At 38.9% G+C, this 144,179-nt stretch overlaps 2 protein-coding genes across 6 annotated transcripts; one reads left to right on the top strand and one right to left on the bottom strand.

The window, feature by feature from the left end:
- Window positions 1-30,816: 30,816 nt before the first annotated feature.
- On the bottom strand, window positions 30,817-130,063 carry fgf13a (fibroblast growth factor 13a). 4 transcript variants are annotated; one of them, XM_026144991.1, is made up of 7 exons: window positions 129,508-130,063; window positions 129,067-129,229; window positions 79,663-79,830; window positions 52,545-52,655; window positions 47,514-47,617; window positions 37,416-37,614; window positions 30,817-32,768 (listed from the first exon to the last, which is right to left on the bottom strand). In XM_026144991.1, the coding sequence occupies exons 2-7, from the start codon at window positions 129,113-129,115 to the stop codon at window positions 32,632-32,634; spliced, it is 768 nt and encodes a 255-aa protein (XP_026000776.1). In that variant the 5' UTR covers window positions 129,116-129,229; window positions 129,508-130,063; the 3' UTR covers window positions 30,817-32,631. The 4 variants fall into 4 exon arrangements, with proteins under 4 accessions (XP_026000776.1, XP_026000784.1, XP_026000790.1 ...); XM_026144999.1 differs by lacking the exon at window positions 79,663-79,830; XM_026145005.1 differs by lacking the exons at window positions 79,663-79,830; window positions 129,067-129,229; window positions 129,508-130,063 and adding an exon at window positions 57,465-61,150.
- On the top strand, window positions 96,753-107,745 carry LOC113007912 (uncharacterized). Of its 2 annotated transcripts, XM_026144977.1 has the most exons (3): window positions 96,753-103,907; window positions 104,722-106,251; window positions 107,571-107,745. In XM_026144977.1, exons 2-3 carry the CDS (start codon window positions 104,980-104,982, stop codon window positions 107,724-107,726), a joined length of 1,428 nt encoding a protein of 475 aa, XP_026000762.1. In that variant the 5' UTR covers window positions 96,753-103,907; window positions 104,722-104,979; the 3' UTR covers window positions 107,727-107,745. The 2 variants fall into 2 exon arrangements, with proteins under 2 accessions (XP_026000762.1, XP_026000753.1); XM_026144968.1 differs by having other exon boundaries at window positions 96,753-106,251.
- Window positions 130,064-144,179: the final 14,116 nt, after the last annotated feature.

Here is a 144,179-nt window from a genome sequence, read left to right as displayed (position 1 = left end):
ACTGAATGAACTGAATTTAATTTACACAATTCTACTATTTTACAGAATTACACAAATGACAATTGTGCCAATTTCTTTGGTTAATATATTCTGTGTAGTAATTACGATATCCAACATGGGTTAAATGCTACAATTGTACTGCAAATGGTGTTGATGTTACTCTTTTCTGCCTGAGCAGTTATGCTTTGTGGCCAGGGTGAAATATCTCCAGAAACTCCAGCCTTAACGTAGTGGCAAAAAGTAATTCTAATCCCCTCTGACCTCTGCAATGATGGCAAGTTTGCACAGCTGTTAAAAAGTAGTGAGAAGCAAGAACAAACACAGTTGCTGTAATGGAAGTGCCATGAATAGTTCATAGCAGTTTTCCTGTAGGCAGCAGCAGCATACCTTGAGGCCTCTGAATTACTGCTTAGCTTTACAGTGGGAACTCCTCCAAAATTACATAATGCAGCAGTAGTGCACTTTGTTTGCCAATAAGCTGGAACATGATGGTGCTCACATTAGATTAAATTGGGATTCTTTCAGTGTTGAACACACAAACACTTTCACCACATACACAATAGATACTGTTTGCTTATGCCTACATCTACATATACATACATTACTGTATAAACTAGACTTTCCTTTCCTTTAATTTCACATCTGAGAGTAATTACTTACTTGCCTCTTGCTGTTTAAAGTACAAAAACACGTGGCTATTTGTGCATGTTTGTGAAAGTCGATTGAATTGATTTATCTAACCAATAATCCTGATTTGTGAAAATGATATTTGCATATGATCACAGCTTAAATGCTCACTTTAGAATACATTTCATCTCTGTGCCTGCTGGAAAGACATCATGGAATCTAAGCTGATTAGCAGAAGACAGAGACCCTATATTGTAAAGGAGAACAAACCTTGAATGAAGCAGGGACCTAAAATGGAGGCTTAGCAGGAACACAGCTACTGAGCATGTAACCCTAAATCCCCTGTCTAAATATTTCCATTAAACAAGCCTTTATTTAGACATCATTAGGGAGGTGCCTTTCAGCGTTTGGCTCAATGCTTATTGTAGAATTGAATCAAAGCTGAGTTTGAAAAGAGGAGGGCTTTTGGGAAGAAGAGGGTTGCAGTGAAACATTGCCTCCGTCATGTCTCACTGCTTTTGTCTTTTATTATTGCTGCCACCACTGAATGACCATAAACAGCTAATGAGACTGCTCAGGAAAGGAGCGGAGTAATATGAAACCCGTACAAGGCAAGCAAATGTGATTTAAAGTGACTAATCATCAAGATGTACATCTGGAGCCTTAACCAAACTGTGACCTTTAGTGCCTGCGTGGAGTGGCTGTAATTAGAGTCAGGAACTTTAAATCAATACAATGATGCACTGCAGATTGTATCCAATGTGTCACAAGACTAGATTGATGAGGAAAGGCCTTTAAACCTCTGGGACGTGTTGTACGTTACTGTTGTGATGAAAATCTAGCTAAGTGTGAGGTGCTCTATTTACCAACTAATCTATGTACAAGCTCTTTTTTTGACTGCAAGTTATTACCCAGAGAATGCAATTTACAAAATTAAGTATAATTTTCAGGTAGCTGGCAAACCCCTAAAGCTCTGAAGCCTAGATCTTGATTAGGGTGCCCTTTGGAAGATACACTGTGGAAGTATTCTTAAGTGGGAGAAGCCCAAATCCAAAACATATTGGAGGGAATTTAAGTTCCATTTGGCCTACAAACTTCATGAAATCCTCCATGAATACAGAAAAAAGATATTCTAATAACCCACTACAAAACACAAATAAGATATATCACATGTGCAGCTGCAAAATGATGAGCAAGAGGTTAAAAATACAATTTGTGAACATTTTCCTTTAAATAGTCCAGTCATTGGCTGATCCATATTAAGTAGACCTTTACACTAACATTGCTCCCAGACATTGCTCAGAGAGCTTATTGATTGTGGTGGACAGCCAGACACCACAAATGCATCCTCACTCACAAATAGAAGAATTAAACATGTCCTTACAAGACCTGGGTATCTGGTACAAGTTTGAAGAGGGATAAACAATTTTTTGTAGAGAAAAATGAGAGAAAATAAGATAAGAGTTTGGCCTTCACCCTTACAGTGCTACTTATGGTGAATTGTTCTTGCCTGTGGAAAGTGGACTGCAGTATTTCAGCATGAAAGAAAGGCCACTGAAAAATATCACAGATTCACTGCTTATGTCAGGCTGGAAGATACTGAATAAGCATGGCCTGTCCGAACTCACAATAGTCTGAAAAATCCCCACAACCAGAACGCTGTCATGTTATATCGATCTGTCCGTGTAATATTTTGCAATTAATCTCATCATGCTGACATTTTCTTCATGAGACATTTTTTTATTATTATTTACTTCATCTGTTCTCCTTGCAGTGCTGCTCTTCTGTGATTTTTGATAATGAGAACATTCTCATTTATCTCTGTGGTATGACAACTACAGTGCAGAACAACTTTGAGGGCTGCTTTCTAAATTCCAAGCTACATGCCACATATGACTGCACCCGCTTCATGAGGCTTGTTTTTCTTTTTAATCCAAAAATGTGTCAACCAAGAACCTGGTTATTCTCCCCCAGACCCTCTAGACACTGATTAAATATGATCAACCATATTCATCACTATTCAAACAATATCTATCAGCCTTTGTGAATTACCTTGACTTTTCTCCATTTAGGACCACAGAATTGGGTTCAGAGTTGGCCATGTTTACATTAAAATATGTACTTATGAAGAAAGAGTTAGCTGACCCTGTATTTTGTATAACCTGAATGTAAGTCTATTTATTACAATGAGCTACTTTAAATAAAGTTCAATCTATCAGGCCAACATGCTGGGCACACTGTGCAAATTACATCATCCATGTAACTTTAACATATAAAACATCAACAGCATGCTCAAGATACTACATATCAAGACTGAAAAAAATCTGAGGAGTCAACTGCAGTCTCCATGACAGCAAAATCCAAAGGTGGGCGGCAAACTGTTCTCCAGGGACTGGCCCCCGCAGTGTGACCCTGATCACAGACATTTAAGGAACGGAGCTACTCGCCTTTGTTGTCCTGACCTGACACCAGGCTGTCGGAGGTACGCACTTCTGCTCTTGGCTATAGCATTCTTAAAGGCATATTAAGTCTTAAGATGCTTTATTAAGGAACACAGTCGATACACAATTATAGCAACTTGCATAGTGTTTGGTGTGGACTGCCAGTAGGAAGAATGTGTGGGACTGGATCTGCATACTGTATTTGGCTTTCTGTGTATGAGCATGTTGTGGTTAAAGACGCTTAACATATAAAACATGTATTTGTCATAAGTAGGTCATGAAATGAGGAAGATTCGATGGGCTTGCAGATGCATTTGCTGCATGCATGTACTATGTGGGTGTGTGCATGAATGTATGAAGGAATATAACTTTTCTCTGTTCAGAGACTGACGTCAAAGCTTGCCAGGACAAAATTGATGTAAATATGGATATAATTGTACATATATATTAACACACTTAAAAAATATAAAAATAATCTAACAAAAACTCCAGGGACAACGATAGTTGTGAAACACTGTAATAAAATGACTCTAACTGTAAAATTCAGGAAAGATTGCTAGCCAAACAAGCTATTCTGTTGAAGTTGTATGATCGACAGGGGTACATTTCAGCCCCCTGTTGAGGCGCAGCGGGTGAATGTGTAAAGGTGGAGTACTCGGTCTCATAGTCCACAATGCAGACCCCCTGGGAAGGGTAATCACCATGAGGCCAGCAACAGTCAGCACAGCAGTAGCCCCTCGCCACAAAGGCACTCCTCTACAGAAACATGGCTGTGCTTTTGTGCTCCCCTTCTCCCTGAGTGTGTCCCACTCCAGGGGGCTTGAGAGGCACCACAGGGTGCCCATTAAACCATTAGTAGTGGAGGACAGCCCTGACAGCCTGATATACAAATACGCACACACTCACAAATACACAAGCATTCAAGATCTACACGTGTACTGCAAGTATGCAAATGTCCCAAGCTGGCAAAGCCAAAGTATTGTTTATTTAACATCACTGTCAGCTGTTAAGAGCCTTAATTGCAGAATAATCTTTAATTTTTATTTGTTCCCTCTCTCATTTGTCAGCATAATAGCTCATTGACTTTTTCATTTACTGGGAGACTTGCTTATTGAATGTACCATTCAAGTTCAGTTGTTAACTGCCATGCTCCACATGTTAACTGAAATTTATACAAGCATACATCAGAATAAATTACAGGAAAAAAAGAGAAAAGTTCAAAGCAGCACAATAATCATCTCTATAATAATGGCAACAGTGATAAAAACAAACCATAGAATGTTAATGATACTTTACAATTCATCACTGATTGTTAAGACTGGTTTAAGGGGATGGATGGTTCATTAAATCTGGAGATTCAGATTCAGAACTGAATATCTCATCTACAGGCTTGTTGTCCTAATTATAATAGTTTCCTCAGGTTTTTAATTAAGAGGCCATACCAAGAGGAAAGAGAACATTTTGAGGGTTAAGAGACAAACCTTAAGAGGTATATGCCATCAAAGTTCGTCAGCATATTGTCTTTTTAGACCAGCTATGTAGTCATGGTATATATTTGATAGAGCAGAATTCTGTCTTCAACTTCTGACATAGTAAAACTTTGTGGCCATTAAGAAGATGTGATGGAAGTGGGGTTGATTTAAATACTCTCAAACTGTCAAGCATTGCATTCCAGCCTGGGCTTGGTAGATTACTAATGTCTGCAAGCTTTCATACCTTTCATATCTTTCTACGGAGCTTAATTGTTGCAGAAAGTTTCAGTTTTTGCAGTCTTTTGAAATTTATAGTTCAGACATTACCACTAAAAACTAATGTTGTTCTACACTGCTGTCTCTCAGCCATGACCATTAAGGTAGTTATGACAGTGTCATTGTTTACAATAATGTCCTCTCACTCAGTCTAAGAAGGAAAAAAATCTGCCCATGACACCTGGCATGCTGAAGGCTGCAGCCAGTGTTTCTATTCCTCAACACTTGCCACAGAGACCACTTGCTTACTAATTTTAACACACAACCCACATTTTTTTATCTATCATTAACAGTAACAAAAGGATCTCAAGTCTACAAAATAACGTGTATCAGCAACATCATATTCATTCAAGTTAGATTCACTTTATATACTTCCCCCTGTCTATTACGTTGTTGACATCATGTCAAAATAATGGGTAGGTACAGGAAAAGAAGACAGCTTCCAAGATGCGATGACATATTCTAGACAGTGTCAAACTGCTGAGGGTGTCTATTAGAGTAAAATAGCTGTGATATTATTAGAAACAATTCATTATACGCTATCTAATTAACTGAGCAGTTGGAACTTAAATTATTTTTCAGTTCCAAATTATCTGTAATTAATGAGTGTTTCTAGAGAACAATGATAGCTTTTCTTTTTGACCATAAAAGACAAAACCCGGAAATGAACATAAGTGTTGTGTAGTGGTGGGATTGAAAAGTTTATAGAAACTTCACTATGCTTCTTTATTTATTTATTTAGAGTCTTTGCATTCTGAACATTTTGAACTTTGAAATTTTTCAAACTGTCAAAAATATTTCACTGAGAACTCAGTGGAGAAAGAGGACTACCAGCACATATCTCAGAGATAGTTGGGAAGGACCGATAAGATATTTTTAAACACAAAAGGAATAGCATATTGGACTGATGACTATCATTTGAGTCATGTTGTCATCAGAATGATCTATAAAAGTGGCACAAAGGCTTGAAACTGTCGCCAGAAGAAGTAGCCTATAGGCGAGCAGCTATTATTGGTCATGGCTTCTGTCACACTCCCGAATGTTGTTAGAACTCAGGACTTGTTTATGAAAAATCCAGTGAATCTTTATAGTGGGGAGTTTTTTGCTAGAATTATATTCTGGTGTTACTGCAGATTTATTTAGCACCTGCTTGTGTCCGTCTGTCAAGTTTTATGATGTGACATGAGGCGACATGTCCATATGGTGTTGGTGTTTGTACGTGAAGGAAGAAAAAAAAAAAGAAAACAGGATTGTGACAGTCAGAATCGCTTTCACAAATACGCCTCACGGTAATGTTAATGCAACTTCTCCACACGTTTTAAACTGTCCAAGTTACTTGCTTGTGGTGGCAGATTTGTCTCCCAGCATCTAGATTGTCAGCTAAAAGGATTTAATATTGTATATGTATATGAAAAATATATGTGGTAAATATTCTATACAGGACGAAAGTAAAATATTCTCTTCAGTTATGTTTTTGAGGTCCATCAAGACTTACAGTGCACAAATCATGAGAACAAAGGGAAAGGCTCTGTTTCTAATTAAAATTTCATGACTTTAAGTTTTAAAAAACCTTTCACTGCATTTTTCAGCATCACATGGTACAACATACCAAGTTCAGCATAAATAGAACACAAACTATATTATATTCAATATATAATATTAAACAAACTTTCATAGAACACATCTCAGCTATTTAATGCTCTTTTTCAACACATAACATTTATTTCTTCCTGTTTGAACTAAAAATAGCTGTACCTGACATAAGGGTTCCTCTGTGTTTAAGGTGAGTGTTGGCAGGTGGACCGCAATGTTATTTTACACATGCATACATGCAATGCGGTAGCCTTTACTGCAGTCACTGTGTAGAATAGTCCATATATTTTAGCGGCAGCTGGTAAATGCATATCTCATTGTGTTTCTCCTGTTTCCTTGAATCTGCTGAGCAAAGAAGTGGGATGCCTCGCATGCTCAAGATTATTATACAGTTAAAATTTAACAGGTGTAACCTTTTTTGTGGACACAAAACCTTTGAATGTGCCTGTAGTTTCCTGGTATTGTGTTTTCAGATAGTTCTTTAGTTTGGGTCTCTCCAGGCTTTGATTGCTTTGAACACAACTCATGTACTCTGTTTTTTACTAAGAAAAGCAAAAAAAAAAAAAAAAAAAAAAACAGCTGGCAAATTCATGAATGATTAAAAGCTACAGCTATTCAAATGATGCGGTACAGTGGATTGCTTACATTAGCATTCTATTAGTTTTTAAAGACCGCAGAAAGACACTTTCAAATAAACTTGTCATGGCTGTGTGCAGGCAGGCAGAGAGGAAGGACCCAAAATGCAGGACTCATGGAGGCAAAAATGAACTCGGAATAAACTGCTTTATTGCAGGCTGCTGATAGAACAGAAGACTAACTAAACTGGAAAATACAAACTAACAAACAAGCAAAACAGGTAGCAGAACACACAGCGTAAACTGAAGGTGATTAGACATTAACGACGCGACAGAGAACAAAGGAAACACAGGGCTTATATACACAGGGGAGTAATCAGGGAATGGAAAACATGAGGGAGACACAGCAAGAAACAATTTACAAGGACGCAGACAGACACTGAACTTAACCTAGAATAATAATCAATAATATAGAAACATACCAAAATATAAGAAACTGAAAAAGCTGGGTCAAAATGACCCAGAACCGTGACAAAACTCATACTTCAGTCTCTATTACTCCCTGATGTATCCATTCCTATTTTTCTTTAGTGATACTCACTCCTGAAATCATTAACAGGCAAATGGATCAGTGAATGTGCTTGTACACCAGGGTTTTTAATAGTTTTGCAATTTTCATTAGTTTTTTAAATTTTATTTATTTTAATAGGTAATAAAATAATATCACTACAGTAATCAAATATGACAATTTTTTCACCTCAGCATAATGTAACTGGTAGTAAAAATTGCTCCTTGTCTCGGCAAACCTCTGACAAATTTTGCCTATGGATACAAAGTTTATAGTGGTTCTGATGCTGCAGCTCACACTCCAGTATTTTGTTGGCAATGTATCAACTTTGAATTTATGTAATGAAGCACCTCCTAAATCTGAAATATATTTCTGCTGAATTAGCCATAAACAAGCTTTGAGCTTGTTTAGCAATTCACTTGAACCAAAATTATGAACACCCGGTGCTGCAAGAGTTAATGGTCTCATTGGGGCCAAGATATATGTTTTATAGTTGCCTGGTATCAATGGTTGTTCATCTGCCCTAATTTTTAAAATTTCAGGTTATATGTGTAATGGTGAAATGAGGTATTTTAGTATTGGCTTGACTGCAGATATCTAAAATAATGAAATGGGTTTGAAAGCTAATAAACATGGGTTTGGATATTTTAAGTGCAGTGCCTTAAAGGATGCATATACTGAACAACCACACAGTGCACTTCATAAAAATACACACATAAATACACAATAAAACAGAAATTATAACCCTGATTTTGAATATAAAAACCCCAATACTGCTAGATCGTTGTCTACCACGCGTCAGTGAGAGTCAAGCTACAGCTCGAGCTAAGTCAAGCGTCTATTTGTGAATATTGTTACTCATTCTTGTTTCCTTGTCTACAGACCTCCTGGATTACCTCCCCTGTGTGAATCTGTGTATCAAGTGTGAGGAAAGGAACCGCGGTCGAGTATGTGGAAAGTTGGAGAGCAAGTGATTCCCCGTCCCTTACATTATTGTATATAGCACTGCCCTGCACTTCATGTACACCTGGTGAACTCTGTGAATAAATCTTTGTGTTCAGCTGATTCAGGAGTCCTGCATTTGAGTCCCCCGCATTGAACCTTAACAGTTCTTTGCTTTGGCTGTATGTTTAGTTATATGTTTTTCCATGTTGTCTGACCAAGGTGTCTCATGTCCCCTTCCTGTTTACATGCCTCCTCCTTGTGCTCTGTTTCATGTCTCCCCTGTTTGTTATGTTTGTCCGTGTATGTTTCTTCATCCCATCATGTCTCGTCCCCTCTTTCCACATCCCCTGTGTTTAAATCTCCCTCTTTCTCTCCTGTTTTCTCCCTCTGGTTCTCCCTCGCTCTCTAGCTATCTTGTGTCAAGCTTGCGTGTCCCAGGTTACGTCTCCCCTTGTTTCCTGTTTCATTTTAAAAGTCTTGTGTTTCCATGTTCAGTGTGTTTAGTTTTGCTTTCCCTGTGGCGTCATGTTCAGTTGGGTCAGCTGTGTTCCCCATGCATTTCCACTTCCCTCATTACCCTTCTGTGTATTTAAGTCCTGTCTCACTTTGTTTAGCATTAGGTTGTCTGTTATTCTCACCTCATGTTCCATGGATGTCATGTTTCTCTAGTCTCTGTATTCTCGTGTTCTTGCCATGTTCATGTTTAGTTTTACGGTTATTGTTAGAGCTTTTCCATGTCCCGTCTTAGTTTTTTCCCAGTTTTGGTTATCCTTTAGTTTTTCACCTTTGTTCGCCTGTGCTTTTGTTTTTGTGGTAGTTATCAGCCAAAAATAAATGCCTCGCTTTTTGTTAAACTTTAGTCCTGTCCCTCCTGTATCTGCTTTTGGGTCTGTTCCTCAGACACATCGGCCATTCCAGCCATGACATCCTCCAGGATTTTCTGCTAGAGGGTAAAATTTATATGAGTGTTCAAAGACCTGAAGCAGCAAAGCAGCCGCAGGTCGTCACAGTACCACCACCATGTTTGATTGTTGTTATACTCTTTTTTATGAAATGCTGTGTTAGTTTTATGCCAGATGTAATATGACACAAAACTTCATAAAGTTGAGATTTTGTCTCATCAGGCCACAGAATATTTTCCCAAAAGTCTTGGGGATGATCAAGACATTTTTTGACTTTGTTCCCCTTTCCAGACTGATGGATCTCACTGACTTTGTTTTCCTGCTGTTTCTTTTGAGTTTTTCATAATGTGTTGCTTTTTTAGATTTTAGAACTTCTTATCTTTGTGCAATTTCTTGATTTGACAAGTATAGCAGTAATCAGACCAAGTGTGGCTAGTTAAATTAAACTCAGATTTCCAAAAGAATTAAGTTAATTAATGATTTAACAGTTTTAACAACACTATACCTACATATGCCCTCCTGGCACTTGGAACTGTGCTAGGTAACGAGCTCTCACAAAGTGTCTCCATACACAAGTCAATCAACCTGATATCACATCAAACCATGTAATAGATGCACCAGTCCATGTCCGTTTGAAGACAGATGGCAATTATCAGTGCCGGAGAAGCGCCCGAGAAGACATTGCGAACACTTCCTGGCCATCCAGTGTAGATGTCAGTGAAACTGTTGGGAAGACAACATTGGAGAAACGTGAACATTTTATTTGTACTGTATAATCTGCAGATTCTGACAGAAATCTGCAGCTATCCTTTGAAGCACCGCTCCTCTAAAACAGCAATAAGGATCATTATTAGGTTATTTACATTATTATGTAAATAACAAAATAACTTAAAGCAAAAATTGGGAAACGTAAAGTCCGAAGTCTTTATATTAAGGCCATCAGTCAAACAATACTGTTTGCTCTGGGTCTAACCAGAGCGCGCTGTGTGTGACGTCTTCTTTTGCGCATGCTTTGAGCGTTCACACTAGGGCAGCGGTCCCCAACCTTTTTTGCGCCACGGACCGGTTTATGCCCGACAATGTTTTCACGGACCGGCCTTTAAGGTGTCGCGGATAAATACAACAAAATAAAACTAGTACCGGTACCGAAAAAAGAAGATTTATTCATAACACACGGGAAAAGACCAAGGAAAACCGAGTTAACGATAAAAACCATAACAAAAAAACCGCTGAAAACCGATAAAAACCCTGAAAACCACACATTTCACACCTGAGCCTCAACTCTCGCGGCCCAGTACCAAACGATTCACGGACCGGTACCGGTCCGAGGCCCAGGGATTGGGGACCGTTGCACTAGAGCATGTTTGCTGTCGCGTTTTATTTGTAGTGTGAACAAGCAGACAAAAAAATCGGATTTGATCAAAAAAACGGAATTGAGCATTAAGACCTGCAGTGTGAACGTAGACACTCCAAAACGTGAAATGTACACGCATGCAGAAGTTGCAGTAAGTTGCAATAACTTGCAGTAACAGCAGAAGGAGATTTTTTTTCAAGCCAGCATGAAAATAATCAAGGGGAGAGCATTTAAACAGACATTATTAACACATTTACATTTACACAGTTGCCGAGCTTAATTGATTCTGACAATTACGTTGGAATGTATTTAATAAATTTTTTGTTCACTACCGACTTTGTGGCTTTAAACATATCATCTCCCTCTGCTGGTAATGCAATTTGTGCATGCGTGTCCATAGACTGGTGTATCTATTACATGTATACCATATACATTTATACGAGTGTTTATTACATCGATACCACAGACATTCAATGTTTTCATTTGGCTCTTTGAATAACACTTAAAACAGTAGAGTTGTAAATACTGGAGCACTCAAAGCAAAAAAAAAAAAAAAAAGTGCTAAAGTATCATCAGAAATGACAAGAGAACAAATAGAATTTCTTCTGTATGAAATAATGCATCAGATGTTAAGAACAGTGACATCCTATATTTGCCATCCTTGTGTGTATCATCACTATTGTCCATTAAATTATTATTATTTAATTCAGATATGTGACGTGTTTAGCCGCTCCCATTCTGGCCTCTCAGGTTATTTTGGTATTTTCAGAAATCCACAGTACTATTTGCTCAACCATTGTGAATTATCTTGTGACACAGATTTTGGATATATGGGAATCTTTACAGATCACTTGAAGCGTGACCATTTATTAAGTTGAAAAATTGAACAAAAAACTCATAATCATTTGTTTAAAAATAAATGTGTAAAGAAAACAGAGCTTTCAGAAGGAGGACCAGTAATTAAACCTGTGGACAGAAATTCATGGGAGTTTCAGCTTTATCATGCAGGGAGAACATGAATCAATATGTACAAACATAATCTGTCAGCTGGTATTCTAGGTGACGCAAAAAGTCCTGCCATTGACCATTAGAGACCATGATTTATAGCCGTTTGGGAAATGCTAGCATTCTCCAGAAATGATGAATTACCTGCTGCATCCTTCGGAGTGGATCAATACATTGAGTTCATGGACTGGTGTTGTAGTGTGTAGTAGTTCTGCATTTACCAACTCTTCTCCATATGCTCTCATTCTTGCTCTCTGGTAAAGTGCAGTTCAGCTTAGCCGAGCAGCAGCCTTACGCCTGCGGTGAGTTTCTTAGCTTAATTTCACTGGCCTTCTCCATCTCTGTCATCAGAGGGCTGTTTTTGGACCTGGCTAGCACATTATTAATAAAGCTGATACATTCTCATTTGGCCTGCCATGGGAAATGAATTATTCTAATGGGTGTAATTCCACTGTCACTTCAGTTCCCCCTGCTTTGCATGTGGGCAAGATAGATGAGATGTGTGATTGAGTGGAACAGTGACTTTGATACAGCTATTAAATGTTCTTAAGCTGAGTGAACAAGACTCAACTGTCTGTGTGGGGTCTGTAAGAAAACACTTTCTCAGAAGCATGTATTTTATCAGGGTTTTATTTAAGCAAGCATTGTAAGACATGCAATGTTCAGTGTAGGGAATCATTTAAAGCAGACCTTTTCTCATGTGTAGCTCTATATGTGTATTTATAGGACTCAAAGACCAGGATTCTAGTTTGTGTATAGTAACACTATGTTGCTCTATATTTATTCCACCATGCCTTAGCATCAGTGAATTCTTTCTTTGCTATGAGCAAAAGTTAACCACAACCACATTGACAACTATGAAAATCTTCTGCTATCACTTGGTTCTCTCTCACTCACTCACTCTGTCAGTCATATGTTCAGTTTAACGATGGTTGTGAAGCTTAATTGCTCTTATAGTAACATCAACTTTATTATTATTATAATTTATGTGAGTGTAAGATATATTTGCAACGAGAGGTCCACCAGATCTTAATTTGGCCACTCCAGAACCGTCTTTTTTCCAGCCATTCAGAGTTGGAGTTGCTGGTGTGTTTCAGATCATTGCCCTGCTGCATATTCCAAGTGTGCTTGAGCTTCAGGGTTTATTTAAGGATTTTCTGCTCTCTACCATAAAATCCTGAAATCAGATATTCTCATTTCAGGATTTTATGGTATAGAGAGCAGAATTCGTGTTTCCACCAATTACGCAATTTGTCCGGATCCTGAAGTGGCAAAGCAGTCCCAGACCATCACACTACCACCAGCATACTTGAATGTCACTATAATGTTCTTTTTATGAAATGCTGTGTTAGATTTATGCCAGATGTTACAGGATGCTAACCATTCCAAGTAGTTCAACTTTTATCTCATTCGTCCACAGAATAATTTCAGTTATGTTTTCCGACAATGGTAAGACAAGCCTTTGTGTTCTTTTTGGTCCAAAGTGGGTTTCGCCGTGGAACTCTCCAATGCACTGGTAGTTAAAATCAGAAGATAGCCAAAGACCTGGTATCTATATTGTACTGGGATGGGAAACTTTTTTGATGATTGGTACATCATTCTGTGTATTGGCCTACATCATTATTGGAAACTATGGCTGTGTTAAACTGAGAATTCATTTTAACAGAGCATCTGAGAGAGGAAAAAAAAAGTAAAAAAGGACATACATAGGTCCACTTTAATTAATACATTTATATATGTATAAAGTAGAGACTGTGTATACAAACTCACCTCTCTCCTCAAAATCTTTTGGTTGTTCATTCAATTCAGTCAAGCCAGTACCGCCCAAATATGAAGAATGCTGTTTGTTTATTGTGATGACTGCTCCATTTCCACTATCACCCTCTCCAAGCCAATCTGTGCGCTGTCCATCTCTTTCTCTGTATAGCTGTCTGTGTCTGTCTTTCTCTCCGCTCATTTTCCTGCCAGTGTTTTGGTTTAGAATAATTCAGCTCTTCTACACCCAACTTTGACGAATGTGCTGTCCGTGAGATATATTAAAAACCCAGCAACCAGTTGGCATTGCTTAGTTTGGTAGAGAGCCATATTCTAATTGGAAACAGTGTCGCCATGCTGGACTCTAATTATGGTTTCCATAGAAACTGCAGAAAAAAGGATTTCTACAGTAGAGGTGAAGAAAAAAATAAAGGCTGCACAATATGGTATGCTATCATCTGTGGTTCTCTTGCTCACATACTGTCATATTTTGTGTGGTTACAAAGAATTAATGCCCCATAGTAAGGAGATGGTAAGTTCTTTTCTGCATTTCATACTGTATGCTGTCTCACTATGTTTAGACATGTCTTACGAAGGAAGATAGCACAGGACTGCGAAGTTATTAAAGTTCAGAGTCGTGGGCTCAGTGATCCTCTGGTTATTGTTTTCAGCTTCCACCTCTGCTTATCTGCCTTTCTAAACTTTCTCAACTAAAATAACATGATGCACACATATGGAGTTTTAAAGCACAATGGAAGCATCTTCCAATAATGTGCATTCAGTTCATGTGTTTGCTAAATTATGAATTTAGCAATGTAAACTGATGCAAAACATTTATGATCCTAAAATGATCAAATAAGATAGAATTATATCATCAACATCCAAAAGAAGTAATGCAGATGGCCATTGGTATCTAAAACCAAAATGCATTTCAAAGGTGCATTTGCTTCCTTGTACTTTTTGCTCTGTATTTCTTGCAAAGGTTCTAAGTCTACTAATCAAAATCTCTACTTGTATGTAGTTGACGTCATTATGCTTTGGTGACGAAGATGCTGTCACATAAAAGGCTAAGAGTCTGCTAAAATCAGTCACAACTCCCCATGGAGTAGTGTGATATGTGTAAATGTGTGCATGTGAGTCTGTGTGTCTGTGCGAATAGGATAATGATGACGGGGATGATATGACACATGTAGGCGAAGGACAGCGCCTGTGTGTTCCTGAAAACGTGCTTTGCTCCATCTGCTGCTGTTAGGCAACCAGCTGCCTGCCTCCCATCGGTCCAGCAGCACCAGGCACAGCTACTCTGAAACCATGGCAACCAACTCTCGTCTGTGTGCTGCCCAGGATGACCCTTCTCCTCTTTCCCCCTCTTCTCATCCTCTTTTTGCAAATAATGTCAAGGGTCTTTAATTTCTAAAATGATTTGTGAACTCTTCCTGCTCCTCTTGTTTAAAATGTGCTCTTCAGATGTTGAGAAATGCAAAGCAATGTTGTTACATGTGTTGCACTGTAGTCCAATAAAATCCATGTGCTGTTTATATACAGTGGCACTGGGACTGAACATAACCTAGTGCAACCAAGTGCACCCACTTGACACACCCACATACACACAGGCACATTAACTTTGAAACAAGCTATCGTTCTCTTTCCCTTGGCCTGGAGGAGACACAACAAAATAAAAGATTTCTTCCAATTACTAGGGGCCTTTCTCAATCTCCTGTTGAGAGACTGATTATCAGCGCTCACAGTTTCAGGCACCTCCCATGCTCACCATCTCTGTTCTTACCATCATCATCAGACATTTTACATTACCTATTGTGCTTAATAGTTATGAAAAGAAAAGAAAGCAAAGAACAGGAAAATACACACAACTATATGGATAAAATTCAGAATAATTCATAATCAGTGAGTAGAAGAGTTATCCCTATTTTTATACATGATGATGCATTAAAGGCTAAAAAAATTATAATAATAAAAAAATTTATTAACTACGTTGTGGTTCCCAACCTTACTTGATAACTCCCTGTTACTCCAGGAAGATTTGGATGAGTATTTTCCATGAGCATGAAGTTCCGATGCCAAGAATGCCTGATGTTACGTCTCAGCTTCCATTTACCAAAAATAATTCATCAGCTATGTTTTTCCCTCTCATTCATGGTGAACTACTGGTATAAAGTGCTTGGCTTTGGGTTTTGCTAAAATGGAAAGAGTCTTAAATATTACATTTTACACATCATAACTGTTGATAATTCCCATGTTTACATCAAAATAATAAAAATATCCAAAGAATTTGGTTATCATTTGTTTATAGTGATACACAATGTATTGCTTAGCAATAGTTCAGCAGCAATATCTTAATACTGATTAAGACAGCTGTTTGCTTAAGCTGCAGTTATTGATGTGCTGATCTCGTAACAAATTAAATTTTGAACAGGGAAATGCAGAAGTTCTCTTAATCATAAAATCAGCATGCATTTTTTTGAAATGAACATGATTAACCTCCTAAGACCCGAACTCTTCCACGGCATGCATTTTTAATTTCTCTTTCATATTTGGTCATATTGGGGCCCAATGAATATAAAAACAAAGAATTACCAGATTTATTTTTTACCTTATTTTTGTTTTTAAGAAAAATAAGAGCCACATATGAGGATATTTGTTAGAAATGTTGATAGAACAGTAGCAGTATAATGTCCTCGTAAGTGGATATCAGACCATTGTAGAGCAGAATTGAGTATTTTGGTCTAAATAACCCAAAATGTGATGTCCACGTACGTGGACTGCAGGTCCTAGGAGGTTAAAGTACATTTGTTGACATAAGGAGCATAAAGGTATCCTTGCAGGCCTTTTGACAAGCTAATCATTAATGATTTTAAGTTAATGCAGTGCCTTGTTAACAGAAGTTACATATATATTATTTGGATAATATAAATATGTACAAATACAATTTCCAGCCATGAATCCTATTTTTAAACATGCAAATTTTCCACATTTTCATTTTGTTACTTAACCACAAAAAGACGAAATCAATAATGACTAATGCTCACTAAACCTATCTTGCTTTGATTGGAGGAGACAGGGGTGTCTATTTTCCAAGTCATCATCCATCTGGTTGATGTGTTTATGCTTGCCATGTATAGGTGCACAGGTATAGGTTGTTTCTGACAAATAACGAAAAATTCAGAAAGTGCACCATGGATGTTGTACAGCTATAGTGACACATGTCACTAAAAAAACTACCAAAAAGAAGGCAGAATCATTTCATCACACTTGAACAAATGAACAGCTGTCACTGCTTAAACATCTGCTGTTATTTCACTGATTAGGATGTAAGTATACTTGAAGCATGCCTCATTTTTAACACCGTAGCGCACACTCTTGCTTTTCTGCCATATGTGCCATGTAGTGTTTAATTGCTTTCTTTAACACACCAAGAGAACAAAAGAAACATTAACAGCAGAGAACAGGTTCTAAATCCATGGTGGCAAAAGTTTTCACTCAAAAATAAGTAGGCTCTGCTATTTATTTATTTAGTTCTTACTTTAAACATTATGTATCTCTACAGTATATGCTCTGTAACTTTGTGTGTGTGTATTTGTGCTTTTCTGTATTTATTCTGTAGACTCATATTACGAAAGGGTTTTACTAAATGGCAATGTTGGAAAGTCTTGTGTTTTTGTGTGGGCCTGTATTTGCAAATCTTTGTGCACAAACATACATATGTGATGCTGATTAACAGCGGGCGACGGAGATACCTTCTTCTTGCCAGCTCACCCAGTGATACTGGCAGACAGAACTGCCTCTTGGTGAAACAAGCTAAACTCTCTGCTTCCCAACGTAAACACTGAATGGCATTATGCAAATACGAGATCAGATAGTTCACTAAAAACATATTCTATGTACATATCCTGTGTAAAAAAGAAAAAGAAAAAAATGGTTCAGCGGGATTAAGCTGCCATCGTAGTACTGAGGTCATTGATGTTTAGGATTTTCAAAGGGCCAACTTAAACAACAAGAGTGTGATGTCCATGTAAATTAATATTAAAATATTAGACTAACTGACATTTTTAGTGGGATATCATGTACTTAAATCAGCTTGGTTTATCTTAATTAAGTAATTTAGACAATTAATTAATTATTTAATTAATTATTACATTCCTTCAACATGGTTTACATTTTTACAAGTTCTCAGTAATAGGTGTCATTTTGAAACAAAGCATTCACTTTTTTTGTTTTTTAAATACTGACCATAACAATTTTATGTGAGCTATTTATACTGATTGTTAGGCATTTTTGTGTGTTATTTGTAAAGGTTGAGCTACCTAAAAATCATAAGCCTAAACAGCTTGATTACTGCTATGTTACCACAAACTTTGATTTCAAGCAATGTTTAAAACTACACATTTACTTATTTTAACATTTTGGCACAGGTGAGACATTTTAACCCTCACATCAATAATAAAGACATGATAAATAACTGAAAAGGCAAAGGAATGCTTGACTTCAAAGGAACGAATTGGCCACACCTGTCATTTGAAGCGACTACTTTCAGCATTTTGTATATTTGGAAAGACTTTCCCTCTCACTTGATGAAAGTTGATGAAACAGTCATTTTACTTGATTACCATCGTCCAGGCACACGTTAGCAAACAGTGTATGGCCTCAGATACACCATTTAGGAGTAGCATTTAAACCTTGTGCCTAAAATTCTGTAGTTCCCCCTTGTGATATCAAAACAAGTTCTCAAGCCAATCCTGAATCATTTTTGCCATGCAGCAATGAGCATTATGGGGTTTAAAGAGGCTCCTGCCTTTGGGGAACGCCAGTGAAACTCAAGGGATTTGTATGGGATCTGCAGTTTTCTATGAATATGTCACACTAACATTTCCATGAAAGCAGAAAACGGACTTTTCTAGCAGAACATCATCCACAGTCATGCTGCCTTGGGTCACTTGTTTCCTTCCCATAGTGCATTTTGCTGCATCTCTTCCACAGATAAATGCACATGGCTGTCAGGATGATGTCAAAGAAAATGTGATACAGCCATGGTCCGTAGTCTAGTGATGACGTTTGTGTACCATTTAAAAGCATTTTCAGAGCAAGACAGGGGTCAGCCTGAGTACTCTGGCTAGACTGTTGCTTCATAGATATGCTTGTACCGCCATTTGCTCCCCATATGCATTAATGAGCCCATGACCCTTCCGCTGTCCGTATTTAACCACTTTTTGTAGGTACTGACCAAACTCTGAACCCCCTCTTTTGTGTGTTAAGATATATCAACCTCATGCACCAGCTTTATCAATTTATTTATTTATTTATTTATTTAGGACAGTGCATGTTAATGAACATAAATGTAAAAAAAAAATTACATGAATGTAAACATACCAGATTATAGCCAAGGGCTAATTTCCATCTGTTTCCATCAATCATGTTTGGCTTTGCTTTTCAGTGACATCTGGTAAAATGGAAAAACACTAGAATCATTAAGATGGTCATTTTGATTCTTTTGGCATTTTAAAATTATGTAATTCTGTTAGAAAAAAACGCTATCATGTATTTTGTGACTTTTCCTAAATGGGTTTATTCGTCATCTGGTGAATTTTTGGTCTGTGTGGGTTACAAAGAAAAAATGACAACGATTTGATGACAGTCATTTTGACCTTCATAGAAATTGATGTAAAAAGCTCTGCTCAGCCGTCACAGCAAGCCTGGTTGCTGAGCAACACGTATAGTTTAAACAAATTTAGAAATGAAGGCCACTATATCATGACCCATAGCTAGCTTGATGTCATTGATAGATAAATATATAAAGGGCTAGAGTTAGATAATGGACAAAAAATTATTACAGGGCTGAATGGGTCTGGGATGGTCGGGGAAAAGTCGAGCAGAATGGAAAATCGGAAAGCGGACAGGTTGCTGTCTGTACAAAGCAGTGGGGAACCTTAGTTCAACCAAGCACAGTACAGACTGTGGGAAACTAATCGAAAGCAAGTAAAGGGTGAAATCCAGAGCAGACCGACTGAATCAGGCCTCAGAAGCAGAGCTAAGAAGGTGAATGGCTGAAGACTGGGATGGAGCAGAGTGGATGAGGGATGACAGAGGCCATCAGTCTGGTGATGCTGAGGCACTGATGTACAGTGGGAAAAACCTTCGCTCTTCTAATTTTATAATAATTTTTAAAAATGTGTCCCTTATTTTGTTGTTGCAAACTATAATGTAAGTTTTAAAATGTGGTCAATGACCTATTCAGTCTGTTTCACAGTGAAATTCAAATGTATGTTTTTTGTTGTAAGTCCTGTGATCTCATTTGTATGTGATACAAACACACCGCAACAACGTGATGGTATACATGCTACTAAACTGATGGAACTCATCATTATACCATGGTGTTAGTGTGTGTAGCCATTTACCTGACCATTTGCCAGGTTTCAAAACTGGCGTGTTTGATTCTTGCAAAGGTGTTGCTCTCATGACTTATTCAGTAACATCGCTCCCCGGCCAATCAGTGGCATGCAGGCTGTAGATGTCACATTCTCGGCTCAACTCAGGTCACTTGGAACACCAGCCAAGTAGATACTAAAAAGTACCTGGTACCAGGTACTACCGCCTAATTTAAAACCATAAAAACTGAGCGTGGTCAAGCTGAGCCAAACAGGTACTAGTAGAAAGAGGCCTCAAGTGGCAACACCTCAACAGGTACCAAAGTATTTATATTTAAATAAATAAATACAGTAAAACAGTAATGAAAGGGAAAAGACTAGTAGTTTATTTCATGTGAGCAATTTTGCAAGACCAAGTTACTGTGTTTGCATTGCAGGATCAGTTGTCAGATATAAGATGCTAACCCTAAACCTACAACCCTTAAAAATCTAACCCAACCCTTAATTCCCTGATGTAACCCTATCCCTAAAGCCAGAACTTCTATAGGCAAACAGTAAATATCTCTATTTATATTTTACAATTAAATTGATTTTTTCCCTCTCAGTTTTAGCTAGAATACCATATGGAAACTTTACAAATTTATTACAATTTATTGTTTGATAGCGCTGAAGTTTGGTTATGCGTTTTGGCAAAGCTGTGTGTGTCTTAATTCATTCTGCAAACAAATACATCCACTTTATTATAATACTGTTACAAGGAACAAAAGTGACTCATGCACAAAACTCAGTACTTTACAAATCACTTGCAAAAACAAACACTGCATTCAAAACAATGTTATCTCTTTCAAGAAGAAAACACATAAGAGTAGACATGTCTAAGAACACCAGTGTTGTTAATAGAAAATACTATGATGAGCAAAAAACAAGACTGCTAACCTTATCAGCAGGCCTTTAATATCTTGCTGTAGCCTGTGGTAAACTTGTTTCATATTTAAGTGATAGAACATATTATTTATTCCAGAAATGTCAGCAAAGAAGTTGGTTATGTAAAACATCATTTATATAGCGATGAGTGAAATTTATAAAAACTCCATCTACATCATCTCATTACAATGTAGCCACAGAATCCCACAGAATCACAGGTAATTCTTTTCCTGGCCAAGCAGTGATGAAAGTATTGCCTGATGTAACAAATCCAGCCTTAGTATGCTTCAGTAGTTAAATCCCCTCATGAGTCTTCATTGTTTGTAGGAGTGGTATGCACTCATGGGGATTGTTCCTTCCAGCAGAATGCTGAAAACTTACACTCAAAAGATTTGATAAATTGCACACATGCTATTGAATGAAATACAGGACAATGTGCATATCTGATGGACCAGTTATATAGTAGAACAAGCTGGGAAAGAGTTTATATCATGTAACGTAGTTAAAGAACATGGGCTATCACAGTAGCTAGGCTAAGAAGAGAGAGCAAAAAGAGAGCAAAATTATGGCTTCATGTTGAGAATGACCACCACAGATGTGATGTTTCCTTTGAGAGTGTTGATGGAGAACTATAGAGATTAGTGCCAGGGATGACGTGTGACAGAAGGATAGCAGCAAGGCGGGAGGAAATGGGGAAGACTACGTAGAAGGTTCATGGATGTAGTGAAGTAGGATATGCAGAGGGTTCACGTGACAGAAGAGAATGATAGAGATAGGGTGAAAGGGAGGCAGATGTCCTACTGTGGTGACCAAAGGGAGCAGCTAAAAGAAGAAGAGGTCTGAGTATGTGCATAACTATTCACTATCTAAGTTCGTCATTTATAATAAGTCACACTGTTGACAAGACAAATCAAAATAAAATAATCAGTCAGAGTGATAGTGTGAAAGCTATTTCCACAGTAGTACACCACTTGTATAAACAGAGACAGTCACTTAGCGAGAAAAGAATAATATGACACAGAAAGCACAACAAAGCTGCAATTGGAGGGAGAGAGAAAGTGATCGTGCATAAGAGATAAGAGCAGGAGATAGCAGAGAAGAGAGCCATGAGAGAAACTGAGAAGGCATTGTGACTATGTGAAAAGGGGGGAGGGAAACAGTGTAGAATATTGAGGGATGAAAGAGCTCAAAATAAATGGGTTGGAAAGACTCTCATTGTAATTTTTTGGATCAACAGTACTAATAATCCAGGCATCATGACTGGACCAAGCTTAAGTATGGGCTAGCTATTACTCACAGTTACTAAAAAGTGTAACTGTTACATCCTGTTTTAGTAATTTCCCATCATTAAAGTGAGCAGTTTACCTTTAAGTTTGGGTTTTGATGTGATAACTTTAACCAAAATATTAAAAACATCAGGGATATATCCAAAATCAAGTAAGTATTGCCAATGTAAGAAGGGAAAGAGAATTCAGTGGAAAAATCTGTTGATGAAAATCATCAGCAGTAAGAAGGCACTACTTGAAAACTGAGAACTACTTTTTCTTTCTTGAAAGGTCATAGCTGTAATGAGAGTCATACTGAGTTAGTATTCTCTTTCATATCTATAGATGTGTTTGTTTTCCTTTCTTAATGTTCTTAATCTTTTTGGTGGACACATCTAATACCAGTACAGGGATTAAGATGGTACAGATACAGCAGATTTTTTTCTGAGTTGGGAAACCAGCAACATCCTTGCTGCCTTTACAGAATTGTTTTGATTCTTATGGCCAGCCTGTGATTAAAAAAAGAGGATAACCTTGGATGTAGCTTTATATTTGCCCGTTTTTCACTGTAAACTTCCTTTCACTCTTTTATGTTCCCCCTCAGCTTTCATGTCTTTAAATCCTCACACCATTCTCCTGCCATATATTTGATGTCAAAACCACGAATTTGCAAGGATATAATATGCAGAAGAAGAAATAGATTTCTGTCTTTTTTTTTCTTAGCCTATTCCATCAACATGATAAGGGCAGCAGTATTGATTAAATCCCTGACCTCGTCTTGTGCATGTCAGTCCTACAGGATATTAAAGCTGCACTTTTATTTTTGACTAGGACACGCATCATAGATGGCATCTTCAGCATCTTCTGTTTTAGTCTTGTTGTTTACCACTGATAAATGTTCAGTGTGATATCAAAACATTATGACACATTTCATGTGTCCTCACTCTGTAATTTTTCTCAGATATTCTGAAGATATCCGCTCACATCTGTCTGATCAGGCATCTTACAGTTAGATTGGATTAGTTGTCATTACTTTTTGCTTTTTTTTAATTTATTATTCCTTATGTCTCATATATCATTTGATAAACGTGTTCCATGGTAATAGAAGTAATGGAGGACCAACAAAAACATCCTCACACAGCTGTTTACCAAATGCTGTGCTATTAAGTAGCAGAATAGAGGAAGAATACATTTATGCTGCAGGTTTAATGCATATTGGATGCAGCTGCTCCCTGCATGCCAATTCTTAGTCTCTTATTATTGCTGGGCTGCATTATAAAAGAGGTGAGTGCTGCTTGCCTGACTCGCTCACTCCTAGTTACATAACACCTGACCTCATCCACTGCAGTGAGGCAAGAGCTGGGATTCCCTCCTGCACGTGGAAATAAGCAGTGGGGAGAAAGGAGTGAGACAGAGAGGAGGAAGGGGGAAAACCATGTTGCATAAAGAAAATAAGGGTGGTCACTGATGCAAGGAGAATGTAACAGAAAGGTTTACTCACATCCCTTCAAAATGCAGATTAAATGTCATCATCCTAAATGGATTCTGTTAACTAAAACAACACCAAGAAATGAGTAATAGTTGATTCTTGACTCTAATGGACATCTTTAATATACTTTGTTCAGTATGAGTGACTGACCGTGGAAATTCAATAATAAGAAGGGGTGATTCACAGTGATGGAGATGACAAAGTGAGTAGTTAACCATGGGAATAGTGAGCCAAGTGTTTCCTATGGTCCTGAGGGCTCAGCTTGGCTTTATATGACCGGTTTGATTGATGTGTGTTTCATTGTACTGAAGCAACTCCAGCTGGAACAGGTAAAGAAGTAGTGACAGAAAAAATTGGAAGATTGTTTTTGTTTTTCAAATGTACCACAGTTGCATAACACCTCATGCCAGTTATTTGGACAGCTATTGAATGAATCCAATTAAACAAAACAACAAACAAACAAAATTGACTTTAAGACAGAAAAATAATTGATGATGCAAGAATGGATAAAATTTATTTATATAGCAATCTGGTTGCAAAGTGTTCCAGAGACTTACACAGAGCCCCAAAGACAGCAATATCTGTTGGATATAACACAGGAAGAGTTTTAATTGCATACTATGTTCACATGGACCTCACAAAAATGTTTCAGCATGTCCCATATTCATGAAATGTTCACACATTTTTTTTTTAAGAAAATGATGTAACATCTTTTTTCTTTGGCATGGTGTGGAGGAGAGTGCCTGAAAAGACAAAAGACAGTGAGGACATGACCTCGGATAGTGGTTGCTATTTGAACCTGCAATATCAAAGTGGATGAAATGTTTCTGATCCACTTCTCATACATAAGTTCTCAAACAACTAACATGTGTTGTTTTTCCCATGCAACGGTAAACTCTCACAACAATCAGACAATAAAAGAAAAGCAGGAATAAAAATATAGCTGGTCTTTTATCCATTACGTCCCCTGTTGTGATATAGTCAATGCTGGGTTTCTTATTCAAAAAGATACTGTATCACATGTCACTTGTTACATTTCTTAAAAGTGATGCAGTGCATTACTTATTTATGTTACTTGTTGAAGAAAGTAATTTGTTACATTACTCATTACTTTCTCGTTCCTCCGTAAAATCATCTCAAATGCATTGTTACAGAATTACTAGTTAACAATGAAAACCTTAGGCTACTGTTGCACACCGACACAAATCCCTATCTGGATAAGGACATGCATACAATCTTTCTTTTAGTGTTTATTTAGGAACACAAAGCCGACAACACAAAGCAAAGTTGAAAACCAGCCCAAAGAGACTTTAAAGTGATCAGCGCAGTGTTTCTACTTTAGAAACGTGAAACAAAAGTAAACAATGTGAAGCGTAATGTGTAATGTGATGACAATAATGTGTTGCTTTGTAACATGTTACATCCAGCATCCATCTTTTTTAATTGTTTAATACTGTGCACAATTTAAAAGATGTATATTATCACACCTTTTGAGAATCATTTTGTCTAATGTACATAAAAATAGGCCTTCTAAAGATTGTCTAATGTATATAAAATCAGACCTTCAAAAGATGGTATTATACATTTTATGTTAATTAGCTGCACAAAAAGATGATCTAACATCTTTGACAAGAAACATCAGGCTTTGGTGTCAGTTCCTCAGTTTAAAGAGGAAGAGCTTCATGCCAGATAACATTTTCCACTGACATTTAATTATCCTTCAGGGAGAAATGCATTTTTAATGAGCTGGAGATAGAAGCTGTCTCTAGACTTTAACCTTAATAGACGAAGAGACAAAACAGCCACAAGGAAATACTGTAATTTATTTTAATTTTTGCTGGTTTTGTGCAAAAATGACACCAGGCATTTAGTGATCACATCCTAATCACATGCAACAACAAGAAGATCATGTGGATTAATTGCTAAACTAGTGTTTCCTTATGTGTATTGACCTTATGTGGGTTTCCTGTCCCTTTTTTATTTGTTCCATTTCCACTTTTTTTTTTACTTTAACTTAACTTTAACTAATTCTCAAATCACTTCAAAGAGCGCTCTTATAATATCTTAAAGCTGAGAATATAAAATCACATTAATGAGGACTTTGTCAAACCTTAAGAAGTGAAATGTACCACCTTTATTCACAGCTTATATAAAGTTATCTTTTGTGAATGTGTTGCTGTATTTTTATCCCCTTCAGACTTAATCCAGTTTTCCTTGTGCCTTGAGAATAGGTATGCCAGAAACCTGTACTCTGTTGTTGCAGCTGCATGTAGAGCACGCTTTAAACTAAATTCAAATTTCCGTGTTTCAAATGTTCCAAAATGCCATTCACTGCCAGTTTTAAATAAGCTATAGAAGTAACGGTATCAACTCCCATTTATATAAGCATTTCACATTTTACTGATGACTCAAAGCACTTTCCATGTGGTGTTTTATTCTATATGCTTTAAGCCTTCATCTACTTCAACTCAATGGACAATTGAGAATCATCAGTAAATTTAACATGCATGTCTTTGGACTGGAGGAGGAAGCTGAAGTACCCAGCGAGAGCCCATGCAAGCACAGGGAAGGATCCATGGAGTATATCATTGTGAGGTGGCGGTCCAATACTGCTGTGAAACTAACCTGGCCAGCATTAAAAAAAAGACAAAAATTATGTTAATGCTGACTATAATTAAAATAAAACTACGCTATTACACATTTTCAAATTGAAATTTAAATTCCCATGCTGCGATAAACACTTTAAAAACACAAATACTTACATTTTGTGACCAGCTGGCATGACCAAAACAAGGACATAACCCCAGCAGTACATGGGAGGTTGGCAAACATCGGTGCCTCCAGTTTTCTTCCTATTATAGAACTAAACAGGTATTTTGCTAGCTGGTGCATTTACCTCTTGGAACAAACATTCACACCCACACATGTATGCACATATAATATGGTGTGACTGTGTGGCAGGCCAAACATTGTTTCTCCTTACATTGTCCCTAATTCACATCCAAAGCTGCTCAGTGTTACTAACTGGAGATTATTCATGAAATAATGGATTGTTCTCTTTGTCTGGATTATGGTTATGTTAATCTGACTTTCCTGACTGAGACTTAAATATGTGACTCTTGTTGGTGGGTTAAATCGCTTTGGAGCTTTTCTGATGCTACATTGACCATCTTTTTTTCTCTCTTTAGTCTAATTGCTCATAATGTATTATGCAGTCTTTGACATACAGGTGGACTGCGTGCAAAACATAAACCCAGTGCAAATGATGCCAGGTAAAACATCCAGAAGGTCATGATGTACAGCAGACAGATGTGCAAATTAATACACCATTACTGGATTTTACAAACATTGCTTAGATGGGACAAAGGGTTTTAAAAAATGGATTTTCCATCAGCTTTTGTGTAATTTGGCATACTGTGTGGTCTAATTCTGTTATCTAATTCTGAAAAAATGCATTATGCTGTAACTAAAAGCTTAGATGATGACGCAATTTCCCTGTTTGCTAGCCTTGAAAGTAGCAACACAGTTTTTCGGTAATACTCGGTAGGTGTGGTTGTTTCCAAGGTTATTTAAGAACTTGCCAGAATTGCTCTGGTAACTAAGATCATCCTATTAGCTTTCTGTTCATGTAATTCCAGATTAACTCAGGTCAGTTACCTACTGTAAGATATTAAGGGTTTGAATACAAATCGAAAAAGCTGCCTGCCTTTCTTTCTTTCTTTCTTTCTTTCTTTCTTTCTTTCTTTCTTTCTTTCTTTCTTTCTTTCTTTCTTTCTTTCTTTCTTTCTTTCTTTCTTTCTTTCTTTCGCACTTGATCTCTGCATTTGATTTAATTGAACAATGACCATGATGTGGATTTATTGACTTTATTAAAACCAAAAAAATGGTTCAACATATTTAAGAAGTGTGACGGGAAAAGAGAAAGCCCCACCAAGGCGTTACAACTGTCTGCTGATGTCAGTGTACTAGACACCAAAACTGGGGAATATTACTTTTAAGGAGTTATGTTTTCTATCTAATTTGGCATTCAGCATAACTACTGTAAATCGTCAGCACTCTGTAGGAACTATGACCCATAATATTAGACCAGAAAAGAAGAAACAAATCAGATGATCCTCTATGTACAACCACTCGGTGATGGTGGGAAGGAAAAACTCCCCTTTTACAGGAAGAAACGCTGACTGAATCTGCTACCATTGACTGGAGGTGCATTCATCCAACCAACTTACTTTTACCATTTTCCAGCTCCTATCTCCATAAACAATCCATATTAAATAAAATTAAGAAGAAGACGCTACACAATACCAACACTGTACCTTTAATGGTGATGTCTGGTGCTATTTGTAGTGGGTGTTCTCAGCGTACATTCTGTGGGCAGTGTGTCTTTTTTGTCTTTTCTATCCCTGGTGCTCTGATACGGTGGTAGCACTGATAAGCCGAGGTGTAAGACACTTTCTGCTGAGGGTAAAATGTTGAGAATGAAGTTGTTGCTTTTCCTGTGCCTACCAGGGCACATGGGGAGGATGATGGAAGAGAGGTTTTCAGAGGGACAAAATAACAGCTAACTCTATTTGGATTCTCTGCTCTCAAAGGGCACTGAGGTGCTGAGGGCCTGGCAGGTTTGGCACATTGAGGGTTAGCAGCAATGCGTTCCATTCGATTTAATTCCTCGACCTGACGCTTTTTCCTTGTATGAGCTGAAGGCCTGCAGAATGTTAGTCAGCTTATGTTTCTAACTGTTGCCACCTGATAAACACTTTTTGGGTTTTGTTTTGTTTTTCATGTGAAAGCTCAGGCATATACATGCCAGGACTATACAGTGTTTTTACAATGACTAAACCCAAGTGTCAATCATTTCTGCTGTTTTTCCTCAGAAGGTCTTATGCACAACTTTCTTTCTTCATGCTAGCAGATGTATTTTTTTATCTGTTACTTTTTTTTCCCCACTCCAGCCTCTTTCGTCCTTAATATCGCCAGGGTTTGGAGCTATATAGCTTAGCATTATTCAAGTGTGTTATCTGCAGTTTGCTTCTTAATTTGTTTTGGTTTAGTCTGCTCTCAGGAATTTCAACTTGTTAAAAAATAAATAAATAAATAAAGGTTAGCGTGAAAATAGACCACTTCGTAACAAAGCACAACTTCCATTTACCCATTTCATCTGCAAATAATTGTACTGAGTAAACAATTCGTAAATTGTCCACAGCAAAATGACAAACAGAGAACGAGGAGCTGCAGCTGTCCCTCGTGGGAGGTTTCTCCACCAGCGAGTCAATTAAATTCAGTTGTCTGTGCTGCACTTAACTCATTTTGCTGTAAGTAACACCGTGTGCAGAATGTAAGGAGAAAAAAAAGAACTTTGATAATACGAGTAATTTCATGTGTTGGCTTCCTGACTGGGTAGAATTTTTTTTCCCCACCCAATAAACGAGCCGCCACACACGTATTCTTTAGTAACCTTGGTTACAAAGGAAAGTCTAATCGCAATGGATAAAACTGGTAAATCTAAAGATCGATGCATATCTTCTATATGTTTTGTAGGGTTTTCATGGCTATTTTGAAGTACTAATGAGTAGTAACCAGTAATATGCACTTTAATAACAAATAGCATTAAAAGAACAAGTGTGGCCCTGCCATTAGTTTTTTATGAAGCACATTATAGTGACATTCATTTAATTTCTGTTTGGGTAACTAATGTTTGCCTGAGAATTAAAACTGAGCGACAGCACAATAGTGATGGAAATGACAAAGACCAACAGAAACGAGAGACTGGGTGAGAAAAAGGAAGCCAGTCAGCCTGCGGTGGAAGTGATAAAGGGTAATGAGTTATAGCATTCACAGGTACATGGTGATCACATATATCACAGCTCCGTCAGCTCTGGCTGATTCGTGACAGAATATTTCTGCCTGATCTCACTCACAATCTCAAATGATTATACACTGAAGTGGCAATGGCTTTGCTTGAAGTCTATATGTGTGTGGCTGTGTTTGAATTAGACACTCTGTTTTGGGGGGGCTCCATGCAGACTTATCAGTCTATCCAAGTGAAAATAAGAGTAACTGGTCTGCGAAGGAGAGAAAGAGAGAAAGTGGCTTCTTTTCAGATCAACATCTCTGAACAAAGCCGGAAGCCTCCGTTAATGAATTGGACTGTCCCATACTAATGAATGGAGTCTAGAGATGGGCAAAGGAAATGAAGGGAGTAGGGGGATGTCAAACTACATGAACGATGAAGTCGCTCATATCAGGGCCCATATTACAGAAGCCTATTAGTCCTCCTGTCTCTGATGGCAATGGGCGTAATGAGGTAGTCTCCAAAGACCAGATTGATGCCTGTTTTAACACTCACACTCCAAGGATGATGAGAGAGCTTATTCTGAAGATGAACAATGGGCTGTGATAACCAGAAAAAGTCTTGTTTGCTCCTGGAGTGTTGTATAATTACAGAACTTAAACTTTATCCCAGAGTATGAATTTCTTTAAGTTCATTTTTAAAATCTTGACATGCGACATTGCAATCAGAGGAATGTGACCCTATGTTAAGCAAGATGCCATTTCTCATATTGAGAGGTTTTATCATATTACAAATAAACTTGGTAGGTTAACACACTGTAATGCCGTCATTTGGAGTATTCTTCCCTAACTTAGTTTTCTCAACTGCCTTAGGTGATTATCCCAGCAACCCTGCGACCCTGTTAAGGATAAGTGGAAGAGAATGGATAGATGGATATTTTATTGTTATTAATATTAAGTAAAGACTTTTTGAATCATTTTTACTATGACCAACTCATATTTAGCTCCTTGGAAAAAGGCAAACGCATTATTGCTTACATAATAATTTTACTCAGCTAAACCAGCACTTATTCAGGCAACAGGAAATGTTACAGCTGTGAAGCGATTTCCAAATACCCAGTCTTCTACCACGTTGAAAAGATATTGATTTTTTTGATAGAATAAGCCCTTTAGGCCTGTGTAACACTCAGAGGCAATTAAAGGCTTTTTCCACCTAGGTATGACACATTGATGTTCACAGACAAGAAAGATGCCAGGAATTAGTTTATGTTCAAGAGTTTCTCAAGGGTGAATGTATTTCTGGGTACAATAAAACACAGATTTATTGTTTAATTGTAACAATCTAGTGTTCTGTATGACTGCAATAGCTAATGAGTGTAATAAATGAAGTAAACGACTGAACAAAGAAGAGGACTGACACATTTTAAAAGTATATCTTAATATAAATATTTTATTCAGTGCATTTTTGTGTATACAACAAATAATAAACAACTGGAAGTTATCAGCCAGCCACAATGTCTGCCTGTATATGTTGTTTCATCAGAGTATCTGTCTGGTAGTTTGGAACACATGATCCAACATGGGTTAATACACATAGCCTACATCATGCAGCTCTAGACCAGAATTTCCCTGCCTTCTCCCATGCAACAGATAGGTTCACCTAATAAAGACCACCTCCAGAGGAAACCAAGAAAAGAAAGTCTCCCAGAAGCATGTACCAGAAGGAAGTTATGTAGCTGAAGGGAAGCGTACATAGCCCACAAAAGGGTCCTTTTTGTACATATGTGTTTGTACATGCCCAGTGCAAGAAAGGGAAGATGTTCATTTTTGTATGACTTTATCTTTTTTTTTTCTTCACTTTTACAAATATGACGTGTCCTATAAAATGTTAAGCCACCTAAAAGTCCACAGTATTTTTTTTAAATATAGAAAATATTGTCACCACAATAAGTTACTCAAACACATAACAAGCATCCTGGGAAGGGTCATTCACCATCCTATGGTGAAGTGTATCAGTCAATAGAAGTCGACAAAAAAGGATGGTTGGGGTTTCGAAGTATGACACAAGCACAAAGGGAGGAACCGATTACGAGGACAAGAGCTAGAGACATTGTGACACTGTGGTAACAGAAGGGAATGGGGACACAGGATAGTCGTTTCATACCTCAGTCATCGAGTGTATCATCAAAAAGCACGTCAAGCACGCTGCCAACTCCAAAGTGGTTAAAATCACTTCCTTTGTCTTTCTTTTTTCTTTTTTCACAAACCTTTGCTTTCTCTCATCAAAAATGTACAATAAAAAAACAAAAAGATCCAGCTTTGCTTTTATACTGACTTGGCTTTCAGCGGCTTAAAGGGACACTCTTTTTCTGTCTTTGGTTTGCTGGAACCATTTTTCATTAATGAACAAAGATGCAAATGCTTAACGATGGCAAGGGAAGAGAACAAGAAGGAACATAATCAGTTATTAAACAAAATCTCACAGCTAATTCAGAAAATTAGCAAAAACTAAGGTGCAGCTGTGGCATCTCCAAATTTTAAAAAAAATAAAATAAAGGAAAAGGTAAAACTGCAAGAGAGCCACACTGCCCCTTATATCTCAGGTCAGTTGTACATAGGCTTCATTTTCCCATGCTAGAGAGCTCAGTCTCTGAGCGTGTGCACTAGGACGCAGGAGAGCTACCATCTGGCTGGCCACAGTCTCAGTAGCACTAGGCTGTACCATACCAGGGAGTTTATAGGCTTTGTATTCACAGAAGCATGGATGAGACAGAGATCAGGGCTTGTACGGTACCACTGCAACCTTGTAGACCAGCACCATTACTGACTGCCCTGAACACCTGCATGTCTAACTTCCCGTCCCTGTCTAACAGATACACGCGGGCTTGGTGTCTGCATGAAGAAAACTTACTGTGCACAGTAAAGTAATTACCAAAATAAGATAAAAATGAGCTAACTGGTATGCAATCATCACAAAAATAGAGTGTCTAAGGTCGTCAATAAACCTCAAGCCCAAAAATAACGTTTTAATCAGTTCCTTAATTCCAGAATGATCTATGTGCTGTTAAGTTTCTTACTGTTGATACTGTTTTGATGATGACTGACCAGGATGATAGGTGCTTTTGATTGACGGTGTCTGGTTGTTTATGTGTGATTTGTTGTCCTAGCTAGTCCTGAACCGCTGATCGGAGAAACAAGTCTGCTTGGATTCATGCTCTGCTAGAGGTAAGGTTTCACGGTTCGGCCCCAGGCCTGGGTTGGGCTACCAGGCTACGTTGATTCGTTCTGGCTCACAGCTTTCCCTCCATTGAGTACTGCTGAGGCACTCCGACTCTTGGTGGGTGTGCCACTGCCAGAGCGGGAGAACTCTGTCAAGTCGTGGAGAGATGGCTCTCTGTACATTGCAACTGTGAAAACACAAGAAAAATGCAAATCAGGCAAACTGACATGTTTTAACAATATTAGTGAAAGAGGCAGTGTTTTGTCCACTGGTTAAATGTCTGTTTAACCAGTTGTAACCATTATATTTCCAGATCAAAATACTGCCGAATATAGTAATTTCATGAGATGTTATCTGTCTCACTTGTCACCATCCTGGATTACATCATCCATTACGGCAATTAGCCTAAAAAAGGAGAGCTACCACAGCTGAATTACTGTCTCAGGCAGTAATAGGTGGCAGCTAGGGAGGATAGCAAAGTTTAATTGTTTAGTCAGCTTATTAATCAGATCATAAGCTATAATTACTCCTATCACCAGAAATACAAAACTTGTCTTTTTTCATTACTTTCAAACATAAATATCATCATGTACCCAGGAAAAAAACAGATAATATCTATGTATAACATGTTATTGTTGCTGTGCTGTTTGTTTTCTGTGATCTCACCATAGTTGTTCTTGCTTGACAATTGTTTTTGCACTATTTTAGCACATAAACATTAAAATTTGATAAATAAAGAGATTTACATTTTAAAAACCTGTGTCAGTTGATTAATGGTTCAAAATTAGCTCAGTATCGCTAAGAGACCATCCTTCTGCACACACATAAAACTACCTGCTATATTATTGTTTAAATGACAAAATAATTATTTGTCTTAGTCTTTTCTATGCATTAAAAACCTGTTCATCTAATATTTTGTGACGTTATGGAAGATTGCTCTCAGCTTATCTGTCCAAGTACTTTTTGGCACCACGTTATAGTTCCCTCCAAACTGCTGAATCAAGTAGACCCTCTTGGTGCTGAAGTAAAAAGAAAAATCTTATATTCACAGCATGACATTATAAATTCAAGAGTTGCTAGTGCTTCAGCTTTGCTGTGTGTGCAGCACTGGTCCAGTCTGCATTTAACAGCACCTTTTTCAGGAGAAATATCAGTAATCTGAGGTTCATAGTCTTTGGTTTCAGGATGTTGTCAACATCCTTCTGCCTAGCATGCTATTTGATGTTCATTCCTCAGGGAGTTTGTGGCTGAAACAGCAAACCCAGTCCTTCAGACACTTTACTTAGTCCAGCATTTTTTGTGTCAGCGGCAATCCAGTGCCCATCCTTGTATAAAAACATAAATCATTGGGAGGATTCGGTTGGGAAACTGCTGATTGGTTCCAGTCTTGTTTGTAACAGCAGGCTATTCTGTTATTACAGTGATAAGTGGCTGACCTCAACATTACAGTACTAGATCATTGCTATCCTCAACACCTCTGCTATTTTATGTATTTAAACCCAGAACTAACCATATTGTCATTTTTCACATTTCTCCAAACAAATCACCTAGTAGATGCTACTCCACATAAAAGCAGGTGTTTGCTTCATGTATCAGGAGTTTTTGGGAGAGTTTTAAGAGGCTTTTCCACTTGGACTTGAAATGACACGAGCTAAACTCGCTACATCCAGAGGAACACAGTATGAGAGGCTGTAGGCTGAGGCTCACAGAGTGCAACCAGAAGAGCAGTGAGTAATGTCTGAAAGAGATGTCATCGCCAGTGTTGAGACAGATTCTTAATTGGTGCCCTGTAACACTTCTCCCTCTGAATGATTTCAGAGGGAATGATTCTCCAGTGCAAAGTTATTTCCAATCAACTCGCTACATCTGAAATTCAAATGAAGATTTAATAAATATTGTGCACTACAGGATACTTTAAAGTTTGTACACAAGAAGGAGTATTACAATAGTGTCTCATATTATATTTGCTATTGAAAAAAAGAAAAAAAAAACTATATTTCCTCTCCAAGTTAAAATGCAGCCACAGTCGATAGTTTTCGGTATCAGTTACAATTACTGTGTCACATAGCCTCGATCTATCCTCGTTATTCAATTCTTCTCTTTCTCTGTATTTGTCTGTCAGCATAAAGCAAGCCAGTCATTCACCAGCTGTTTCTCTTCAGTGTGTTTGAGACCCTCTGGATGGCCTGTTAAATGAAGGTGAAAAGCTATTATCGTGATCTCAGAGGGCAAATATGGGTTCTTAATAAGATGCTGGCTGGGGAAGCTTCCCTAAAGACACAAGAAGGGGGACCATCGATTCAGCAAATAGAAGAAATGAAAAAATTAACTCTAAACTGGAATATAAAGCACTCTACCGCAGCTGAAATACTGAAGAAAATTCCTCATATACTACTAAGGTATTCTTTTGTGTTAAGATGATGTTTTATGATTTGGTTCTTTATTGCCATTAAAAACGTAATATTTTAGGGGGGGATTTAACGTGGGTGAGTGGCAGATTTGACCCCAGGCATCTGCAATAACCCTAGAGCTTATAGGTCACCTGCTTAACCCAGTAAGGTACACCAGCACCCGAGCGATGGCCAACTTGATGCTGTCTATGATTGCATAATAACAATAACAACTTCCTCAAAGCAAGCAAATGCACACTTATATTGCCAATATCTTCGACTTTAAGAGGTGTGCATAACAGCTGAGTCCTTATAAAAAATCTTCCTCATTCAGTCACTTTTGTCAGTTATTTGCAAAGTTTACATTGTGTGACAATCAAATTGTTCGAAGTGAAGAATACGGCCAGCGAAAGTACGTTCCAAGGACATGCACTTGGATAATTAAGCAGAGTTTAAGAGCCAAACAAACTTTCACACGACTGTATTCTGACAGAGACAATGTTTAGCAGGTGAAAAAGGACAATTTGAAACATTTTGTCTTGTTGCTGTTGCTAGCTATTATTACTGGACAAAAACATTTTTGTAAAGTGTCAGGTTGTCTACAAAAATAAAAATGAAAAATGAAAAATGAAAAATGAAAAATGTCAAAGCAGAATCCCAATTTGGCTGAAAACACAGAAAAATGAAATTTTCAGTCAAAGTCAAGCTTCAACATTCCAACCAGCTTCTTGGTCGTTTGCTTTCAACTGTGTACTCAGCTGAAGTGAAAATAAACTGAACTGTGAAAATTTCTACTTTACAGGAACAAAGACCTGCTATTACATCAGAATATGCCAATAACTGTGTTTCATGTGCAACCATCTGATGTGCCACAATCTCAAACGTGAAATTTGAGCTGCAAAGCAAAGATGGGTTCAAGACTAAGCACAACAATCTATCTCTTCTCCAGTTCTACAAACTATGTATGAATATGAACAATTTCCCCATTTTGAGGAGGTGGTTCTGAACCAATCTGAACCAAGTTCAAGCTGCAATTATCATCATCAGTACTACCATCACACTTCAGACACCCACCCAAAAAAAAGGTTGGTCCAGCCACTGCATTTCAGAGACTAGTGTGAAATACAATATGTGGGGAATATCTGGCTTTTGAAGAATGTTACAAAAATTTAAATGCCTCTTAATAGGAAAAAAGACTACCATTGATTTAATATTCAATCTTAACATAATTTTAAAAATTATAAACATAATTTTTTTCCAAAACAGCCAGTGTAAAGCCAACCACGTACCGCATTTAATGCAATATAATGCTAACGTATTAATGTAAGTTTGACATGCTGCCATGTTTATGACATTTTTATGAGTTATGTTGGTAAAATTAATGTTAAGCTGTCACAGCAATTTCTCAAATGACTGCAATTTTGTTTTAAAAATTCACAACTGCATCAGTGACACTTAATAACAAGAGCTGTAAACATTCAGCGAGACTCCCTCATACTCAAGACTCGTGTCATAGTTTTGGCACATCCTTAAAAGTAAATTTTTATATTTAAACTTGATTATCTAAATTCAGATCATTATTTTAAAGCTCAAAAATACAGAACCAGATGACAGGATCTAAACTGCACTTAACAGTCAACAATATAAAGAAACTGCCCTCTGCATTGTTTTGAGTATTTTGCACTGCAAGCCTTTGATTTCTTACTGAGACAAAAAATGAAGACCAGGGTGTTTTTCTTTTGTCTCACTAAAAAGAAAACAGTCTCTCTCTCTTTGTCTATCCCTCTCTCTTCTTTCTGAAAGGTAAATCTGTGTCTTGTCAAAGATGAAAGGACTGTGGCCTGTTTCCTCTGTTGCTCATGGCCACATTACCACATACATATTCTTTATGGGTGGGGTTCTCAGTGAATTTACAGTCCTGCATGGGGACTGCTAGTGAAAAGTGTCAGCCTCGCTTCGCATTGTGCCTGCAATGGAGTGTGACCAGCTTGAGGAAGCTATTGAATAGGTTAATGTAAAATTCTCTGAAGAAAATGCTTAGTGTAAAGGAGCCATATAGAAAACAATGCACTTAGTTTTTAGCCAATAATATCTACAAAAAGGTCTAAAATATAAATAAAATAAAAATGGGCTAATTGAATGGGAAAACTGATACCTTTTTGAAAAGCAACCATTTTGCAAAGTAGTGTTGTGTGTACATACTTGATTATATGCCAGTATTCTCTCTCTATTATTTCTGTTACTTGTCAGTATTTTTCATTTTCAGGGAAGACTACAGTAATAATAGCTACTGTTACCTTTTACACTTTTGAATATAAGCAATTAGAACATTAATGCAACCAGGTATGGATAATACATTCCACAAACTAGTTCCTATCATATAACAGATATATTCTGAACCTTAGTATTGAAAAGTAAAAAGTAAAAGCTCTGGAAAGGCCTACCTTTTAGAGGTTTGGGAAGAAAGTGGGCTGCTGGCTTGTTCTTCTTGACATGATTCCCCTTCATGATTTCTCCTTCCTTGTTCAGACCGAGGTACCAGCCCCTGCCCGACTGCTGCTGCCGGTATATCATGGAGGAGTATGTCACATAATAGTTCTCGAACACTGACTCCTTGAATTTGCACTCCGGTGTAAAGTGTTCCTGTCAGAGGATGAAGACAATCAGATATACAGGTAGTTGGACAGTAGTTTACGAGATCTAACGTTAATTTAAACTATATCTATAAATGGAAGCAGATGAAATAAATAGTTAATTACTTGATAGTGAAACCTAATCATGCTACATGTGCTGCAAGTTCGACAAGAACTGTATCTTAAGTTTCAAGCGTCTGCTTTAATGTGCCATGATAATCTTCTAAAATCTATCCGTTCCAATTACTGTAGTGAAGAATGTAGCATAGATAACAGTGATATGACAGATATAGAAGAGTATTAATAAAACATACAGGCAGATTGAATACTATATTCTTATTTGGTCCTAGCTGTTAAATATGTATGAGAAGATCATTATCTTTCTGAGTTAGGGAACTTTATGTGTACTTGAAGTTGCACATGCATCTTTTAAGGTTTTTTGAATACTTCTTTTCTCTGTCACTGATCTACTGGGTGTGGCAGTTTTGAAGTTCATCTTCTGGACTCCATACTGTGCAAGAGTTCATATGCCCTTTGAGTTAGGTTTAGTATCTAGCACTTGTATGGATTTTTCTCATTATTGCTACAACAGCATCACTGAGGCTTATTTCCCCTGAGACAAGTGCCTATGTGTGCGTGCATGTGTGTGTGTGTGTATGTGTGTGTGTGTTGGTGGTGGTGGTGGGGGTATGTGCTTAGCTGAATGTTTGCAGTGTTTGTGGAGCTGCTTGGATGGTAAGCACAGAAAACAGTGTCTAATCTGTTAGGAGACAATTTCCCTTGAGAGAGATCAAGACTGTGCATAAGGCAAGTAGGGCAAGTCACTGGTGATTGTTCCTGCTTTAGAGTTTTCTTCTTTGGACACTTTGAAAATGGAAGTACATAAAGTACATGCAAACACCAGCATGTGCACAGTTAGTCATATGTAGAATAACCAGTAAAAAATAAGGATGCCTCTCACAGATTAGAGTTAGACTCAGTCTTAATCCAAGTTAAAAAAAAAAACCAAAACATGACAGGTGAAAGTGATGACGTGTCTCCAAGGCCAGCAACCCAGTGTGAGAGCATGACAAACAACATGTCACTACCAGACACAGTCATCTGCAACAGCGTATCTTTTTTTTTTTTAACAGTTCAACAGTGTCACTTTTGTGAGCAGTAACAGGACTTCAAAAGGCGGAATGTCATGTGTGATGGTTTGGTTTGAAGCGTGTATACAAGACAGTTAAAGCACACAAAAGACTGGAATTTGTTGAACTTGTTAAAACAGCTCTACCACATCACACTGAGCCTTTTGTCACACAAAGCCTCAGAAGTTACTCAAGACATAAAATCTACACCTAGCTACAGTAACTGAGAACCAAGCTCATTTATCACCCCCTCTCACTGATTTAGCCTTCACAGACCATGCATCAAAAATCTCTAAAAGAAGCAGAGTGAAAGTGAAAGAAAGATGATGACACATCACCTTAATAAGATGTATCCAGTAAGCTCAGACCTAGTTCTCAGTTTTGCTTCAGCATCATGAGTACCAAAATTCTACTGATAGATCAATGTTTCCACTACCATTGCAATAAGAGACAGACTCTTTTTTGCATATCTTATGTAATTTACAGTCACACTAGTCTCTCTCCTTGCCTCCATTCTGGGCTTTTCCGACTTTGTGTCTATGTGTGTGTCTTTCTACCATGGGTCGAACTACCCAATTACCAGAGTTACTAATAATCTTGTATTCAAATGCATGAAAACATATTAAAGGCTTCTTTTTTTTTTGCTTTGTATATTATCACAATCATCTAGCTTTCAAAAATAAAAATTAGAGTGTAAGATCTTCAGTCATGTCCGTGCAGCTGTAGGCGGGCCTATAAGTTTAAGCAGTTATGTAAGTGGCTTCAGTGTGTTCTTACTGGATACCCAAAGATCATGCTTTATTTTTAAAAGAGCTAGAAACTCCACATCAGGAGGTTTGAGGTTTGAGGGGTGGTTACAGAGCAAGTCACAGGTTTTTCAGTCTAAAGACTGGAGTTTGCTTCCTGATTTTTGCAGTTTATCCATTTTTTCTTTCCAATTTTTTTTTTTTTTTTTTACCACTTGTTATAATTATTCCTTCTTAGCATTGCATTGGAACCTACTATAAGAAAATATGTTTGCATGTTTTTAAGTTAAAATATGCCCCCTTGTGATGCAAAGGGTCCTTTTCCATGCATCTTTTAGGTTGGAAACCTCTCTCTCACTACTTAAGACCAGTGTGTCAGGACACAGATGAAAATGTCACCCTGTGCATAATTTTGAGATACCAGAAGTTTTGACAAATCAGCATTTAAGGCCTCAAGGAGGAGAAAAAAAAACAGCATATCTCAATTGAAGCAGCCTCCTTCAGCAGGACAGTCACTCAATGAACTACAAAAACTACTTTGAACACAGAGCACAATGATCCATGGGTTGAAGTAGAACAAGCCTGAGCTGGCAATCCATTAGCAGGGGCACAAGGGGCAACATACATAATATGCTGGTGGTTTTAATGTTGTGGCTGACCAGTGTAGAAAGACTAAGCAGCAGCCATCTCAGTTATGCACGAGCAGCAATTGGAACCAGAACAATAAGCTACTCTGAAGCCAAGAGTTCTGTTCTACCTTTAATAACGAGCCCATGTGGGTTTGGCTCATTACTCTCCTCCTGGAGAAGAATAAGTCCGAGTCTATTGATAAACAGACAGATACAGACACACGCACAGTTAGAGCCAGGATGGAGGAGAGGCTATTGGCCATTACAACTGTATCTGAACCGATCTCTGGACAGAAGCCTCGCTCAAACTGACGCAAAGAGGGGCCAAAATGGCAGGGGATCCCCATTTCTATTCTAACAGGACTGTGATAGACAGAAACATTCAGACTCTTTGGAGTTTGCTCCAGTAGCATTTTCTTCAGTCAATAGCATGCTGATTGTTCACTAAAACCAATCTCCCAGTGAAAAAATAAGAAAATCTTGCATCACTTTAATCACGACTCGACTGCTAGACGAAGCAGGGGGAAATCACTTTAAAAATAGAAAGCAGCCTTGTCATCTCTCTCAAAGCATTTCTCTATGGTGGATTGGCTAAATAGACCTTTAATGATTCCATAGCGCTGCATGGCCTTTTCAATGTGCAGCTATGAAAAGTCATTTTCCTAATGCTTCACAGCTGGCAACCTTACTTGGAAAAAGTTCAGAAAAGCTGTTTCACAGATACCAGAAATGGCTGAAGTAAATCAGATGAAGTAAGTCTCCCATGTGTTTGATATAACCTGGACAACTACCCCTGCTGTGCTAGTACATCACCTTGTTCCTAATAATGAAGCCTGGAACTGTTAATAAATTTTTTACATTTAATACAAATGGAAAAAAAAAATCTGTCCTTGTCTATTCATATATTCCTTCTAAAGAAGCTTTGTAAAGGATGCTTTTATTTAACTTTATAGACCCTCTTTGTATTAGCATGCTCTTTGACATGCCTGGTAGGCAGAATAGAGATGGAGAATTAAAGGTTATCTTTTCACGATTTATTATCATGAAAAGAGTCCCTTTTTATTCACACATTTTTTAAAAATATTTCCCTGTTCATTAATTACACATTGAATTGTATGATTTGTGGTTCACAGGTTGGCTACCCATATATTCTATGTTATAAAAAAGATGTCATACCAGTAATTCTTAGTTAGTAATTGAATTTTTTTGTGTAGTTTTTTTTATCATTATTAAAACTTCACAGCGTTCATACTTAGGTTTATTAAATTTTGCATTTTGAAAACGACAAATGAGCTCTCATTTCAGCAGTCACAAGCTTATCCAAATGTAGTCTTATAAACAAAAGGCTTTTATTGTCAAATAATATTGCATACAGAGAACCGTCTGCTGTTTTACAACAGCTGAAGGCATGGTAGTATTGCCTGAGCACGGTCTAATAACTGCCTGTAGGAGGGAGACATTTAAAAGCTGATGAAGTGTTAAACATACTGTGCTAAAGGATGTTTCCTTGTCATTTTAAAAAATACATTGACATGCATGGAAAGACCCACAATCTCCATCTGGGGAACCTGCACACACACACACACACACACACACACACACACACACACACACACACACACACACACACACACACACACACACACACACACACAATTAAACAAATCAAAAGTGGTATGGGTAACCGTTAAATGAGTATTCCATTAGCAAAGCAATCATGTCAAGAAACACTGTCAGTTACGATGCACTCTTAAATTGTTTGCTTCAGGGGAGCAATTGCAGCCCAGTAATGTTTTTCTGATCCAATCAGCTGGAGGAGAAATACTAGCATAATGGAACTGATCTCCTCTGTAAATATACTGGCTGGATTTCGACGAGACAAGACAAGCCAAATCAATGCTATGTGCGTATTCAGCTGCCATATCAAAACAAAAATGACACCAATTATACCAGTGCATTCAGAACTGAGTGTTGTTCTTTGCAGACACATTAATTCACAGTGACTGACTGGGCAGTGGAGGCAAATCTTACTAAAACTGTTTTTTCACTGCCAGTGAAACTGGACTAAAAGGGTTTTTTCTGGGGTTTTTTTTAACTTTAGCTAAAGAAGAAGAACATACTGCCAGTGGTGTTCAGTTGTTTGGGGATAAATTGAGATTTTTAATCTAGTGGAAAAGACCCTTGCAAATACCAAACACAAACAGGCACACCCACACAGGGTACACATTTAATTTACAAGCACAAGCACATACACACAGCACAAAGTAGTTAATGACACAGCTCAATGGAGTGAAACCATACAGCAGTGGCTATTTACCAAAGGTATTGTGCTTGCTAAATAGCTGAAAAGGCGAGCGCCAACCACATATCAAACAGGAGTGCACTAAAACACAAATACATAATGTACAAGGACATAATACACTTCTTTGATACCCTTCTATCTGTAATTTTATTTGCTGTGCAGTGCTAGTTCTGAAGAGCGTTCATGGGATATTTTCTGTAATTACAATTTACAGATGACTCTTGAATGCCCCACATGCTGACAGCTTGTATTTGTGATTGCTGACACAAACCTCACAGGCAGTAGATTGTCATGAAAAGTGAGAAAAGATTTTTTTTAACTACAAACACATGTTTTGGTTACATTTTAAAGAATAAAACATGCCCTTTAATGGCCTCTGAAGAAAAATATTCTGAGTTAAAATGCATTTCTAAACATAAACTAAAATAGTAAGTGAGACTTCAAAAAGAACCTTTTTCTTTTCCAACCCACTCTTCTGATGATCTGTCCTTTAACTTTTGTATTTTTTGGCACTTTTTAAATGAGCATGCAGGACTTCACAGAATGTATGACCATTGTATAGATTTAAATGTCAGGTATTTTAGCCTATAAACTTCAGTAGTTGCCTGATAAATATCTTCACCCCAAGAGCCCTGAACTCTCCATTTTACACGTATGCTCACACACAGCAGTCTAGACGAGACTCAACTGGAGCCATAGTGACTCACACTAATTCAAATTTGACCCACCAGGAAATTAATAACACCACTTCTAAGGCACCTCGTGAGATATGTGCACACACCTTAGCTCAGCATCTAAAAACATGCTTGCAGATCTGAAACTATATCAGCAAGGATTGTTTTATCCATATTAAAAAGCAGTGAGTTGGTAACTGCATGTTTTTGTTGATTCTTTTAGATTATACCAACAACAGTTATTCCTTGTTAATAATATTAGTCGAATTCTAATGCTAAACATGCTTCATTAATTCTGACAAAGGAGAGAAGCAAACAGAAAAATAGAGGATAGTAAAGTAAACTACATATTAATTGGATCTTCCTCTCCCACACGTTAACACTGATAGATGAATATATTTTCACTGGTGCATTCTGTCTCACCCACACATGTGCATTCTTTTTTCTCACTTTTCATTTCTCTCACACTACCTTTTTCTTGGTGTATGTCTCCTGCTCCTAAATGTACGGAACACGTCGTAATGTATGATCAAATACACAGGGAGGCAAAGCAGTCTATGCTCCAAAAGGTATTCACTTATTGGGATCAAAGGAAATGCAGAGCGCTGGTTGAATCTAAAAATGCATATACATTTATAATAAATGACAAAATAATATTAGTGTCTAAAATGTAATCTGTAATCTGCCTATATATGAATTTCGGGAATCCCCTTTGTTTTATTACAAACGTGTTTCCACACTTATTTATGCACAAACCAATGAATGCAGAATAACTATATAACTATATCTATAATATAGCAGCACCACTCAATTCCCAACCCAGAGCACATTATCTGCTGTTCCACTGTTGATTAGGATTCTCCCTACAATAACTGACTCCTGGCTTAATGTGTGGCTAGAAGCCAACACTTTACCAGAGCAGCTATCCCAACAACACAAATACTAATTGTTGGCTTTCCATTCACTTCGGTTTCATTTCTAATTTAGCTGAAATAGAAAACTCAACAACCCAATACTTATCTGCATTCATACAATTTAAAAAAGAACAAAAAACAAAACAAAAAACTACTCTATTTGATCTGAGCTCTTTTATATCTCTTTATATCTATTACATATAAAACAGCATATGTAAAATACTGTTTTAGCATTTTGCCCTGGGATTCCCTCATTGGATAGAAACTGAGCTTTCAATATGGTGATCCAGATACTTGTTTCCCTAAAAGATGTAAATATATATAACTCACATCATCCCACAACATCTTTTTCACTTATAACACTGATCATGCCGCCAGACTCAGCCAGAATCTCACCAGGATGAGAAACAAATGGGGTAAAATTACATTACACACCATCTAGTGTTGTAATGACTCATTATCTATGCAGATGTCTTACCAGTGGAAAGTTCTTAGTGTGATTATATAGACTTTGAATTGGATTTTGAGTTCAACAAGAAGGCATCAGTCAAACATTTCAGGAAACCTGGTCAGAAAGTTTGGAATAAATGAATATCATCTGCATAGAAGTGACAGAACCAGAAGTACCACCGTCAAATAGTCTATTTTGTAAACGGGTTTTAAAATGTTATTTCAAATTCACAACAGAGTTGTTGCAATCAAATACAACACATGTAACCAAGACTGAAATGTAAAAAAAAATGCATACTATGCCAATCTAAGGCAATAGATTGAGAGTGTTTGCTAGCGCTGTCCTTAGAAAACGTCGTTTTTACCGTTTCTTGCCGCTGTAAACGCCACTGTTTTGTTCAGAAAAAGTTGAAATGGAGATTCTGGGTCGCTGCATCTTGTTGCTGTGTCATCTTAAATCAGTCGTGTGATTTTGACACGCCGGCGCGTCCATCGACCCCAGAGGGTTCATTTTCATATAACAACTATTGTTATGTTTTTAATTTTCAGTCTGTTTTTTGAGGTCATTATTTTTATGCTAACATTATTTTTTAATGCAGACACTTTCTCCTCAGTGATGTTTTTTTTCCTTCAACTTCTGTTAATGTTTTGGCATGTAGGAAAGGTGTTTATAGAAGGGGATAGCCAGAGCACAATTTCCATATAATCTGCATAAAATTTGCATAAATCAGAGTGATTGTCACTCTTCCTGTCTGACGTCTGCCTAAAGCACGGATATATTCAAGCCTACAAACTGATGGAATGGTAAGAAAATATTTTAATAGATAAAGTGAGTATCTCAGAGACTTTCAGTAAAGACTGAAGGCTGTTGAAACTTTCTCACTTGACTGTAGATTTTTTTAAAAGGTCATATTCATATCATCTCAAATGAGTTTAAGTCTTTGCTAGAGCTGCTGGTTTGAATCTAACTGTTTTTTTGCAATGCAACCTCTGCAACAGGCCAATCATTTTGTTTTAATACATATAAATTGACTGGGTTATAGTTTACTTTTAATTTGCCAGCTAGCATTATTGCTTGCTTGGTCGTGGCTCAGGCAGTAGAGCAGGTCATTTACTAATTATAAAGTTGGTGCTTTAATCCATGGCTGCTCCAGTCTGTATGCCAAAGTATTCCTGGGCAACATACTGAACCTTGATTCGTCAAAGCATGAATGTGTGTGAATGTTACATAGAAAGCACTTAGGCATAGAAACAAATGACTGAACTGTTGAATGAAACATGTATTATAAAGTACCTTAAGTGCTCAAGTAGAATAGCAAAGCACTATATAAGAACCAGTTTATTTACTGTATGTACACATACTAAATTCTGCCTTACTGGATGTTGAACCTGCCAGATATTTTACATGTTTGTAAGACATTGTATAGCAGCAGTAATACTGGCCTCTAAGAGGGATATCAAAGGCTTATCTGCCTTTTACTATGGGTTAATTAGCAAACATAATTGAGTTAATGTTAGTTAATGCTCAAGTGGATCTCTGTAAAATGTGCATATGTTTATTAGTCAAGCAAACTTTACGCCTGATCCATTTTATTTTAGGGGGAAAAACTGCAAAGACAAACAGACACACTTGCAGCTTGGAAGTTCCACATGAATTCATAGTAGCAATTGCTTTGTCAGGGAGCCAAAGGCTTAAGGCTGATATCGGCTTAAGAAGAATGTCCCAGTATGTCGTAAACAGCATGCAAACTATCCCTGGATTGCCAAACTTTCTTCAGTCCCTCCCACCACCACTTAACCTTCACACCAAAGCACCAGCAAATCTTTGTTCAGTACCAAAAAGAAACTTCCAGAGCTGCAAAATAAAGCCAACACAAAAGTGGAAAAACCTGGAGTTTAGTTTCTCCAAATGGTAATCAGACTCCACAGACTTTCATGTTGAAATGTCCAGCTTAGCAGCGCTGAAGAATTATATTTACGTCAGGTACAGAAGACATTTTTGGCTCTGTGGATAGTTTCCTTTTTCATGGGATGATCATTAAAGTGGACTTATCTGTGTGCTGTTAGTGCCTTTAGGATCATTTTAATGGATCATGTGACTTATGTCATGGCTTTTGTTTTGGTACAGTCAACTAAAAAGTTTATGTCTTAGTTTTGGTGAGTGAAATTTCAGTATTTTGTTACTTTAGTTTGTTACTTGGCAACAATTAGCTGATATGTCTGACTATGCATTGTAGCCATACAGTAATGATTGCAACTTGCTAACCAAGATAGCAAACAATAAATGATAAATTTGCATTCCACTTTTCATCCGTCCAAGTTCACTTGTGGCTCCAAAAAATCAACAGAGGCCAAAATATTAATCACGATGGTGTGTGTGAAGTACAAAACCAGCGAGTGACTGTGGCTACATATTTTATGCTGCTCAGTACTTTTCAATATTTTCTTTTCACATTTAAGGTTTTAGCTCTATTGCCAATTTCAAATTTAAAGTAATGGTGTCAGCTCCATATAAACCTATTTATTAAGTGGTGCTTGTGTGTGTGAAAGAGTACATTCAGGCCAGAGACAGAGTGGCCAGGAGGTTTGATCGTCTTCTTTGTTCATCTCATTATTTTCAAAATGTGTAACAGATAATTTGTCAGCAGCAACTGCAGAGTAAAAAGTCACAAGATCATTAGGTTTGTTGTTTCCAAGCTTGATGCCATTAATTATTTGGGAGACCTTTTACCATAAAGAACAATTCTTAGTAATATGATTATGAAGACATTCTGTCTACAAGGAATGTGTACATGGAAGCCCTCTGGGTGCACATCTAACCAGCCTGTCAGTCTTCTTAGTGGCACCTGCCACTGAGAGGTAGTACGGTGGTGGCATTTGCAAAAAAAAAACAAAAAAAAAAACCCCACTAACAGGGGTAGGCAAACAACTGAATGATGCACTTTTTCACTGCTAAACCTGCTTACACACTCCTTGAACTCCTTATTCATGTTAAATTACATCATTTTTTGTTTTGTTTTGTTGTGTTTTTCTTTTTAGTCAGGCTTAGTATGATGTGTCTTACCGATGTGTACAGGAAGCCCTCACTGTTCATAGCCAGATAGAGTTTGGTCTGCACCCCCTGGATGGCCACAACTCGTAGCCCCACTGGAATAAGGTTGAACATGGCTAGAAAGAGATTGGACAAGAGAAACAAATGATAACAAATTTATTCTGCAAACAGTGCACTTATGTTAAACAATATATATGGTAAATAACAAAAAATGTCAATGTAAACCAATTACAATATTGTTTTATGATTTTATTGTTTCACTGATATTACAGCAGCAATGTCATCTAACAGTAAATGGGGTTACTATGGCCACAAGTGCAGGAGGACATGTCATGCTGTTTTTAGTAACTGTAGTCAAAGCACAGTCAGTACAGCAAAATGCAATCATTGAGAATCATTGAAGAATCCACTGGTAACGGTAACAAAGAAAGCAACCATATGTTTATTGTTTTAGCTCTTGTGTTGCTAATTCTGCATTCACATCTAAGAAAGAAAAAGAAAACCTTGCATAACTTTGGATGTATAGACCACATACAAACACACACACACACACACATATATAAAAACCTGTCTATGACCGGAGGGCTGAAAGCAAATTGTGAGGTTGACAGAGCCAGCGGCAGCCCGGCTGCTGTGTAGTATATCTCTACCTAATTAGTGTTAGCCTGTATAGTGTGTGTGTGTGTGTGTGTGTGTGTGTGTGTGTGTGTGTGTGTGTGTGTGTGTGTGTGTGTGTGTGTGTGTGTGTGTGCGCACACGTGTAGATTTCATAAGTTGCTGGCACTGAACACCGCAGGCTGACTAGAGGAAAGCACATGAATGTCCACCTGAGAGTCTCCATGCTTGCTTCTGTTCCCAAAAAAGGAAACTTCTCGCCTATTGTACTGACTATTGTTGGACACACTCCCAAATTCCACTGCCACTGCTGTGGGTTGTTGTTGTAACATTTGATGGTACTAAATAAAGCAAGTAAAGTCCATAGAAAAATAATGTTTCTCTTAAATTTCCCCTTTTGAGTGTCAAGCGTTTATGTTATCACATTATAAGAACTTTTCGATTTAGACACACGAGAAGACAAAGTAAACTTCTGTCAGTTGAGCTGTGAGTCAGTGTGCTTCCTTACTATAGATCCTCTTGTCAGCCACTTAGTAGATCTGTAAAGTCCTTAGAGCAAAGCACACTATATGGGTTTTATGATAGGCTATTTCTTTTGCTCTTAATAAAAAAAAACCCTACTGACTCCCTTCTCTCTGGGTTTTTTATTATATACAATGCTCAAAGGCATGTGTGATATATTTACTTTGTACTGCATTTTCAGGTCATTTCTGGTCCTGTGAAAAGCCCCAGAACCAGTCACTCTCTAGTTCTGTCTCTTTCTTATCTCTCTACTCCTTCTCTTCTTTTAATCCATATTTTTGTTTCCATCTTCAGTCGCCACATGAAGTATTCTTCCGAAAATACACTCTTGTCTGTTCTAATATCCTTATTGACATGTTTCAAATCATCTATCCCAGCTATCCTTCTGCTTAATGCTAATGAATTTTGTTTATGCATGGTGGATGCTCTCCCATGCATCCACAATTTTCAGAGACATTCTTAGGTGCTTGTGTAGTTGAGTCAGTGCAGAGTAAAAAGTCACAAGCCCATTAGGCTTGTTGTTTCTGAGCTTGGAGCCATTAATCAGGAGACATTTACCATAATCTTCAGTAATTTGATTATGAAGACATTCCGTCAACAATGATTGTGTACATGCAAGACCTTTGGGTGCACATCCAACCATCCTGTCAGTCTTCTTAGTGACGCCTGCCACTGAGAAGCACTGCAATGGTGACATTTGGAAAGAAAAACACTAGCAGGGCCATTGTTAGGCAAACAGCTGAATTATGCATGACTCGTTCACTCTTGGACCTGCTCACATACTTGTCTATTATAATATCTGTTATGACATGTTTCAAATAATCCATCCCATGAGTGTATTTTCCAGCCATTTAAAATGACACATGAATTAGATGGTGACTTGGCTAATCAAAAGTAATATATGAGAGCTGCTTATATTCTTAAAGTACTTTGGTAAAGTCTAGTTTATAATGTCCATATTATACAACAGTTATCATACTTTTTCTCTAATCTATTCATTATATAATCAGACCTTCTGTTTATTTCTCCTAACAACTCTAACTCTTGCTCACTGCTGCTGAATGCTGCATTTGTATGGTAGATTTTCTTTCATGCAATTCTCAGTGAGATTTGTAGTATATTTAAGTCAAATTGTTAATTAACTTGTCTGGCTAAAGATGCATCCCCTCTCAAACAGAAATGAAGACCGTCATCATTAATGCAGCTTTCAAAAAGATGGCACTAAAAATCATAACGCTCTATATTGAAGACGTAAAAATTACAGTCTGGTGCATGTTGATGTTTTATACAGCTCAAACGTAGGACCTACCACAGAGTTTCTGCAGTATTTTTAGGTGCACTCTAACTTATGCATTTAAGCTGATAAATATGATTGCCAAATATATATTTGGTGATTTTGGACCTCTGTAATTGTATTTGGACCTGTGTAATTCAATTTTGCATCAACTATTCCTTGTCTGTAATTTTGACCTGATTTGATGGCTCCTTTTCTCTAAAACCTCTTGCTGTTCTTGTCTTTGTAATTGCACCCTTCTCACTGCATCATTCCACTGAGTTTTCTGCCACGATACTCCCACCAAGATGCGCACGTACGCATCTGCACTCTACTTCATTTCAGAAGGATTACCAGCTGGTTTACTGATGGGGATTTTCGAGAGGTGAAACTCAATTACTTCTTGGATCCTAGAAACACCTGAGCACACTGGAGAGGATGATAGGTCTACCACCCACTCACAGACCTTTCCTGCTGCACAGAGGAATATGGAGTAAGAAGGGCGAGGAGGCCTGAGGGATAGTTTTCACAATTGCTTGCAAGCTGTCTAAGTTCCACGTACTAACAGCCATGAAGTCACAGAACAGTCAAATTTTAAATACTTTCTTTTACTCATTCTGGGAGCAACATGACAGCAATTAGAGTAGCCTGAATATGACAATATGACAAAGTATTGAAGCTTAAAAGGAAGCTGCGGTGACAACAGTGTAAGGCACTTCTGTGGTGAGATTAGTGTTGAACTAGTGACTCGTTGGTTGAGGAAAGTGGGTTACTTAAAAAAAACCAAAAGACTGAATTAGATAAATAATAAATAAGATTCTTGTGATGTGATTTGACTATGTACGACATAACTGATGTGTTACCCATTAGGAGCCGTGCCAATTAGTTTGTCCTTTGGGATTTAGAGTATCTAAAATTATGGATTCAAACATCTAAATCTATTTACAAAAATGAGGTATGAATGCCTCAAGATTGACAATAGTGTGTATGCTGAACCGTAAAATGCCCTCCTTCTTTCCTCCCCAAAAATGAGTTGTCTCATTGTAGTGCTTGATTTTCCTACTAGGTTTTCTTAGTTGTGATACAACACAAGAAAATATCTGATACTGTATAATATTGGAGGAAAAATCCATATTATTCTGTGAGACGTGTATGTCTTATTTGTGCCACTGGTTTAACAGCCACACTTGGTCTTCTAAACAAGTGGAAGTAGCAAACATCAAATCTTTGTTTGTTTTTTGGTTTGATTTTTGTTTTGTATTGTTTTGTTTTTTCTGTGTATCTGTGTGTGTGTGTACACATTTAAGAAGGTCCTCTCCCACCATCACAAGACACCAGTAGCTCCAAGAGGACTGTGCTCTCCGTCACCATGGAGACAAGCGCACCCAGCGCCTAACAACGCTATTTTTGGAGCAGTGCAAAGAGCTTCACTCTTTTTCCTTTTCCTATTCAGCAGCAATCTTTTTTTTTTTTTTCCTCAAAACTATTTTAGTCCCATAATGCAGGTCAGTTGTTGCATAAGTTAATAAAAATGAGACCATCCAGATATTATGGGTGGGGTGGTCTGTGTAAGAAGTGAAGTGCAACATTTTGTGGGTGCATGTTTGTTTAAAACGCTTCATAAGCTTTGCTTATACTACTGTACGGTGTGCTCTGTGTATTATGGAACTTGATATTCTTATATTTAAGAAACAAACTTCACAGGACATTATAAGGTATTGCTCTGCTTAGAAAACATCCTACATCTACAGAGTTGCTATTTATATGTAGGAGACACCAAGGGACTCAATGAATACTAATTCAAAGGCCTCAGTAGTGTTTACATCCACTTAATGGTGAGATTACACAGCACTGAACAAATCCTGTTTCACAGAATACTGTGCACACTTTTCCCACATTGTTAGATGTTATTTTCACTCAGCAGCTATTTTATAATTTTAATCTTTCAGGGATATGTAGTAGTGCTCATTGCACCATCTAATTAAAAGTTGGTCAGTGTCTGTTGTATTGTTACGAGACAACTGCCTGTGCTATTCCACTTCCATTGATCTCTTTAATCAATTGGAAAACAAAGAGCTAGTGGGTGTGCGGCAACGAAAGGAATGCATCCACACATAGTGTAAGGCAAAACTAGATCTCATGACAGAGGCAGTGTGTAGGTGTGAAAAGCCAGTTATGACCTGTGTTCAGTTTGGAAAAGGATGATTTTGATTAGATCAAATTAAACAGGGTCACTACTTCACCGCTTAGTTTGTATACTTGCAAACATGTATACAAACTTAATATTTTCTATGTAATAAGAAATATTTAATGGCAAAAAAAATCAAGATCCATTTTGAACAGTTTAAAATGCTGCTCTCTATTAGAGTTAAAAGAAATTCAGCATTTAAAGTCAAGCCTAAGAAACCCACAAATAAGGAGAAAAAATATATATATCAGCTCTCCTATAGCAGTTTAAGGAACATGGGCTTTATGACAAACCTGAAACAGTCTTGACACACTGCAAGATGAATATAAGTGGTGTAACCTCAATTATAGTACATAGTATAGCACAGTGCTGATAAAAGGTAAAGTGGGTGCATGATTGAAAAATAAGTAGAATCCATACACCAGTACAATGGAGTGAAACTTACTGTAACCATTGTCCTCCTCCTTTGTTCCATCAATGGTTCCATCTGCCTGCAACTGCAGGTGGAAACCTTGTCGACTGTAGAGTTTCGTCACAATCCCCTTCAGCTGGGGCTCTGTGGAAGAAGAGAGCAGAGAGGAGGACACAAGGATGAAACCACAGAGTACAAGGTGGAAGATAAAGTCGTTCGTAGGTTTGTAATGGGACATACTGCCGCTTGCATTGTACTCTTTCCAACAGCTTTTCAGCTATTAAAACCACAAATAAAAGAAAACAAAATAAATCATTTGAGTCGACAGGTAATTAATGAGGCTGAGTGGCACACGTGATGGGAGATTTAAAAAAAGGAGAAATAGTCACAAATGAATGTGATGTTGTGAGACACCTGTCAGTCAAACAAATGCAACCAAAATGAGCAAAAACATGCTGGAAGGAGTATATTAACTTACTTTGCTCTCACCTTCTCGTGAAAAGGAATTAGAGACTACTGTAATTATGTCTTTCTAGACAGCATTAGAGACAGATTCTGGCCTCAGTTAGAGAAGCTGCAGTCAGACACGTTCAACTGACCATTTAAATGGTAAACTATTTAAAAGGTATTTAAATGGCAAACTATTAAGAGCTACAGTTATATCAAATTGTGTTGTGTCAACATTTTAAAAAGCATTATTTCTGTCTTTCGTCTGCAAAATCTAAGGGCCAGTAGCTTGACAACAGAGATGAGATCAAAGATGGACAAGAGTATTCAAATAAGAAATTGGTTCTGAGGGCATGAAGTGATTTAAAATGGCTGAAATTATGCAAGTAACCCCTCTTTCTCAATCCATGTTTCTTGTCAGTCTCTACTCCATCAGACCTGCCCAACAGATGGACAGCTACAAAAGTAAAAAGGAATGCTAATAAAAATCTAAACTTCAATGAAAAATGGTATATTAAATGCTCTCAAAATGTTTGAGGCACACTTTAAGAGACAAATAGCACCGCAAATTACAGCGCATAATATTTCTGTCTAATTTTGCATGGTAAGGAAAGCGTTAGAGTTCTGAAATATCTGTTGAAAGCCTTGTGTTCTTTTGACCGTGTTCATCAAAAGTATGGTCTTAAAAAAATGATAGTTTTAAATATTAAATCTGTTTTGCCTGTCTGAGTTACATTAGTGTCTGATAAGTGCTAAGTGCTCTTCAGTCTTTGGTTACTGTCCCAAGTGGAGTGTCCTTTACTGTTGTTAACCACACCATTCAGCTGTCCTATCATCTCATCCATCTTTCAGTGCTGTGATCACCAGCCTTACTAAGGTTGCTTTCGCTGCGCCAGGGTTTATTCAGTCTATAGAGTGGGGATAGCGTAATAATTGTGGTATAAAACTTTGCACAAAGACATAAAGGAGCCTAAATGCATTAGCTCTACAGCCGCATGTACATATAATGTATTTCCTTAAAGATGAGGCACCATATACCCGCCAAAAAGACAACACCCATTGCTTTCCCTACAGGATAACTGGAAATTGGATGTTAGAAAGATGCACAAACTGCAGGATAGTCAAAGTGTTATATAACCGCATGTCTTAACTTTCAGGTGAATTATACACACAATTACAACAACAACAACTTGAAAATGAGTGAATTGGATAGAATAAAGTGGGAAGAAAATACAGAGATGAACGTTGTAAGGCTATAGGGTCATACCCACAAACATAAGGAGACTGACACTATAGCAAGATGTGATGCCACTGCAATAATGCAAGAAATTGCAGCCACTTTGGACTTGGATTTACATCTCACAGTAGAACTACATACCTAAAATACAGGAAATTCTTAAAAATACTGTATCTGCCAATGCTTTTATTCCTGCTGGATAAGTTTCAACAACAAAGCATTTGGCAACAGCATGCAGGAAATATTATTTGGAGCTAATTGTGAGGTTTGCTTAAAATTCTAAATGAAAGTTGGGACCTGCTTATTTAAATGTGTGCATCTGAAGTTTAATATTAATCTGTTTTTAAGTTCTGCCATCCTGGAAACCAAATATTATATCCATTTTGGAAACTAAAAAGAGTGAAATTTATATTACTTTTGATGGAGTGATTATCCAGATTAATTGGAACAGTAAATCTTATTAATTTGTGACAGTGAAGTCTTATGTGATTAATCACCTAAGCCTTTTTTACATCTAGTTCAGTAGATAGGCAACGAGCGATTGGTTTGATTTATCTCGCACTATTATTTGAGATGCAAGGCGACTTCTGTGTTGATACACTTGATAAGCATGCCTTTCAATCTTGCACCAACTTTTTCATCCATCTTTTCCGAGAAAGTGAGCGTTACATAGTAAATATCTTTTTTAACTGCAAAAAATGGCACTCGTAATAAGAAAGGTGATGATCAGAGTGATCAAAAATGTGAGAGCCTGATGAAATTGGAACAACAGACCTGGTCGTCTCCTTCGCCTTTTCTTGGAACCAAAGAGTTTGACTCGTGAAAAAACGTTCAGTCGACTTGGTTTTTCACAGCTTCCTTTGGTTTTACTGGGGCTGCTAACGCAGCGGCAGGCATTAGACTTCTCCCGCTCCCTCGCCTGCCTTTTCTGCCTTATGAGGGAGCTGGCAATCGCTGCCGCCATAGCCAGTTTGGCAGCTCTCTGGGGGAAAAACTTCCTGAGAAACGGGGAAGATATCACCCCCTTTGAATCCAAGAGATTGAGGGGAAATGTCCAGAATCCGATGCAACAACAACAACGATGTGTTAAATATGGGCTACTATAGAGCTTTCAAAGTGCACTCTAGTGAAAATGGAATAGTCCCAGGGGTGCAGCGAAGATGGCTAGATGATGTCCACATGTATCATTTTGATCATTAATTTAGTCGCTTTTCAGAAACTGTCCGTTGTAGCCTCGAGAAAAAAGTGAAACGTAACGAAAAGGATAAAAAACAAACGTTCCATCCGAAGCTGTACAAAGACTTTGGTCTCACAGCACATTGCATCTTCTTCCGAATGTATCATTTTCTCGGTATCACAACAAATGCGCACAAATACAGTTTGGTGAGCAGTTTTCCGCTAAACTACATGGTCGCACACATGGTAGTCGTGAATGAAGCTCGCTGCGTAGTCATAGGATGGAAACACCTGTTTGCAGACGCCTGGGGAGTGTGCAGTGCTCGTTATCTGATTTCCCTAATCTCTTGCTGTAGCTGCTACTGTTAAGAAAAAACAACAACAACAACGAGAAAAACAAGGAAAGGAGAAAGGATTCAGACCGCTTTCGCAGATGATGTAAACGAATAACAACAGAGATCCCATTGTTTTTCTCTTTTTTGTTGAATCGAAGCAAGACAAGGTAACAGCAGGAGCTCCCTCATTCTGGGTCAGTATCCGAGACCGGCTCAACCACAAACTCAGCTGATCTACCGAGAGCATCCCACCTACAACCAAGAGAATGAGCAGTGGGGAGGAGGGAGAGGACGGGGAGTCTAACTGGTGAGACACAAACCAAGTCAGTGTGCACACTCACACACGTTTGACTTAAAGTAGTGATAATTCATATTAGGAGAAAGGTACGTAGACGTGTGGAGGCGGAAAGTCCAGAGAGAAAGCGAAAGAGAGCGAGAGAGAGAGAGAGAGAGAGAGAGAGAGAGAGAGAGAGAGAGAGAGAGAGAACGAGTAGATGAAGAGAGAGAGAGAGCATATTAGAGACCTTTCTGGTTTCACTTGACAGAAGTGAACAGAAAGTTACTCAAAAACTACCAATATAACTCATTTTCCCCTATGGAAATATGAGAAAACAGCATGTGAAAAATAAATCCCGTATTTTAAACTGAGGTGAGAACGAACTCCCAGCCACATACTACTTGAATTATGTGCATTTTAAACATTTAAAGTTGTAGTATTATTAAATATTTGTTATTTCCAATGCCCACCTAAAGGTGCAGATGACTGTAAAGAATAAAACCGTCAACTGTTCAGTTAATGTAAAATGAAAATAATGTATTAAGACCCAACCAACAAAATGACAGTAGATTAACCATCAGCATGTATCCTTAAAATGTCATAAATCCTCACTTAACACTAAACATCAAATTGAACAAATTGAAATCACCCCAATCTAAAACCCTTTCCACCAACATCGTGGTGAAATTTTCATTTCTTAATGTTACAGGAGCTACAGGTGAATTATGAATTGACTTTATGAAAATCGAAACTTAGTGTCAAACGTAGTGTCAGAAAAAAAAACTGTAGTCTGGAATCTAAAGCTGAAAACAACTTGCCACGGTTTTGTTGTTTTCAAGCCTGACTTACAGCGTCCGTTGCTTTACTGAGAATATTTAACAGACTAACCAATGCTGCCATCTAGAGTTCTCAAGAAAATATTTTTTTAAGTAATTAATATTTTATTTATATCCACTGCTTTATAAATGAGACCAGTAACACACGTCAAGTTTATAACTAGCGTTGAATAAATATGAGTTTGCGCATAACTAAGTGTAAAATCTGGGGAAGTAGAAGTGCAATAAAATCAACTGAAAGGCATTTAGAATTAAGCTCGACAGAGTATAACCCCTTTTTTTTCATAATTCTGAAAATAACTCGCTTAAAAATACCACATTTGAAAAAAGTTTGTTCAAACAAGATAAAATCAGTGAAGCACATAAGCGAAGATGAGATCCCCAGACCTTTTTATGTGTGTGTTGTTGTTGTTTTTGGAGCGATCTCCACTTCAGCACCATGGACAGCAACTTAAATGCAGTAGGATACAAATAAATGGACCAAATAGACCAGACGACAAAACACAATAATCGACTTTACTAGAAACTCTTTTACAAAAAAAGAGAGAAATAAATACGAGTTTAGTCCCAATAATTAAAGATAATTGCTTTTTCTTTTCCTTTTTTCAAAGCAGCATAAATTCTAAAACAAAATAAACAGCCTACCTGAAACTGATTTTCTCAAGGGAAAAGTCATATTTTCTCAACAGCGTAGCCAAAGCAGTGACTTGGATACTTGCAGTCCTTGGGTGGTGAAGTGAAGGCGAGTAGACGATATATTCAGCAAAGTTCAAACCATTGTCAGACAACTGTCAGAGGCGTAGTGAAAGAAAAAGCATCGAGGCGTGGCCACCAACAGGAAGATCGTTATAGGACATTAGCGACAGGCCATTATGACTTCTAAAAAGCTCATTAAAGATTAATTTAGAGGTCTTTTTTGTGCGCCAAAAACGTACGTGTATTCAATGTATTGCTCCGCTCGGAGGGGAAGTCGGACGAGCGGGGAGCAGATTGAAGACAAATGAACAAAAAAACGCAGGCGAAGCTTGTACTTCCTTCTTGGGGCAGTGCAGACTGTTCTCATATTACAAAGAAATGTGTAAAATGATCCGATAATGCATTGACTAAACCTGTTATACAGGCCTGTCTACTTTCGACGGAAAAATATCGATAAGCATTCAGCAGAGACAACAGTACACATTAGACAAAGTGTATTTTGTCCGTATTTGCACTCAGTTCCTTGAAACTGTTCCTTTCTCAAAATGCCCAGTAACACTGAGGCTGACCAAATATAAGATGGGATTGTTATTCATTATTGCAGTATACATTTCTCTCAGTGCAAACCACGAAGCATGCTCTATTGGTTTAATTATACCATTTAATTTGAGTCAAAGTACAGCAAAATACAGTGAAAAGGGACTTGATCGCGAACGGGCCTAAAACCGAGAGCAGAGTGACGAGAACTACAACCTGAGTGATGAGGGCAGTGTACCCTGACTGACCATGTGCGCTTTCTTAACACTAGATGGAGCAAGTGGCCAGGCTATGGGGCAATCAATGCACCCGAAAGGGAAAAACCTACATTTGTCTTTGTAAGTGATTTTAAATTTAGTATACAGTAATAGAGAAACACTTAAGCTCTAATCTAAACTTAAATCCATAATGTAATAAGATGGAGTATGTCTATACTATTATACCAGACATGCCCCCATATTTTAAGGGCCAGTAATTGTCTCCTTTTTCTCCTTAAGGCATAGTTACATTTAAAATCAACACACTACAACTGACTTGTACTGTTGTTGTTGTTACAAACAATATAGAATATTGTAAGATTACACCTTTAGCTACTACAGATTATTTAGTTAAATGAAATACCTAACACCAACATGGCGAAACAAACAAATCATCAAGGTCAAGAGTGCAAAAAAATGAAAAAAATCATAGTAAGTCTTCCCTAATGAAATTCACATATAAATAGATTTCAGGGGTATTGTGGGCCCTGAATCAGAAAATATATATTTACTGGGAGGTGGAGTGAAACAATTATAACCGTGTTACATTACAGTGGTCTGCTAGAAAAGCTTGGATACCATAATTCACATGGATATTAGTGAGTTTGACACGTACCACCCACTAGAACATTCGTGCACACTAAGCACACCCACCATGATAAAAGCACTCCCAGACAGGAACAGCCTCTCCCAACTGGAAAATGTGCCATCACACTACAAAAATAGCTCTGAAGCGACTTGAGGAATTGATCCAGCCTCCAAACCCCCCAGATCCCAACTTAGTCTGGACGTTTCTGAACAAGATGGATTCACAGGGGCACCACCTTGCAACCTAGAGAGCCCAAAGAATCTGATGTGTCCTAGTCCCAAAAACCACTGTAAACCCACAACCCTGTGTCCACGTCCGATTGATTGAGAATTGTTTGAGAAAAAGAAGGAAAACTTGCACAATACATATTAGGTAATCACTTTGATTGCTTTGATAGATAACTGTAAATTGTTCGCACTCAGTTACAATATACTGATTTACAAGAGAGGGGCTCAAATGGGGTGAGAGTTGAAAATATTTAATTTTTCCATTCACCATCTTCAATGTGCTTCATAGATAGCTCAATATAATGGTCTAGAAACAAAACTAACCTTTAACCTCGCATGTTCTAACAGTATAGGACTGCTAACAAAATATAATTATAATATTAACATATTATATCAGTAACAAATACCCTTTAGAGGGTCATTATCTGTATAGCAGTTTGCACCATAATGTATGCTAGCTGTAGGGGACATTTTCACTGTGATTAATATCGCAATGCAAAACCAAATATTGGCTGTTGTAATCAATTCTGCATACTTTTCATATTTCCTTTCATTTCCTTCCTCCTCACTTGAAAGGCTAAGCTTTTTAAACAACAGAATTACAGATACAGACAAGAAATATTTTACGTTGAAAATGTGAATTAACATACTGTAGCTATGCTGTGGTTGTCAAGAAGCATTTTGTGATTTTTATCTTTACTTTACTTACTTTACTTTGTAATACTGTACGCGACAAAGGACTAACTAAATAATGAAGCAACTAGTTAAGCTGATCGGACTTGGCATGGTCTGTGACTCTTGCAAGTTAAATAGGAGTAGTTTATAAGTGAAACGTTACAATATACTGTATGTTTAGGAGATTTGCTGAATATTAATATGCACAGTATTGTACGTGCCATAAAAACAACTCAATCACAGTGGGAAAGGGGAATATTAAAACTCTGTCCAATCTTATTTATACAATGCAGCATACATTACCCACATCTGGTACTATCCAAAGCCTCTAATTCTGCCCATGGGTAAACACAGAACAGCAGCTTTCACCAATAATCTCACGTTTTGCGTCAGTTGTCCTACTATTGATAAAGCCAGACCATCACTCAAGCAAACAGTGTTGCAAATCTGGAGATGACTGGATTTATCACTGACAGTTAGCAAGACAGAGTGAGGTGATGAGAGTCGAGCTGCTGTGTACAAGCACACGAGATACAAAGAAGGTCCCTCTTGCTGTAGTGCTTATCTTTGTAGCAGCCCTTCTATGAAGGAAAGGTGGGATTGGGTGTGGGGATGTGCAGTGGCACAATAAACAATGCTAACAATAAAATAAAGTTATATTTTATAATGCTTCTTTAAATCTTGAATCCATCATTTTTGTTTGAGAAGATATTTCAGAATAAAACATACCTCTACTCCACTTTTGTCTTTGTATACTGTATATATATAAATATTTTTTTTGTAGGACAAAAGTGCAATATAGCTGTACTGTGCTCATTTGAAGTCTTGCTCTCATGAATTATGCTGTCATAAAATCAACAGATTGGCGATAACACAGCAATCTCTGGCTTTTGTCCAAATGCAAAATCTGTTCCTTTCTCAACAACAGAAAGAAACAGAGTGACCTCTGTAAACAACACCTATAGACACAGTAAATAAGACAAGTCAGTAAAACACAAGGGCACACACAAACACAGAAGCTGTCTGTCTGTGTATGTGTTTGGATGCTTGTGTAGCAGTATGCCCTGGGTACATTAATTATTGTAGTGCCCCAGAATGCCAGTCTACTGTAACCTCCCTGGGGCACCTTGCCTCTGCTTTGCCCACACACATGCATTCATACACAAAGGAAGACTGAGAAAATAGCTTAAAATAGCTAAAAACATACAACTTTGATAGTATCTGTCACAACTGTAGTAATGCAGAGTCTATAGGGTAGTCTGCCTGCACCAGAATCTTAGAACAGAAAACATACAGCATACTTTTTCCCCATTTCCTTTAATTTTCTGTAATATACGTAAATGTTTACATTAATATCTAGATTATCTTTACTTATAATGCAGACACATTTAAACTATAAAAGATGTTTAAAAGCCAGGACTTGGGGGGGGGGGGGGCAAGAATGTTTGTCCTGTGTATACATGTAACTGTCCAGCAACCACAAAAGAAACCCAAAGGGTCACCCTAGTGCTCCATCATCTCTGGCAAAAAAGGGTTAAACATCAGAGGAAAACTAGAAGATAGCGTGTGTATTCCCAAGGTTGAGTGCTGTGTTAACCTTTATATTATTAAATATCACCCAACAATTAAAGCTATCTCAGCTTTTTAATAACCCAAGGCTGTCATGATAACACCTAGCTCTTAATCATTTTTTCAAATTGTGAAAGAAAATTGGCCTCCAAGGGCAAACACTGAAAAAACTACAGCGGTTAACCTTGCCAGTGGTGTTTAATAGTGGGCAAAGTTGCATGGTACGATGTGCTACTGACTGTATAAAGATATTTAATGTCAAAGTAAATTGTTATCTTCACGCACCATTTCAAATGGCAATAAGAGGATATTTAACCTTTTTGTACAGCGCGAGGGGATTAAGTGAAACATTATAAGGGAGACAGGAACAGTCTCATAAGCTCAGAGGGTTGCTGCTCTAATCATTTAGCTCTTTGGCAACATTCTCCTGGCTTTCTGCTCTTTGCGTGCGTGTGGGTAACAGTCACTCCACTCCAACAGCAGCTTGCAGCATGCTAGGCCACCAGTGCCATAGTGATACCACGCATTGCCATGGAGACCGCACATACGTAATAGGGTGTGTGTGTGTGTGTGTGTGTGTGTGTGTGTGTGTGTGTGTGTGTGTGTGTGAAAGAGAGACAGTGAGAGAGAGAATGGGGGTTGGGTTTTACAGAAAACTATCATTCACTCAATGTTTCAGTAGAGCATGGTTCTACAAGTCAGTCATGGGTGACTGGCAGACCCATAGCAATAATCGCGTGATCTCTCCAACTCTTTCTGAACCAGAGGGCTGTGCTCACTGTATGAAACCAAGGAGTCGGTAGACTGAAACTAGAGGACAATCTATTATTCCTTCCCGTGGATGATTCAGGATCATGTCTAAAGCCCCACCATGGGAACCAATATCTATTTTTTCACAAGCTTATATGCTAAAACATTTCCACAGTGGCTGTAATGCCTAAACAGCTGATGCAATTTGAAAAAGTTTGCACCTCTGTTAGAATTATTAAAATGGTGTCGTAGTCCAAATATTTATAGACCCAAGCGCCTTTTTCACTGTCTTTAAGTAATTTACATTAATTGACAAGGTATGTTTGCTTTTAGTTGGAGTGAAAATACGATAAAATATATTTTTTTAAACATCTAAAAGGCATTAAGAAGATCATCTCTGAGCTTTTTCCAAGTCTGCTTCTCATTAAATCACCAGTTCCATCTCCACCTCTCTTTTAAATGCTAAAGCTAATTAGGAACAGACGGAATGCCTGGCATTTGTCAGCTAACCTCTCCCCTTTTGTACAACAACCATCTTCAAAGTCTTTATCTGCTGATTAGCGCTGCCATATTTCCTCTCACACAGATGACTACTAAGCTTTTTTGTACCCAAGTGACAGGAAAATAATTCTAATTCATATATCAATGGAAGCTAAATATGGCAGTGAGACATAGGACCTGAGCACTCTGCCAGACACTTTGTGCCTGTTTGTTTGATAGCAATACAGATAGATGTGGAGATTCACTCCTGGGTAATTGCCATCATTTAGATGTTTATTTGCATTCTGAAAATTTGCAGCTAAACGTGAGGAATAAAATTAGACAAAGATTGTAATTGTGATTTTCAAATAATATGACATTGATATTTGTGATGTTATTTAATTAAGTATTTAAATTAGATTAACTATTGAATATAAGAAATGCTGCCATTATGATGGTACAAACAGCACAGAGATTAGGCCATCTTTCTGCTTTTTAAGTGTTAGTGTTTAACTCATTTAGTTGTCTGATTTGTAGAGAAGAAATATTCTATGTTTAGAGTCAATTACAGCCTTTCATTCAAATTAGGAAGGATGCAATGCTTAAGTTTTTAAAAATAAAATGACTGACCTTGAGGTGTATAATACGTCCCGATTAAAAATCCTCTTCAGTGTGTGACAGTTTATATGTTTGTTTAGACATAACATGTCCTTTACAGATGTTTGATATACTTCACAAAAAAAAAAAACACAAAATAATACAAAGAATACACTGTTGGATCTGTTTAAACATCTCTGACTGTAGCTGTCACTTGTTAATTTACATTTAGACAAATTAACAAGTGACAGCTTTCGCTGGGAGCATACTCAGGGCTTTCATGTTCTCTGACCTTTGCTCCTATTGTGCCTCAAAATGTGAGCACATGCCTCTGTTCCAGTCTGAGCGTATGTGTGTACAATATGTGTGTAAAGGTTCCTAGGCTGTAATGATGTGGCAAAATCTCTGTCATGGTGTAAGAAATAGCAGCATCCTGCTCTGGATGACTAATGGGGCAAATGTTCCCTCATTATTTCAGCACATATGTAAATATGAAACGATTAGCTAAAGAGACTACCAGTTTTCTTGTCCTCTTACCCTTACTTCTTTTCGGACTTCAAAGATGAGGATGATTGCTGATGATTTGCTAAAAAATCTCCAAGTCACAGACCCTGAAGACCTTAGAGTTAAATCATGCCAATAAAAAAACTCATTAACCAGCTCTGGCATGCCTTATTTGACCCTCAAGGTGCTCTAAGCAGGTTTGCAGAAAAGTAGGATGTATGAAAAATGTAAATTGAAATGTAGCATCTATGTTTTACGCTGGCACATATTTGTGCAGTGTATGTAGATGAGTCATGCATTGCATGACCCTGCAGTTTTCAGGTCCCACGTGAATTATGGCTGAATCATAACTAACTCTGCCGGAGGCAAAGGAGAGGTTCTTAAAAGCTTCAGTGACAGATTGCTGTGCACGGAGTCCTAAGCAATGTGACTGTGAATGTTAAAACTGCAGAAACTGTTCTTACAAAAATAAAGCTATAATACAATAATCATTTAATAAACTGCACTCAGGTCAGGTTATATGAAATAAAGTTTAGCTCCAGAGGAATGTGGAGGGCCAAGTTCATAGCAAATCACAGGCTTAGATTAATATAAAATACCATATATTATTTTTAAGTCTTTTTTTTCTTTCATTAATACTTAACTCCACATTGCTTTTCAGTTGGCCATTTAAGGCAGGGTACTAGGAAGAAAAGATTATACACCATGATTTAGATGTGCATCAACTTGAATATACTTCTAGCTGGCCAAAACTAATAGGAGTCTCTAAATGCCTGTTATCAGAACAAAGTCCAGCATCTGTCCTTGCCAGCATCACAACAGGAGTTAGCTGGAGGAGGGAATCAAGTGCAGGAGATGCTCCCTTGCCAAAACGGATGGTTGAACAGTCACATGGGTGAATCATAGCTAGATAAGTCAGTCGAAGCCCTTGGGCAATATCCATCATGATGAGACAGCTACGAGAAGATGGAAAGAAAATAAATGACTAAAACACTTTGATTTTCTTTCAGCTAATCTCCCCTTCAGTACCCTGAAAATGGGCTCCTGTCAAAGTGAAGAGGGACATCTGGTATCAAACATGGGATATGCAATATTAGTGGCTTCACTCGTCTTCTAAAGTGATGGGTAAGCCACCGTACTGTACATACATGATATTTCCCAAATAAGCAAAATTGCACATTACATAAAGTGACTTATAGAGCATGAGATTTACAGCTTTCATACTACATGTTGGATGAACATAAATATATCATTAACTGCTATTTCTATGGAACAGTGACCATGGTGCTCATTGAGATATGAAACCAACCAAGACGTTTTTTAGCTGATCAATAGAGAGTAGCGCGTGTCTGAAAGAGGATATAGAGAACTCGAGGATGTATGTTGCAGAGTTTCTGAAAGTTTGTATAAAAAGCTTCATGCTAATTATACCCCATCAAGTAGGAGCAGTCTTAGTCCCAGAATACTGTAAGTGAAGTGATGTTGTCCTACATAGTTTTTTCTCCAGTACGACACATCAAGGATGAGTATGGAGTATGATTAAAAGCATCATCTCAGACACCGGCTGGCTTAAACTGTCTGCTTACTGATGGAGACACAAAGAAAAGCTCAGAGTCTGGCAGAGCTCAAGGTCATGCTTCCTTCTTTTAAGAGTTGCTAACTTTAGACACATTTATTTTCTTGAAGGATGGGCTCTGTCTAAAAACAGATGATGAAAGCAAAAACATTTCTATTGATTAAGCTAAAACTACACTTACACCTAATATCGTATCGCGATTTGTAAATTAAAAGATTAACTCTTACTTGAGATAAAAATGTTTTCTTGTCTTGTGTTTTTTAATAAGGAAGAACACTGATAATTGTCTGTATCTTTGTCATTTTGTGGCAACTTGTCTCTGTTTTTATAAGTTTGAGTTTTATTTTGTAACTGTGTTTTGTGTTTATACGTCCCTCTTTTCTTTTGCTTCCTTCACAGCTCTGTGTATACCATTTTCAATGTACACTCCCACCTTCTTTGCACTTTTTTTCCAGAAGTTATTAAGGAACTCTTTTATTTCACTATCTGTCAATTTGCCTGCAAGGAGATTTTTTAGCATTAATCAGGTCTCTGTCCTTAGAAAACCCCACTAACTGGCATCAAGAATAACTGAACATTATGCAATGAGGTCAAATGTGCAGTGCAGCGAACTGGATGTGAACAATATGAAGCTCAATTTAGTCTGGCCACGCACTCTGGGTTTCTAATGCACCTGATACATGTCCTCATGAAAGGTCTTGGTTTTTCATTTCCCTGGGGGGAAGCTGCGGTGCAGTGGCGTGTCATGAAACCTCATTAAGGTTCATAGACAGGAAAGATCAAAAGAATGGCTCTTGTCGTGCATACAGTAAGTGATGAGTGGTTGTACTGTATATGGCATCCCAATTATTATTAAAATTATGATAGTGTTTACAAAAGATCCGAATGTATGTGAACATGCCAGTGTGATTGCACGGTGTCAGATTAGGATGGATTTTTTCAGTTTACTTAAAAGCGTTAGAAGGAACAGATTGACTAAGCTGAAAATGACATGACAGGGGACATGAGTCAACTGATGGAAGTGGGTGGGTAAATAGGTCATGTTCCCTATCCAACACAGAGTCTCTCAGCTTTCAGTTCCATACCCCCATTCCTGTTAGTGAAGTTAGCACATAGAAAAATCAATGTAAGCATAATGAAAATGAATGGCAGTGGGCTAGTGTTTGACATATACTGGTGGGAGGAACCCTACACAGAAAAGATGGAACAAAACAAAACACTAAAGCAGCAGTGGTGCTCTGTGGTCTGAAGCAGGCATATATCAAAGAACAGAATTAGATTTGGAGAATCATACCAAAGTCTTCAGACAAGATTTTTTACATTACATGCTGAGTGGTCAAGTAAGGAGTTTTTAGCAACCTTTAAACCTGAACAAAAGTGTCAAAATAAAGCAGATTTAAGGGTGATAGCATGTTTTTTAAGTGTGAATTGTTCTAAAGAATCAGAAAAAATGTGTTAAATAATAAAGGACAAACTTATGTGTGCTAAAGCTACACTAATAATTAGCTGTTCACAATTTTTCCCAAAGTATTGTTTTCTAAGAACTATAAATTAGACTATTTGGTAGCAATGACATGCTGGCCTGACTTCACTCAACATGCTCTTATATTAATAAGAAGTCTCTTAGTACTGCTGAATCATATTTGTAGCACAGACCATGGGGAAAAGGCCACTGGAGAATCTTAGCATGACCTGCGACATGCACCATCATCCTGGGTCAATGTGTGTGTTTGCAACTGAGGAGATAACATCAGGAGATTATAACATATTAACCAACGCTTTGGCAGTCGTAGCAGATTAGGGAAGGGATGTTTTGTTGGACTGGCCTGATGTGGTGATGGTTTATGTGTGATGTTCAGTGCTGCTGATGGACTGCCTCACTGTCTATGTGATTGCTACCCATTACATCATTCTGTGGCCTGTGACATCCTACTCACACACATCAATAGGGACAAGCAAAGCGTACACTCATCATACCTACTATTCATCATACACAGAAGAAGCACTCATGTTATTACAATACACGAGCGGTGCCTCTCAGTTGATTTGGCTGCAAACAGTGCCCACTTGTACACAAAAAAACTAGCCGATTGGATATTTATCAATGTACTACCAACCTGCGTTAATGCAAACAGTTACAGCTTTTGCTACTCCTGTTCAGATACAGAAAAAACAGGCGGTGAGAGAGTGGTGAGGTCATGTCCCACTTCCTGCATTAACAAAAAGTAATGTAAGCTATTATTAGTGGAGGAGCACTGAATCTTTATTAACCTCATTCACATACGATGAATGACTAAGCCCTCTGCAAATAGTAAACAAAAGTGGATGGATTCTAGTTGAATAATGGAAGGTAAAACGGTACTAAGTTTTAACATTTCCTTCTTTCCTTTTTTGTAATTCTAAAAACTGGTACTGTTTGTACTGTAGATGCTGGATGGGAGGGCTCAACTTGTGTGCAACACAGCTTGCAAAACAATTGTAGAAATCCTGGGAGGCAGATGCTGTGCTGTATGTGGTTCTGGGAGCGGGGGGAGGTAAGGCAAAATGCAGCTGGCGGGTCAATGAAGCAACAGCAGAATGCACTAAGGCTCGGAGAAGGCTTTGGGGGGATATGGCAGAAGTCTGCACTGGGTTGCCTCAGCAAGACAAAGCTTGGTTGACCAGTCTGTCTTTGATGTCTGCACATATGTATTTGCATGCACATCTGAATCCTGCATTATTTGATCAGCATTTGACAGCTGAGGTTAAGCACATCCAAAGAGATTCAACATCTCTGTGCTGCTGTTTATTCAGTCCAATGCACTGACCTGTCCCTCTTGGTGACTTACATGCCTACTGGAAAATTAGATTTCAGGCTTCAATAATGACTTCACAGCATACTGATGTAAGATACCTGACAGAGGTTATGTGCTTGTATGTAGGAGCAATGGGGGGGGGGGGGGGGGGGGGGGGGGTGACAAGCTTGAATGAAATAGGAGCACTACACTCTGCTGAAACATGTTGAAGGCTACTGGTTTGTATAGCAAGGTCTTCAAGTTACCTACATTTCTGAGTTTATTTTATAAAGACACACCACATAATTAAGAAGCACTGAACATCTTAAACCTGAAGTAGCATGCAACCACTAAATCTATAGATATCTACAAGTCTAGGATACCAATGTGAACACCCAGTTTGATGCAGTATCATGATTAAATCGATGATTTGACAATTTAAGCCTTTTTTTTTTTAAACTACAGCTGGTTCCTCAAAACTCTGGAGGAGATAGTCATATCTACACTGTGCTGACTTGGAATTAAAATGTCAACTGTGGAATGCTCTAAACACTTTCCAGACATAAACTCCACTGAAAAGAAGGTAAACAAACAACCTGTCTCAGATTTGTGCAGCACCCCAAAATACAACAAAAGAAATTGTGAAATGGGGGTTGCATTAAATGCTTAAGTCTCAGTTCCCTATAATCCCTTTTGATTAAATGTTCTTAAACGTCAGCTTACAGCACCAACTTTTCTGCAACATTTGGCAATATCACTACACATAGTACACCCTCTGTATGTGAAGGACAGCAAAACTTTTCTAGTCCTTAATCTGGTTTTGTCTGCCTCAACGGAATTGCCAAGTCATCTTAGGGGGATGGCAGGCGACATGATGGGAACAATTGGGTGTCTGTATGAATCTTACCCAATATTAGCCTTGGATGGCAAGCTGGCACATTACTTGGTACCCCTGAGAGTAAACACTCAAGGGTTTTACATAACCCCGCCAGCTCCCAAGATGACCCTCCAACCGTCTCTACTTGTCTATTGTTCTTTCAGTCTCAGCTGTTGCAATGTTTCAGCACTTGTAGTGTAGTGCTTCTGCAGATTAGATTAGATCAGAAGGTCTTAGGAGCTTTTAGTGTCTTTAATGGTAATCACACTTTTTTTGACAGTCATCAGTTTGCCACAACTGATGATTTCTGATAAATATATTTTAAAATGATTTCACTCTGTAAATACCGATCAGATCCTTCAGAAAGAAAAAGCATCCAACCTCAGTTTATTTAGTTATTATTCAGTATTCAGCTGAGTGTCTGAACTCAGCAGTAAAACCTGTCTAATACTAGACCTTTAAAACATATATGTTTATATGCATATTTTTAAGCATATAAACATAATATTAAATAACATGCTTAAAAAAAGCACATTTGGTTATCAGACACTTGAAATCAAAGGTTAAAAGGGGTTGGAACAATCTGGACAATCTGGCACATTCAGTTAATGAGCAATTAAATCTGGAGGCAGGTTAATGCATGTTACTGTCACATGAATACTGCAGCCTGGCATTCTTTCCCGTGATGGCATGGGGATATGCTCTATTACCAAGAAAATAATGACATCCCACAGCATGGGGTCACCCTCAACACATCCGCTTTCTCTCCTTATCCCTCTCAAGCGATCATGGTGCAGATGTGATTTAAGTTGCGATTGTAGTACTAATGTACTCATGTTATGAGTGTAATTTGTTTTTGTTTTGCAGTTACAACAGTAACTAACTATATATAAAACTACAGCTAACGTTTATAATTTACTGTATATAATTTCTACATACCAATAATAGAATGTAGAAAAACTTGCTGAAGCCAGAGTCAATGAGGGCTAAATAACACCACAGAAAATTATTGAACTTGTTACTGTGGGTGCAAAAAGAAAAAAGAAAAAAGCTACAACTGTAGGTAAAAGGAGAAGGTTTAAACACTAATTTTTTGTTTTTTGTCTCACATCTAGGAGGATACGGGTAATTTAACTTTTGTTTTAGCTCTAAGAGTAAACACAAAGAAAAAATGGACACAATAAGGACGGTTGGGCAGTCTCTACCAGTGAATGCCTGTGCTATGACTTGGCAAGGGGAACAAGCTGTTGAATAACTAGCAGTGCCATGCTGCAGTGCTGGCAGAGGACCAAATACAGTATAGTGTGCAGTGTATTGATTTTGACTGGTATTGTTTGAGGTTATTATGTAGTGGCAGAAAAATTGTAAAATAAAAGCAAAAAAAAAAGAACAAAAAAACACGATTTCCATCCAGGCTCCATTTAGAATATATGTATTGTCCATTTGAGTATTTTGCTTCAGATTCCAATGTGGGATTTAAATTTAGTCTCAGCTGCTATCAATAACAAGAACGCTTTCAAAGATGCAAGGCTCTCAAACTGTTATAGCTTATTTTCTCATAATTATCTAAAAAAAAAAAAAAAAAAAGGAAAAGGAAAACAATTTAAGGCGCATTAAGAAAATCGACCCCTGCACTGTTTGTTTTGGCAAGAGCAACTTATTTTTTAATTCACAAATCACCAACTGCCAGTTTTTAAATATATATTATTAGCATAGCAAGGCACTGTAAACTGAAGAAGCGATGATCTGTATAAAGTGCAATGTTTACCAATACAAGAAGGAAGAGAATGAACTTGTGTCGTATAGAGGCACAGTTTTTCAGTTGTAGTTGTAGATAAGGTCACAACAGCATCACAGAAGCAGCCTGTTATACTACTTAAAAACAGAATGTTTTTGAACTGTTAATATATTACATCCACTGAACATCTTCTCCTTCTCTCCAATAAGTGACACTAATTTGTGTATATCTGTAATCTCCATCCTGGCAGCTGTCAGAAGCTAATTTGCTCGCTTCTCATTAATGTGGTGCTGACTCAGCAGCGTGCCTCATTGCCCCCATTAAATAGCTTAATGCTTGTTTACTCTGAGAAAGATGTACACACTGCTTGTGTCACAGTTACTTTAACGTGACTCCTCTAGTGTGTGGTTTAGACTCAGATTGTAGTCAAACATGAACTTTAGTGAATAAAACAAAGTCCATTAATGACATAAGCTGGGATATTAGTGTCAAGCTGGGTGAAGAAGTCAGGCAGTGATGGGAACTACTGACTTCATTAGACCGACTAATGTGTGCCGGGCAATAAACAGACGTGAGAAATTAAAACAGACCGTTTCTGCTGTCCTTGGACTGCATGAAATAAACAACTAGTATTTGTCAATTAATTACGATTTAGCATCTTTTATTTGCCAAACCTCACTTTAATTTACACAATATGAAAAAAAATATCATATACTGACTAAAATAAAGCCTTTTCTCACAAAAGTATGTTGCTCTTATCCACTTTTTCTTCGAGTCTCTGTTAGAATTCTCTGCAATCAACAGGGAGCAGCTTTGCTGAAATGCTACTGTACATATAATGTACAGTGTTCCATTTGATGTGTGCCCTATAGTTATCACATACTCTGTTTGATTTAAATCTAGCCTTAGACGTTTCTAATTTATTTAATAGAGTTTCTGTTTGTAAGGGAGGTTGTGGGTGACATGCATCTCCTCCCGTTGCATGCACAGCACAAATTTTGATTAACTATATGACATGATGTATATTTAAACTGTGTACTGAACTGTATATCCACTCATGTCAAAGCAATTTACTGTATCTCTAAACAGAATGGCCCCGGTTATTTGCTGTCTTATTTCACTCTGTGTGGATATTGCCATGAGGAGAGAAACTGAGGCGTGCAGGGGAGAGAGAAATGTTAATTAAATAGACAATGATGGAATGTAATAAGCCTGGCAACTTGACTTTTCTGCATTGGTCTCCTGAGTAATTTCTTGTTAATGTTGCAATGAACTCCCGCTCCTGCTGATTGTTTATGCTTTCAGCTTAAGCTTCAAAGGTGCCAGAAATTAATGCTACATTAATATTTCTGCCAAAATCAGAGAAACATTTCCATGAACATACGTACTATTTTTACGTATATGACTTTGAAACCCATTTGGAGAGTAAAAACATAAATGTGACCATTTTATTTCTAGGTTTGTATGTCTGTAAGATTTAAGTCTAAGGCCATGGTTCTCAGCCCAAAAAAAGTGTGGAGCACCAGCTATGGGTTAGGAGTGAGTTGCTGCCCCAAATGGTGGAATTTAAGTATCTCTGGGTCTTGTTCATGTTTGAGGGTCGCATGTAGATTGGTGTGGCGTCACTGTACCAGTCTGCTGTGGTGAAGATAGAGCTGAGTGTGAAACATAGGCTGTTAATTTACTAGTCAATCTATACCAGCATATGTGGTTGAAACCCCAATGACACCTCTCTGGACTCATAGAAAGACGAATGTAACTATTTTATCCACGTAGAATAAAAGTTTTATCAGACTTACAAAGTGAGAAATATTCATCAGATAATTGCAAAGAGAAAGGTAATTGCATTTGTCCTGGAAAAAGTAGAAATTTATTCTAAGGCACAAATTTTCTCTCACTAGAAAGTTTAATTATAATATTTAGGTGATGCTGAAGTCCTCAAACTGACCTTGAAAGCACACTTTGGTTTTGACTTCTCCTCGTATACCACAGGTGATGTGGAGGTTTTGTCTAAGTGGCCAGAATGGGAAGTACTACTGTACTTAGTAGAATTTTTAAGTATCGGTACTTTACTTGAGTATATATTTTTCTGGCAACTTTTTACTTTTACTTCCTACATTTTAAAACAAATATCTGTACTTTCTACTCCTTACATTTTCAGAACAGGCCCGTTACTTTTGGTTGAACAGTATCATTTATAGCGTTAAAGTGGGCAGGAAGGAGTAGAGGTGCCCGTAAGTTGTGTTTGCGGTACTTCAGCATCTAGCTAGCTCTACAGAAGGAGAGGAAATATCAAGTGAGCAACATTTTTTTAAAGTGTCAGGTAATTTTATATTCAACAGTTCTATCAGCTCAACAAACATCAGCAAACACATAAGCTGTTTGTGCAGTTTGTCACACAGTGTGTTGCTAGCTAAAAGTCCAGCTACTGTATTTTCTAGGGAGAGAAAAGAAAGAGAACTTCACTCAGAGATGGAGAAAGACGCTGGGAGACAGACGGGACAGGAGAGGAAGAAGAGAGGTTTTATTTAAAGATAAGGATCACTCAGGGACACTTGATAAACTGCAAATTCAAAGCTTGCATGTAATGTCATCATTTTGCTCAGATGTATCTATCTATGTATGATGTGGTCTAATATATTATATATTTTCATTTTGTGAGACATCCTGCAAATTAAACTAAGTATACTAAATGTTTTTTAAATGTTGCATGAAAATTCTGGTTAGATTTGTGCAGAATAAACAGGTTTGCTTGCTTTAAAGCACTGTGTGTGACTGGTGCACAGTGGCTGTGGTTCTCAGAGTCACATTTAGGTTATATCAAGTGTAGTGGAGATGAATTTGCATTTAAGATGAGAGTGCTTAGATTAATTCGCTGAATTTCAACTTTATACCAGCTGTTTATGGTCTAGTATAAAGATAGTATAAAGACCATACTGTCAGTGTAGAGGATGGAAATCAGCCATGATGGCACTGAAACATCTGCGTACATCTTGTTAAATTCAGTTGTGTAAATCCACAAAGAGCAGCCGTTCAGCTGATCCTGTGCACTAAGAAAACCTAGTGAGGCTCACATTAGAAATGACTGTGAATTGTAATTCTTTTCCCTATGCTGAGCCACTACACAGATCCTAGCATTCCCCCAATCTGCTGAAACCCTGGCTGTTCTCATTTTACTGTTTAGGTGTGGAGGCAAAAGAAAAAAGTTTTTTTTTTTTAAATTACCTTTTACTGCATGTGACCTACATAACAGATTAGAATCCGAATTTAGATTAGAATAATATTTGTATTCTCATACACTAATAATATTTTATTATTACATTAATATAGCACATGGTCTCACTGTCGTTACCCACGTGAGCATTCAAGTCTCCCAGCCGGAAAAGAGTGGAGTGCCCACTCCGGGTCGGGGATGAGTTCCTGCCCCAAGTGGAGGAGTTCAAGTATCTCGGGGTCTTGTTCGCGAGTGATGGGAGAAGGGAGCCGGAGATCGACAGACGGATTGATGCTGCGGCTGCAGTGATGCGGACGCTGCACCGGTCCGTCGTGGTGAAGAGGGAGCTGGGTGTAAAAGCGAAGCTCTCAATTTACCGGTCGATCTACGTCCCTACCCTCACCTATGGCCACGAGCTGTGGGTAGTGACCGAAAGAACGAGATCGCGGATACAAGCGGCAGAAATGAGCTTCCTCCGAAGGGTGGCTGGCCTCTCCCTTAGAGATAGGGTGAGAAGTTCGGCCATCCAGGAGGGGCTCAGAGTAGAGCTGCTGCTGCTCCACATCGAAAGGAGCCAGCTGAGGTGGTTCGGGCATTTGACAAGGATGTGTCCTGGGCGAAGTGTTCGGGGCATGTCCCACCGGGAGGAGGCCCCGGGGCAGACCCAAGACACGCTGGAGAGATTATATCTTTCGGCTGGCCTGGGAACGCCTTGGTGTTCCCCCGGATAAGCTGGAGGAGGTGGCTGGGGAGAGGGAGGTCTGGGCTTCTATGCTTAGGCTGCTGCCCCCGCGACCCGGCCTCGGTTAAGTGGAAGAAGATGGATGGATGGAAGTTTTAACTGACTTGATACTGAGACAATGACTGCACCCACTTTAGGATTAGTAAATGCCAATAAACAATTCATAAACAATTCACCCAGCCGACAAGAGAAGGGTGGATGCTTCGCTTTTAAACCGATAAGCAGGCAACAATGGATATAGCACAAGGTTCAAAAACGGTTACTAGGGGCTACTTTTTTCTTTCTTACTTTGAGTACATTTCAGAGCTGGTACTTTTTTACTTTAACTTGAGTAAAGAAGTTTCCTCTATTACTGGAGTATATTTTAACAATAATATCTGTACTTGTAGTTAAGAAAAGAAAGTCTGTACTTTTGCCACCTCTGTAAGTGGCAATACCTATCATTCTGAATCAGAATCAGAGAAACATTATTAATCCCTCTGGTACACAACTGTGATGATATCACTGTTTGTATGCAACACAAGGCATGAAGTGGGTGGCTTGACTGCGGGCCCATTATACCCACCGTTATGGTGGCATATGCCAAAAGTAACATCACATATGCTGGTGCAAGCTCTGCTTAGGCGTATTTCGGCTTGTCATGAACTTCTCGATTTTTGTAACGTTGTACACATGACACAGCTAGCTTGGTGACCACAATCATGTAAGTTTTTAAAAATAAAATTCTAATAATGTCAATGCAGAATCTCATAAATGTTCAGATTATACAGAGGGAAATCCTACTGCAAGTAGAAAAGATAAGATGAAGAAGAGATGTGTTCATGATGTGTTCGTTTCCTTCGTTTCACGTCTTTTATTGGTATACCACTGCTGATGTAGAGGTTTGGTTTTATTGCCTATCATTTAGGAGAAAACTGTAACAACTCTGGTGTACCCTCGATACCATTATAATTTATGACGGGGCTGTGATGATGTCATATTTAGTTCATGACACAAGCAGACCCTATTTGGGCCCATTACAGAGAGGGCAAGGAGCTTGGTCATTCGGGTGAGGTTTAGAGTAGAGCCACTGCTCCTCCACATCAAAACGAGCAAATTAAGGTGATTGGAGCATCTTACTAAATGCGTTTCAGGCATGTCCTACCAGTAGGAGGCCTCTGCATAACAACTCTTGAGTGGCTTTAATTTGCACTCTTTTTATTGTCTGATCAAAATGACTAAAAAATTGAAGTTTGTATAGCAGTTGTACTTACATCTGGATAAGGCTAAAAGCACATAAGAGAAACATAAGACTAAAAGTACACAGTAGGACTTTCATAAAATTCAAAATACAAATTTCTCCCCTTACATATGATCAGAGAGGTTAGGTAAATGCAGAAGACCATGCAGTGCTGATATGACACTGACGCTTTTCTGCTACCCTGCGCTCTCCAGGTACCAAATCGCATTATCATACACATGATTTATTCATGCATAGTCTATTTATGCATCAACTTGGAATTATTGCCTTTATGCGGAAAGACAGACTGCAAAGGACAGAGAGAAAATTAGACAAGCTGCTACTGTGGAATGAGTGCATCTAATGGTTGCATGTTTGGTCTTGTTGATATTGCAGTAATGTGCAGGCCGCAGTGGGATCCCCCAACAGACTGTGCTATTATCAGCAGCAAAAGTAACCCCCTGAAATGTAATTGCAACTTTGTGGTGATTCACCATCATGCATAAGTGGGAAATAAATGGTGCTACTACTTACTCCTCTGGCATTTCTGTTTTCATTTCCTTGGCAGCAGATTAAATATTTGTCAGTACAGTAGAAACACATTAGGTAGTAGCATAAATGTTGCACAGGTCCTGGTCCCCAATGTGTCAGCATTACAAGTTCAGCGACAGCTGTGATTGGTTCAAGATATCAAGCTGTTGTGAAAAGAATGAAAATAAAAGGCCTAACGGGATGGAAATCTGCGACTACAAACAGGCAGTTACTCTTTGTATCCAGCATGGCTACAGCTTTTACAGAATGGCACCAGTGGCAGCCTTGCTTTCTGTGTAAGGTTCTTTGTGGGTGACTCTGTGCCCATTATAATTAAAAAAGAAACAATTTGCACAAACACAAAGAGAAAATCCTAGAAAAATTAGGTTTTCTTACGTAATTCTTTGGCTAAAAGTTGTGTATAGGTATAAGTCTATAAGTTGACAATGACTAAGCTTTTTGAGAGAACAAGGACTGTGGATATTGTCCCTCATCACTTCGTCTAAAAATTGATTTAGAAGGACTCTCCCAATAACCACAATTTAAAAACATTATTCATCTATACCATAACTTATTCAAGTTCCTCGTGTGCATTTGAATGCGAATATGTGTGACACCTAAAATGTCTATGTGTGTGAGAGACAGAAAAAGAGAACAAGAGACAGGGATACATATGATAAAGACAAGTTTGTGAAATGGGTATCTCAAAAGTGACAGCATGTGACATTTCTTTCTGCAACACAGTCACATTTCTACGTCAGTTAGCATTTTAAAACTCCTGCAATTTAAAGTCAGCCAATGTGAAAGAACATCTTGTGTCTGAAATGGACAGGAAAGCATAATTCAGCTGGAAATACTTCTACAGCTTATTAAGTATGTCACACGCAAATACTATATATATATGATTTAAGCACTTTACTTCCCAGATTGCCTTAGAAAGTTGTCTGTCTGTGTATATATCATATAGCCTCAAACTATAAAGACAAAGTCTTGCAGTACTTTGAATTATGGATGGATATTTACACAGATCTGCTCCTCAGGCACCATCTTTTGTTTCTACTGTGGAGACACAGAACAGAGCTAAAGAGAAAAACAGAAGCAGAAAACAATGATTTGAGTATAAAGAGAAAAAGATGGTTACACAGACTGAGTCAAGGAGAGTTTGGATAATACAGAGAACAAACTCTTTGACAGCAGGCGACCCACACAGGCCTGAGAATGTCACACATGTCTCTGGACGTGTAAAGCTAATATACTGGTCCCACTTCAGCCACTTCAGTGTAGTTCTGGGATATGCATCAGAGGAATTGGATTGACTTTCTTAAAGCCTAGGTAATTAATGGATCTTGCTGTTCATACTTCTTCAAAGCAAGTGTCACTGTTCACAGTTCAACAATCTACTCCTGCTGGCACAAAAGAAGTCTTGTTTTTACTACTTATTGTGATAGTTTTTATTTACTGTCACTGATGTAGTTTAACCATAGAGGGAAAAATGTAACAAACTGCAACAGCCTGGACTGCAGTCCACTGTGACTTACAAAGTCTGTTAGACACAGAGCTAAGTATTCTAGAAGCTAGAGTCCATGAAAATCATTAATAAGCAACACAAAGCAGTTGAAATGCTGTTGCCATGGTAACAGTGTGACGGGACTGACTTTCTTGCCCAGATTTCTCAGAACGCATAAACTTACATTAAATGCCGTCTTTTCAAAGAATGTAAAAGCTAATTTGTTGCCATTCTACCAAAAAATATAAAACATCTTTGTTTTGTTTCTTAATGTGGGAGTTTGTGCTTTTGCAAAGATTTTCAGGAGACAATTACATATTCTTTATAATCTGTGTATCTGTCTACACGGCCTGTTCCATAGATCAGTTTAATAACACAGTTTCCATTCACATCATGCATCAGCATAAATGACATCCTCATGAACAGCTTACGTAAGAGCTGTAGTCTCCCCTCCTTCCTTTGTAAATTCAGTCACGTCCAACTGGAGCTGCAGACAAACTGAATAATACATCTGTAATTCTCCAGCCAGACCTCTGTTAGTATACCACTACTTTATCTCTCTCACCCTCACTTTCTTTCCTCACAAGGATAAGAACGTGTGTGCAAGTCCTTCAGTGAGTAAAGAGAACGTTATCAACAGGTCAACTAATATGACAGGTCCAGAAACTCTGTGCCAAACATGACATTTAAATACAGCAGAATATAGACCAGCACACTGTAGACAACATGTGTGAGAGAGTTCATCTCTTACCAATCACGATGTCTGTAAAGGAAAGCAATTTCTACAATCGTAATACCATACAGAAGGTTGAATGATAAATGAGGTAGCCAAAGAACCTGAATGCCAGAAAGAGCAAGGTGCAGTGACATGCTAGGAGCAGAAAGTTTTTATTTTGTTTTTTATTTTTCTTATACATGGACTTCTCTTAACAAATTCTGCGTACTTGTACTATATGCAGGTATATTTTCTCCCCATAGCTGCATACAGCAAGTATTGAAGCAGGAAAATGAAACATGGAGGAAATGTAAAACAAAATAATGTTAGGCAGGGAGAGAAAGAAGGAAGCAATGGTAGGCTGCAAAAACCAAGACCACTGAACCACAGGCAGAAGCATAGGAAACACGGGAAGGAAGGAGAGGGAGGAGGGGTTTGCTGACTTGACAGTCTGTGGATGAGTAGATCACTCTTTAGTCATGGATATGAAACATAATCTTCACAGCCTTGTGTTGTTTTGTTTTGCTTTATTGGGCCAGTTTAAGTGGAAGCACATACTGAAATCGCCTAGTCATTGAACTCATTAGGGCAGCAGCTGCCTCAATCTATAACCCCTTTTCTTTTTGCACTTTGTTTTGGTCTGTGCATGCGCCTCAGGGTGGCAATGACCGAGTTAATGGTTTGGGGTAGGGAGGGGTGGACAGGAGCTACAGATGCTATGCTCCTCAGTCCAACATAACGGGTATGCAGGCAGACACACATACGCTCACACAAACACGCACTAAACTGGACGAGGCCCAGGGAGAGACGCCGTCCTACAAGTTCTCTGCTAGCGAATATCCCCTCAGCACTGGGTCGTCTAATATGCCCAACACGCACACTTGCACGCACGCCTTCGTGCACAAACACACACATGCAGAAGCGCACCAGATGCTCTCTAAAAATGGAACAGAAATTTTGAAAAAAAACTTCGTTTGGAGGGACAGAATATGAAGAGGGGGTGAGATGAGAGTGGTCGAAAGAAGCGAGGAGCATCAGCAAATCAAAACAAGGAGGGGTGCAAACAAACCTTCGGGTTCTGCGTTCTCTTTGTGGGCGACTTGCTTCAGTGGGCAGCAGAAGATTTCGTGACACTTAGCACGAAAGGGGGACCCTTTACTCCTTATATCCGCAGAGTGGATGGAATCCTGCCGTAACATAATGTACTCCTGGGTACCTGGGGCAGCGTCATCCTGGACTGCGGTGTGCCATAACAGAATGAACTGGGGTTAGAAACCACATAAAAACAAAAGAAAACAACAACAACAGCAAAAACACAAGCAAATAAAAAGGCATTAGCAACAGCAACAGCATTAAATAACGGTACTAAAATGCATACTGACAGGCAGAGCAGGGAGAGAGAGTACAGGAGGATAAAAGAGAATAAGAAAGAAATAGACAGGCTCAGATAAAGAACACTAAGATCACAAAAATAACTCAAATAACAGACAGACAAATAAACAACAGTGGGGGTTGTGTTATATATATCCTTAGTCTCTGAAAAGGAAAAGTGTTAAAATAACACAAAGAAAAGATAAGGGGACCAAGAACAGTTCAATGTTCAAACTCAGTGTTATGGCAGGTTTTTAGCAGGCACTGGACCAGCACTTAAATGAGGTGATTGGGGTTGGGAGAATAATATTAAGTTGTGGACAAGCCAAAGCAGGCAAACGTGCAGTCTGCTACAGTATATATGAAGCAAGCATCCCAGAATCTTAAGGCCCCTTTCTGACAACATATCCACCCCATTTATTTTGAGTAGGCAAGCAAATGCAAGGCCATGCACAACCCCCCAGATCACACTGGGTGGCCACATTTGCTTTCATGAAATCATGCTTGGGACAAGTGACATTAAGGAGAGTTTTTATAACTTGACTCTGCATGTCTCTATAGGATTTCTGGGGTCTTGTGAAGATCCTTGTGTTTCTGATTCGGTCTGGACTGGGCCTAATGCATCCGTCCTCTTTCAGGCACAATGCATGTGCTTTAATCATTGACCTATTTTCTCTCTGTTGATGGATTAGCTACAAGCAAACCAGTCCAAATAAATTGTATTTTTTTATCCTAATGGATTTCAGTGTCATGCCTCTCTCTGACACACTTATTATTAAATGAAAATGACAAAAGAGAAGGCCATTAATCATCTGCCTCCACTGAACCACAAATAGGAGTAATACCCTGTTCATCTATGACATGTGTGACCAACATAATTATCTTCCATTTGCAGAAAAATGACATTATGAATAATTCCAAGGTTTTACATATAACTCATGACTCATTTTCCCTCACATTCAACTGATGATCTGATATTAAATCTTTTTGTATTGCATGTAAACTTCAGCCAGCCTCATCCAGAGGGCTAATCCATGAATTGATAAATACAAACTCAGATGTACAAACACGTACACAGACCCTCAGCACACATTGATGTGGATGCACTGTACTTTAACACCTAGTATGTCAAGGTACATACACACCTCACACATATCTTGAAAAAACATCTTGTACTCTTGTTTTGACTGTTTAATATTATACCTGTCATTTATTGACTTTGATATGTTGTAACCATATGGAGGAAATCCTGACAGAGCAGTGTGCAATCCACTATGACTTCCAAACTCTAAGATTAAAAAACAAACAGCATGAAAAAGTATATAAGCAGCACATGGCCTTACTTAATGTTTTTAACTAGTCTTCAAGATAACCTATAAGTTACTGAACACTGTGTTGTAGAGATAAAATGTTCTTCATCTAGTCTATGTGCTGCACACCAGCAACAAATCAACAATCCCAAACATATAGCTAGACTAAAAAAGGAAAAGGAGTCAGAGCCCTGAACGTCATAGACATCTGTGGTTACAAGAATCAACACGAGGCACCCAATGCCCTTACAGCCAAAGAAAGCTGTTGCAAGTTCTTTATGATGCTGAAGAACAACCAACCTTCCAAGTAAAAACTATGCAGGTGTACATGGACTTTACTACTTTAAAGATCATGGGTGGGTCCATAAAATATTAATTTGAGTTTATTCTCACTCACTCATTCTTTTAACTCATATTTTTATACTTTGTTTGAAGTCACTTGGAAAAGAAAAGTTAAATATAAGCTAGATTTTTTTTTTAAATGTCCTAAAGCATCTTCACTTTTAGTCACTAAAATGTTTTCAGAGTGTGCTGTATTGTTATTAATGTACTCATAAATTGTTTGACTTTCCTGAACTGTTGATTATGGTGGGGTTTAATGGAAACAGTGGACTCTGTATAGGAGCAATATGTCTATCAGCAAATGGCAATCAGTGTGTGATTATAGTTCAAAAATCCAACTTAGGCAACATTATGACTATGATTAAGATTGTTGTTGTTAATGTTAATAATTATAATTGTTATTATTAAAATTATATATATAAAAAAAAACACCCAGCACGCCCCTGCGGGCGGTTTATCCTTCAAGCTCGGGTCCTCTACCAGAGGCCTGGGAGCTTGAGGGTCCTGCGCAGTATCTTAGCTGTTCCCAGGACTGCGCTCTTCTGGACAGAGATCTCCGATGTTATTCCCGGGATCTGCTGGAGCCACTCGCCTAGCTTGGGAGTCACCGCACCTAGTGCTCCGATTACCACGGGGACCACCGTTACCTTCACCCTCCACATCCTCTCGAGCTCTTCTCTGAGCCCTTGGTATTTCTCCAGCTTCTCGTGTTCCTTCTTCCTGATATTGCTGTCATTCGGAACCGCTACATCGATCACTACGGCCGTCTTCTTCTGTTTGTCTACCACCACTATGTCCGGTTGGTTAGCCACCACCATTTTGTCCGTCTGTATCTGGAAGTCCCACAGGATCTTAGCTCGGTCATTCTCCACCACCCTTGGGGGCATCTCCCATTTTGACCTCGGGACTTCCAGGTTATACTCGGCACAGATGTTCCTGTACACTATGCCGGCCACTTGGTTATGGCGTTCCATGTATGCCTTGCCTGCTAGCATCTTGCACCCTGCTGTTATGTGCTGGATTGTCTCTGGGGCATCTTTACACAGCCTGCACCTGGGGTCTTGCCTGGTGTGATAGACCCCAGCCTCTATGGATCTTGTGCTCAGAGCTTGTTCTTGTGCTGCCATGATTAGTGCCTCTGTGCTGTCTTTCAGTCCAGCTTTGTCCAGCCACTGGTAGGATTTCTGGATATCAGCCACCTCCTCTATCTGCCGGTGGTACATACCGTGCAGGGGCCTGTCCTTCCATGATGGTTCCTCGTCTCCCTCCTCTTTCTTGGGTTTCTGCTGCCTGAGGTATTCACTGAGCACTCGGTCAGTTGGGGCCATCTTCCCAATGTATTCTTGGATGTTCCTTCCTTGTCTCATCCTGGACTGTGGTGCTGGCACTCACCAGTCCCCGGCCCCCCTTCCTTCCGCTTAGCGTACAGCCTCGGGGTGCTGGACTTGGGGTGAAACCCTCCATGCATGGTAAGGAGCTTTCATATATATATATATATATATATATATATATATATATATATATATATATATATATATATATATATATATATATATATATATATATATACATATATATATATATATATACATAGTGCGGTGACTCCCAAGCTAGGCGAGTGGCTCCAGCAGATCCCGGGAACAACATCGGAGATCTCTGTCCAGAAGAGCGCAGTCCTGGGAACAGCTAAGATACTGCGCAGGACCCTCAAGCTCCCAGGCCTCTGGTAGAGGACAGGAGTTTGAAGGATAAACTGCCCGCAGGGGCGTGCTGGGTGTTTTATATATATATATATATATATATATATATATATATATATATATATATATATATATATATATATATAATTGTAACAGAGGAATTATGACTTGATAATAGTTACACCAAGACTCCAATCACAGTGGAAAAAGCCAGCTTATTAGACTAAATAAACAACCTTTTAGCAAGACCAGAGTCCTAAACAATGACCATAAACTCTAAAGTTAGTACAGAACGTCCCTTGCTTGGCACAGTATGTGTCTCCTCACATATTTAATAGATAGATACGCAGAGCATATATTCAATTTTCCACACCTGGAACAATCAGTTATCACATAAATTGTGTCCTGCACAACTCAGCGGCATGTTTGCTCCTCTTTGATGCTCTCAGATAACCTTTCTCCAGTAGTTCAACTCAGCAAAAAATATATTTATATATACCGGTAACTTTTCATATAAATAAGTAGCTCAGACTGATTCAAATAGCAACACAAAACAATGCCAGAAAGGAGTCAGTCAAGAGAATATTCAAATATTCGCTCCATCTTTTAGCAGTTTTCTCCCTGTCCCATGTTTGCTTTGTATTCTTCACAAGAAAACTAAACATAGACTCTTTCGCCATTATTATAATTATTCCAAAGCTCGATAGAGTTAAGCTGTAAACCATTTACTACATATTTAATCCTTTATATCATTTTTACTAAATATACCTTTCTGAGGTCACTGCTGATGTAGAAAATGGGAACGGGTGTAAAAGACAGGGAGAAAAGACTCTTGAGAACTACAACAAATGTCTAATTACAGCCAGCAATTATTAATGAGCCAGCTAACTGTTGGCTCATTAGAGGTAATAAAAAAGAGTGACGATGGGGCTAAGAGGACGACTGCAAAGGAGGGGGTAGGCACTATGTTTTACAGCTTTCATCCTCTCCCCGGCCTTGATGAAGAACGCATATTTGGGAATGAAGGACGCATGATGGATGATACAGCGAGGCTTGGTACCTCACTCTCCATCAGGACAGCCACTCACAGACAGAGTGAAATGTCAGCCAGGTTCGTGATAGTCCGTGATCTATAGACACCAGTGCTGCCGCACTGGACCTCCAGCAAACTGCAATAGATATTCCTGCCCCTCTGACAGGAATAAATCTAACAGTAAGGAGAAATACTTACAAATAAAGTGCAGGGCAGTGCAGGATATATCTTGCTTTGGTTAGTTGAACATCTATTTAACACCCCCTACCATTAGGTCATGTGTGCAACAGTACAGTAGATGTGCTGCGTATTTATAGTATGTAGAATAAAGTAAGTAAGGCACAATAACAATGTTGTGCTCATTTTCATATTTGGGTTTATCTATGTTACTGTGGGACAAAGGAGCAGGCTTAATATGAACAGGTATTATTGTTCACATGCTCAAACTTCCATCTGCCATGGTCAAATGAGGTTCAAGGACAACCAACTGATGTAGTGTCAGATCTAGAGAAATGGCTTTGACTTCCATAGGTGCACTGGTAATTTGCACCAGTTACTCAAGTCATGGCTTGTATCCATCACGAAGGCGACGCACATGCATCACGTGCTTGACAAATAGCATACTCACTAAATTAGAATCAAAATTAAGCACAGAAAACGGGTCTGTAGCCTGAGGTTTGTGTTTCAAAAATAGCCTGGCCTCAATGTAGTTTTACAAGAAGCAGAATCTAGCACATTGTCTTCTGGGATGCTTTTGGTTCAGCGTGGCTCAATCTCAAGAAAGAATAGTTTTATTTTGGTTGTAAGTCACCTTGCAGGCAGCAGAGAAAGTAAGTCGAGTTGAACTGGAGGTTTTCTTTGAAACGCAGAATGAGCTTGCATTTTTATTCCTGCTCTATCATGCCTCTGAACTGTCACACTCACTTTTTCTTTGTCTCTTTTTCTTTTGCTTCTTTTTTTTTTTTTACATAACCAGCAACTTTATGGAGTGGTAGTTTTAAATACCATAAGCTCATCTAATAGATAACCTTTCTAATTACTATGAATCTGATCCAGCCAGAAAAACACTAGCAGCCTTATTTTGTTTTATCTTTCTATATCTATAATAAACCCTAACCAAGGTTTCTGCATTGCTTAGCCTTCATTATGTCTAATAGCTGTTATATTTTATAGATGAATTAAACTTTTAAATTGTGGCTTTAGCGTATGGAGAAATGTAAAATATTGTGTATGTTTTCAGATAATTTGTCATGCTCCAGTAGTATTATAGTATATTAAAACTTATGTCAGAATCCAATTCCATTAGTAGAAAGAAAGCACAACTTGTAAAGGACCACAGAGCAATTACTCAAATGCAACATGATATGGCCATAGCTCCAGTCATGCTCCCCCAGCAAAAGCAATCCATTTACACCAATATGTACCATGTATAGAAGCTATGAGTCTGCCTCAAAGGGGCGGCAGACATCGTGTCCTATTTATTCATCTAGAAATGAGTAGGTGTTGAAATATTGTGTCTTTTCTCAAACAATAAGCTTCAAAACAATGTGGAAAAAACAGGAAGTCTTGGTCCACTGAACTAAGGCGCAACAGAACAAGGAATTTAAGACGTTGCCATGAGGAGAAAAAGGTATGGCCAAAGGAGGACAATGAGTAGAAGCTTCTGACCAACTCGTCTAGTATGAGCCCAATCGACTGAGTTACTTTTGGTGGCTTTAATAGGTTACTAAAAAGAAAAGCCTTTTTAAAACTGCTGTAGTAACATGCAGAACACTTGTTTCTCTTCTTCTAAAATTGCATCAGTGGTCTTAGAACATAATTTGTGACCCCTGTTGAGGTGTCTTAGCAAGTTACTGTAGGAGTTACTGTGGTAGAGCGCTATCAGAAGTTCTCATAGGATTTTCTGCTTGCAAATTAGTGAAATAAAGGTGTATTTCTGCACAGCGTGGCATTGAAAATAATAGGGTTCAGTATAACAGACTTCCAATGTAGGGATCCCTTAATAATAAGAAGTATAAAAGCTATCATTTATATTTAAAAATGTAAATATTGGTATATGTAATGATAGACAGTATAATATACATAATAGCACCATAACCAATAGCACCAATAGTTATCCCGCTGGCACTCAAACAGTGCAGTATTGCACCTACCATAATACTACCTACTACGCAAGTGAATAAGGAAGAATAAGAATAACTAGCAGGGGTTGACAAAGTTTTTGTCAAAGAAAAAAATAATGGATATTTATGAGAAGTCTAGAAAGATCATTGTAAACCTAAGTGCTTGGTTATTCTTAACCTTACTATAAAACATGCCCTGAGAGTAATTTTTTACATGTAATTTCACCTTTTTTGACACTTTTTTTCTCACCTTTTGCTCTAATGTGCTACTTTGCATGTATGCACACAAGCATTTATAGACGCACAGATGAACATGTAAAATGTTTCATCTCCCTCCCCGTCATGCATTCAAATATTTCTGGGTTCAAACACGCACTCATGCTGAGAGAGATTAATGTTAAAGATCCATTTCACCGCAATTAACAGCTGACGAGAGCAAACTGGATCATAAAGTCTATACTACTGCCTGCTGATTAATAGGCCTTTGACTGCGGGATGACTGAAACATTGTGGGAGGTGGTTCAAGGGTAATAGGATCAACAAAGCCTGAGAGGTAAGTGACTCCAAGTAGCTTATGATATATCTCATGTCAAATCCACTTCAAAGTCACATACGATTTATACTTTCTTTTCACATCAACCCCACGCTCGCTGTAGAACATTACGAATAACGTTACACCGATCGAAAGAACATGTAGCTTGTCCATCACACTATATGGCTTGCCGGTGTTTAAAAGCATATACTTTGATGTGCAGTCATCTTCCCATGGGGATTTTAATAGGAAACATCTGTCTTTTAAGCATAAGACGATTAGCACAGTGTCAACTATCTCCTCCAAAAGCCCTTGGATTTGAAGAAATTAACCAGGCATTGACATGGTAAGAGTGGATATTAAAACATAAAATACATAAAATCTTCATAATCAATTCTGGAAAAACAGACAGTCAATCTTGTTGCAAGATTTAAAAAAATTAAAAAATAAATGTTTTGGTTACATTTTTGATGACATTAAGCTGCCTGTGAAGCTTGTAATTGATTAATTTTCTGGAAGTGGCCGATTGCAGCCTTTTTGTTTTATTAACCAGTTCAGAATGTGATATAATAAAATTACTCCTTAGCCTAAAAAAGAAATTCAAACAGTTGCTGCTTTCAAATGACATGGCAAGTTCATTAATGCACTGCAGAAGTCTGTAGCAGCTGTTTGACTGCTCTTGGCTCCAAGCGGAGCATTTGTTGCTTTTTGATGAAAAAACATGTGATATAGCTATGAATGGGTGAACAGAAAGATGCCACTCGTGTTAATGGATCGATGCACTTAATTAAAGTGGGCAATTGCTCTTCAAAAGCACACCATGTGGTGCACAGAGAGCAAAGGGAGAGAAAAATAAGTAGCATGTAAAACACTTTGCAAAAGCCATAAATGTGTCCTTGAGAGGTCCAGTGGTATTTGTGGCCTTAGATGCTCAATACAAAAAAATGAGAAATTGCTTGCTGCCAACAGAGCACTGTCATCTAGTGAGTTGGATAGAAGGAGGTAATCTCAGTGTGAGACCTGCAGCTGAGTGCAAGAGAAAGAGCGAATCCATGCTGTTGGCCCATGAAGCCAAGTATCATTGTCTGGAGCATAGTAGTTATAGATCTCCTGTAGTCAGTCGGTTTAATCTGACGAGAAAACAATAATTAAAACATTCAAAAGCTGTAAACTAGCATCAGTATTTGACATAATCAATTATTTAAACCCACTAAGTTTGTCATTTCTTGTTGTCCAATAGTATTATATAATGGCATGCAGTGCACCTGCCTTCTAGGTAGCAGTGGCAGCAGTCATCCAATAACTAACTGCACTAACTAATGTCTGAGTTCATGGTTGACTAAGTGCAAATGGCAATCTCACATTCTATATTACACATTACTATAAGTTAGTATGAGGTCATCGGGTCTTGGGTCAGTGTTAAGTAAACTCTACCTCAAACTACATAGAGGTAAAGAGCAAAGTAGACAAAGTACTGAGCGGTTCAAACACTATATCACTAAATTCAAAGTTAAAATTTGAGAAGTTGTGTAACTGGATGTGAGTACCATATAATCATATCACCACTAAGCCTTCACAGGTTGTGACAAGACTCTTTATTAATTACTGCACTGAAATAGTCCTTGAACCAAGCCTTTCCGCCAAGAACACAGTCTCTGGCAGAGCAAATATGGAGGGCAGCATCTTCCTGTGCCTTCTGCCAACCAGATCAGATCCCAGATGGGCATCAAAACCTATCGTACTTTAGTTTATTAATGCACATTTACAGCCTTCACTGTTGTTAGAGGAGGAAAGGTAGCAGAGGGAGAGGGGGCGGAGAAGGAAAGTGGAGGAGTAAAGCCATTTGCACAGTTTTAAAGAACAAGAGTACGAGGTGGAGAAGAGAAAATCAGGGTGACCTTATTAGTGTGAGTCTATTTACTGAATTTCTGCAGCAAACATGCTGAAGAGTCTTCAAGTCTTTTATGACAGATCAGTATTTTTTAAAAATAACAGCTCCAGGGATGGAAATGAGAAATGTTAGATTTAAAGTTGAAGTGGTCAAGAAAAATGCCTCTCTCCATATCGCTTTGCAGAGATTTGGAAGAGAAAGAAGTCACTGAATACTTTATAGGACCTATATTTTTTAAAGACTAAAACTATGTAAACTATGTAAATATAAAACTCAACAAACTTAGATAAATATTTTAATTTGTGTTTATTAATTTAAAAATAAAGTACTGTTAAATTATCACAGCTGTGGCAACCAAACACTTTAATTAACAAACACCTCAGACACTACAGAATTAAATGTTAAAAGAGTAGTGAAACACACTTGTTTTACAGGGTTTTTTGTTTGGTTTTTGTTGGGGGGGGGGTTTCCAGCCAAGTGTTGTTCACTCTGCAAAAGTGAACATTACAAAAAAATTACAGAAAATGTGTTTTTGTTAACCTCATTGTGTTGTGACGGTGTTGTTAAGACCTGCAATAAACACTGTTCCATATGTCTTCTTTGATTAATATGCTCTATAAAAGTCCTGCAGTGTGTGTTAATAATGTGTGGGTATTGAGGGGGAGTTTATGAGGAAATGAAATTCAAATAAAAAGTTATGAGCCTCTGGTGAGACCTGGAGATTTATACTGCAATCCATGGTTTTTAAAGCCACGTCTGGTATTATTCCTTGTAGGAGCTTTAATTATATATTCACGATAGTTTTTTAAGTAAACATGCTGTAGATATGAATATGAAGGATAAATAAAACTGGGTAAAATTTGGAGAACATGTGAAGCGGGACAACTTCTACCAAATTAATTTTTTTAAAAGCACGGGGATCAGTTAATAGCTTCTTTTAGGACAATATCAGGTAATATAGCTAACCCTTTAAAGATGGTAAATGTAAAAGGTAAATGTAGAGAATATAATGTACCACTTTGGAAAGTTTGTCCTAGAAATTAGATTATGTATTTGCAGATCCATTAATTTCTCATTGTATTATTAGAATATGAATTGAACTACATATTCCAGTTCTTGTCATGTGACAATTGACAAATCCTGTTCATTCGCAGCTGTTACACACCCTCAACCTTTCCTACTACATAAGCCAACATCACAGCTGCTGAACCATCATGTGCTCAACACACTCTCCCAAACACACCCAGCTACATTCTCAAATGTTCAACCAGTAGAAAATGGCACATGGGGACATTTAAAGTGGTGTTGGTAGCAGCCATCAGTCATAGTATTGCCAAAATAGTTCATATGATGTTCAGCACATCCCTAGATGCCATATTCACACAGAAAAAGAATGTTTCTTTTCTGGTGCTTTGCTCCTGTATAACAGTGTCTGCATTTGTGAAATCACAATTATTTGAATTTTTGTCTGTTGTTTTGACACTTTAATAACCGTTTAAAGTAAAACACAGATCCACCTTTTTTTTCCTCTTTTCATCTGTTTTATACCAAGTCTTAGTCCCCAGCATAATACGTCAGTGGGAAATGGTGACTGCCTCACTTTGTCTCCCTGTCTAAATCCTACACAAGCTCTGACGATGGTCTGCCAGCACAGTGAAAAAAAACCTACCTCTTCTGAGGCCTCTGTCACTTTGAAGAAATCAAACTGGAGCTGTAGCACGTAACACCCACGTCACAGCACGACAGCGCCGACAACAATTTCATTCCGGCTGTTTATGGTGAGCTCATTGTCTCTGGTCATCTTGGCTCTCGTGTTTCTCACAGCTGACTGACTCAAATGTGATTGTGTACGTTGAACAAGCCTGCATACCGCAGTTTGCATGGGAGGGAGTATCTGGGAAGTCCATCTGCCCAAAGGGCCTAGGGGCATGTGAAGACTATGCTTGTGTGTGTATTTTTATATTCATGTTTTACCTTTATGAGCCAGGACAGTTACGGAAAGTGAGGACATTCCTGCTATTCCTCTGTTTGAACTATCAAAAGCCCATTTCACAGATAAGTCAGAGTTAGGGCTTTACACATAATACGTTTATGTGTGATAATAAAATGTGCTATATAAGCAAAACTGCCACTGCTAATTGGAGGGCATTTTAACCCATTGTTAGATCGTTGCTAAATAAGAACCTACAGGGGTCTAATATTTACTTGGATGCCAAATCCTTGTGGTGTAGGACTTTACAAGAGAACACATACATCATACTAAGATGTATATATAGTTCCAAGACATAATCGAGACTCGACAATAGCTAAAATTATTAGCCACCATTTCTTACTGACATCTACTGATATCTTATGCTGGGTACTAAGGCTTGGTACACAGATGGAAAGTATCTAAGTATTTTTTTGAAAGTGACTTTCTATTGGCTGCTAGGGCTTTTTATGTGTTTGTTTGGCGACCGCCTTTCAAAGACCCTCAAAATTCAAGTTGTTCTTTATCTGTGGTGCTCTCTTCATGTTTTTTGATCTTATCATTTGAAGTTATCATATGGTAGTTGATATTGAATATATTTTTCATACAGTCCCCCGCCAAGAATTTTTTAAAGTGCCCATCTTTTTACAGTTTCAAGGACAACTTCCAAGATGTTTCCGTGAAACGGGCTACCTGGTGCATTAAGTTACTGTAGTTTTATGTCACAGCTTGAAAACCTTGTTTTGCATAAAGCTAAATAAAGTTGACTATTTATGGTTCATATATTTTGCCAGTTTAACTACAGAGAGAACTTTTTGGGTGGGTTTCCAAGCAGGTGTGGCAATGTCTCTCTAATTTATCAGCATATCTTGTGTTACAAGGAGGGTGGTTGAATCTAAAACTTTAAAAGAAAGCAAATGTTTGAAATGAAAGACAGTGTGATAAATAAACTATGTCTACAAAGTGCTGCAGCTGAGTGCAGTTCTGGTTCTGACTTCTTACCAGGTTGACATTCTGAGTCTGTGCGTGTGTTTTTGTGTGCGTGTTTGGAAAGGATAGGATGGGCATCAGATGACGCAACAGTACCAGCATTTTATGACTACACAGAAGCCATTACAAAGTTGAAGAGTACAGCGGAGAGAGAGGGAGAGAAAGAGGGATGAGTGTAGGATTTAGCTTCACACCAAGACATAAATTATGCATTCGGGCCATCCAGACATGTAGTTGTGTATCTTTTATGAATGCCTTACAGAGGCAAAGCAAGTTTAGCTAACATTTCAGTGCTACACATTAAGTGAGAGAGAGAGTGAGCGAGAGTGGTAGATGTAAAAGGGGCATGGGGGGGGGGGGGGGTATTTTAGCAGTAACGTCTGACACAACCTATGATAAAAGCTGTCATCCGAGAGCAGTGCAGCAAAAAAGGTTCATTCCATCCGTCTTATGTGGGCACTGCACTTGAAGGATTTAAAAAAGTGATACATGGAGTAGAGTTCTCCCACTCTCGCAGTTTGATCCCAAGTGAGCGTTTTATAGGAATTGCATCCAGTCATAAACAAACAGGGCAAATGGCACCATCTGTGCAAACTGGATGAGGGGGTTATCATTTTAAGTCCTGCAGATAGTGACCATTAAAAAACAGGACCACTATAAAAGACCACACTTTGTCATCAAGTGTCATCTCCTTTGATCTTAAAGAAAAGATACATGTGTGTCAGCATGTAACCAACTATAAGTCCAGGTGTAGTTGTACTGCCAGTAGCAGTAAATATAAGTGGAAAAACTGTGCACATGTGCGCGTCCAATGCTGAGTGAAGCTCCAGGCTAGGTTTACTATCTAGTGTTTACAGAGAGCCTGATCAGAGGGATTACAATTACACAGGAACTGCTTAAGACAGCTGCTTTACTCAGTGTTATCAAGCCACCCACACTCACCATACGCTGACACCTAACAACACGCACAAGTGGTAAACGGAAATCTACACCCTTCCTGGTATTTACGAGCACTTAAAACAGTAACAGGTGACGATCTGGGGTGCTGGTAGATTTATTGACAACATTTCTCCAGGGATTACTGGCATCCGGACATATCAAACAACAGGCAAGTAACATAGCATCAGAAAATACCTTTGTTTTTCAGTCTGTATGTCATACTGCAATTTCTTGTAACTATTCAATTTTAAGGCACTAATAGTGAGCATCATTCACAAGTATGTATGAATAGTGTAGACTTAAACAGAGACAAAAGACATGGGTTTTGCCAGTTTGACAGTGTTTACTGGGATTGGAAATGAAGACAGAAATAGCTTAAGCCAAATCAGATCAGTTCTCATACTTATTTATTTATTTATTTATTTATTTTACAGAAACATTTTTTACAGTCACTCCAACTTGTTATATATTTGAACAATGAGAGACATCTGTCTTAATCTTGCTCATCATTTGCCCTAGGCTAGGTAGCCTACCTAAACACTCTCAAAACACTCGCTTACTGAAATACATCAATTCAGCCCAAAAATCAAATAACTTTTTTTTTGTTGCTCTATTTAAAATGTGACAATTTGGTTTCTAACAAATGTGGTTCAGCTCAACACCTCCCAAGGAAATCAAATACACTAGATTTAGTCTGATCTGCCTCAAAATAAGCTTTTCTCCAGTGTGACAGAATGAAATAAAACTACATCATAGCAGTTATCCAGCAACTATTTTTAACACAACACAAAAAGCTGCCAGATTATTTAGTGATATCATGTGAGACTAAATGTCAGCTCCAGGGAGGGGAAAGAAAGCACCAGTTGTTGGTCATCTCCATGATGTTAAAGTGCTTCTGTAACTGAAAACCACTGGTTAGCCTGCCACACTTTTCCAGAACATTCTACACTGCAGGGTTTGAGGAATAACTGGTGAGCCTCACTAAAATGCTCCAGCTTCATTTTTTATATGCTTTCATTCATTTCATTCAGACATTCACCCACTGATAGATTCCTGTTGCCTGAATGGATTGCTGAAAATAAAGTACCTGGCCCATGCCTGCATCCTCTTCCTCCTGTAAAGAGAGATTACTGTGTTCTTCCCTCATTAATGGTGCCACAGCTGTTTGATTTTTGTGTATTTAAACAGCCAGCACTGATGAGCAGGCACCAAGGCCACAAAACAGTAAACCTGCTTACAGCATTGCAGATAATTGCTATGACAACATCCACAGTGGATAAGACATAGAGCGGCTGGAATAGAAACAAAGCAAATGTTTGCAATGTTCGATCAAATGAGGCAGTTTTTCCCATGAGATATGGGCTACAGTATGGTCGATACTTGTTTAATGAGGAACTATTGTAACTATTGAACTATTGTATCAATTAGGCACTAATTACTCCATTATAGCTCTTGTGACTTTATAGTTGGGTAGTTTGTTAGTGGGATTCATCCAACAATTAATGCCATGGTGCCATGATTCAAATGCTGCTGACACTGTTCACAAGAGCAAAGTGTATATGTTCTTGTCTGTGCTGTTAACTTCACTTTTGTACACTGAACTTAAGTACAAGGCATGTTTGTCAGCTACATCAGCTATACTGTTATAATAATTATGCGATTGCCATATTTATACAGCAGAGGCTGTTTGCAGCAGTGATGGTATACTTTGATTTAATTTCTTATTTTAGTTACAATATGCTGTATTTTTATATTTTAATTATTTAAATGTCATTTGTATTAAACCTATCCCTAAAATGTTGCCCAGAAGTGCAGCTTTCCTATTTAAAAAAAAAAAGAAATGCATTTTTCTTTAAAATGATGCCTCTGATCATATATCATAATTGTCATGTGATGACAATTATGAGCATTCTTGACAGGTTCATAGGTCAGTTTGTACTAACAGTGCTGCCCTTTAGTCCTAACAGAAAGCCAAGTAAAACACTAGAAACAAATGCCACACCACTGACCAATGAAAATGGCACTGAGAAAGATTCTTGATGCAGCATCCCTTCCCTCATGTTATTATAGTTGTATTGCCACAGCTACAGGCAAGATGTCATATTCAGCTGAGATGAAGAGATACTAAGAATAAACCCAGTATGCTCGGTGCTTGATAATAATATTAAAATCAAAAACACACGCACACGCATCAGGAGTGCAGGATTTGAAATTACGCACCACGGCAAACTATCACAGTGATCAGTAAAGCTACAGATTTTGTTTTGAATCACACCCAAAATTTGACTGCATCCATGACAATTTATGCAGATCATTGAAAGTCATTATCAGCTCCAGCTCCTGCGCTATCAGTGTCTGTCTTTCTAAAGACATCGAGCTCAGTCTTCATGGTAGCATACAAAGGTATTGTGAAATAAATGGTTTAGATTTTCTTTATTATGCTGTGTAACTGCTAATAAGGATGGTTTTCAAAGCAGTAACCAAATAATGTAAATTATGTATTTTGAGGAAATGATTTTGATTCTTTGAGTAAAAAAATGAAAAAAGTGCCAGTCACACCTAATTTATCTGAAATATACTTAATGAGGCTCTACATGTGCTTATACTGCATTTCTATTATAGCTGCAATGATAGAGCTATACATTTTTTTTGTTATTGGGTATACTTGTGTTGTTTTTGTACAATAGTAAATTAAATATTTGTAAGTTTTAGGCTGTTATTAGGACACAAGAAGACATTTGATGGCATTTTATACTCTACAATATTATGATTGTTCTATTTTCAGCCTTATGTTCATTTCTCTGTGCTTCAAAGCCTCTCTAAGACAACCATAATCCTACATATTTATGCAGCCTGTATTCCTGATAACAAGTCAACCAAAAATGCAAGATCAGTGGCGCACTTCTTCTATATATTAATAATACAGCCAACAATTAAGAGCATAATTTCTCTGTAATTTAATTAAATTTCAATGCATTATAATTTATATTAGAATGTAATTGTATTTGCCTAAAAGCTACATGTAGTGTGCCTACCTACTTCATGGTAGGGACTTCATGTTCTGCTTTACCAACTTACAAAAAAATAAATACTATCAAAATTTGCAGGCCTTATAATAGTACAGGTAACATTATAATGATAGAGCTAAAGTTAAGCAACTGGCACACACCCCAAACACCCCAGTGCACTCACAGTGTGACATAGGGAAATATTGTTTGTTTTTCCACAAAATTACCAAGAAAGTACACAGTAATTAAAATTACTTCCTGTAAAATACCATGAATTTAGGCACTACTTTAAATGAGTTTTGGACTTCCTAAATATAATCATAAAGTATTTTTTCTTCTTTCCTATAAAATACATGAAGTTATGCCCTACTTATACATGTAAAATTACTTACGCACTAACTAAAATTCTCCATGCAATTCTTAAAGTTATTTACATAATAATTTGTGTTTCTTTTCCTGTAAAATAATGGAAGTTATGAACTACCTAAAATTACTTATTAATGATTTCTTTGTTTCCTGTCTAAACCTGGCGTGTTGACCCTGATGAAGGCCACAGGCTGAAACGCGTTGGTCAATTATTAAAGTTGTTCATCTTCCCTCAAGTGTTGCTGGAGTTCCTGCATTGTAAACCTGGCGTGTTACCCAATTGTTATAGTGTACCTGTTTTTCAGTATTTGCAGGAAAATGTGATATAATATAAATATAATAGCATTTAATTACAGGAGGATTACACCCTTAGTCATTAGTTGTATTATAAAGTATCACTATTTTTTTTTTCATTATGATACATAAGATATTTGGAAACTTTAGACTTCAGCAATGCCGCAGAAAATAAGTTTAAATCCCTTTAGACACATTACATACAGTTAGACCCAAACAGAACAGCATTTTAGATGCTTTCTGATTCCACAACTTATCAACAGGATTTTTAAACAAGGGTAAAAAGACCAGGTGCTCTTTTTAAATACAATAGCTCTCTGCCAGCAATCTGGAGTCATGGATCTGTCAGATTGTTTTGAGTACAGGTTTTCATTAAACTGTTGTATGCTGCTGTTTCCTATCTGATGTTGATAAGGGCTCTGACATAAAGTCACAGCCCTTTTTAATGTCAGAGCAGCAGACCTAATCCAGCAAACATGAACATGCTACCACTGGCATCAGTACTGAGGCGCTTACAACAGTACACATCATTCTCACAGACTTACAACTGATGCTTTCCCCACAGTCTATCAGGTCTAAATCTAATGCAGACTGGATATGCCTTTGTCCTTCATGTGACCTAACCACAAACACTCCATTATGGCTTGACACTATAAATCCCAGAGGGACTCTGGTTCAGTACATAAAGCACCTTTGCTCCAGCACAATTCCCTTAATTGAACTTTTTCATGTTACTCTGATTACCATGGTATGTCAAAAAGCTATTAGGGTAAAGTAGCCATTGCACACACTCAGCTTTTACTGTACTTCTAATTCTATCTAGTATGAACTGTCAGTCGCTGTGTCTTTAAACTGTAAAAAAAAAATGCATGTATGACATGTAGCATATAGCACAGTAAAATTTGGCAGCAAAGTTGAGTGATAATGGTTAGGAACTCCAATCACTAAAGTGAGCAGCAGCGCTTTTCCGTGACCTTTCTTGCTGCTAGCTTGATTTTCACCAGCCACAGAGGATTGTGTATAAAAGGGAAGAAATGATGAAAGATCTCTTTCAGGGTAGAGGCGATCTAATTTGAAAGAGGCCGACAGATGCAGAGTAGTATAGCCACAGACTATACGCATACTACAGTTTAAGACACAACAACCGGCTAATATGTATATGGACTATAAAAAGACACACAGATTGCTCTTATGGGAAAAACGTTTGACGGTTATACAATAATCTGGAAGGTGATCATTGTATAATAATGTTCAATAGTCACCTTACTTTTCAATTTAAATACCAACAGTAGATTCAGATTTTAAGAGCATGCTTAAATTTTTCGTAAGCAGATGATTGTTGGTAATAAAAAAACGAAAGAAATATAGAATAGCAGCGTCTGTGAACCCGATGACCTGACTACCTTCTTGAAAATTTATAGAACGCACTTCTGCACCTCTCCACCTGTCACACGTCGGTACCTTCAGAGCTCATCCACAAATACTAACACTTCAAATACTTTAGCAGTAATCAGCACCACATCCACAATCATTCTCTTCATTCTTGGCCTGCCTTCAACCTACTCAGTGACCTGCCCCCTGACCTCTGCCATAAACAGGTGTGATGACAGGCTGTAGGAGCAAAGCTGTGAACGTGGCACAAAGTTAAACGCATGACGACAGCTTAGCAACCAGTGAGTGTTTTAAAATAACTCGTGTTTTTGGCCCAGCAAAATAACTTGATAATACTTTAACCAAAAATACTGTGGACTGTTGCACTTAGACTTTTAAGAGAAACATTTAGGAAAATGCTGATTACTGCAGTTTGAAACCTGACTTTATTTTAATCACCGTCACTGATGAGTATTTTGAAATACCTCAATGATGTCATACTTTGAGACCAGCATATGTGTCACATGTGGTCAAACATTTGTAGATCCTTTAATGGATTCCGATCTGCAACATTAATAATTGCAAATGCCTCGCCAAACTTAAACTTCTCTGCGAGAAGTGTAACTTCTGCAGGACACGAGTGAGTAATAGGTTTTACTGCTGTGCCAACTGGGGTCCTAAAAGTCATAATCATTTTATTATTATTAATGGAAACACTTTATTTGAATACAACATTTGGCTCTTACAGTGTAGTAAAAAGCAACTTTACATTTTTAAACGTATTCCAGTGTAACTGTAGATATAACTTTTAGGGCAAATAAAATATTAATTTTCTCTATCTTTGGCAACAACTGTAAACAGTGAACACACACAGCTCCAAGTGTCCAAAGGATCAGGGGAATACAGTCCAGAGCAGCCCAGTTTCACAGTATTTTTTTTTAACTGGTCCCATTGTATTTACTGGTATGAATGAGAATACACACACTGCAGCATATACTGCATGTGTTTGACACAGAGACAGTGGATGCCAATCACCTATTTACAGACAAGCGTGCTGTGTTACCATACTTAGAAAACACATAGAGGAGCCTATAGCCTATATTATGACCTAGATGGGAGAAAGAGGGGCAGTGAGAAGACTTAAACACTCTTCTCTGTCTGCTGTCTCAGTGGAAGTGTAGAATTTTCCTTCTCCGACACACTTAGCAACTTAATGAGGGCTTGTAGATATTGTGCTGTGGAAAAAGTATTTACCCCCTTCCCAATTTTGTACTTTTTTTGCATATTTGTTACATGTACATGTTTCATACTCAAACAAATTTTATTACTAGACACAGATAATCCAAGTAAATACAATGTGCAGGTTTTAAATTATGATTTCATTTATTAAGAGGAAAAAAAACTGGCTAAACCTACCTGGCCCTGTGTGACCCTGCCCCTCATTGTTAAGTCAATAATCACCTCATCGAGAAATTGCTTAAATAGAACCTGAATGACAAAGTGAAAGCTCTCAAAAAGCAACAAATCATGCCACGAGAAATAAAGTCGGTGACATCTATCAGTCAGGAAAGGGTTACAAATCTATTTCTACAGCTTTGGGACTACAGCAAACCATCAAGAGAGCTATTTTACACAAATGGATAAAACTTGGAACAGTGGTTAACCTTCCCAGGAGTGGCCAGCCTACTAAATGTTCTCCAAGAGCACTGACAAGTCATCCGGGAGATCGCAAAGATCCCACAACATCTAAAGAAATGCAATCCTCACGTGTTTCAATTAAGCTTCGTGCTCATGACTCAACATAACAAACAGACAAAAATGGCATCCACAGGAAAGTTTCAAGGTAAAGACCATTGATGATCAACAAAATAAACATTGAAGTTTTTGAAAGGTTTACATCCTATTACATCTGGAGTAAAGCTAATACAGCATTTTAAAAAAGAGAGCATCATACCAACAGTCAAACATAGTAGTGCTGCTTTGATGGTCCAGGGCTGCTTTACACTTGAGTTTCAGTTTGTGTTTTTGTATGTGTTTCCTTATACACGTGTGAGAAACAGAGTGGCACGTTCATCCCCCTTCAGCTGTCATCGCCACCATGACTACCTTACCAGTCACACAAGCCACAGGCCAAAAGCCTACTCATTAAAGTTAACTGGCTAACACGTGAGCCAGTGATTTAACAAAATGAAGGGCTTCACAGGAAACTGGTTGCTGCACTCAGCTCTTTTATGAAATGGGCTGAGCTGTACAAATTTCTGAGTAGCGGGGGTGATAACTGTCATAAAACGTAAAGGCAAAGTCCTCTGGAAGAACTTTTGCTTTGTAAAGTTAAAATGACCAGTGTGAGCTTAAATGGCCTGAGTAACTGGGATGGTCTGATCTGGTGTAATCTGGGCCGGGTTGTTCTGGGTCTGTCTGTTGACTGTCCCCTGCTCAGCTCTGCCAGTCTGTACCCAGAGGGCCTGTTATTTTGGGAGCTCAGCTGAGAAGAGATGACAACATCATGGACTGCTTAAGCTGCTTACATTTCCTCAAGCACTCCCAATGCACCCTGGGATCTACACTCTTGTGTTGCTACACTTACTGTTGCTCCACAAGCATTGAGTGTATGTGAGCAGGCACTGTGTTGCATTCTCAACCAAAAACCGTTCAAATCTTAACAGTTACACAGGAAGAAAAGTCCTGTTAAAAGTGATAAAGAATGATGTGCAGAGAAACATGTTGGAAGACCAAGCAATATGCAAGACATAAGAATAAGTAAAGTTTAGGATGGAAGAGACTGAAGACAGGTGGGGTTGAAGTGACGCAGAAGTGGTATGATGTAAGGTGTGCATTTGTGTTTGTAAAGGAGTTCCAGATATCAGACATAGATTAGCAATGAACGAGAGCTTAAGTTATCCATGATTTAGGAGCTTTTTTCCATAAGATGTGCAGGATTTACTATAAATGATTTCAATTAATTTACATTTTTGTATTATTAATGAAAAACTCTTATTAGATGCTTATTGCAGACTGCTTATTGGATGAACCCTAGCTGATAAGGTCTTTACTATGTAATCAAGAATCCTGTAGCTTTAAGCAATTTTATGTGATTTGTGTGTAATGACTCTTATACAGCACGGCTGCTCTCGTTTGGGTAAAATCTGTTTAAGTACTGTTTTTGATATCCTATGGGCTAGACAGAGGGGAGGTAATAGGTAAACGGGGTTCAGGCCATGAACTGTCAGAGAGCTGATATTTTAACAGCAAACATAATTCCTGTGTGCCTGGCTCAGGACTTCTCAGCTATCATTGCTCACCCTGCACTCAAACATCCAGCTCTCATCCAACGGCACAGACAAACCACCATAAAACTTCTGGCCCAGGATATTACAAGCTCATTGGCCTGGAGAGTGACATAAAATTTAATGACATGCAGTGTAAGTGTCGCTGAGGAAAGAAGAGGAGGAGTTAAACAGTATGTTACACAGAGTTCAGTGTTAACAGAGTAAGTTGGAGTGGCAGGGATAGAAGGGGAAAGAGACAGGCAAAAGGATTTAAACCTACATGTGACAAAAGCAGTCTACAAGTGCATCACTTTAATTTTAGACTGGGCTTAAGAGTTTTAAATATTTATTGAAACCTACTTGTTTTACAGTGGGGGGTTTTAAAGGTCCATATTACTTAGCTAAAATGAGATCTACTGTGTTTTTTGTTTGTTTGGGTTTTTTTTTTCTTTAAATCGTTTTTATTTCAGTTCTGGAAAGTAACCGCCATTTCTAAGTTGCAGCATTACTGTACAATAGATGCAGACCTTTATTTACAATTATCTCTGTTTTAGGGTGGCATGATGGTTCAGTGGCTGACACTGTCAGCTCACAAAAATAAGGTCCTAAATTTGAAGCCAGTTTGGATGTTTTCCCTGTGTCTGTGTCGACTCTCTTGCGGTTCTCTGGCTTTCTCCCACAATCCAAAGACATATACGGGGCTAGGTTAGGGAGCCTACATTTCTTATAGGTGTGAGTGTAGATGGTTGTCTGTCTCTATGTGTTAGCCCTGCAGACTGGCGACATGTCCACTTCTGAAGACTATCATCAGAATACAAGTAAATGAGGCAGTCAACCCTACTCAAACTCAAGGCTTGATTTTACCTGTGTGTTTTACATGTGTTTAATCCTGATCAGTTTGTGAATACTGTAGGTAGGAATGTTTGTTAACTTCCCTAGGTGCAAAGGGTTAAATTGGAGGGCAGATAGATGGCAAGATCAGTCACAGATTATCTGTCCAGACATTCATCACCAATCAGACTGCTGCTGGTGCAGACAGCTTCCTACTCCACGGCATGCTTCAAAGTAGGAGAGACAGAAAGCGAGAAAGCCTCCAGCTAGAAGAGTCACACGAAGTAACCTCACAAGACCGCATACATGGGCCTCTAGCATGCAAACTTTGAGCATACTTATATTAGCAGTCACGCAGCTTGTACAGAAAGGGTAAACCACCATATGGTGCTACTCACATGCAAACATAATTTAATCTTGTGCCTTATGTTGGTTTTCTTCTGCATTCCTTCATAACTACGTTTATAATTTACTGCTTTTAAACTGGAACTCATTTCAAAAAGTCTGTTTCTCACCCTGTGCTGCTTGGCTTCATTTCTGGGAAACTGAGAAATGATGCTGTGCCTAGATTATTTTGCATGTTTACAAACTGTCACTTAATTGATGCTAAAATATTCACACTACACAACATGCATTGATATAATATGCATACAGACATTGACAGAATCTCCTCATATGATTATAGAGTCTGACATGCACGCTGCCCCACGGTATTCTCTGTAATGTCTGCAAACCAAGCTTAAATTACTTGTCTTGCTCCAAGTTGTGTATTAGATGACATGAAGGAACATGAGACCTCTCAACAGTCTCAACATTGCTCAGATACAGCAGATGGTGGAGTAATTATTTCTATACTGGCTTACACAACCTCTGCCTCCAAGGGTTTGCTTTTACATACTCTGAAGTAAGGGTTCAATCTCTAAGCTTTCAAAATAAAATCTGGAACCTCAGTTTTCACCATCCCCATCTGTAGGAAATAAACTTGGTGTGCACACAGGCCAATAAACTATAACAAAAGCTGACAAAAATTTATTGTATCTGGCCATGATCAGTGTTCTTAACAGCTCCCTGCAGACTTGTAAGTTGGCAGGATGCAGTTTCACCTTTATGAAAAACTGCAAATAAAGCAACATTCAGTGTATTAAATTCAAAGTTCAAAGTGTGAACAAAATTATAAAAACATACACTGCTTTAATGAATGTCTGCCATTGTCGGGTCATTTTTCTTCCACCTTTCTGTTTTCCGTGACTCTTCAATCAGTAGACAGGGTGCCATGACACAACTACTTATTAGTAAGAAGCAGTGGGCAGGCAGAGATCGCTTTGCAAAGACAAACAACTTAATTAGTGGCGGCACAGCTTTAATAAGTTCAGCTCAAAATAGTTTGGAAAAGCTGGTGAAAAAACAGCACTGTAATTATGACTGTGCTTTGATTCCCAATTTATAGGGGAGGCCACAATTACTGTGTTTGTGGAGCTTTCCGTGTATTGTTGGTATTCTCCTGAATGTGTGGTCAACAAGTGTGTGTGATGTAAGAACTCACTGTTAAGAAGTTTTCAGTTATGTGAAGCTCATCTGTCTGGGAAAAGCCAGAACAAGCCTGCAAATGTAAAGTCCTTTCCGCAAAGAACACTTGGATTTTATCTTCTTGTGGCACACCCAAAATGCATGGCCACTTTTGTGTTAATCATTTAATTTAATTTATTTAATTTGTTTATCAGTTATTTTCTGTGGCTATTAATATCCAAAATGACTTTGACAACATGACCAACCTAACCAGTGCATTATTTTGTCACATAAACTGTATAGAAGGTACAAAGAAATGGAGCAACACCCCAGGTGGAACTATTATTCCAAGACAGGTGCAACCCGGTTGCTTTAGGGGGATGGACTTCCGCCCACGAGTCAGATGCAAGCTGAGAGGCAAACCGAGTGCACTGTCTTCATTGCTCCTGAACTTTACCTGTGTTTGCAGGTTGGTACCTGGTAAAGAAATACTACCACTGTTTGTACATAACAATGTTTTATCTCCATGTTAACTTGTGAAGAAGTAGAACAGTACCTGTAACACTTATGGGCACTGCCGCGCGGTCGACTCGCATCAGTGTGAGACAGCAGCGTCAGGCTGCGCAGGCCGCTAGCAGAAACGGCGCGGTAATGTTTTGTATTGTGGGTCGTTAGCGCCCAGAGCATTGTCTTGTAGGAAGGTCATTCATATCGATTTATTTTCTTTTCATTATGAAGGTTGGTACTCCCGCACACTTTACTATTTTATATAAAGCTTATGATACAAAGATGTTTTATTGTTAAGTGTCATTGAGGTTTGAAAAGTATATAGCTGTTTAATATGTGAGTGTTAATGACATGTGAAGTAGAAAGAAGTTGTCCATGTTATGCAAAAGTGAATTTCATCCTCAGTGTGCTGTAAATGTGTGTCTAATTCTGCTCAATTTCAGTATTCAGAATCTGTACAGTCGTATATTGCTGTAAATTCATTGTAGATTACAGTGGCTTCCAACTGCTTAAGTAAGAGCAGGTGTGTACTTTTGTTTTGCTTAGACTGAGCGATCGCATGAAGTACATGTAAAATAGTGGAACGTGTAGAGTGTGAATTCATTTATTTTTCTACTTGTGACTTTGGGGAAATGGACAGATATGGACACTGGGACTGAAAAAGTCATGCACACGTGGATATTGTTAATGCTGTTCATGTTTGTTGAAACTTGAATAAGAGATGCAAGCTGAGAGGCAAACCGAGTGCACTGTCTTCATTGCTCCTGTGTTTGCAGGGATTTCTTCTTTGTTATTGTGGCACCATTCCTGGGGCCCGTAACAAATTGTGGGGGCTCGTCCGGGATCCACTTCCTGTTGAGTCTTCTAAGGAAGAGGGTCCAGAGATACTAGAACCAGAAAGTCAACGTGAGATGGCATCGCTGTAGCTGAGACGACAGCTGGTGGGTGTCCACAAAGAGAAGTCAAGATCTGTACGAGGGTCTTCACTCCACCAACGGAACTGCACCTCTGTGTCTCATTAGTCGAAGCTCATCATGGCAGCAGCGCGCAAGGAGCTGGTTTGGAGCATCAAAAAGAACTTGTATAAGCTTTCAGGTGCAGAAGCCTATCAGCTCGCAAGGGACCTGGTCACAGACAGCCAGAGTAGTGAATTAGAGTCCACTGATGAAGAAGGTTGTGTGGATTGCATTATCAACTATATGCAGTCAGATGCTTTGTTAAATTCTGAGGATGAGGGAATGAGTCAGTTGCTGGTGCTAAATGATCTTGTATGCAGTATGGTTGAAAATCGTGGCCTATTGAACACTGCTAATGGGGTGGCGCAGCCACTGGAGTCACCAGTTGTTAGTGCTAAGACAGTCGAGCGCACTACAGTGACACATGCTACCTTAGGCCAGTTACCACCAGTTACTAACACTCAACAGCATACCACCCTCTTACTTTACATCCCCAGAGAGCCTACAACATCACAGCAGACTGACTTTGGTGCACAGGCTCGCACCACCAATCTGAGTCCAACCCAGCCTAAAATCATAAATGATGAGCGGGGTGGAGAGCCACAGCATTTTAGAAATGCAAGTAACACACATCCTAGTGGGGCACACAGTATAGGTGACCCAGGAACACATGCAGCAATACCTCACCCCTCATCACATGTAACCACTGAGAGAATGGTTTCCTTAAAGGACCTCTCTTACCTCCAACGGAGGGAATTTAAGGTACATGGTGGCCAGATTGGGGACCACAATGCTGACATAACTTATAGCAGCATGTGTAAACAGATAGATGAAGGCATTAGAGAGGGTTTCACAGAGACTGAGGTTATCCGGGGTGTACTGAGAATTGTAAAGCCAGGTGTCTTCAAGGATATGCTCATCAACAAAGATGAAATCACTGTGAATGAACTCAAGGGCTTTCTCAGATCACATCTGGGTGAAAAGGCCAGCACTGAATTGTTCCAAGAGCTTATGTGTGCAAGACAGAGTGAACAAGAAACCCCACAACAGTTCTTGTACCGCATGATTGGACTCAAACAGAAGATCCTGTTCCAATCAAAACAGGTCAGTACAGACATTCGTTATGAACCCAAAACTATTCAGGAAGTCTTTCTTCACAGTATCCACCAAGGCCTGGGCACAAAACATACTGACATCAGACAGCAACTAAGGCCACTCCTTTCAAACAGCAACGTCACTGATGAGGAGATTCTCAGACAGGTTATGAAGATGATTAGCGATGAAAATGAACACCAGCGTAGGTTAGGTCATGCCCCCCGTCAAAAAACAACACATACACATAGTGTCCAGGGGCCTGTTCTTCGTACGTCGCTTACTACATCCAAGATCAAATGACACATCCAAGACCAAACCATCGCGCTAACCGTGAGCTCGCTAATCCGGTTCCCCGAACACACCTGCTGTTGACGATTAGTACAGCTGGACGCAGTAATGTGACATCACTGGGTGTCGTAAAAGGGGCTACGCATCGATAGTAGAAACATTGATCGGCAACCCGCTGATTGGTCGGCGAAAATGTCGAAGGGGCGTGCACGGTATTTTCCGGCAGCAGAGCAAGAACTCTTGAGTGCGGGATTTCAGGAGTTTCAGAGTTTAATTAAAACGCAAGAGAACACTGCAAAGGCTGCAAAAGCAAGGAGAGAGGGGCTGGCAGAAAGTTGCTGACAAATCAAACTCGTAGGTAATTTAATAATAATAATAATAATGGATTGGGTTTATATAGCGCTTTCCAAGGCACCCAAAGCGCTGTACGATACCACTATTCATTCACTCCCACATTCACACACTGGTGGAGGCAGCTACGGTTGTAGCCAGGCTGCCATATCGCGCCATCGGCCCCTCTGGCCAACACCAGTAGGCGGTAGGGTAGATCTATCATATGACACTATATTGTCCAATATCATATGGCATTATATTATATTATAATATGTTATATTATATCCCCTTTCACATTAGAGCCACAACAGGACCCACAAGAACATGGGAACAAGTAAAAGTGGAATACAGGAGTATTCTACAGAATGGTAATATTTATCTCTTAGATTGCTTTTCGTCTCTTGGCAAGGTAATACTGGCCTGTAATACAATGGGTTGGTCGCGTATACGGACAGGACATGGCTGCGACAGGCTTCCCAAATCCACCTTCGCTTTTATAGCCGTGGTCTCTCATCTTGATTACACGAAGTAATTTACAATTACTACTCTGAAATATGAATTACATCTGTAATAATCACATACATGTAATAGAATGTTAATAGTACATTTCCCTTTTTTAGGAAAATGACCTGTATGTATCTGTGTGACATCAATAAAAGGATCAAGTGCTGCATTATCTTTAGTTACATTGATGTTATTTATTTATGGTGAAACAGTGGTGGAATATCGCTGTTGCTTTCGTATAAATGAAGCGGACATACCTGCGTGGCCGCGATCTAATCCTGTTTACATAAAGTAAACCTGCTCGGGAGCAGGTTTACGCTTACGGCTCTGTTGCTATGACAGCAAGTCCCGGATGAGCTTCGGGGAACCGAACGATCCAGGATCACGCGAAATCGTCAACAATCTAATCCAGCTAACTTACTTAGCGAGGTACGAAGAACAGGCCCCAGGTGGAAGGAGGGGATGTGAGTGCAAACAGTGGGGATAATGATGCGATCCAACAGCTTAGTGCACAAGTAGAGGCTTTGACTAACATGGTTGCGACTTTAATGGGCCAACAAGCGGCAGCTATTCATACAACCCAATCAAAGACTGCACCTTTCTAAACGCCAGGCCAGGACCAATTCCATGGCACCCAACCTCTTGTTAACCAGGCACTCACTCCTCCACCAAGTCAACCTTCAGCTGCAAGGAGAGGTAAAATACCCAGCTGCACCAAATGTATGCAGCAAGGCTCAGAAAACTGTAATCACTGCTTTGTGTGTGGGGATGCCGGGCATAGGGCAATTGGCTGTTTAAAACGAACCAACCAGCCGGGAAACGGGAGCCGGTCTCTGTTGAGGGACAGACAGAGACCATCCCAAATCCCCAGTCCCACTCAGTAATGCCCACTAGCAAACTGAGACGTCTGAAGGGAAAGGGAAAAAAACGCTGCAAAGAAGAAAGCCAGCCCTCCCCACTGAAAAGCCAAGCAGTTACTGACAGTACAGCCCGAACAGTGCCATTGATTGGTAAAAAGAGCCTACTAAATTGTTTTGTCAACGGCTATGCTGTGACAGTACTATTTGATACTGGCTCACAAGTGAGCATCATTGATAGATCCTGGAAGGAGACGTTCATTCCCCAATATGCAGTGAGGCCCTTACAAGAACTTCTTGATCCTGGGGAAAGCCTTGACCTGTGTGCAGCAAATGGACAGCCAATCCCATATGATGGGTGGGTGGAGCTAACAGTTAATCTCCCGGGGAACACCGATCCCAACCTTACAATGGAAGTACCCTTCCTAATCAGCCAGCTCCCCCTCCCCCAGCCACTACTGGGAGCCAATGTCCTCCAAGGGATGATTAATAGTCATAAGTGTGATGCAGATGCACACACTATGATCCTCAGCCTTCTCCGCAAAGCCCTAGGAGTGGAGGAAGAACAGGCAAGAGCCATGGTCAACTTTATCAATCTGCAGAAAGAGTCAAACCACAGTATAACCACCATTAGGGTAGGGAAGGAAAATGTTTATGTTCCACCTGGTAAAACGGTAAATGTGCGATGTAAAGTACCATCTACCTTTGACATTTCCAACCCTGTTGTCCTGTATGAGCCACTAGAGGATAGCGCCACGCTAGAGCAGCTGAGTGTGGGGGAAGGATTGTTGGAAATCAGTAACACCAAACAACCATTTGTTAGAGTGCCAATTTCCAACCACACAAACCAAGTAATCACTCTGCCAAAGAGGTCCCAACTTGGCTCCATCCAACATGTTGCCAAAGTTCTGGAGCCAGGCGAACAGGACGTTGGAGATGGGGGTCCAACACAAGCTTGTGTATTGAAGGCTGAAGTTAATGTGGCCTCTCCTGGCACTCCCCTTGCTGACCTGTGGCGACCACCGGTTGACCTCAGTCACCTTAGTTCAGAACAGCAGAGAATAGTCGAGAAAATGTTGAATGAGGAATCAGCTGCTTTTGCACGGGACGGCAGTGACATTGGATGTATACCCTCTCTCCAAATGTCAGTTAGACTCAAAGATGACACCCCAGTCCAAAAGGCTTATGCGTCAGTCCCAAAGCCATTGTACAGGGAGGTTAAAGAATATATACAGGAGCTGCTTGTGAAGGGGTGGATTGTAAAATCACACTCGCCATATGCTGCCCCTATTGTTTGTGTGAGAAAGAAAGACGGATCATTGCGCCTGTGCATTGATTACCGGCTTCTCAACAAAAAGACTGTGCCAGATCGGCACCCCCTCCCCCGCATACAGGACCTGATTGACTCACTCGGAGGCTACAGGTGGTTTTCCATCCTAGATCAGGGCAAGGCTTACCACCAAGGCTTTATCGCGGAGGGGTCCAGGCACCTGACTGCATTCACCACCCCATGGGGCTTATATGAGTGGGTCAGGATCCCGTTTGGCCTTTCTAATGCACCAGCAGCCTTCCAAAGAAGCATGGAGGAAATGTTGGACACACTCAGGGATGAGTGTTGCATCCCTTATCTGGATGATGTGCTATGTTTCTCCAGGTCCTTTGAGGAACATGTTGAGGTCTTGCGGCGTGTACTTCAAGCTCTGCAACGCCATGGAGTTAAGCTCCGCCCTGAGAAATGTGAGCTACTTCGCAAAGAGGTCAGGTATGTAGGCCGCCTGGTGTCGGCAGATGGAGTGAGGATAGACCCAAAGGACCTAGAGGCAGTACAGGCGCTAAAGCAAAAAGCCCCTCAAACAGTCGGTGATGTCAGGCGGCTACTGGGTTTTCTGAGCTACTACCGGACTTATGTGCAGGACTTCTCCCGCATAGCCAGGCCGCTTTATGAATTGCTCAAGACAAACCCCAGCCCACCTCTAACTAACCTTGTAAGAGAAAAGGGGAAGGGGCCGCAGAACAGAATTGCCACCTCCATAGTGGGAAACTGGAGTTTCTGGCCTTGAAATGGGCAGTATGTGAAAAATTTGTCGACTACCTGTACTATGCGCCCCATTTCACGGTCTTCACGGACAACAACCCCCTGACCTACATTATGAGCACAGCCAAGCTCAATGCTGTGGGTCATCGCTGGGTGGGGCAGCTTGCCGATTTCCATTTTGAAATCAGGTATCGGCCAGGCAAACAGAACATTGATGCAGACACGCTTTCGCGCTGTCCACTTGATATCAGTGTTTTTATGGATCAGTGCTCAGAAAGACTACCAGAAGAGGCAGTGTGTGCCACCTGGGAGGGAACTAGGACTGCAGAAAAAGGGGATGTAGCATGGGTGGCAGCCCTCAACATAACATCACAACACCAGACACATGCAGACACTGGAACATTTCCAGTCATCAGCTGCAAAGAGCTCTCAGATGAGCAGCGGAAAGATCCTGTTATCAGAAAAATGTTAAGAGTTAAAGGAGAATAACAGAGATCTAACTGATGAGGTTCGTAGAACATTGGACAAGTCCACAAGGAAATTGTCACGAGAATGGAGTAGGCTGCAGGTGGAAAATGGCTTACTCTATAGGAAGACTCCCAGCCGAAAGCAGTTAGTCCTGCCTGCCATCTACAAACAAACTGTCCTCTCACACCTCCATGACAACATGGGACATGTTGGTGTGGAAAGAGTCCTTAGCCTAGTAAGAGATCGCTTTTATTGGCCCTTTATGAAGAGAGAGGTTGAGGAATATATCACCAGACGATGTCGTTGCATTAAGCAAAAAAAGCCAGCCTTACCTGACAGGGCACCTATGGGGAGCCTTACATCGAGCTCGCCCCTAGAGCTCGTATGCATTGACTTTCTGCACCTTGAGACCAGCCGGGGTGGGTACGAATACATACTGGTTGTAGTCAACCACTTCACCAGATTCACACAAGCATACCCCACTAAAAACAAGGCTGGAAAGACAGCTGCGGAGCGAATCTTCGGTTTGGCTATCCAGCTAAGCTTCACCATGATCAGGGCCGGGAGTTTGAGAATGAGTTGTTTAGGGCTCTCAGACAACTGGCCGGTGTAAACCATTCTAGGACTTCCCCATACCATCCACAGGGCAACCCTGCAGAGAGGTTCAATCGGACTCTGCTACAAATGCTCAGGACGTTGGGCGAGAAAGAGAGAGAGAACTGGAAAGATCACCTGTCTCACGTTGTGCACGCATACAACTGCACCAAACATGAGTCCACTGGGTTTTCTCCATATTACCTCCTTTATGGTCGCCATCCACGTCTCCCCGTCGATCTCCTCTTTGGGTTGGTAGCTGAGGACGAGGCCGACACTCCAAGTGGATATGCAAAACGATGGAAAGAGAAAATGATCGAAGCGTACAAGATAGCCAGCACGAACAGCCAACATTCGAGTGCCAAAGGCAAGCACTATTATGACAAACGGAACAGGGGTGTAACCCTACAACCAGGTGACAGGGTTCTTGTTCGCAACGTTGCAGAAAGGGGAGGTCCATGCAAACTGAAACCCTATTGGGAGAAAACTATCTACATTGTCAGAGAGCAGGTTGGTGACAACCCAGTTTATAAGGTCAGCCCTGAAAACAGAGGTCACCATACTCGCACCCTCCACAGAAATTTGTTGCTTCAAGTTAATGATCTACCAGCAGACATTACAGATGATCGCATGCCTGATAGACCGCCAAGGGCAAAAGGAAAGTCAAATCAGCCACGGGAAACGGTCGACCAAATAGAGGCTGGTGATGTAAGTGGATCTGAAACGGATGAGGAGGCACCTTGTTACTGGCTGCGGGTACCCAGAGAATCATTAAGGACCAATCGGGACATTCCTAATCAGGTCCCAGTGAGCGGGTCATTGGTTAGTCCTGAGACACCTGGTGACATGCAGGGTGGCGATGCTCCTATGGGATCAGAGTTTGACCGAGTGAGTGTAGGAGAGATGGAGCAGGAGAGAGAGAATGACATTTCGCCCCCTGTGGAGGAACCAGAGTTTGGCGAAGAGCAGCTGGCGCCCCAGACCAATGACTCCAGTGAAAACACTCAAGGGTCTCAACCTGAACCTCAGCCCGTACTAAGGAGATCTACAAGGCAGAGGAGACCTGGCCAGATACTGACCTATTCTTCCCTTGGCCAACCAACGTATCAGCCACGTCTTGCTGTTAGTTCTGTGGGTGTACAGCCAGTGTTCTATATGCACCAGTGTCCACAATCGTACTGGCATTCAGTCCAACCCATCCATATTATGCCTGGTGTACACTCCGCTGTCACTTACCCGATCTGCTGCTGAGTTTAAGACGGGCATAGGACCTTGGGTACATATAGTGTTGGGTATTCAGAAAATGTAGAAAATCATTGCACACCCATATGTATTTGTAATTTGTGAGTATATTGAGTGAAGAGTTAAAGTTTGATTCAGAGTTAATGGAAGTTTACACTGTTAATTGCAAGTGTCGGGAGCCACTTTTGGTTTGTAGGGGAGTGTGTGGCACACCCAAAATGCATGGCCACTTTTGTGTTAATCATTTAATTTAATTTATTTAATTTGTTTATCAGTTATTTTCTGTGGCTATTAATATCCAAAATGACTTTGACAACATGACCAACCTAACCAGTGCATTATTTTGTTACATAAACTGTATAGAAGGTACAAAGAAATGGAGCAACACCCCAGGTGGAACTATTATTCCAAGACAGGTGCAACCCGGTTGCTTTAGGGGGATGGACTTCCGCCCACGAGTCAGATGCAAGCTGAGAGGCAAACCGAGTGCACTGTCTTCATTGCTCCTGAACTTTACCTGTGTTTGCAGGTTGGTACCTGGTAAAGAAATACTACCACTGTTTGTACATAACAATGTTTTATCTCCATGTTAACTTGTGAAGAAGTAGAACAGTACCTGTAACACTTATGGGCACTGCCGCGCGGTCGACTCGCATCAGTGTGAGACAGCGGCGTCAGGCTGCGCAGGCCGCTAGCAGAAACGGCGCGGTAATGTTTTGTATTGTGGGTCGTTAGCGCCCAGAGCATTGTCTTGTAGGAAGGTCATTCATATCGATTTATTTTCTTTTCATTATGAAGGTTGGTACTCCCGCACACTTTACTATTTTATATAAACCTTTGATACAAAGATGTTTTATTGTTAAGTGTCATTGAGGTTTGAAAAGTATATAGCTGTTTAATATGTGAGTGTTAATGACATGTGAAGTAGAAAGAAGTTGTCCATGTTATGCAAAAGTGAATTTCATCCTCAGTGTGCTGTAAATGTGTGTCTAATTCTGCTCAATTTCAGTATTCAGAATCTGTACAGTCGTATATTGCTGTAAATTCATTGTAGATTACAGTGGCTTCCAACTGCTTAAGTAAGAGCAGGTGTGTACTTTTGTTTTGCTTAGACTGAGCAATCGCATGAAGTACATGTAAAATAGTGGAACGTGTAGAGTGTGAATTCATTTATTTTTCTACTTGTGACTTTGGGGAAATGGACAGATATGGACACTGGGACTGAAAAAGTCATGCACACGTGGATATTGTTAATGCTGTTCATGTTTGTTGAAACTTGAATAAGAGATGCAAGCTGAGAGGCAAACCGAGTGCACTTGCTCCTGAACTTTACCTGTGTTTGCAGGGATTTCTTCTTTGTTATTGTGGCACCATTCCTGGGGCCCGTAAGAAATCCCTGCAAACACAGGTAAAGTTCAGGAGCAATGAAGACAGTGCACTCGGTTTGCCTCTCAGCTTGCATCTGACTCGTGGGCGGAAGTCCATCCCCCTAAAGCAACCGGGTTGCACCTGTCTTGGAATAATAGTTCCACCTGGGGTGTTGCTCCATTTCTTTGTACCTTCTATACAGTTTATGTGACAAAATAATGCACTGGTTAGGTTGGTCATGTTGTCAAAGTCATTTTGGATATTAATAGCCACAGAAAATAACTGATAAACAAATTAAATAAATTAAATTAAATGATTAACACAAAAGTGGCCATGCATTTTGGGTGTGCCACATTCTTCAGTGTGCAAGACTAAAGTTAGAATTGTGGTCCTCAATTTCATCCCGGTAAAGTCTACAACGTAGTCGTCTACGTCATTTTTTGCACTGTATTACGCTCGTGTGCTCGTGTATCTGCCCTGCTCTGCCAGCACGACAGAAACTGAGCTGATCATGTTGAAATTGGAGCTAATAAATAATGAACAACTGAAATGCAGGAAAAAAAAGGACTTCAGAACAGACTGAATCTATACATAGATTGTATGAAGCATGAAAATGAGAAAACATACTCTACATTGGGAGAACATTTCATATTGCATTAGCATTATCAGCAAGCTAAATACAATAGCAGCCTATTGGATTTTAATAGAGGTACCCCAGCCATGTGATAATTAATCCACTGCACTGTGTTTACGCTGCATAATACTACCATGTCTCATGTTGCACGTCATGCTACAGTGTAGTATAAGCATGTGTGTGTATTTCTGTGTGTGTTCACATTCCATCTGTAAGGTGTATTGAAAGAATTTTGCTTTGCCTTCAGTACACACTCAGCTTTTTATCTGTCTAAAAATGTGCTACAAAGAAGAGCAAATAGAGAGATGATTAAATAAAACACTTCTGCACTGCTACACAGCTGCTCACACATGCAAATATATACGCATCCCACTAGGGTTTTTAGTCTTATTCAGAGCAGGATGAGAAGTGCCGGAGCAGCAGTCATCAACTGCACAAGGATAAATTCCACTTTTTTCATCATTCAACTCTCTCTTCGGTATAAACTGTGGATCGCTAGGGCCAGGTTTAGGCAGGGCAAATTTGCACCGCTTCCTTTATTCAATTTGTGCTACCAATCTGTGGGTAATTTGTGCTTTATTATTAAGGTAATGGCTAATTACTCAATAAGGGACTGGGACTCCCTTCCAACATTGCAGTTCATTGGCAAGAGAAAGATTATAAAGGTTCAAAAGTCTTTATAAACATTACAGTTTATAAGCAAATAAATATGTGGAAAAAAATCATATAATTTCAGGAGATAAAGTTGCATTGGATTATGAAGGTAAGTTGTGTCATAGAGATTTTTAAGCTAAGTTTCTCTTACTGTGTATTTTGGGTACAGTATACACAACTCTGCAAAACAACATGGTTCTATTAAATTTAATGAAAAAACTGCTGAGCTAAGTTGCCTGTCACAGCGATTAGCATGCTGGATTGGACTCTGGCAGGGGTCAGGTCACTTGATGCAGCAGGGTTGGTGGTTATTACAGAGTAGGCAGCTTGATTAGCCTGCAGGGTAAGGACCAGATACTTCCAAGTATGTGTTTGTGCTTGTGTTTGTGTGTGTGTGTATGTGTGTGCGTGCATGCACGTGTGTAAATGTGGATTGTATGAGTAGGTGGGTACTATTGTTTTGCCAAGGCCAAGACAGGATGGCAACCCAGAGCCAAAGACAAGAAACCGGTAGAGCAACTCAACAACAAAACTGAGCAGCCATCTGTGCCTCTGAGCTTTGAAGCATAAATTGTTGAGAATCAACCCACCCACTCACACAAGCACAACCTATACACGTCTATACTATGTAAAATTACATAACATATTCATCAGAGAGAAACTGTGGATTTGTAGAGCATGTTGTGTGCATCATGCCTGAACATTTCACAATTTGTGAGGGAACGAAATCATAATGTAAGACCCATGAATGAACAAAAGAGTTAATGGATTCAGCTGAAAACCATTTTTACAGTTGCTTCTATAATTAAACATTTGCTTTGTCAATGCATTACAGCCCTGTACATCTGTAACAAAAACATACATGTTCATTAACAGAAAGTCCTTATATTTCATTCAACAATAACTGCCAACAGTTGTGGTTTTGTTTTGTTTTTAAGATTAAAAAAAGCAAGAAACAATAATAATGGCAATCATTTTTAGTGACCTGACAGACAAAAATATTACTTTTATATTATTTTTTGGTTTTCTAGTGTCTCACAGCTGAGAAGCCATGCAAGTGCTTTTTTTAATGGGTGTGATGATTTTAGCGAAAGTGTGAGGACTGCCTCCACACAGTGTTAACAACACATTCTGTTCCTCCTACCAAATAAGCCCACAGGGTTCAAGTACAGTCTCTGAACAGACACACCAACATACACAATGCATCAAATCAGAAGCATGGGAGACAATCAGATTTATTTATATCGTTCACAAGGCTCATCTCAGCACTTGATACCAAAAGACAGAATGAAATGTATAAATCACTTTTTTTAAGTGATTTGTTTGTTTTTATTGGTAGCATGATGTAATCCTGTGGAACTAGGATCATGTGTGAATCTACAAATGTTCTTGTTTCTCAATATTTCCATCCACGGTGGACCTCAAAAGTTTTACCAATTTTGCTTTCAGCGCTGACTTAATTTTTCGTGGCTTAGATTCATCCACAGATTCATCCATAGGTGCTGATGGAAACATTCCTCAGAAATTTTTGTCCATATTGACATGAAAACATGACACATTTGCTCTAAATTTGCACATTTGCACTCATGATGCAAATCTCCCATTCCATGACATCCCAGAGGTGTACCACTGGATTGAGATTTTGTAACTGTGGGGAGCCATTGGAGTACACTGATTTTAATGTCATGAAATTGTTACACTGTGGTCATAAAGGGACGGACATGGTCAGCAACAATACTCAGGTAGGCTGTCAAATTTAAACAGTGCTCAAACTGGTAATAAGGAATCCAAAGTGTACCAAGAAAATATTCTCCAAACCATTTTATCATCGCCGTGAGCATAACCCACTGATACAAGGCAGAACTACTTCAGATTCAATATGGTGCACGAAAAGGGATGCTCTTCTGCACACCTTGGTTGTAACAGATGGTTATTTGAGTTGCTGTTGACTTCCTACAGTCTTAAAGCAGTCTGTTCATTCTCCTCTGTCATCAACAAGCCATTTTTGCCTAGAGAACTTCCGTCACTGGATATTTTTGTCTTTTTTGCACCATCTTCTGTAATCCTTAGAAATGTTCGTGTGGAAAATTCCCAGTAGATGAACAGTTTCTGAAATTCTCAGAGTAGCCCATCTGGCACCAACAACCACGCCCATTAAGTCATTTAAAGTCACTTAAATCACCTTTATTCCCCATGTTGATGCTTTTTTTTTCCAGCAGGTTGTCTTTACCAGAAAAGCTCAGAGTTACTGCCATGCGATTTGCAGATTAGATATTTGTGTTAACAAATGGTTGAACAGTTGTGCCTAATAAAGTAACCGTGAGAGAGTATGTGAATGTTTTCATGTCCTCTGAATGCATTTTTTTTTTATCATCAGCAATTTTTATTTCATTTTAAACTTCAATAACAGAACTGAAAAAATAAATACATAAATAAATAATTTTAAAAAAATAAAAAAACAAAGGGAGATTATCCTATTCTTTCTTCGCACACCAATCCCCACACCACCACTCTCTCATTACTCCTCTGTCCATCAAGTTACAGAAAGCCAGCTTGTAAAGGGAGACCAAATACAATCATATTGATGCAATTTATCTAATAAACCATAATTCACTTTTTCGTAAGATGCCAACTCTCTGAATTCATTTTTGTCTTCTTTTTTTTTAGCGATGCTAGCACTAGAGCTGATATTTGAGTATTGATCATTTTAATCATTATTAGTATTAGAGTTCAAGGGGATTTCTTCCAATTTTTTATTTTGTCCAAATCTAGATTTCAACGTATAAAGAAATCTGTAAAATTGGAACCTGTGAAAGTCTCCAATTTTATACCTTATTTATCAGCTAATTTTGTGTAACACATAGATGGAAGATAATGTTTTCTTTTAAAATGCACATATAGTGAACAAAGCAAAGATTTATTTAGCAAAAGTATCAATAGATGTAAAATTCCTCTTCAGAAAAAGTAAGCACATCCTCAGCTTTTGAAGCCAGTTCAGCCTCATCTACCAGGAAATGGTCCTTTTGAAAGGGTTTGCTACTCTTCCTTCCAAAATGTTTTCAGTTCAGTTTAAGATGTTTGAGCTTTTGCTTGCATGTGCTGCTCTCTTTCAAATATCCTACAGTTCAGCAGAATTCAGATCTTTGACTACCCATTCCATAACTCTTCATTTCTTCTTCTTGAGCCATCCCTGGGTGGATTTGCTAGTGGTGCTTAGGATCAAAGGTATACTTACAGTTTAAGCACTTTTTTGATATGATGTGAAATTCACAGTTAAATCACGTAATGTTCCCCAGTCGCCAAGTCAGCAAAGCAACTCCAAATACTACCATTTCAAAGCAACTATGTCACTGATTCATCTGTCCAGAGCACATTCTTATTGTAAATAATCTTTCCTGTTTGTAAAACCTCTTTACAATTAAAGATGTATCCAATTTGACACCATCAGTTGTGACAACTGCCTACAGATGAGAAGACATTTTTGAGTTATGGCAGACTTTTTTCATCAAAATGTATGTTCTTGTATTTATACAAGTTGGCAGTCGTGTGAAACACTAATAATCTCGCGAGCATCCACAACCAGTTTTTTCCCTGAAGTTCTCGTGGAGCAGCTTAGGTCTTGGTAGATGACATCACACACTTTAACAGCACAAAAAACACCTGATGACATGGAGTTAAATAAGTCTCCCTAATCATTAGCACCTACTCTGAATCCTGTGACACTAACATTTCTATATTTGAATAATATAGACTAAAGAATGATGTAGACTACTCTTACTTTTCCATGAAATACATCAGCTTTTTCTCTCATTGAAATTCTAATTGATTCTGTGTCACATTTTCAGGTAATTTTTTTTAAATGTTTACTTGCTCAAATGTGTCCGAAAAGCCAACAGTCTTCTACACAGGCTGTATATCGATCTGTATGTGCATAGTATAATACACAGAATACTATCACAATACAAACATGAAAGAAAATCACATTAAATCTACATCATAAACTGACGCCAGATGCTGTCAATTCTGATTTACAGAGTATAGCCGAACAGAGAAAGCCCTGCAAAATCCTAAGATAACTCTGGCAGACCAGACATAAAAAGCATTAACACACACACACACACTTGTACCATGTGAAAACAAGAGCTATTTCTGACTCTGCTGTTTGGGGATTTCAGTTTATTTCCTGCTCTGTCAAACATGTTCTAAATGTTGGTGCGAGAGTCACGTCTTTGTTCTATAAGACCAGGGGAAACAAGTGACCACTTGATTACACAGCACAGCAAACACATGACATAAAGGTCAGGAACACAAAGGAGTGGGTACACAACTGCAGAGCATTGTGCAGGACGCATTGGTGTTCTCATCGGCTCTTCTGAAACTATACACATCTATTACTGATTAGAAATATAAAATTAAATAAAACTGGAATCAGCTTTATTTTAGGTGACATTGCTACTATAAGATATTGCGCAAGGTCCCCCAGTAACCAAAGGAACTGAAGCAATTTAACATTGTCTTTGTCCTAATTTTCCACTGTAACCTTTAAGCAAAGCTGAAATATTTTGGCATTATTGCACGTAACCTTTTCATCTCGCCTACAGCACTGTTCATCTTCTTTATGCTGGCCAGTTCTCCTGTTATGTATTACTGTTAGATCACTGACTGCCATCTCTCTCTCTCTCTCTCTCTCTCTCTCTCCCGCTGTCTCTCTCTCTTAACTCTCCATCTCTTTTGTCTTTCTCTATCTCAGTGCTGCAGTGTAGGCAGAGACTTGTCTCCTCTAATTACATTGAAAACGATGTGATCATTCAGTACAGAGAATCTCTAATGACATCTGGCAAAACAAAGAAAAAAGTTTTAAGGCAGGAAACTGAATCACACTGCCGCCTGGCTAAATGTCCATTGACTATGAGGTTAACGGTGGGGAAACTGTAGCACCACGGTGTTTGCTTTCAAGCAGTTTTAACCGTTTCCACATTATCAAGTATCCAATCCTAACGCAGCTTGTACAAAAGTTTCTGGTAGGGTAGTACTTAAAGTGCTATGGTTTGTGTCAGGAATGCCTGGAAAAGACTGTGTTAAGACTGGCCCTCGTGTTTCCAGTGAGACTTCGTGTTACTCTTACAGAATGGATCTCGTTCCCCTTGCTTTCAAACCTCCATCCACCCTTTTCTGTGCTGAAGGTCAATCACAACAATTATAAGGGTTGATATGATGACTAGCATCTCTGACATTCCTCTGTTGATCAGTGCTATTTCACATCATCTCTGTTTTGTTTTGTTTCTTTCTCTGATTAGTAGCTGAGCTGTCCAGTAACATCCCAGGGACATGCGGCCTATGCCTTTAATAAACCCTGAAGAAGATTTCAACTGAACTGAGAAGATGAAAACTATTTTGCATTTGTCTGTCAATGCCAGACTAACTTCAGGGCAGTTTATCAGAAGATGTTCTGGCTGTGGCTTTTTTTTCTGGTAAGTACTGGAAAAAATGTGATTCACAATTAAGAGTAAAAGTTGCCCATTAAACTGTAAAGTTTTCCTTCTTATGTTATATGATTTTATCGGGCTATTAGCGTGATGATGATTTCATGCGGAGAGGGCATTCTACCACTCTGGTTGGTCAGTGTTGTGCTAGTTTTAACTGGTTTTCACTATATAATCCTGGGCAACATAATCTATGAAGAGCTCGGGAGCTAAACCTTACATATACTTTTGAATTGTTAGAAGCACTAATAAAATGTTATTCAAATTACAAATTTATTATAAAAAAAACAATAGGGGGCACTAATTTACTGTTGCCTTTCCCTTTTCATTTTATAATGAGCTGTGTATCAGCATGCATTTTTCTTTGTCTGGGTCACAGCATGCACATTTGCAGCGCTGCGTTCAGTGCATGTAAGCAAGCCACCTCGATATCCTCCACCCATGACTGACGACTTCCATGCTTATTGGGGCTTTGTTGCCGTGGCAGCGTCTCATTATGTAAATGATGTCTCCCTGATGAAAAGGAGGCAGGCGCAGCCGTGATGTTCACTGCTCCAGACTGTGTAAAATTGGCTTCAGGGACCAGTGAAGGAGCATTGCTATATTTAGCAGTCATCTTAACAATGTCTTTCTTCTTTCTTCTTTCTCACATCTTTGAAACAGAAGGCCCACTCACATTTAACACTTGTGTCATCTTTTTCACACAGTGAGTACTAAAATATTACTCCAAATGCACATAAAGGCACATTACCAACATTTCAGTGGCTGTGGCATTTACGTCTTCAAGGCTTAATATGTTGTATTTCTAAATTCTTGAAAGTTCTTTCTGTTGAATAGTTTCCTAAGAATGTATTATCCTTCCTTTCTCTGCCATATATCATCACTGTCATGACCCAAGCTCAAAGGGTTTTATTCCAGCCCAATAAAAATGATCCTTTTAATGTTATAGCCAGTTTTTAAAATAGACAAAATATGTGCTGCTATTGAATTAGATGCCAGAAACATATTTTAATAAAGTAGGGTTAGGGATACCAAAAGCTTGGACAAGCTTTCAGCATCAAAGTCTGACTCTTTGAGAAAAAATTTTTTTAAGGAAACTGTGTAAATGAATAAATAATTCTTGTTGTAGAATGAAATTGCAAAGGATTTGGAAATTTCATCATCTAGGCGCCATAATATGATTTAAAGATTTCAGAGAAATCTCTGTGCGCAAGGGATCAGGCAGAAAATCAAATACTGAACGCTTGTGATCTTCGGGCCCTTACATGGCACCACATTAAAAACAGATGCTATCTTATAGTAGAAAATACTGTATAAGCTCATGAACACTTTAGATCATACTTCATAAAAAATGCTTTTGTCTTTCCCAATCTAACAATATATTGGATCAGTTAAGTATTACCCTTGTGCTTCCAACACTGATATGTTTTTCTCATAGACATCCAGTGAACTGCTAAGGTAGATCACTGATGCAAGCTGAAGTGTGGCCCTGCCTGTAACTTGCGTGTGAAACAGCTGCAGGACTGGAGGAGAGCAAGAAGCTGGTAATCCTTTAAACTATTCTCTGCACGTTTTGCAGAGGAGATGGTGGTCTGCTGCTTTGGAGTCTTCCGGTTGAATTCACTCTACAGAGACTACAGCCTTGTCCGGCATTAAGAGACTGTCAATCACTAATCTGCATTCTGTTCAAACCTGAGGCAATCATTTGCCCTTACCATAAGCACTGCTGGCCAGTTAGATGCTGTTTCCCAGACCTGCTCAGCCTGTAGATCCTGTTTATTACCACTGGTTCATCCTTATCTTGTCCCTTTCCTACCTCGGCTTAATCCCCTTTATAATTATCATCAACTTTAATTAGTTAATGTGCAGAGCAACTATTAATCCTGAGCATCATTTCAAATACAGAAACCAAGGCCATGAAACCTTTGAACGTGACATGATGTGAAAGCATTAACAGAAACATTTCAGTGCTGTCACTCTGAGCCGAAAATGTCCCCTTTTGAATCTTTATTTCACAATAACTTTATGTGACGCTGTTCCCGTCCCACTAGGCTCCATGGATGACAGGACACATGGTTTCTATGGTAACCTTGGGATGCTGTAATTGCTTCTGTGACCTCTTTCTGCCCTCAAAACATCCAATAGCTCCTCATTCATTGTCTGTTGTAGTAAGTACAGTATTTACAGTTAAAAATATGTTGCTAAAATGTGCTTAATGTAATTAACAATGTCTATACTTAGAAGCACAAATTGCTCAGCAATAAAAGATCCACTTGGTTCCATATGTTTGGGGATAATTGGAAAGAACATCTGTGGTAAAGCTTCTGCAGAACTGCACGTGTTGCATACCCTCCACAAACTGTATGTGAGCCCAAGGTGGCGTGAAGGCTTTCCACACAAATGAGTCACTCCTGCCACATGCTCAGTTGAACAGATGAACGCTTTCCTTCATCTCAGTCGGGCTAACAGCACTAGATCTGCGCTGAGTCAATTAACAATCAGAGCTGGATTTTCTCACACCTGGCAACAGTATTATATGAGAAGGACATAATTCTGTTTACCATTTGTCATCTCTAGATGATGAGCATAAAAAAGAAACTAAGCAATGCCATTTAAACATGCTTTCATTATAACAGCAGCGGAAAGGAGACCAGAAAATGATTCAATTTTCTGCTGATTTTATCTTTGTTAAATTTAGCAGATAATAGACCACTGGGAAAAATGTTCTTCTTCCCTCATTAAATCCCTGAGCTAACATGAAGGTGGCTAACCTCAACTTGGCTTACTGACATGAGCAGCTATAGGAAAGTGTAAGTAGGTCCAATAATCTGAAGCTCACACTTGCATAAAAGTGGTTTATCTCGTACTTTTTAAGTAAGCAAAACACAGCAATCCCAATCTGAAATATTTCTGTTCTTTCCTTATTGAGAGAGATTTTTATTTTGTTATCAGCCAGTTTGACACACACAACCACAATTATGGGGGATTATCTTTAGATGGGATTAACTGCTGTAGCACGGAGTGCATTTCTGAAAGTTAAACTGCAGTAATCTAAAATCCACAGGTAGTGAATAATCCCAAACCTACTGTCAGACTTTTAGTACACACAGTCATTTTTGATGAAATGATTCAAGTGAAGTAATAAGATTACTATCATGAACCATGTTAGCATTAGCAGGCCATAGTCAGATCTGAAGAGGACTTTGGAAAAGAACATGTTGTTGTTGTGTTAAAACGCACTCGTTTTGTGCAGAAGTCAAAAATACGAAATGGCAAAAAACATTAATTTTGATATTTTATCTGTTCGCGTTCTGTGACAAGGAAGTCAGTAACTTCTTTTTGTGTATTCCATTTAATTTCCATCTACTGTGCTGGTATAATGGCACTACCTTAATAACTGGAATAAAAACTACCTTGAACATCATAAGAACCCTTTAGATCCCGGATCCTCATACAAATTCTTACTCATCCCAGTTCCTGTGCCAATTCATGCACACCCCATGTACTGTATATTGAGCCTTATTTTTCATCCCATATATTTACATGAGTTGGTTGTTAGCAAACTGTCAGAATTTTCAGCTCTGGACACATACTTACTCCTGAACCTAATTTGGGGGGATAATGTTAATTACAAGACCATGTTGAGTAACTTTTATTGGAAGAATTGGAAGTTAATACAATGAACATAATATTCAAAAAAATGTTATTATCATTGTTAAAAAAAACAAACATGGCCTATTATTTTTGAGATTAGATTAACAGATAATCGCATGCTTGCTAAACAGCTGTGATATTCAGCAAAGAGCATTCATGGCCTTTTTTAAGTAATAAGGATTAAATGTCTTTAGCCCCTCTTAGTCACAATATTTATGGAGGAAGCCAAATGACATGTGTAAATTAACAACCAGGTATTTCAAAGTATAAAACTGCAAAGATTAGTTGAAAAATGAAAAGTGCAGTATAAACTATAGGGGCACTTTAAAACCTTTCTATCGGCCATATGCTTCTACAGTCTGAAAATACTCATGTGATCTTTTCTGAAATGGCAAGAGGTTCACAGGAAGAGCCAGGCAGAGCAGGAAGCAGCGTAATTGTCATTTGGGACCTTTTTTCACTCATCGTTTAAGCACAAAAAACTATTTCAGGTACTATGTTCCAACCCCGTGAGCTTATTACATGAGCTTATTTACATGAGTTTATTCACACGGCTGGTAGTGGTCACTTAACTTTAAAATTTAGTACTAGGTCAGCTTACACAGCTTACACAAACAACCTGCGGGTTTGTTTTCTGAGGGAGGCCAGCCTCTCACAAAAGCCTCACCTCAGAAGACACGCAGCTCTGTGGATTACCAGCAGCAGGCAGACTAATGCACCCGCAGTGAAGCATTTAGAGATTTTAGGGGCAGAACATTTCTGGCAGCAATGACGTAAAACATAGCATAGTTTCCATTTCAAAGTTGAGAAATTAATAAGATTAAAATGTCTTCATCCTAAACACATACGTTCAGATGTATTTCACTGCTAAATGATCAATACATAACCATTTCCAACAATGCAGCTGTCATGCTGAACCAAAACACACTTTTCATGTGAAAGAAAAAAACATCCTAGGAACTCTAATGAATCAAGCACCAGAAACCAGTCACAGGGGACCCTGAGTCAGAAACCCAAGCTTAGGAACTGAAGAGACAGGCCTTCAACATTCTCAAACACCGATCAGCACACAATTCAGCAATGGAAAGTGGCAGATCACTGATGGCACTCGGAGATCTGAGTGGCATTAGACTCCGCTCAGGAGGTGAGCCAGTTTCCTTGAGGTCGTGTAGCCGGATCTGCGTCAGTACAAGTAAAGCATCTGACAGTGCAGAACCACGCACTTTCACACATTAACACTTGTCACTAACTTCAAAGTTGGGACAAAGTTGGGACAGAGTATGGTACAGACTTGTAGTGTAATGAAGAACATAACCTGTTTGGATTGACATAGAAAAGAAAAGACAATCTATAATCTGTTCATTCATGTTACCAGATCCTGACATACTCTGACAAGATTAGAATATCCAAACACTTCAATATCAAGGGAATGTTAAGCTACTTAAACTTCACAATTTTGGTAGGACAGTCACTAAAAAGGACATAAACTGGGGGAAAAGATTCATTTTGTGTTGATACAGTATGCTGAATAAATATTATGAATCTGAGCCAGACAAATGTGAGAAAATCCTGTGAGTTTACAATGTTGAAACTTTGTTTGGAGTCATTTTTCACCCTGGCGTGACTTTTGTTCGACCCCTGCATGTCAAACTATTAACTACAAGTTGATCTCACAAATGCCAATCCTGTCACTGCATGCTGTGTCTTATTTTTGTTAAAACATCCCGAGAGAGTTCACAACAGTACGGGTGCTGAAGGCATTTAATAGAGTCTTAATGATTAAAGTAGTGGATCCTCCCTTCACCACATATTGTTCAAAGGAGATTCTTGAAGAGCCTCATTAGATTAAAAGAAGTTAATGACACTGTAGACAGTATTTGGTTTTGCTGATGAGACCAGAGCAGGTGTCAGTGTTGTGGAGGATAGAGTTGCCTGCACTGTGATTAATGAAGCAGCTCCAAACTGTTCTCTGCATATCTATTGATTCATTTCTGTGGCTGGCGCTGAGCTGAATTAATCTCCCTGCAAATATGCAAGACTTATGTCTTCTTCTGCACTTTGTCCTGCAGTCTGAGGCAGACATGAATCGACTGGATGACACTCATAGCCAAAGAGGGGGTTTATCAATGCACTGCGCTAGGATCAAGTCTGAGGAAAGTAACAGAAGCACAAAGTTGTTGTTTTTTTCAGAAATATGGAATCTTTAACTGATTATAATGATAAATTAGCAAAATGATGATAAAAAGCAATCAGAGAAATGTACGTTAAATTGGACCATAAAGTAAAACACATACGGTGCAAATGTTTGTATAACCAATGGAGAGTTAATCATCTCAACAGTTAATGCATATGCACGAGAGTTATCTGAGAGAGGCTTCAAGCCCTGGAAAGTTATAAAGCCGAGCGAGTGTATACGTCATGCTTTGACACATCACTTTGTCCGCACAACTAAGCTTCAGAAGGACAAGGGGAAACTAACACAACGTGATTCACTGGTGTTGATACTGGTACTCTACACAGAGCCATGTTTCTCTCTTTCAGTCTATGCATGTTTTCTGTTTTCACATGCTTTGCTAACAAAATAAATCCCTGAGGGAGTCGGAGAGAGAAAACAGTGCCCTGTCACAAAACTGAGTCACCAAGAAAACACCCTGTAACAAAAAGTGACTTTCTTACTGAGTGACAGCTTGAATAGCATGTCTTTGTGGTATGACTACTACTAGGACCCCCACAGAGAACATTACTTGTACTTTTCAGGATTTAAATCTGTCTGTAGATGCAAAAACGAGATGCTCATGCTCGACCCCTCTTTTTTTTTTTTTTTTCTAACCAAATAATGTTTTTGTAAAGATGTAAGCATTCAGAAAACTACAACTGCAAAAGACATACTACTAAAATAAAATTAAAATATGCCATCATAGGTAATTTAAGCAGCTTGGCAAGAGAGATTCTTTTTTCAAATTAAGAAAAAAGGGGGTATCACTCTGTTAAAAAAAAGCAGGGCAGTGAGAAGCTTCTGCAGTCCAACAGCTTGCAGGGTGAAAAAGGAGCTGTGGAGATGGCAGGTGGTTCCGGCTTTAATGGACTGTTTCCCTGAAATAATTTGTGGGACAGGTGGTTGCCAACATTGGCAGGGTCGGTGGTGATTTTCCCCATGCGGTTCTCGGCTCTTGTGCAATTCAAGTCTCTGATGGAGGGCAGCTGGTACCAAATGACCCTCTCAGCAATTCACAGTCTACTGTCCTCCCCCGAGCCCCTTCTATTTTTTTCCTCTCACATGAAAGCACGTCAGCTACACCACATTTGTGTGTTTTTCTGTAAATTTATAAAAGGAGACAAGCCTTAGTGAACACTCATAGTTAAGTTGAAGATGTTTTGCTGTCATCTGATAGTTTTGGCAATAGCGCTTCCAGAGAGCGTGCCATTGATTTCCAGTGGGAGACAAGAACAAAAGCTCCCGTGGAGGTTAATCTTGAAATCAATTAAAGCATGTTTTACTCACTGCACATTCAGCAAAAAAACTGATAAGCTTCCCTTACTGGTGTTTTATTTTAGATGCAGAAGTTAGTTGTCAAGCATCTTATACTATAAACATTAAAAAGACATACTATAGACATACTAGACATAATATGGATCTAAAGGTTATATAATATCAAAAGAATATCTATTTTTCCATTATATGTTTTGTTAAATGCATCAACAAATTAACCACGGAGGTTGAGAAGTAGAGTGGTTTAACAACAAATGCACCATGACACCAAATCTTTCCTTCTGTGCCCTCATCCAGGAAAGCAGCTTTGGATGAGGTATGCTCAATAGCTCACTAGGCAGTAATACTTTATTAATGCCTATTAATAAAGATTAAATGTTAATAAAAACTGTAATATTCTGTAGTACCCTGATTAGGATGCATCTGTACCATATATAGTAACACCAAAAGTCAGGTAGCAGTGTTGCCAAAATAAGCCAATAAGTTCATTGATTTGTTGTAAGCACTTCAAGCGGAGTCAGAACACGATAGTAGGAAGATTCAATTGCATTTCTATACTGTAAGTAAACAGGAAGACTGTTATGGGCACGCTGCCACGGTGTGAGTGTTGGGTATTTTATTCTGTCACTAAACCTGGGAAACAGCCGTTTTTACTGGTTGCAATTAAGAGTTATTTTTTAAGTTATTTTATTTTAATACCCAGATATTTACTGACGCGAAAAGTCCTGTCCTCTCTGGTGTGTGGTTTTTTTTTAAATCTTTTAATAGAAAACTGAGCACGAGGACAAAGACGCAGTAACGTGTGTGACGGTGCGTAAGCTGTCCCGCACATCAGGACGGAACGGTTGCGATTAGTCCCTCTAGGTTTCTTTGGCAACCTGTCTCCATTCTGTCTCCATGGCAATGCCAAGGCAGTTTACTTCCTTTTTTCTCAGGGATACGGAGCCTCTTTGTTACGCCACAGGTCATAAACTCGAGCTACGAGACCGAGAGGGCTCCGCGCGTCGTGGCAGTGCAGATGTGACGAGAGTGTGCGGCTCAGTGTACGAGCGAGAAACACAAAGGGACCTTTCAACAGGATGCCAGTGACACAATAGGATGCCACCACCATCGCTACACTGGTTATACTGGTTAGCTTATTAACATCCTGTAACACACACCCTGTAACATATTGCCTTTGCTAAATCATCTGCGTTTCTGACGATCACCAAGTCAAGGCAAGAAACGCATGTGATCTCAAACTCAAAACATCGTGCAGCGTATAGGCCTGCAATAGCATATCTCAAAGAGCAATATCCACATGCATCGTGCTGGGAATGGTGAACCATCCAGTGGTTGGTATTGTTTTCAGTCAAACCTCAAAGGGTGATTTGAGCACCATGCAGGGAATGAATGAGCGCATGGTCGCGTTTAAACCTGTGATTTGGGGATAAAGCAAGCTGTGCAAGCCAAGGCTCTTCTCTTACCCTTGGAAGCATCCTTGTCTTCTTTAGGCTTCGCCACTTTTCCGCTCATAGATCCCAGTTTGGATGTGTAATTCCCGAATTAGATAAGAATCGAAATCCCCTTAATTGCTGACAGTCCTCAATGAAATCCTGACCGGAGATTCCAAGTGATGAGATAAGGCTTCTGTAAAGAGAAATATTCATCAAAATTGCATTTTCTCTCATAACACAACAGCTGCGTTTGGTGTTACAGCAGGGCCAAAGAACGTAACAATGGAGCTTCTCGTGCTGCAAGGTGTTTCTCAATTGGGTATCAATGAAAACATTCAACTATTGATAGACACACTCACACGCCACACGACAAAGACCTCATGTAGTTTCAATAAACACAAAGAAGCAGCCTATACGCATGCCTATCTTCGTATAGCCTTTCCAGTGATTTAACACCGCGCTTTAACCTACCTTATCTCCTCCACGTTTTCTGCTACATCAATGCACATTGATGAAAGGAAACGTCCCCACTATGAATCCCGTTATGTTGCATACGAAAAATCACGACCTACTCTATTGTGACAAGGGAGACGAGCAAAAAGCTGCGAAATGGAGCGCACTTTTGCTCCCCACAGGTCTTCAGTCAAGAAAAATTCAAGTGAATAATACACTGAGCTGTAGTGTCTAACAAACCCCGAGAGTAATCCCATCCAGTGTGGCTTTTGGCGACCAGGTTTTCTTGTCTGAGGCTTTCACGGTCGAGCTCTGCTCCTCTAAACACTCGGCAGATAGAATCAACAGGATACACAACGTGAGAGCGCTCTACCAGTTACAGCGCCCGTTCACACAGTGGACAATTGTTTTTTGACCCGCGTATGACGGCTGTGGTGAAAACGAGCTGCTCGAGCCATGAATGCAGTCAGCATGTGAGCTGTGGTGTCGATGCGGAGAAGAATTAAAGCAGGAGGTTGTGCTGCATGGCGCGCACCATCTTGCTGTTGCTCTCATTCAGTTGCCTTTGCAGAGCTATGCGTTATCCCATTCACATCCGAGATGCGCATTTTCTAAATATATATTCGGAGGTCTTTCCTTTGACTTGATTAAATATGCATTTGGAAGTCAGTAAGTGGCTGGAGGATAACACATAAAAATAAAAACCGCAGTAAATTCTTGTTATGCTTTCTTACATACCTGCAGCTTTATCATTTTACAGTTTACATAACCTCATTAGTTAATAAGATATTTGTTCCATATGACTAATACGATGGTGTTATGTAAAACAAGCTCCGATGGATCGGACTCTTAACTGAGAACATAACCCACCTAGTTAAGACTGGATAGTGGAACGTATCAGTTTGTTTTAGTTTCATGAACACTTCTCAGGTCCTTGAAAGTTTTTCAGGTCCTTGAAAGGACACATCCAGTTCTACAGCAGTGTTTTGAGAGTGCCAACCACATTAAGTCCTTTCCCCCTTCTGGCACCAGATGAGCATTTTTTTTCCAGATGCCACCTCACATTCCTGTTACATAATCACAAGGTGAAGTTTATCACATAGGTGTCTTTTACACCGGAGAAGCTAATGTCGCAGTCCCACCACTGTTTTGAAATGCGTTTTGTCCCCATACCGCACAGATTTTTACAGGTGTAATTGGTTCAGATAAATAAAGATGAATTGTTTGAGGAATGCTTGCAAGTTTACACATTTAAAAAACATGCAATACAGTTTCAATGTAGATAAACAAATAGTATACTGAGTAACTCGTTTGAGTGTGACGTGATTCACTGTGGGTCATGATAAATCGATTGTGGGAGTGAGGAATACCTCAATTTCAGTGCACTCACTGTAAAATGCATGCAATAAAGAGTTAACTATAATTATCTTTTTGTAAGTGTTCAGAGACTATCAGACTAATGAATAAAGCCATTTATTAATATTACTGCAACATATTACTGCAGTAATATGTTATATAAGTGTCCTTACCTTGTGAAACTTGTAAAGATGAAGCCTAAAAGCTTCACTTGAAGTCACGTTAAACTGTTCAGTTTCAACTGAGCCATATCAACAGCAAAACATATTGATTTCCATTTTTAAGGACACTATAATCTTTTTAATTAGGGGTGCTATTTTTTAGATTCTGTTCAAAAGTCTTTCAATCCATGTCCAGTTTTTAGCAGGCTCTATGTCACAACCCCTGGTCATGCAGAGCTGTAGCATGCAGTGGCAGCAAAGGGAAAAAGACCCCTAGGTTAAGGGTTACACGCCATATGGTTGCTATTTTTAGAAGAAACTGGAACCACTTCGAACTTTCTTCACATCCGCAGATCTTGCTGAGACATTTGAGACATACTGGGACCTGTCTCGGTGAGTTACTTTCCCTTAAAACAGTCCAGTCATTGCATTGTTTTTTAAATTGCACTCTACTGAGTTGAGTTTAGTTATATTTCTGACACAGGATTTAAAGAAAGTGAACCCCAGTTAAGCTAAATCATAATCTTTTAAATACTTTTTTAGACAGAGGATGGTTATTAAAACATGATATGCATCAAGCAGCCATAACATATTTTGTAGGTTCCCCCAGTGCTGCAAAAACACCTATCACCTGGAAACAGAACCTCTGTGGGTTTCCAGGGGAATCCTTTTGAGTCTTGTGGATTACAGGATGGGGTCTCGATGCATAAAACACAGATGTATGCCTATATTTTTATATCTTTAGATTGTATTGACAGTGGTGATGCTACAGAATCCTTGCTATGAAGTTATGAAAAAATATAGACAGATTAATTATAGAGCTTCAGTTTAGTGATTTTTTTGTAGATTTTTTTCATAAAAACCATGTTTTTCACAGCATAGTCACTGATGAATGTGGCTGTACTTTGATGAGCTACATGAAAAGTCTGCTAATTAAGATTGCTTTAAAATATCTACTCTACCACAAGTCATTCATTTATATATAAACTATACCGAACAAGGGTCCGGAAGGTGTGTTCAGGTGGTGTGGTGTGCATATGTTTTAAATTCCACATACATGCAGAAAAAAAGCAACTGAATGTTGGTTTGCTTTCCTTTGTATCATTTTGAGTACTTGAGTATATATATACTCAAGTACTCAAAATGATACAAAGGAATGGTTATAAGGTAGAACACTGACTCCCCACCTGGATACTAGAGTGGGGTGTAGAGAGTGATGGTAAATGTCAGTGGCTTGTGTTCCCGCTGTGTGCGTGGCCTGTGGCCCCTTTTGACCTTTCCAGCAGGGCGTCACACTGTAGTGGTACATCCATTCCCAATCTGTTTAAAGCAAAGCCAGGGACCCTGTTCAATATGGTGCACACAAACTCCTGACTCACACTCTATAACCTCTGACGTCAGTTAGAGGTCATAGAGTACCAAGCTGTATCCACCCATTCTACAGAATAACCCTGAATTTCTTTTTTTTCCCCACTGATTGTAATATTTGTGGTAGAAAATCCCCTCAGATTTCATGCTGTGCCACACTCATGCAGACACGCTCAGTAAGCTGATTGATTTCATTCACTGGTGATGTGTTGAGAGCTTTGAATGCAAAAGTAGTAATAGTACAGTTTTAAAGTACTAAATTTGCACCAATATATGAAAAAGCATCCTGATTAGAGGGATTTCAATCCTGATTGGTTGATCCTGATCCTAGAGAGCTCCAACACATGAATAGAAAGGTTTGGTCAAGGGATAAAGGTTATCACACATTACAACTTGGTATTGATTATCACTGACCTGGAGGTAAACAAAAGCAAACTGAAGCCCCACCCCCTCTACGCCACAGTATAAGATGGATCCCTTCATTGTACATATGCAGAAACAGCACTGAGGCCTGTACTGTTCTCTTGCTTTACATCAGATATATACTAACAAGAATATGCTAAATGGTGATTCTGAATATTCTGAACACATCCCTGCAGGTCTTTGTCTGTTTTCTTGCATCACTGAGCACTTAAATGTACTTTCTTACTAATGAGAAGCTTTGCAACCTTACTTTACGATCTAATTTTTGACAGATTTTTATGCTGATACAGTCTCTGTCTTTTTTTTTTTTTAATGCCAGATTAATACGTAAGCATCACCATCTTTAAACATGAGTTTTCCACCCTGTTTACTGAAGCATCTCCAATAGATGAGAATGCCGGTCACTTCAGACTTCTTATCAAAATGGTAACTACTTGATCTTGATTTATCCATGTTCCAACAACAAAACCTCTTTCGTGGTCACTTAGGTCTTTTTCTCTTCCCACCCTAATGTAAAATCCAAATCAAATCAGCCTGCTCAGCATTTTCTTATGCTCGGCACTAGGCAAAATTGGACTTTAACTGCTTAGCTGTAGCGTGGAGGGAGTGGGCAGAAGCCTATGCAATCACTCTGGTTCTCCAGTCAGTTATAAAGCCTTTTCCTTTAATTTGTCACATGTAAACATCAGGCAGTTTTAGTAATTTGTTGGTAATTTGCATGAGATTTACTTTTAAAGTGAAACAAGAACAATTATCTCAACTTTAAGAACAATTATCATTCCTAAAGATAAATACAAATAGCATACACACACATACACTACCCTTATTATCTTTTCCTACAGTAAACTATAGAATACCAGTGCAGTTTATTCAGCAGAGGAAGGCTTACTGTGGACTGGATTGTATGTTGCTACTCTTGTGATATTAGGTGGTTAATTGTTATTTCTATAAGTGTTATGTAAGATGATAAGATGACTCGGTATTCCAGAGAAAGATAAATCATTCAAAGCAGCACAATGGCATTTGGTGAAGAGATTGCATGTTCTGTCTTTGTTTGAGTGGGCATCTTTTGGATGGTTTCTTCCAATATTTGTGGAATGCAACATTTGCGTTGTCAGATTTGTGAAAAGCTTGTCTTTTTTTACACCAACTACTTTGATTTCCTATGCCGGTAATGAAATAATACAGTACTATGTGAAAAGTCTTGAACCAGTCCTCATTTCTTTATGTTTTGCTAGGAAAAGGGGAAATCTTTGGGAAATCTGTTTCTTAAGGACATCACTGTCACATACTGTTCATCTGCTGTAGATGTAGAAAATTCTGAGGACACCCTGCACACCACACTGAGAGATGCCATTATAGTTTTTAGCAGATATGTCTGTGGGAATCACCTTGTTGGTACAAAAGTATGACTTGATCGCGTTATTTTTGGCATTGTTTTGTTTTGGGGTTTTTTGTCAATTTGACTAAAGAAATGGAATCAAATGATGTGTTGTTGTGGCAGGCATCTGGTAACAAAGTGCCTAAAGATACAACTTGAAACTGTATTTTTTTTCTAAGTTGCCTGTATTGACACAACACTAGCCCATCCCTTGAGTTAGGTGCCCAATTAAAGCTTGAATGAGTCAAAGGTCAGTGTTACGTGGCTTAACAGGGGGAAAAAACATTCTTCTAAAAATGTTCAGTTATAAGGACTGAACATGAGTTGATACTAGTGCTTCTACTACTACTGTCAGCAATTCTTGTTTTGTGCTGTATTTTGCGTCTTAGTTTTAAGTGACTGGTCATTATTAAGTTTTTTTTTTCATGGTTTTGGGGGACACAGTCTGTTTCTTTGCTCAGTGTGTGTTATTCATGGCAGGTAAAATCAATTTCCATTTACATGGACCAGCCAAACAACCCATCTGGACTCTGAGCTGGTTTATAAACCAGTTCCATCAAAAACCAGCAGTGAACAAGCTGCTTGATTTGCTGCTTGCCTGTACTTAACATCACCCAAGGTTAAACTTGTGGAGGAGTCAGTACGGGTGTTATAAGGATCAGTCCCAAAAGATCATTCTTTAGGACAGGCAGTGAGGTGGAGGGTGATTAATGCTCCAGTATTGTGCAGCTGGGTTAGTCATCTTCCCCCGATTGTAGGTGTTAGCCTGATTCAAGATGAGTGTGGCTGATAAGGTAATAAGCCTGGTGCTGTAACAGGGGTGCTGGTGACAATGTATGTTGTGTAATATGAATGGGATTTAACAAACACTAACTTCTAACAGTTCAAATGCGCCCAAACTTTTAGAGATCACTACATCTTGTAGTATTTCATGTTATCAGTGAATTGCAGGTGGACTGCTTATAGAATAATGGAGTAGTTTGGGATTTCTTTCAGTGAATTTAAGACCGGAGGATTCTAAAAAGAGATTTCATTTTAGTAGAGCAAATGATGTCATGCAGCAGAGGTCAGTGTCATCAAGGAAAGCAACTTCCATAATCATATTTTGATTGTCAGGTGAATATAATGAATAATAATGCAGCAGAGAAGCAAATGCAGGATAATAAAATCCAAGGACTGAAAATGAAACTAAAGGTGGTACTAGTCTTTGTCCATTTGTGTGTATGTGCCCATACAGTTTGCACATAAAAGTGATGGATTTCATTATAGGACTGCTGCACACGCTCGTTTATCTCTGACTCCCAAAGAGCTCCAGCACACTTACCTCAGTTCCAAAGGTCAAGATGGGGACAGCGAGTTATTTCAAAACCAAAGAGGTCAGGGTTAAAAGATGAGAAATGATGTCATATTTCTTCTACATCACACACTACATAATTGACTCGGCCACTCGCCGGATTGCATTTTTACAGTATATCTCCCATGTCACAGAGTCACAGTATATTTCAGCTGTTGGCCATGTGACCTGCGTGGAATTGGTGCAGCTGACACACATAGAGCCTTCATGTCTGTATTTGCAGGTGAATAATTATCAGCTGTTCTTTGCTTAAAGAAAAAAAAAGATTACAGATGCAAAAACTGATGCAATCAACTATCAGTTCGACCCACTTCTGCCTCATTGGCTCTGTGCAGTTTAGCTTTCTGCAAATTCTCTTCTTGACATTCATCAGGAAAACCATCATCTTCATGGACACTTTCTGACCAGGAGGGATAGGAGCTCCACTTTTAGTAACAGTGGCTGAACATCCCTGAGCCAAGAACGTCTGTCAGCTTGGCTGAATCACAGCAGTAGATTTGAGCTCTGATTTCCAGGGAACTCTGAATTTTACAGTGTTTCTGGGCCACTGTTGGGAAACAAGTGAGCCGTGGTTAAATGTCAACCTTTGGTAGAGCTTATTTTTTCCTCAGATTATTTCATAGGATGATGAAGGGATGGTTTCATAATGAAGTCATCAGTTATATATTATTATCAACAACTATAATTCATTTGTAGACTGCGTGCAACTACTTTTTCTTACATTTACTTCTTTATTACTATTTTTTTAATGGATGTATTTTGTATTTTACTCAGGAGGATTTTATCAAAAAGGCTTTCAACAGTTTAGGACTATTACACTATGAGTGGTGTTATAATCCTATAAATCCTATGAATAAAAAGACAGTTGTTAAAATGTCACTGTGTTTGCCTTAGTGGGTAGTAGTCCTGTGTGTGCAGGCATGTGGGATAATGGCCATGAAACATTAGGCTCTTAAATTACAGAAATGATTAACAGAGCAAGGCTTTCTGAAATATCACATTAATGTCAATGCGTTTATCAGAAGGAGGGGCTGACAGGGTGGGGCGGCTAGTGTGTGCTTCTTTGTACAGTTCCCTGTTGATATAACTGTAAACACTAACAAGACTGGAGTGCTGTGTGAAATGCCCTTTAACACAATTCTCCTTGCAGTCCTTGAGCATCTAGTGATGTTAATGTAAAATATGTCTCTAATAGTACAATACAGCTGCAAAGATTCAACACCTAAACCATTATCATAATATTAGACACAGTTTCAGATATGTAAACAACCAAGAGTTAAATTTGTCTTCTTTCTAGAGACTGTTTAAGCATTTCGGTCTGGAAGTATTTGGTAAGTAATACAGTTTTGCAGCTTTGCCTCTGTATGCCAAAACTGTGGATTTCAAATCAACCAGCCAAGATGTAGCTGAAGTGCAAACTTGCAGATTCAGTTCAAGGGGTTTTATAAACATTTTGAATGAACTATTTAGGAATTACTGCCATTTTTATATATAGGTCCAATTTTAAGACCTTCAAAAGTAGATGGACATAGAAGCAGCAGGTTAACAGCCCTTGTTATTCCATGGCAAAACGATAAAATGACACTCCCGACTTGACCTCTGTAAGCACTTTCCTGATAAGTTTATGCTATCACACACTCATTTTTGCCCATGTTGAGTTAAAAAATTAAGTCTGTTTTGTAAATCTTCACACATGTTTCAGAATGGAGGATTATCTTTGAAGCCCCTGGCTAATGAGTTGTCAGTCATATGCAAACAAGAGATGCCTTTATGAACAAACGAAGGACAACATCTGAAAGAGCTTGCACAGTTCTGGAAAATAGTTTTTGTGTTTTGGTTTTTTTTTTCATTTGTTTCCAGGAGGCAGTGAGCCTAGCTATAAACAGAGAAAATATTAACCTGAGTAGCACAAAGTAGCTGTTTCCCTACTTTCAGTCTTTATACTAAGCTAAGCTATTATGCACGGCCTCTTGGACTAAAATAAACCACCTTTGTCTCCACTTGGTATGCAGGGATCACTTTAGAAACACACACTGTTTGTTTAGGCTCCAATTTTTGTTCAGTACTTCAACAGCAGCTCTTTTTCTTCTCATTGGTCTAATTATACAAAATTGTCTCAGAGGAGAAAACGTGATCATAAACTAACCGAGACAGAGTGTTTTAGCTTCACTGTAGGTCACATTACACAAGAGTTGATCCTCTGTTTCTTATACAGTCATATAGGTACAAGTGTTATATATGACATAAAATTTTAATTTGCTATTGGAATGAATTTGAAGTGCGTGTGCGTGTGGGGGGGGGATATTTCTTTTAAATATGCGCTCACATTAGTATAACTTTAACATGAATAAGGTGTGTCCTGAAGAAGCCCTGAGCTCATGTTGTCTCACTGTAACAACTGGAAGAAATGAGTGATCTAAATAAAACATAACTCCTTCTGCTGTACCCCAGGGCATTTTCATATCATTAACATTGCATCACTGAAATGTCACGCTGTACCAACAATTTATTTTTGCACATAATGTTTCACAAACACTAATCAGTAGAAAACATGGAGTCTAATGAGTAGAAGCAAGGTCACCGTGAGGGTGAGTTTCTGCAAAGGTTAGACGGGACAAGCACAGTAGGTCCTGATTAAGACAGTCAGTGATGTCTTGACGACGAAATCCACCTTTTTGTGGGTTTTTCAGACGATCATCAACCAGATTGCAGCTCACGATCACGCAGCATCAACTGTTTGTTTACTTTTTTTCACATTTAAAAAGTAAACAACTAAAAAGTTCTGTTCAAAAAGTTTATGTTGGATCTTTTAAAAAATATTTTGGTGGTTTGGTTATCCTTTTTTACTTTCATCCAGATAATTGATTCAGTCACCACTGCATATTTAACGTACGGATCTTCCAAAATCCTGCTGCTTTTGTTTGAGCTGCACAAACATTCAGGTTGAAAACAACAGAAAAAGGTTTTACCGAAACAAAAGATAAGCCCTCAGCAAACGACAGCTTCTCCCTGGTGAAAGACTGCGGTCTAGGCTGCCTGATCTCCTGTGCTGCCCAGGAGATACTGTACAGAAACAATCAATAGCACTGAGCAAGCATCAGAGTTTTTATTATCTGCAAGGCCCTGACTCGATCCCCCACTGTAGTGACTAATCTAATTGGAGCCGACACAGACTCCCATGCTGTGTGGTGCTGCCAAAGAATGAGAGAAGACAGAGATGTCAGGAAGATCTTCATAAATCAATAGTTAGTCACAGGCAATTTTATTTCCTTCCATCCATTCATACATCCACTCCGTCCATTTAAAACAGTGTTGTTATGCTGCTTTACACACAAGTCATCACCTAAGTTGTAACATTTAAAACCATTGTTTCTATTTTCTCCTGCTCATTCTATAGTAAGCCTTGTCAATTGCCTGCAGCCATTCTGCTATTACACTAGAGTGAGACACTATGTGGAAAGAATGCCATTGGGGATATCATGCCCAAAGACTGTTCACAAAGCTCAGCAACAGACTCGCATTTAGATGCATGACTCAGTGGGGGAAGTTCAGGTGTTAATGTTTTGGACTGAAGTTGGAATACCTATCAGTAACATTCACTCAGGAAAAGTCTGGTGACTGTTGGTTCAAGCGGTCAAACTCTGGTGTGATCGAACCACTTTACTCACACACTCCTGCAGAAAAAAAAATCGAGAAGCTCTTGTATTGAGTAGACAGTGTTAATTACTCAGGTGTGAATTATTCATCCTCTCAACGATTCTGTGAAATATAAATGCCCTCAGTCGATAGTTGCCAACACTTGAGAAGATTGCAGACTCCCTGTGGGGGGATTCCAGAGCCAGTGATGGTTTTGCATCTTTTATGCCAGACCACAAAATGACACTAGAGTTAAAACTTCAGCTGGCACGGTGAATCAGCACCCTTGACTGCACGCCATGACTGCATCATCTTGATTATTCTTTGAAAATATTGAATGATTATGAAAGGCGTGAGCACAAGTGGTAAAGATCCAATACTGCACAATATTTAGAGGTTTTGACTAACACTGAAATAGAAAACTTTGAGAGATTTTGAAGAGCTTTGAGTATCTTCTCTCTGAGTTAAGTGCATGTTTGGGGATCTGAAAGAGCCGTCACTAATTCAAGTTCAAACGCTAAAATTCACCATTGGTAACAACAGGTATTTAAAGGCCAAAACTCCCATTTCATCCACTAGAGCAGGGGGGTCTCGAACCTAAACTCTGGAGCTGTATGCATCTTATTTGCTTTGTGGAGCTTTGACAAAAAACTAGATGAATATGGATGATGGTAATAAACAGTCATTTATTTATAATCTCTATAAGTTATATTCTCATACATAGTCATTTCATCTCAAATATTCAGATTTTCTTTGGCTTCTCTGTCCTGGTGTTGTTGGCTCGTGCCATTTGAAACAAAAACAAAAAAACCTTTTAAAAACACACTTCATACATTCAGTAAACTAAACGTAATAAACAGGGCTAGCAACAGCCAGAGAAGATGAACATTTAGATGAGATATGAATTTATAGACCTGTGACTGACTGAATGATTTAGATTTTTATGGTGTATTTGTATTATCTGTGAGATGTTTTGGGTTGTATGGCTGCTATCTTGACCATGTCTCTGCTGTAAAAGAGATTGAGAGCCCAGTGGGACTTCCTGGTAAAATTAAGTAATAATTTAAAGAATCCTCATAGTCTGACATTAAAAGCATATTAGGTGAGAAAGTAAAAACAAGTTGTGATGGAAAAAAGTTTTTGATCATTAGAAATATGATGAAATGCTAAGAAACGTGATAAAGACGGACGAGTATTAATAGATCTGTGAAAGTGCGTCTTCAAAGCTTAACGCGGTATTTGTTGTCTGGCTCACATAGTAACAGCTTTTATTGTCCATAGAGTCACAGCATTTCCATTAAAACCGTTTTCTTGACTACTCTTCAACTAGGAGTTGGAAAAATCTTACTAGGAAAATTAGAAACATGTTCAAACATACACGGAAATACAGTATATAAGGCAAAAAACATAGTTTGTAAACATTTGATTCGCTTGAATATATAGTAAATATTTATTTTGACCACCTTTTTTCTTAAATGTAGCCTGAAGTCTTCAACAAGCTTTCTTATCATTTCTTTAAGTAGACTTTGGGAAGAGTTTTCCAGGCTTCTTGAAGAACACTCAAGGCTTTTCTTCAGATATTGGCTTTTTTCAGTTCTGTATTACAATGATCCCACAATACTTCAATATATAATTATATTGAGGTCTTGGCTCTGTGGAGGCCAATCCATGACTGATAATGTTCCACTGTGTGTGTTTTTACTGCAGTTGGAGTGTGTTTCAGATAATGAAGCAAAGGTTTTTGCAAATAAGATGCTTTCCACACTATGCTGCATTATTAGCCTGCCATAATCATATTGTGATATCATTTTTGCAGCCTTTACATTTCCGAGTATCCACAACAACAAGAGAAGCCCAGGCATGTCTGAGAGCAAGAGCCATACATCAGCCTCCAATAACAATTTAATATTTAAATCAGCTTCAACAACTTCTGACAAAGCACAGTACTTTGCAAAAGTGTTGTTCCCCTAAAAGTGGAAAGAATAAGCTTTCACCACTTGAAGCAAAAATACTCCTTCAAGTACAACCTAGCAACAAAAGACTAGATACTATCAGCTGGTGACGTGTGGTGGACAATTGATAACATAATTTTTCCATAACAGTCCAAGGTTCTCATGTGACCCCTTGGGAAAATGAATTGTCTGCCTCTTCTATGTGAGTTATTAGTTCACATTTGGGTTGCACATCAATAGCTGCTAGTATCTAAGATTTATCCTGGTGCAGTTACATGGTGGAAAAGCAGCACTTATATCTGATTTATACTTTGTCACTATTATTGTACAGCGTGTGCCATTTATGTGGATACACTGTAATAACATGGGAATGGTTGGTGATATTAAAGTCCTGTTTGTGGCACATTAGTATATGTGAGGGGGCAAACTCCTCAAGATGGGTGGTGGCCATGGTGGCCATCTTGGATACAACTTTTGTTTTTTCAATAGGAAAAGGGCCATGTGACACATCAAACCTATTGGTAATGTCACAAGAAAAACAATGGTGTGCTTGGTTTCAACTAGAGATGGACCGATCTGATATTAAGTATCAGTATCGGTCTGATACTGACCTAAATTACTGGATCGGATATCGGAGAGAAATAAAAACTGTAATCCGATCCATTAAATATCAAAAAAGCACCTCACAAAACTTGCGACACGGCATAACTCGGCTCATAACCGTAGCACGTCGGAGCACTATGCATCACGTGATAGAGCGCTGTAGCATGGATCGGTGGTCTGGTTGAGTAACCAAACCAGACCAAACCAGCATTTCATCTCGGAGAAAGCTATTGCAGAGAGAAGTAAAGCAAATGTGTAAGTTCATCTCTGAATGTTTGTAAAGCATTCCAGTGTTAAGCTTAACAACCGATATATGGAGCGACTGCCTCTATCTACCTCCCCTCCCTCTGCTACTTCAATCGTGAAACTGATTAATGATCCGCTGATCGGCTTTTCTGTCGCGAGTCCGTCTCTCTTGTTTGTTTTTGGCCCACTTTGCACCAGAAAGAGGAAACCAGCGGCTGAACAACAGCAGCACGTTTAAGCTTGATAATCTGTTGTTAGAATTTATTTAATATTACTTTCTACACCAGGATCCTTTTCTATGTAGCTGACGGCTGGTAACTGTGCAGGGGCGGATCTAGCAAAGTTTAGCCAGCCAACTTTATTCTTTCATGAGTTATTTACAAGTTTCTGACCACTTATAAAATGTGTTCAATGTGCTGCCCATTGTGTTGCATTGTCAATGCAACCCTCTTCTCCCACTCTTCACACACTGATAGCAACACCGCAGGAGAAATGCCAGCACAGGCATCCAGTATCCGTAGTTTCAGGTGCTGCACATCTCGTATCTTCACACCATAGACAATTGCCTTCAGATGACCCCAAAGATAAAAGTCTAAGGGGGTCAGATCGGGAGACCAATCCACTTTCCAGGAAACTGTTCATCTAGGAAAGCTCGGACCTGGCACCCATAATGTGGTGGTGCACCATCTTGCTGGAAAAACTCAGGGAACGTGCCAGCTTCAGTGCATAAAGCGGGAAACACATCATCATGTGGCAATTTCAAACATCCAGTGGCCTTGAGGTTTCCATTGATGAAGAATGGACCCACTGTCGTTGTACCCCATATACCACACCATCACTTTTGTTGTTCCAACAGTCTTAGAGGGATCCATCCAATGTGAGTTAGTGTCAGACCAATAGCGGTGGTTTTGTTTGTTAACTTCACCATTCACATAAAAGTTTGCCTCATCACTGAACGAAATCTTCTGCGTGAACTGAGGGTCCTGTTCCAATTTGTTTTGTCCATTCTGCAAATTCTGTGCGCCGATCTGGGTCATCCTTGTTGAGATGCTGCAGTAGCTGGAGTTTGTAAGGGTGCTATTTGTGAGTAGCTAACATCCGCCGAAGGGATGTTCGACTAATGCCACTCTCCAGTGACATGCGGCGAGTGCTACGCTGTGGGCTCTTGCTGACTGAAGCTAGAACAGCCAATGATGTTTCTTCATTAGCGAAAGTTTTCTTGCGTCCACATTTTGGCAAATCCATCACTGAACCAGTTTCACGAAACTTAGCACGCAGTTTGCTAACTGTAGCATGGGAGATGGGTGGTCTTGTAGGGTGTCTTGCATTGAAATGACCCGGTTACTGCGTTCACCAGATATCAACACAATTTCGATCCGCTCCTCACGTGTTAACCTCTTCGACATGTCAATGGCTGTGAACAAAGAGAAACTTGTAAATAACTCATGAAAGAATAAAGTTACGTTGAAACCAAGCACACCATTGTTTTTCTTGTGACATTACCAATAAGTTTGATGTGTCACATGGCCCTCTTCCTATTGAAAAAACAAAAGTTGTATCCAAGATGGCCAACTTCTAAATGGCCCACCCTTTATTATAATACTGATGCTGCTGCTGGCACTTTGTCTCAGTAAAGTCACACTTTGAATGAGGAAGTGTGTCATCAATGACAGCAGCTTATTGGAAAATGATGGAAAATACCCCTAATTTATTTACACTTATAAATGCTGTTCTTCAATTTTTGTTCTCCTTCCTCATCAGTAATATAATTTTATTAAAGTTTCTGGGAATGTAATGATATAATTAGGACCTATACAGCTTTCTCCTATCCAAGCAACATATGGTGGCATATTTCTAATTGCATCAAACCACTAGCACTGCAGACTAAAACCATGAAAGATAATGATTTGAACCAAAAATTATCAACTTGGATTCATAGCTCCCTAAGACCTGTGCCCACTGATTTTTTCACTCCACTTCTTAAGTAATCTGGCAAACCTCAACCTTTTCTGCCTTTCCGTACACTCCCTTTTCACCAGCCACCCTTCCACTGAGACCATTTCTGATGTGGTTTCAGCGAACAGTAGATGGATCAATGGAGCCCAGATGCATCTCTCAGGTCCTGTGTCAGGCCTTTATTGGATTCTTTCCTATTTGTCAAGGACATGACTTTGTGATACTGTTTGTCTGCTGTAGATAGCTTTGTTTTG

This window comes from Astatotilapia calliptera, chromosome 2 (genome assembly GCF_900246225.1).
Source record: "Astatotilapia calliptera chromosome 2, fAstCal1.2, whole genome shotgun sequence".
Taxonomy (NCBI): domain Eukaryota; kingdom Metazoa; phylum Chordata; class Actinopteri; order Cichliformes; family Cichlidae; genus Astatotilapia; species Astatotilapia calliptera.
This window is presented reverse-complemented; position numbering and strand designations above follow the sequence as displayed.

Coding starts and splice junctions, on each gene's coding strand:
- LOC113007912 (XM_026144977.1), top strand. CDS start 104,980: ATGGCAGCAGCGCGCAAGGAGCTGGTTTGGAGCATCAAAAAGAACTTG. Junction 106,252..107,570: donor CACATACACATAGTGTCCAG/GGGCCTGTTCTT, acceptor AACAGGCCCCAG/GTGGAAGGAGGGGATGTGAG.
- fgf13a (XM_026144991.1), bottom strand. CDS start 129,115: ATGAGCGGAAAAGTGGCGAAGCCTAAAGAAGACAAGGATGCTTCCAAG. Junction 52,656..79,662: donor AGAGAACGCAGAACCCGAAG/GTTTGTTTGCAC, acceptor CTTCTTCCACAG/AGCCCCAGCTGAAGGGGATT. Junction 32,769..37,415: donor TCTTCCCAAACCTCTAAAAG/GTAGGCCTTTCC, acceptor GTGTTTTCACAG/TTGCAATGTACAGAGAGCCA.